The 140056-nt window shown below is 49.9% G+C and overlaps 6 protein-coding genes across 20 annotated transcripts in view; 2 read left to right on the top strand and 4 right to left on the bottom strand.

The window, feature by feature from the left end:
* SLC27A4 (solute carrier family 27 member 4) overlaps positions 1-16442 on the bottom strand; it is a 23780-nt gene extending 7338 nt beyond the window's left edge. Inside the window, exons 1-10 of one of the 2 annotated variants that reach the window (XM_004375718.1) lie at positions 16157-16442; positions 14687-14853; positions 12752-13146; positions 9442-9600; positions 6026-6095; positions 5839-5930; positions 1759-1868; positions 1264-1473; positions 984-1110; positions 133-270 (exon numbers count right to left, since the gene is read on the bottom strand). In XM_004375718.1, the coding sequence (XP_004375775.1) occupies positions 133-270; positions 984-1110; positions 1264-1473; positions 1759-1868; positions 5839-5930; positions 6026-6095; positions 9442-9600; positions 12752-13146; positions 14687-14847 (1462 nt within the window). In that variant the 5' untranslated portion in view covers positions 14848-14853; positions 16157-16442. Of the gene's footprint in view, positions 1-132; positions 271-983; positions 1111-1263; positions 1474-1758; positions 1869-5838; positions 5931-6025; positions 6096-9441; positions 9601-12751; positions 13147-14686; positions 14870-16156 lie in introns of those variants that run through there. The other variant, XM_023730632.1, reaches the window with a different exon arrangement.
* A 3796-nt stretch (positions 16443-20238) lies between these two features.
* COQ4 (coenzyme Q4) lies at positions 20239-35617 on the bottom strand. Its single transcript, XM_023730616.1, has 8 exons — positions 35469-35617; positions 35169-35349; positions 34949-35099; positions 30875-30971; positions 30257-30359; positions 22169-22298; positions 21444-21537; positions 20239-20924 (listed from the first exon to the last, which is right to left on the bottom strand). The coding sequence occupies exons 1-8, from the start codon at positions 35615-35617 to the stop codon at positions 20753-20755; spliced, it is 1077 nt and encodes a 358-aa protein (XP_023586384.1). The 3' UTR covers positions 20239-20752.
* A 21-nt stretch (positions 35618-35638) lies between these two features.
* TRUB2 (TruB pseudouridine synthase family member 2) lies at positions 35639-46697 on the top strand. Its single transcript, XM_004375831.3, is given in 9 exon segments — positions 35639-35761; positions 36170-36301; positions 37840-37914; positions 39066-39127; positions 40408-40489; positions 42434-42506; positions 44142-44278; positions 45079-45339; positions 45342-46697. Coding segments are annotated over 9 exon segments (993 nt in total). The 5' UTR covers positions 35639-35652; the 3' UTR covers positions 45404-46697.
* Positions 46698-67542: 20845 nt separating this feature from the next.
* On the bottom strand, positions 67543-72449 carry SWI5 (SWI5 homologous recombination repair protein; the record flags this gene model as incomplete). The annotated part of the gene is made up of 4 exons (XM_023730615.1): positions 67543-68099; positions 69686-69780; positions 70476-70597; positions 72252-72449. Coding segments are annotated over 4 exons (480 nt in total), but the record flags the coding sequence as incomplete, so codon positions are not given.
* On the top strand, positions 69369-89832 carry GOLGA2 (golgin A2). 5 transcript variants are annotated; one of them, XM_023730770.1, is made up of 27 exons: positions 73034-73133; positions 74668-74790; positions 75796-75876; positions 78624-78740; positions 79028-79071; positions 79184-79247; positions 79689-79748; positions 79944-80024; positions 80886-80924; positions 81200-81262; positions 81351-81444; positions 81545-81651; positions 82671-82729; positions 83047-83188; positions 83664-83744; positions 83862-83969; positions 84457-84544; positions 84986-85323; positions 85636-85749; positions 86480-86725; positions 86811-86886; positions 87122-87210; positions 87482-87694; positions 87776-87878; positions 87979-88085; positions 88177-88333; positions 88423-89832. In XM_023730770.1, exons 1-27 carry the CDS (start codon positions 73053-73055, stop codon positions 88638-88640), a joined length of 3093 nt encoding a protein of 1030 aa, XP_023586538.1. In that variant the 5' UTR covers positions 73034-73052; the 3' UTR covers positions 88641-89832. The 5 variants fall into 5 exon arrangements, with proteins under 5 accessions (XP_023586539.1, XP_023586538.1, XP_004375774.1 ...); XM_023730773.1 differs by lacking the exon at positions 73034-73133 and adding an exon at positions 73383-73478 and having other exon boundaries at positions 88423-89831; XM_023730771.1 differs by lacking the exons at positions 73034-73133; positions 75796-75876 and adding an exon at positions 69369-69480 and having other exon boundaries at positions 88423-89831.
* Positions 89833-91088: 1256 nt separating this feature from the next.
* DNM1 (dynamin 1) lies at positions 91089-137921 on the bottom strand. Of its 10 annotated transcripts, none has more exons than XM_004375716.3 (23): positions 137651-137921; positions 121929-122002; positions 121513-121662; positions 120954-121157; positions 120562-120660; positions 120317-120477; positions 119022-119164; positions 118741-118876; positions 118472-118539; positions 115336-115474; positions 109985-110071; positions 107991-108061; positions 107748-107799; positions 107531-107542; positions 105024-105137; positions 101003-101112; positions 99910-100021; positions 99453-99464; positions 98870-99040; positions 96392-96633; positions 95806-96021; positions 93620-93656; positions 91089-92750 (listed from the first exon to the last, which is right to left on the bottom strand). In XM_004375716.3, exons 1-22 carry the CDS (start codon positions 137809-137811, stop codon positions 93635-93637), a joined length of 2556 nt encoding a protein of 851 aa, XP_004375773.1. In that variant the 5' UTR covers positions 137812-137921; the 3' UTR covers positions 91089-92750; positions 93620-93634. The 10 variants fall into 10 exon arrangements, with proteins under 10 accessions (XP_004375773.1, XP_004375772.1, XP_004375769.1 ...); XM_004375715.3 differs by having other exon boundaries at positions 91089-92082; XM_004375714.2 differs by lacking the exon at positions 115336-115474 and adding an exon at positions 117111-117249 and having other exon boundaries at positions 91484-92082.
* Between the last annotated feature and the right edge of the window lie 2135 nt (positions 137922-140056).

Genomic DNA, 140056 nt, shown 5'->3' with positions numbered 1-140056 from the left:
GCTGGACCTGGGGGAGTCCTGGGGAGGTATTCTCTGAAGGTAGGGAAGGTCCCCTCATTCCTCCCTCCCCCAGGAAGGGGCTGCTAAGGAAAGAAGGGGGCTGTGAAAGGCTGGGGAGAGGGTCCCACACACCAGAGAGGTAGGCCTGGTCCCCCTTCTTGAAGACATCCTTGGCAATCTTCTTGTTGTTGGCGCCCTCGTTGAGGTAGCCATCAAAGCGGCGCAGGGGGTCCTTCTGGATGATGCGGCCCACCAGCTGGCCCGGCTCACCTGGCGGCCAGGAAGGTGAAGTCAGATTTGGAAGCATCTCAGGTGCCCTCTTCCATCTGTTTCCTCTACCCCAGTCACCCTGTGCCCTGATCTGACTTCTACTTACACTGTTTCCCATGCCAATGCCCCATTTCTCCCCTAGCCCAGGAGATCTCTTGAGGCAGGGTGCTTACTGTGGCATGTCAGACACACACAGACATCAGCAATGTTTGTTCACTGAGTGGACGGAAAGATGAGCAAAGAAACAAATAGGCAGTCAACTCTACGTGGACAGCCTAACCAAAAGCCAGCACTTACTGAGCCCTCCTCTGTGCCTGGCTCTGCTCAAAGAGCTTTATGTTACATTCTTTATCATGCTTAATCCTCAGGTCAACCTGATGAAGTGGGTGCTGCATCGTCCCCCTTTGCAGATGAGGAAGCCCAGGCAAAGAGAGGCTGAATAACGTGCCCACATCACAGAGCTAAGTGTCTGAGCCAGGATCATTCTAGGTGGCCCAGAGTCCTCTCAAGCCAACATGAAGATAAATGAATGGACTGGTGGATTGATGGGATGGTGAATGAATGGATAAAAAAATGAATGACTTGTAGCACTAAGAGAAGAGGTGACTGGTGGCCACGGTCAGAGCAGGGCTCCCTACCCACCCACATCTGTTCTACCTCCCTTCTAGGCCAACCCCTTCCCCTCAGGTCCCCAACTCCAGCCCCAGGCAGACCTGGCTGGCAGGGAATGCAGACGCCGTCAGGCCCCCGGATCAGCTCCATGGTGTCCTCATTGACACGTACCAGCCGGATGGGGTACACGAAGGACAGAATGCGGCTGTTGAAGCCACAGGCCCCCACCTGCAAAGGCCAACACTTGGCCCTGGGTTGGGGGTGGGGAGCGCTCCAGCCCCCACACTCCCATGCTGGAACTCTGCCCTTGCCTCTGCCCTCCCAGTGCCTTTCATGGTACAATCCGTAGCAGCCCCGCCCGTGCCCCAACCCAGGCCGCACCTGGCTATCGAAGTTGCCCAGACTGCAGTTGCACTCAGTGGCCCCATAGAACTCAGCCACCTGGGGGATGTGGAAGCGGCTGGAAAAGTTGGTCCAGATGGACTGCCGGAGGCCATTGCCTATCGCCATGCGCACCCGGTGCTGGTTTTCCGCCTCCTGGGGTGGCTGGTTGAGGAGGTAGCGGCATAGCTCGCCGATGTACTGCACAATCTGGGGATGGTCTTGGCGTGATTCCAGGCCCCTGAGGTTGCTCTCACTTCATCACCTCCCAATCCCCAAACCCCTACCCCAACTAGTCCTTCTCCCCCAGGGGCTGGCCTTCCCTCTCTGGGCCTCAGTCTCCTCATCTGAACAAGGGGAATGCCCTGAGTGCCCTGAATGACCCCATCTGAATGAGTGGCCACCTCAGCTGTTAAGACAGGGATCCCCAAAGTGGTGTTAGTGGAAGGGTAACAAGGAGACGGGGCCAGCCCATCCCCTTCCCTTCTCACTCACCGTACAGTTGTACTTGATACAATCATCCCAGAACCGGGAGGCTGAGAACTTCTTCCGGATCACCACTGTCATGCCATGGAGCAAGCACTGCCCCAGTCCCACGATGTTTCCTGAAGGCAGAGGGTGGACCCCAGAGGTCAGGGAGATGGGACACCCTTCTGACCAGAACCTCCTCTTGCCCAGACCAGACTCCTAACAGGTCCCTTCCCCTGGTGTCTCCCCTTTCTATGCTGCTCCTCCTACACAAACTGATCACAACTCTCCCCTGCTCACTTTATGTGGCTCCCCAGTGCCATGGGATCAAGGGCACACTCCTTAGATTATCCCCCAGGGCCTCTGGATGGCCCCAAGCTCTTGCTCCCATGCCCATAACATGGCCATTCAGTCAGGAGAACTGACCTCACATCTGCCTGGCTTGGGTGAGCCTCCTCCAGGAGTCTCCAGGGCCCCCCATCACTGGACTCTTCCTGTATGCTTAGCTCCTGATCCCTGCCCTCCTCCATACTACTTATGCCATTTCTTGTATGAGAATTAGGTGGGTTCCCATCATTCATCATGCCCTAAACTCACACACCGGACTCTAAGTACCCTGAGGGCAGGAACTATATTTATCCATCTCTATCTCCTCCCAAGCCTCTAAAACAAGCAGCAATGCTGTACACATCTGCGGAATGAACTTGTGGTGCGATTAATTACTTTTGTGTGTAGCCTTTCCAGCCATGGTCTTGTGACTCCCACCTAGGTGATTGGGTGGGGCTGTGCAAATAAGATAATTGTGGCCCAACAAGGGGATTGGTCAGTTTTGCCTTAAAAGAGAGCCAATTCCAGAGCAAAGAGGAGGAGCCCACCACTACCAAGGAAGGAGAAATTAACAGCAGAGACAGCACAGTGGGCTTCCTGGCCCATAGAGAGAGAGAAAGCTGAGTGCCTTTGGGCAGAGACTGAGGGCCAGGGAGAGGCGTGCCTGCAAGCACAGCTGGGGAGAGGCTATCCTGATGCAAGAACTATATCCTGAGTGTTTTTGAGCCTGAATTGTAACTGTTACTTCCCTAATAAACTCCACAATTGTGAGTATGGTCTGTGAGTTTTGTGTGGCCATTGCAATGAATTATCGAACCCAGCAGAGAATGCTGTGGGAGGGTCAGCTGGTGTCAGAATTGGTAGAGATGGCGGAGTGAGGAGGCGTGTCTGACCTCCATTTTATAGGAATCAGCCTTGGGCTGTTGATCTTGGTTCTCTTTCTCCTTTGTGGGTTTGAAGGCGGTCAGACACCTCCCCGACACCATTTTTACAGTTGGTGTCAGGAGCAGGATTCTTTGCAATGGCTCCAGACTCATGAAAGCATGGAAATTTGTAACAGAAAGAATGATGGGGCTTGGGAAGTGAAACTCTTGATTCTTAGATGGTTGCTTTGGTTGTTTACCTGTAATGGCTGAAAAGCTGCACCTGGAGTGGCCTGGGGCAAAAGCCATGCCAGATAAGCAGGATGACTGATAGGGGGCCAGGGTCTTCTGGTCCCACCCAGCCAGAGGCCCAAGGCCATATGCATATGAATGGAAAGATACTTAAGGTGTAGAGAAGACTAAACTGGAGTGTTTTAAAAGGGTTATGTGTTTAAGATTACCCGTTTATCTGAACGTATGGATGTTGAATGTTTCTCCTACCTAGTGTCATAAAACTGACCTAAATGTATGGTAGAAATAAATATTGGCTGTTAATAGATTACAGAAAGCATGTAACTCTGCCTCCAGCCAACACTTGATTGGATATGTTAAAAGGGAACTAGAATTTGCCCAAAGAAACACAGGCTGTTTGAATGTAGTAGCCCTGTGTATAGAGTAGAAGCTTAGGCTGAAAACCTGAGCCCCACCCAGGTTAAACATTTGAAAAGACATGTAGAATCACCCAGAACTGCTGAGAGAATGGAAGACTTGCATTTGAAGGAAGAATTTACAGGAAACAAGTGGCTGTTTTGCTTTTTGAATTTTGAGCAAGCGGTTTGCTGTTGGGTGCATCGAGGCAGGAAAAGCCAGTGCCCATCAGAAGGAACCCCCTTCCAGAACTGGAAGTTAAAGGGAGCTGGTGAGTCGGCAGCTTGGTCTGCTCGCTTATGGTGACCACCTGGGTCCACTCAATGTGTCGAAGTGGGGGAAGTGCAGCAATGAAGAGACAGGCTGAATTTGGACACGTTCCCTTGGCACCCGTTAACCCAGCCCACGTGAGCTAGGGATGAGCGTGAGAGGAAGGGCTGGCTGGTCAAAAGTAAAGAGCGTTGTGTGTGGACTCCTAAATCTACGGTCCCAAGGGGGCTAGGAATAAGAGTATGTGAAGGGGCTGTCTGAAGTGCTGGGAGGTGTGTGTGAACTCTTGAGCCTGAGGCTGCTAACCATTGTGACCTAGCTTGGATGGCTATGGATGAGCTGACCAGAACCCAATCGAGTGAAGAGAAAGATGTTTGACACTTTGAGCTGGCGTAAACTGCTGCACCAGCTTGCTCTGGGCTGGACTTTGCTTGTGGATGCAGATGCTCAAAGTCCCAACCGGAACAGAAGATTCCTCAAGACCAAAAAACATGCTTGTTTCCTTAGAACACTGGTTTGACAGGGATGGGCAATTTAAACACTGGCTATCTAAAATGCGGGTGAGGGGTGGGGGTGAATAAAGGCATGAAGTGGCTGGCTTACATGCTTTCATGAGTGTGCTTACATTAAATGACGGGGACAAGGAAGGATCCCCACTGAATAGATTGCTCTTTCCTGATGGGTCTGGGGAAGATGCTGATAGGATTATATGATTCAGCTGTGAGTACTGATTGTTAAAAGGGTTATTTGTGATTGTAAAAACTAATTGTAGAAGCTGTAACTGAAAGAGTGGACTAAGGGGAAGGCGCTGCTGGACTAGAGTACAGTGGCTGAACCTACAGCCCCTTAAAGGTTTTGTTTATGCTGATACATCGTGAGGCTCAGAAAAAGGGAATAATCCTCTAGGTTAAATTTTTATGAGATGCCAGAAAGTGAAGACAAGATGAACTGTTAGAGCCTGACCAAATCAGATGGACACCTGCAGCAGACCTGTATGGCTGGCACCTGAGTAACCTCACCCTGAGGATTCTCTGCCCTATTGAAGGACTACTTGTTAATGACTGTTTTGGGCTGGTGAAATGATTAGGAGGGGGAAGTTATCCTACAAATATGGAAGAACCATGGCTAGAAAAGCCAGGGGGTGGCCTGCGGTGACATTAATTACTTTTGTGTGTGGCCCTTCTAGCCATGGTCTTGTGACTCCCACGTAGGTGACTGGGTGGGGCTGTGCAAATAAGATAATTGTGGCCCACCAACGGGATTGGTCAGTTCTGCCTTAAAAGAGCCAATTCCAGAGTAGAGAGGAGGAGCCCACCACCATCAAGAAAGGAGAGACCAGCAGCAGAGACCTAGCAGCAGGACACAGCACAGAGAGCTTCCTGGCCCACAGAGAGTGAAAGCTGAGTGTCTTTGGGCAGAGACTGAGGGCCAGGGAAAGGCATACCTGCGAGCACAGTTGGGGAGAGGCTATCCTGATGGAAAAACTATATCCTGAGTGTTCTTGAGCCTGAATTGTAACTGTTACTTCCCTAATAAACTCCATAATGGTGAGTATGGTCTGTGAGTTCTGTGTGGCCGTTGCAATAATTATTGACCCCAGCAGAGAGTGCTATGGGAGGTACAGCTGGTATCAGAATTGGTAGAGATGGCGGAGAGAGGAGGCATGTCTGACCTCCACCTCACAGGAATCAGCCTTGGGCTGTTGATTTTGGTTTGCCTTCCCCCTTGTGGGACTGGAGGTGGTCAGACACCCCCAAGCTATTTTTACACAACTATCAGACCTGCCTAGGCTTCCTGTGGGATGCTGCCATGCACACTGTGAGGCTGCCATGGTTACCCTCATTTAATAGATGAGGAGATGAGGTGGAGTCGATGGCAGTGCCTGGATTTGAACCCAGACATGACTCAGGTGTTTCCAGTACAACATGCTGACAGTGTGGGGTGGGCCTCCTGAGGACTTGGGGGGTGCTGGAGGCTGAGCGGGCTGGGCTAGGATTACCTGCTGAGTGGTAGAGGGGGAGGCAGTTGTAGACAATGTCATCTGGCCGCATGCGGAATCCATAGTACACCAAGGCAGCCATGCGGTAATACCTGGGCGAAGAGAGGGTAGAAGGGCTCAGTGGGCCCCTGGAAAGGTAGGAGGGGCTCAAAGGCCTACCTCCCCACCCCAGGCCCCTGCCCCTTACCTGCTATGCACTACAATGGCGGCTTTGGGCAGTCCAGTGGTACCTGATGTGTAGATATAGAAGAGCTTATCTGACAAAAGAGAGACACGAGCAGCTATGAGAGGGAGCAGCACAGCCTCCCTACCGTGCCTGGCACAGGGCTGGGCACGGAGTCAGATAGACAGATGGTTGCCTGCTTGTGTGCATCCTTCAACACTTGCTCCTATCACATCTCTTCCAGGAGGTTGCTCTGATGACCCCAGACTCTGCTCTCTGCTCTAACACCTGCATCTATCCACCCAACAAGTGTTTTCTGGGCCCTCACTCTGAGCCAGGCCCTGGAGAGATATTAGTGACTGAAATGGGCACAGTCCTTGCCCTCAAGGAGGTCACAGCTGAGTGGGACAGTCAGATGAGTACACAGGCAATTCCAATCCTGAGCACAAAATGCTGAGATGAAAGTAAGAAGCACAGGACCTGTCAAAACACAGTAAAGGCACCTGACCCAGGCTTGAGGGAGGGGAGGAGGCACCAGAGGGAACTTCTGGAAAGAGGTATACCTGTGCCAAGTCTTACAGCGTGGGTAGCATCAGCTACAAGAAGTGGGGTGTTCAGATAGAGGAAGAGACTGGGCACTGCACCACTGACCATTTATTTATCCTGCTCTTCCACCTTGAATAGGACTGTCATATTACAGTTTGCACTGGTGTTCACCAAAATTCATGCCTACCTGGAACCTGCAAACGTGACCTTATTTGGAAATCTTTACAGACATAAATCAAGTTAAGATGAGGTCACATTGTATTAGGGTGGGCTCTACTCCAATGACTGGTGTGTTTATCCATTGCCGTTGAGTCAACTGCAACTCATAGTGACCCTATAGGTCAGAGTAGTCTGCCCCATAGGGTTTCCAAGGCAATAATCTTTACAGAAACAGGCTACTACATCTTTCTCCTGTGGCGCGGCTGGTGGGTTTAAACCGTGGACCTTTCGGCTAGTCGCCAAGTGCTTAACCACTGCGTCACCAGGACTCCCAGTGTCCTTAGAAGAAGAGGGAAATTTGGACACAGATACACAGCGAAGGAACAGAGCTGTGTGAAGATGGAGGCAGAGATTAGTGATACTGCCACAGTTGAGGAATGCCAAGTATTGCCAGCAACCACCAGAAGCTAGAAGCAGCAAAGAAGGATCCTCCTCTAGAGCCTTCAGAGGGAACATGGCCCTGCTGACACCTTGATTTCAGACTTCCAGCCTCCAAACTATGAGAGAATAAGTGTCTATTGTTTTAAGCCACACAGTTGTGGTGATTTGTTACAGCAGCCCCAGGAAACTAATACAAGGTTCTGTACAAGGCTCAGCTGTATCAGACAGGAGGTTCCTGGAGGTCAGGAGCTCCGTGGGATGACTCCACATCATGTATCAACCATCTTATGCTCTCTGAATGCCTGTGTATGCCAGCCCTAGGCTGGGCGCCATGAGGGCACCTGGGTGAATCAGCCAGAGTCCCTGACCTATCAGACAGGAGGTTCCTGGAGGTCAGGAGCTCGGTGAGATGACTCCACATCATGTATCAACCATCTTATGCTCTCTGAATGCCTATGTATGCCAGCCCTAGGCTGGGCCCCATGAGGGCACCTAGGTGAATCAGCCAGAGTCCCTGACCTGAGGTAGCTTACAAAATCACCAAGGATACTACTCAGTCCTAAAGAGAAATGAAGTCCTGATGCATGCCACAACTCAGATGAACCCTGAAAACATCATGCTGCATGAAATAAGTCAATTGCAAAAGGACAAATACTATACGATCTCACTTATGTGAAATATCAAATATATAAACTCCTTGCCATCAAGTTGATTCCAACTCAAGCAACCCTATAGGACAGGGTAGATCTGCCCATAGGGTTTCCAAGGCTGTAAATCTTTATGGAAGCAGACTGTCAAATCTTTCTCCTGTGGAGTGGCTGATAGGTTCAAACTGCCAACCTTTTGGTTACCAGCCAAGTGCTTAACCACTGTGTCACCAGGGCTCCTTGCAAATATATAGAAACAAAAAATTAGTAGTAGTTACTAAGGGTAGAAGGAGCCCTGGTGGCACAACAGTTAAGTGCTTGGCTGCTAACCAAAAGGTTGGCAGTTCAAACCTACTCAGCCACTCTGCAGGAGAAGGATCTGGTGATGTGTCCCTGTAAAGATGAAAAACAAACCATTGCCGTCAAGTCCATTCCGCATCATAGTGACCCTATGGGACAGAGTAGAACTGCCCCATAGGGTTTCCAAGGCTGAAGTCTTTAGGGAAGCAGACTGCACATCTTTCCCCTATGGAGTGGCTGGTGGGTTTGAACCGCTGACCTTCTAGTTAGTGCTTTAACCACTGTGCCACTGGGGTTCCTCTGTAAAGATTACAGCCTAGGAAACCCTATGGGGGCAGTACTACTCTGTCACATGGGGTCACTGTGAGTCAAAATGAACCCGATGACACCTAACAACAACAAAGGGTGGGGGCGGGAAGGAGGAGTTTCTGCTTAGTGGGCATTGAGTTTGTGTGAACGGTGGTGGAAATGATTTGGAAAAGGATAGAATGGTTACATAACATGAAGAAATGCAGTCAGTGTCACTGAATTGTAGAAATTATTGAGATGGCACATGTTTTTTAGGTATACTTTCACAATTTAAAAAAAGCAGTGAGGAGGGAGGTTAAATAATGATGATGACAATGGCCAGTTACCGAGCACTTCCTGCTATACCCTAGCTTCAGGACTTCACCCACTGGATTGTTTTCAATCTTCAAAGCCACTGTATAAAAGACGTTCTGTTACCACCCCCAGGTTTATGGCTATGAGAAATGAGGCTCAGAGGGGCACGTCAGGTGCCTGGGGTAAAACAACGGCAGCAGCAGAGGCTGGGATCTGATCTCAGCTCTGGTCGGAGAGCCCAAGCTGTGCGGTTACACAAGGAAGGTGTGTGAGAGGTGCCCAAGGACCAGGTAGGCTGGAGTGTGGAGGAAGAGCGCTGAGAGGGTCAGGGAGGCTGCCAACAGTGTCTTGCGCTGAATAGGAGCTTGAAGAATTGCCCCTGTTCCCACAGCCCCAGGCAAAATTCAAAAGAAAAGCAGGTTCCCAGTATCCACAGATCCTGTGTGCACTAGGCATTAATGAAGGCTTTTTCAACAAACAAAAAAATTGGATTTTGTGAGCTCCTGTGAGCTTGGCACCATGCTGGACACTTTCACACACACCAGCTCATCTAACGCTCGGCAACCCTGGAGTATCTCAGGATTACTGTCCCCATTTTCTAGATGGGAAAACACAGGCTTTGGGAGGTGAAGTGACTTGTTCCAGGTCATATGTCATGTTTGCAGAACCCAGGCCTTCTGGCCCAAGGGCAGTGTTCTGCCCTTGGCCTATCTTAGAATCCCTGGGTGAGGGTGGGGGGCCCACCTGTGAAGCCCTTGTCAGGGGCACTGGGCGGGTGCTTAGGGGCATCTTCCAGCAGGGGGTCCAGATGCTTTGTGCCAGCGGGCACCTCGCTGGGATCCCAGGGGCCAGAACAGAGGAGGCTCATTGAGGGGTCCAGGCTGGCATGGATCTCACAGATAGCTGTGGGAGAGAGAGGGCAGGTCAGCAGGCAGGCCAGGAAATTCCATGTTCCTAGGACCTATGTTCATGTCAGGATGGTGATGTCAAGGGAGAATGACTGGGTTGGGGGATAGGAGGCCACTTCCAGAGATGGGTAAAGCACCCTGGACCCCATAATAAAGGAAGATGCTGATTGAAGCAACATCTCTCATTAGCTGCTGGCTAACTACACCAGCAGCTCTTTACATGCATTCTCCTGCTGATAAAACCCTAGGAAGTCGGTACCAACAACACCTCATTTTACAGATGAGGAAACTGAGGCTCTGAGAATGGAAGGGACTTGCTCACAGCTAGAGTGTGCTGGGCTTGGGATTCAATGTCAGCTCTGCCTCACACCAAGGTTTGAGTTCTTAAGCATTACCACACTATGCCATGGGGTCTGGTTGGAAGGAAAGATTGGGAGTCAGAAGCCAGCAGCCCTCCAGCCCCTTCAGAGAGTGAGAACCTTCTCTCAGGCTCCCCTGTGTACTACAGACATCCAAATACTCACCCGCTATCATCTCACCCCAACAAGGCTACCATTAATCCAAAAAACATAAAATAATAAATGCTAGAGAGGCTGTGGAGAGACTGGAACACTTATACACTGTTAGCGAGAATGTAAAATGGTACAACCACTTTGGAAATCGATTTGGCGCTTTCTTAAAAAGCTAGAAATAGAAGTACCATATGATCCAGCTATCCCGCTCCTTGGAATATATCCTAGAGAAATAAGAGTTGTCACATGAATAGATATATACACACCCATGTTCATCACAGCACTGTTCACTATAGCAAAAAGATGGAAACAACCTAGGTGCCCATCAACAGATGAATGGATAAACAAATTATGGTATAGTCACACAATGGAATACTACACAACGATAAAGAACAACGATGAAGCTGTGAAACATAACATGGAGGAATCTGGAGGGCATTATGCTGAGTGAACTTAGTCACAGAAGGACAAATATTGTATAAACCACTAGTATAAGAACTCAAGGTTTAAACACAGAAGAAAACATTCCTTGAGGGTGGGGAAGGAGGGTGAGGGTTATTTACTAACTAGATAGTAGATGAGAATTACCTTAGGTAAAGGGAAGGACAGCACACACTACAGGAGAAGTCAGCACAACTGGACTAAACCAAAGCTAAGAAGTTTCCTGAATACAATCAAACACTTTGAGGGACAGAGTTGCAGGGGTAGGGGTCTGGGGACCATGCTTTCAGGGGACATCTAGGTCAACTGGCATAACAAAGCTTATTAAGAAAATGTTCTGCATCCTACTTCGGTGAGTGGTGTCTGGGGTCTTAAAAGCTAGTGAGTGGCCATCTAAGATGCATCAGTTGGTCCCAACCACCTGGAGTAAAGAAGAATGAAGAACACCAAAGACACAAGGAAAGTATTAGCCCAAGGGACAGAAAGGGCCACATAAACCAGAGACTTCATCAGCCTGAGACCAGAAGAACTAGATGGTGCCGGGCTACCACCAATGATCACCCTGACAGGGAACACAACAGAGAGTCCCTGATGGAGCACGAGAAAGGTGGGGTACAGAACTCAAATTCTAATAAGACCAGACTTAATGGTCTGACTGAGACTGCAGGAACCCTGGAAAGCATGGTCCCTGGATTCTCTATCAGTCCAGAACTAAAACAATTTCCGAGGCCAACTCTTCAGACAGGGATTGGACTGGACTGTGGGACGTGGAGTGATACTCGTGAGGAGTGTGCCTCTTAGCTCAAGCAGATACAAGAGACTAACGGGCAGCTGCTGTCCGAAGGTGAGATGGGAAGGCAGAGAGGATTAGTAGCTGGTTGAATGGACATGGGGAATCAGGAGTGGAAAGGAGGAGTGTGCTATCACAGTATGGGGAGAGCGATTAGGGTCACATAACAATGTATAAATTTTTGTATAGGAAAAAAAAAAACAACTAATTTGCGCTGGGTGTAGGCAGTCCTGGCCTGTTCAAATTCACTTCCTCTGGCTCCCACTTGATTCGTCCAACCCTCTCCTTAATGTATCGTTCCTTCTCCCCTTTCAGCATCTTAATAACCTTCCCTATCCATTAACCCACAACCATGGCAGTGTGGGAAGAAAGAACACAGACACTGTGGTGACACCCAAGATCAAATTCAAAGATGTGGAACAGAACCTCGAATTCTTAATCTAGACTTTTTGGACCAGTGGAGGCCAGAGGACTCCCCGAGACTATTGCTCTGAGACATACTTTAATCCTTGAGCTGGAACCATCCTGTGAGGTCACCTTTTAGCTAAATAATACATTGGCTCACAAAATAAATATCACCTGTAAGCAATGTGCCTCTTTAAAAAAATCACCTATATGAGACTAAATGGTCAAAAATTACTTTAAAACACAGATGAGAAGGTAAGGGGGCAGGGAAACTAGATTACTGGAAATGGAACAACCAGAACGGAAATAATGAGAACGTTCACACATTTGTGGAGAACATAACCAATGTCGTTGAACAGTCTGTGTAGGAATTGTTAAGTGGGAATCTAATCTGCTGTATAAACTTTCACTGAAAACACAGTAAAATTTTTTTTTTTTTTTTACACAAAAGATCAAATCCAAGTGCCACCACTTACCAGCTGTGTGACCTCAGGTGAGTTCCTCAAACCCCACTGAACCTGTCTCCTCATCTGTAAAACCAAGATGGCAATCCCTACCTCACCAGGTCTCTGTGAAGATTAAAGTTGCTGCACAGAAAGCACCAAGCTCAGCATCCTGTCAGTGCTCAACGTGGCAGCAAATAAAGCACAAGCTCTGTGAGGAGTGCAGGGAATGGATTCATAATCCCATTTTATAGACGAGGCAAGTGAGGCCTAATTAGTCACAAGAACGGTTACCATTATATCTGCATTAGAGCTTCAGGTAAAGTATCTTCTTGAAAACAGTATAGGGTTAGTGCAATAGCTGAGGAAACTGAGGCTTAGAGAATTCAGCAACTCCAGCTTACAAGGGGCACAGTCCAGGTGGTCTGACTCCAAGGCTCATGCCCTTAACCACTGAGCATGATGCCTCCCTCAGCGGGGAGCTGTGGCCTGTACAGGGTCCTGAGGGACTCCCTGCCCATCCCCCATCTACTGACTCACCCCCCTGGGGCTCACCTGGGGCCATCTCGCGGCCAAAGACGAGGGCCCGTGCCTGCGAGGTGGTCAGGCAGTGGCGCAGGGCATCCCGCCGGAGATTGGTGTTGATGAGTGCTGCCTCTACGCCCAGCTTGGCCATGCCCAGCCACAGGCCCACGAACTCGTTGCGGTTCTCCATGAATAGGGCAGCCACATCGCCCGAGGCCAGGCCCAGGGCCTGCAGGAAGTTGGCCACGCTGCTTGAGTAGTCATCCAGCTGGCGGAAGGTCCAGTGGGTATCTGTGCCCTCGAAAATCAGGGCTGTCTTGTCAGGGTGGCGCTGTACCGTAGAGGCAAATAAAAGGGGCACTGTCCGCTTCTCCCGCAGGTACCGCTGCACCTTTGTCTTCACCTTCAGGAGCACCAGGCCGCCGCTGTGTGGGAGCAAGGGAGCTGTGTCTGCCTGGCGGGGGGCCCTGACACACTAGCCCAGGTTTCAGTCCCACCAGTCTGAGCCTCATCTGTCAGATCACTCATAACAGTCCCCTTTCCCAGCACTTACTAGGTGCCAGGCACTGGATAAGCCCTGCCACATGCACAATCTTAACAGTGTCTCACAATAACACTAAGGGATTGGTGAAATTACTCTCTCCCCTGTACAGATAAGGAAACTGAGGCTCAGATGGTGCAGTGGCTTACCCAGGGCCTCACAGGCAAGACGTGACCAAGCTGGTATTTGAATACCAGGCTTCTCTGGCTCCAGAGTTCAACTCCTGCCCCCTGAGCTCTGCTCTGAGCCTACTGCTCTGTCAGAAGCCTTTCAGGCTCCCCAGGGCCCCAAGTTCTAGTCCAAACTCCTCATTTGGGGCCTCTCATAGCCCCTGTAATGTACTTTCCTCCCACCACTTATCACCATAGTAAATAAAGAACGAATTTGCCTATTTGTCATCTTTCTCCCCATGAACACAGCAAGGGTGGAGCTGTCTTGTCACCACCTTGTCCCTTATGCCCTGCTTGATGCTGGGCACAGAGTAGATGTTTAGTAAGCGTTTGTGGAATCATTTGGCAATATTCGTCTTTCCTGCCCACCCCACCACCACCTTCCAGCCCCCCTGAAACGCCCTCAGCTCTCCAAACTCCATGCCTTTGCTGATGCTGTTTCCTCTGGTTGGAATATCCTCCTCCCACCACTTTCAAGGCACAGCCCAAGCACAATTACTTTTCCTCCAGCAGACACTCTCTGATTCCCCAGGCCCCTGATCTAAAGCCATCTCTCCTTGCTCCACCACGCTCCCACAGCTGTGATGACCCTTCCTGCTGTGGTCACTCGATAATACCGTGTTCTGTAATCAATTCAGGTCGACAAATGCTGAGCCACCTAGCATGGGCCTGGGACAGGGCTAGTTCTGGAACACAGTGGTGGGCAAGACCACTAAGGTCTCTGTCTGCATGATGCAGCCAATTTAGTGGTTTACTGTCTCCTTCTTATCTTCCTGACCAGTCTGAACTTAGCCAAGGAGTGGACCTGCTTTGTTCCTCTCTGGGCCCCAGAGCCCAGCCAGGCGCCTGTCACCGAGGAGGTGGGAGCAGATGTTTCCGGTACAGGATGGCCCTGTGGACCATGACTGGCTTTCTTTTGGTAGCAGGTTCTCCCAGACACTTGACTCAGGGCTCTGCCTAGGACTGTCAATGCCCCTGTGCCCTCTTATACTCATGCCAACCTGAGGACAGGGCCTTTCCCACAGGGAACCTCTTCACCCTCTCACGAGTCCTTGGGAACTCTAGTTAGGGCAATTCCCCAGGAGGAGACTCTGACCTTAGAGATGAAGGTTCCAGGTATTGGAAAGGTTACTCCTCTGGGGTTCAGCTGCCCTGTGCTGACAGAGGCCATGGGGTCTGGTCTAGGGAGATTTGGGGGATTAGGACCCCAACGTGGCATGGGAGACCCCAGGAAGGGCTGGACCAGGTACTCACAAGATATCACGCCTGATGGTCTTGAAAAAAATCCGGATGAAGCGCCAGCCACCAGACCCCAGGTAAAGGAGCAGCAGGGAGAATCCCACCTGAGTCCAGGGAAGTTTCAGCACCAGCTGGGAGAACAGCAGTACCCCCACCAGAGACGCCCCAAGCAGCATCGTGGCCTGTGGGTACAAGGTGGTCAGCATACAAAAACTGTGTTCCTTGAGTCCCCTACTTCCTGGCCCAGGCAACCAGACTACTGTTACCCCAAAGGGATGAGACCTAGCCACACTGAGTGCTGTGGCTGAAGACAGGAGTCCCTTCCCAGGCTTGGCTCCCATGGCTAGCTGGAAGGGGCAGGCTAGAGGCATGGGACTTGAGATGAGGAGTTTCAAGGGTGAGAGGGAGGTGGCTGGCTGGGTTCTAGTTCCCTAGTGTTATCTCTGCCTGCCATTCTCCGAATGACCTTGGGCGAGACCCTTTTCCACTTTAGGCCTTAGCCTCCCTCTCTGTGCCATGGGTGTAGTGAGACTTGCTCTCTGAGGCCCTTCCAGCCAGAACAGGGCAGTCCACTCTCCTGGCACTCAGGGCACCTATCAAGGTAAGGGTGGGCAGAGATCTAATTAAGTGCCCGCGACTTAATTCCCCACTCAGAGGCCCAGGGAGGTTCTGTGGATGGCCAGGCCACAGCACCCAAAGGGGACGCTGCTCAGTCCCTGCCCACAGGCACAAGGAATGCCTTGCTTCTGCTGGCCCATAGAGGGCAGCGAAACAAACAGGTTAGAGCCTTGAGGTGCCGGAGAAGTGACCGCCCAGGGGAAAGGTGATTGAGAGAGGAAGAGGGCCTTAAAGGCAACCCCACACACTTAACCAGCAGCTCAGCCGAATCATTGGGTCTGGGGCTTAAGGGGATGGGAACTGCTGACTGTGCCACAAGGGTTGGGCTGAGATTAGGACTCTATGGCTCTGTTCCTGACGCTTTGTGTACTTGCTCAAGGGAGCAGCAGGTGGGACTCAGTTTTCCTTCGGGTTCTCCTATTCCTGGGGAGGGGATGAAGGTCAGTCACGGCTATGAAGTAGCCTGAGAGTGTCTGGGCCAGGATGAGAACATGGTCCAGAACAGAAGGAGCCCTTACAGATCGATCCCTCTACTCCCCGCGAAAAGCCAAAAGCGGGGGGACCGAACCAGCGCCCCCAACCCCAATGCCTGGGTCTCCAAGGTCCTCAGACCTTCGGCATCCCAGGGCAGAGGGCAGGAACCCGTCCAGGAAGGCCGGGAGATGGAGCGAGGAGCGGAGGTGAGAAGGTGCCCAGTTCCCTCGGGCCAGCGTCCCGGGTCATGGGGACGCCCTCGCCCCTAGAGATCCAGGGTAACAAAGCGTCCGGCTAGAGACAGAGGGACAGGGCGCGCCCCCCACCTGAGGCTGGCCTCGAGGCCAGGCACATTCCCCCGCCCGGGGACTCGCCGGCCCGGCCTGTGCTCACCTGGGGTCGGCCTCGCCGCCCGGTGCCCAGTCCAGATGCGGCCCGGCTGGTGCAGCGGAGTGGGGAGCGCGGAGGGCATCAGCCGCCCCTGGACGCTCAGAGCCAGGTCTCAGCAGAGCTCCGTCGCCTCCGAGCCCTGCATGGCCCGGCCGCCCGGACAGCCCCGGCCGCCGACTGGCCACGCCCGCCCGCCACGCTCCTCCCCCGGCCGCCTCCCGCAACCCAAACCGGCTATGCAGGCAAGCAGCACTGCCTACATCGCCTTTCCCGCAGCCGGTGCGCCGCAGAGCCGGTCACGCAACTCAGCCCCAGCACCGCCCGACGCGACCTGGCCTCCGTCGGCCCTGCATGCGGGTCAGCCTTGGGCGGTGCCGCCGCGCGGCACTCTGGGAGTTGTAGTCCGTGCTGCGCAGCCCCGCCTAACGGCGGAGACCCCGAAGCCGCGAGGAGGAGGTAGGCTGGATCTGCCGCATTCCCCCCAGAGTCCCCAGGGAGGAGGGCACCGCCATCCCTACTGTCAGCGGAGAACCTGGAGCCCGTTCCTCAGTTCAGGGTAGAGTTTCACAAAGGCCCAACGCTCCGCCTAGAAGAGTGCTAAAAGGGCGGTTTAAGACGGAGAGGTGAGCTGGCGGTACACCTTGGCATCTGGCTCTGTGGCAGAATGGATAGCGCATTGGACCTCTATCTGAGCCTGGAGTGGCCATTCAAAGCTTCTGGGTTCGAGTCCCACCAGAGTCGAATTTTGATGACTCGTCCTTAACTTCCACTGGACATTTTATGGCCTTCAGTATCTTTATAAAGCTTAAAAACCGTTGAAAATCTCCAAATACCCGCAACTCTCCCTAGCCTGAGGCTGCTGTCTGCTTGAGTATTAAGACTTAGCAAGCCGGGCCGCTCTGCACCCTAAAGATCAGCTCTTCTTCCAGGACGGCAATAAATTTAGCGCCTCGGTTATTGTGTACAAATCCTGTCCCATCCCTGCTACCTTGTAAGCAGTCCTGCACACCTGGTAGCACAAAGGGCAAGGATTGAAAACCATACTTAACTTTAGCCTCTTATCACTCCATGCCCTGCAGCAAATCAGTTAACCTCCCTAAGTCTATGGCCTTGTTTGTCATGACACTTGCCTAGCCCTGGGTGCTAGGAGAGCTCCCCAGCCCTGTGGGAAGCTCTGGACCTCTGATAACTTGGTTACCTGATAATCAAAAATGTTGGACATTGCAGCTACCATTTGTCTTTAAATTACCAATTGCCATGAATCGATTCCAACTCATGGCGACCTCATGTGTATTAGAGTAGAACTGTGCTCCATTGGGTTTTCAATGGGTGATTTTTTGGCAGTAGATCTACAGGCCTTTCTTCTGAGGTGCCTCTGGGTGGACTCCTACCTCCAACCTTTCTGTTAGTGGCTAAGAGTCTGCATCATCCAGGGACAGTCTTTAATAGATCTGCTTAAATCTTTTTGCTGGATGGTTCAGTGGAAGTCTTTTCAAAGGTAGAGGAGGGGAGGCAATTTCAAGGTCTATTCATAGGGATTATAAATGAAATTTTGGACTGATAAGAATTTGGATCTTCTTTTGGAACATAGGGTGCATTCTTTTGGAGGACCTGGGTAAATTAAGGCACCACCTTCTCGGTGGGTGTCACATTCAGGAGGGCATATGGTGCAGTGGTTATGGGCATAGACATTGACATCCAACAGACTTGGGTTCAGCTTCTCAGTTTAAAGTTCAAAGTTTCAGTTTCCTCTTACATATAAATATAGGGACATACTAATAGTGCATACTAATAGCTCTGGTAGCACAGTGGTTAAGAGTTTGGCTGCTAACCAAAAGGTTGGCAGTTTGAATCCACCAGCTGCTCCTTGGAAACCCTCTGGGGCAGTTGTACTCTGTCCTATAGGGTTGCTATGAGTTGGAATTGACTCAACGAGAAGTTTTTGTTTGTTTGCTTTTTTAAATAATGTTTACAGGGTTGGTGTGGAGATTCAGGGGGAGCATTCAAAGTAGTGTATTTATTATTGTAGTTTACAGGCTCATTGACCACATTGGTCATGATCAAAATTTAGACCTAGAGATTATCTCTGATTGTATCTACAGGGTTTAGCAAATAACAGAAACTTGATAAATGTTGGTGGAATGAATGAAAGAAAAAGTGAATTGGAGGCTCTGACCTAACCCACACCAGAATCCATGGGTGTAACTGTGATTATTTCCACATTGACTCCCAGAATCATATGCAAAGTGGGCAAGGAAGAGCATAGGGGAGGGAAGCAGTGAGCCAGCCTACCCACTCTCCTCCAGCCAGGATGGTCACATTGATAAAACCATGGCAGTACTCAACACTGAACCAGGCCTGGGGAGGGTGGATGCGGGCAAGGAAATCCAGAGGGAACAAGACAGGCTGCCTTCAAGTTGTTTACAGTCTAGATAGATACATAAAGAGAGAGCAGTCACTCTAGGAAGAGAGACCAGCATTAGCATAGGTTTGGAGATTAGACAGCTAGGTTGTCCTTCACCAAGTGCTCACCATACTTCCTGTCAAAACGATCACCACACATTATTGTAATTATTTATTTAACTGTCTTTGCTTTCCAATTAGATCTAGGTTGCACTCCTGGTCCCAGCTCTGAGACTTCAAGCAAATCACCTCTCCCCATGAATCCTCAGTGTCCTCATCTGTAGAATAGGTATAGTCACCATGGTCCCTGCCTCCTAAGGCCGGGTAAGGATTCAATGACATGATACATGTCACACTCTTAGCACAGAGGGCCCTCAGCCAGCACAACCGCCCAACTCCAAGATGATAGGGACAGAGCTGTCTCTATCAATGCTGGACCTCCAGCATCTACATATGGTAAGCACTCAGGAGATATTTGTGAAACGATTCAAGTGGGCTTGTGCATTAGGATACATAAAGAGAGGAGGGCTATGTGGTGGGAACAGCAATTGGAAAGGCCTTTGTGTGCCAGGCTGGGGAGTTTATCCTGGGAGGGGGTCCAGTGAAGAACCACTGCAGGTTTTTAAGAAGGGCAGGGACTGGATCCTGTCATTTGCGGGAGAGGCCTAACTTAGACTGATCTCACAGTAGGTGCCTTCCCACTGATGTAACCCCAGCTGCACTGCGTTAGGGAACTAACATCAGCCCTTAAGTTTCCAGACTTACCAGAAACTGACATTTGGATTCACTCGAAGGAGTTAAACCTCCCCAAGGGACTGAAGTAGTTTGGCCCCTGGCCCACAGTAGGTGCTTACCCCATGGATATTTAGTTCCATTTGGCATTAGGACCTCTGAGCTGTACTAGCCCCACAGTCTGGGTGTGTGCAAAATAAATACCTCTGGTTTGACTTTACACATGGTGACTTCAGAGGCCTTGAAGAGCCTTCCTGACAAACCACAGCTTCCATTTCCCAAGTGGTTACCAGATGCTAAGCACTATACACACACACACAACATACACGATTTTACGGAGCTTCGCATTGACTGCTGTGAAGCAGGTATACTACTCTCCTACTATATAGAAAACAGCTCAGAGGGGTGATGTGACTACTGGAAGGGTGCACAGCTTGTCAGTGGCAGAGCCAGGTCTGCCTGCCTTCAGAGCCTATGCCCCCAATCACTGCTCTGGGGTCAGCTACATATGGTTTGTATCAGGCAGAGTGGGAAAGGGGCTTTCCTTCAGCTACTAGGACAGGACTCAAGACTTGTGTGTCCCAGAACAGGGTCCGCCACATGCCAGCTGTGAGACCTAGGAGACTCCCTGAACCTGAGACTAGGGTCTTCACTATGAAGTGAGGCCCAGCAGCCTCTGCTCCTGGTGTTGTGGAGACTGAGTAAGAGCTTGCAGGTAGAGTACTCAGCATGGGGTATGGCATCCATTTTTTCAACAATGAAATACTAAGCCCATACTGTGTGTAGGTAAGGGGAAGAGTAAGGTCTCTGCCCTCCTGGAACAGACTTGTCCTAAGTGGACAAGCTGAGAATTTGAAACCAGGTCTACCCAACTTCAGATCAGAGAAGGTGGGACGAGGAGCTGAAGCTCAGGTTGGGAGGGGAATTTCTGTTCAGTGTTGGGAGGGCCCAAAGCTGCAGGAATCACAGACAGGACTGGCGTCAGCAAACACTGGGGATAAAGGGAGGAGTAGCAGACACTTGACCTGATGGGAGCCTTTATTCAGACAGCAAAGACTTGCCTACCTCTTCTAAGGCCTTTGGAATTGGGTATAGCCCTCACTCCCATGGGGATACCCCAGCCTGACCCCCAGAAAATTCTGACAGGGAGGGGTCCAGAACAGATCCCTGGGTTGTGGATCTGGGATATCCTAGCGTGAGCCTAGACAACTCATCCCTGTTCATATGTACTTCTCCCTGGATGGCTCTTGGCTCCCCTGGGAGCTTCCACTGTAATGCCTACTTTTTCCTGGGTTGGCCCTCAAGGCCACTCAGTGGTGATTATGGCAAATTATGATTAAGTGATGTCGAAGGGTCGGTGTTCAAAGAAAAGGAACAAAGGTGGTGGCAAAGAAGCTCTCTGTCCTTACAGGACACGGGGTTGGGGGAGGCAGGCCAGGGCCTCCTGACTCAGTGACTCAGGGCCTAGACCAGGCCCTTGAGGTCCACAGGGGGTGATGTGATGCCCAGCTCCTCCTGCAGAGCCCTCAGGGGCTGTTCCCAGCGCCGCTCGTAGTACAGGTTGAGGACACACGGGGCTCTGCGCCCGTTCTGAACTGCCCATGGGATCAGCTCCGAGACTAGCACTTGCAGGCTCCTGTGGGGCAGTAGAAGAGAAAGAAAACATAAGGTCCCTAAGAGTTGAGCACTTTATGTGCGAAGTGCCTGACTCACATTTTCTCAGTTCATCCTCACATAGACCTATGAAGGAGGTAGTTATTATCCTCACTTTTCAGGTAAGAAAATGGGAGCTCAGAGAGGTACAATCCTGTGCCCATCTTGAACATGCCAAAGCCCAGACTTAATTAAAGGGCTACCTAACTCCAGAAACTGACACTACATTGCCTTCCCATTGTCTCTAATCACTGACCCCAGTGCTGAGGCCTGACTCAAGACACCCTAGGATCTCATGAGATGTTCAAGCTTTACTCACTGCCCTGGAGACCCCCACCCCTTGGCTCCCCTGGGAGCCAGTTTCACCCCTCTGCCCCACTCCTTCCACCCTTGCTTCCTGGAGAGCCATCAGGGCTGCTCAGGGGCCTGTGTGCTCTTCCCATTTCCTAGAGCCCTGGCCCCTCTGAGTCCTTCCCTGACCCCTGGCCACTTGAGAACTTACTGGGCACTGAGTCGGATTGGTCCAAAGAGCGCACCCAGGATGCACATGGGCAGGCCAGTCTGGACAGCCTCAAACCACTTCACCACGATCTCCCCTGGGGGTGGGGGCAGGAGGGAGTCAGGGCAGGTCTGGCACCAGCAAACCTTTGAGAGGGTGGTGGGCAGAGACCAAGAGGAGAGGCCAGTGGTGCGCTTGGCAGGGCAAAGCTAGGCATCTGTTCCTCTCTAATCACTACCACGGGTCAACCATGCCCAGTCCTGGCCGGTGCTGGGCCATAGGGCATTCAACTTGGGGTGAAAGACAGCACCCAAGAAAGAGCAGAAGGAAACAGGGCTGGAAAGGAAGCTTAGGGTCAGAATGCAGAGGACCCCAAAAGCCAGGCTGAGGGGTCTAGAGTGGTTCCTACAAGATTAGGGTGTTGCTGAGGGTTTCAGAGCAGGGCGGTGGCTAAAGAGCAGAATGAGGCAGAAAACCCTTGTGATCAGAGGCTGCTACATCAGTGTAGGAACGGTAAAGAGGCAATGAGGATGGAGATGAGGGGATGTGTGCTAGAGATGCTACCAAGATGTTCAGGTAAAGCAGACATCGAGGCATTGAGCCAGCTAATTGGTAGGTGGTGGAGACAGGTGAGGCCTGGCCCTGAAGAGACCCAGGAAGATAGGCTAGCTGGAGTGTTCTACCCACCCAGCCCCCACCCTCGAAGCAGCTGGCTTGGAGGCACTCACCCAGGATGTTGGTGGGCATCTCCAGGAGAGTGTGGAGCATGTCGTGCACTTCCCGGTACCGTTGGATCACATATGCTAGCTCCTCATCGTCCACGAAGCGGGTGGGTGCTCGAGTGTCTGGGGAGACCCTCTGACAACCATGAGCCTCCCCTAGACCCCTTCCTCACAGTTCCCAGGGCCCAATATCCCAGCCTCTCCTTGACTCTGAGAAGAGATTCCCAGAGAATCCTTGGGACTTTGTTTTTGCTCACACTTGCAAACGGGGTAGTCCTGGGGCAGGGCATGTGCTGGGATCGGTGCCACTCTTAGCCTACCTCAACTCATTCATAATATTATAATCTGTTGGAACCTATGGAAAAGCAGCCCTAAGGCTCCTGATCCTTAGCACAAACTGCTCCCAGCTTGGGATCCTCTCTCTTACCACCCCATCTTCATCTTGACAATTCCTACTCATTCTCATGATCCAGCTTAAGTGTCCCCTCCTCAGGGAGGCCCTCCCTGACCTTCACACCAATTGGGTCTCTGTTATGGTCTCTTGTAGCATCCTGTACCTCTTTGTGGCACTCAGTATGATCGTGATCATACTTAACACACGTGACTATTAATGTCTGTCTTGCGCTACATCTGTACTATCTAGTACAGTGGCCGCCTGCCACTGAAACTTGAAATTGTCCCAACTGAGATGTGCTGTATGTGTAAAGCACACATCACATTTCCAAGACTTAGTATGAAAAAGAGAACATGAAACTCCAATAATTCTCTAATATTTACATGTTGTAATGGTATTATTTTAGACACACTGGGTTAAATAAATTAAAATTAATTCTACTTATTTCTCTTTGCTTTTACTAATCTGGCTAGTAGGAAATCTTAAATTACCTGTGTGGCTTGTATTCCATTTCTATGGGTGGTGCTGTTACAGACTGTCAGCTGCACGAGGGTAGGGCTGGCTCGGTTTTGTACAGCTGCACAAGGGCTGTTTTGCTCAATGTTGTATCTCCAGTGCCTGGTACAGGGCCCGGATGAATAAGCATCTCTCGAATGCATGAATGAATGCTGACCCTGGGGATATTCCTTATCCTAGGGAGGGATGTCAACTGTCCTCCTTTTACCCACCTACTGCTTCTGAGTCCTCAGCAGCACCCATACAACACAGGAACAGCCTGGTCTTCCTGTTCCCAACGCATGGCCTCAGCCCGTTCAGAGGCCAAGAGATCTGATGTCTTCATTTGCTTTAGGGCTGCTGGCTCAGTGCCATGGTGTGTGTGAGGCCTCAGTGGGTCTTGGATCCTAGTTTCCTTTGTAGAGTTCTACTTGCCGTGTGATGCTGAAGGTAATCTGTTATGGATTGAATTGTGTTCCCCCAAAATATGTGTTATAAATCCTAACCTCTGGTGGTGCAGTGGTTAAAGCACTTGGCTGCTAAATGAAAGTTTGCTGGTTTAAACCCACCAGCTACACTGCAGGAGAAAGATGTGGCAATCTGCTTCCATAAAGATTTACAGCCTTGGAAACCCTTTGGGGCAGTTCTGTTCTGTCCTATAGGGTGCTATGAGTTGAAATAGACTGGACAGTGGGTTTGCTTTAGTTTTTTACACCTGTGGTTACAATCCCATTTGGAAATGGGTTTTCTGTTATGTTAATGAGACAGGATTAGTGTAGGGTGTGTCTTAAATCAATCTCTTTTGAGATATAAAAGAGATAAACAAGTGAGCAAGCAGGGATGTAGGAAGAGAGATGCCAAGCTACAGAAGATCCTCCAGGAGCAGAAGCTCAAAAGAGACAAGGACCTTCCTCCAGAGCTGACAGAGAGAGAAAACTTCCAATAGAGCCGGCACCCTAAACTCAGACTTCTAACCTCCTCACTATAAGAAAATAAATTTTTGTTTGTTAAAGCCACCCATTGGTGGTATTTCTGTTATAGCAGCACTAGATAACTAAGACATGATCACAGTAATAGCAGCTACATTTATTGAGCACCTACTATGTGCCTGCACTGTACGATGTTCTTTACATATATTATCACACTTCATCCTTGCCATAATCTGTTACTAGTCTCAGATACAGATAAGAAATATGAGGCTCAGAGAGATAAAGTAACTTGCCCAAGATCATGAAGCTAATAAAGTGGCAGAGCCAGGATTTGAAAGTCTGCTGAATTCCAAAGCCAGTAGCCTTACCATCCATTATTGATAAATGTGCAAGTGTCCTGAAAGGTGAATGTAGGTTTACTTACTTCTTATGAGGGATCTGAGGCTCAGAGAGGTCAAATGATTAGCCCAGGGCCATAAAACTGGGAAGAAAGGCAGGATTCTAACTCAGGCTACTCCAACTCCAGAGCCCATGCCCACAATCTTTTTATTTTTTATTTTTACTGTGCTTTAAATGAAAGTTTACAGTTCAAGTTAGTTTCTCATACAAAAACTTATGCACACACTGCTATGTGACCCTAGTTGCTCTCCCCATACTGTGACAGCACTCTCCTCCTTTCCACCCCGGATTTCCTGTGTCCATTTAACCAGCTCCTGACCCTCTCTGCCTTCTCATCTCGCCTCTAGACAGGAGCTGCCCATTTAGTCTCATGCATCTACTTGAGCTAAAAAGCACACTCTTTACGAGTATCATTTTATGTCTTATAGTCCAGTCTAATCTTTGTCTGAAGAGTTGGCTTTGGGAATGGTTTTAGTTTGGGGTTAAGAGAGTCTGGGGACCATGTCTTCTGGGGTCCCTCCAGTCTCAGTCAGACCATTAAGTCTGTTTTTTTTTTTTTTTTTACTAGAATTTGAGTTCTGTATCCCACTTTTCTCCTACTCTATCAGGGACTCTCTGTTGTGTTCCCTTGCAGGGCAGTCATTGGTGGTAGCTGCCATGCCCATAATCTTGACGCCACAAGGATGACATTTCCTACCAATGTCAGCCTCAGGGAGGGTGGCCTCACTTGAACCTTGATCTAAATCTCTGTTGGGACAAAGGTGTCCCTTCACATTCTGTGGGCTGCTGGTTCCCTTGCTCTAGAAGCGTGATCATCTCCAGGGCTGTTACCACAACTACGGCTGTGGCTGGGCAAGGTGCCCAGGGTGGCCCTGCAGTCCTTTCTCTGCTGCCCTCTCCCCTCTACAGCAAAACAGGCCTAAAGGCTCTGACAGAACTTCAGAAGAAGGCTGTCCCAACACACACTACAGGGGAAGTCAGCACAACTGGACTAAACCAAAGCTAAGAAGTTTCCTGAATACAACCAAACACTTCGAGGGACAGAGTAGCAGGGGTGGGGGTCTGGGAACCATGCTTTCAGAGGACATCTAGGTCAACTGGTATAACAAAGTTTATTAAGAAAATGTTCTGCATCCTACTTTGGTGAGTGGCATCTGGGGTCTTAAAAGCTACTGAGCAGCCATCTAAGATGCATCAGTTGGTCCCAATCCACCTGGAGTAAAGGAGAATGAACACCAAAGTCACAAGGAAAGTATTGGCCCAAGAAACAGAAAGGGCCACATAAACCAGAGACTTCATCAGCCTGATACCAGAAGAACTAGATGGTGCTCGGCTACCACCAATTATCACTCTGACAGGGAACACAACAGAGTCCCTGATGGAGCAGGAGAAAAGTGAGGTGCAGAACTCAAATTCTAGTAAAAAGCCCAGACTTAATGGTCTGAGACTGGAGGAACCCCAGAAAGCATGGCCCCCAGACTCTCTGTCAACCCAGAACTAAAACCATTCCCAAAGCCAACTCTTCAGACAAAGATTAGACTTGACTATGGGACATATAATGATACTTGTGAAGAGTGTGGTTCTTAGCTCAAGTAGATACATGAGACTAAATGGGCAGCTTCTGTCCAGAGGTGAGATGAGAATGCAGAGAGGGTCAGGAGCTGGTTGAATGGACATGGGAAATCCAGGGTGGAAAGGAGTGTGCTGTCACAGTATAGGAAGAGCAATTAGGGTCACATAGCAGTGTGTGTATAAATTTTTGTATGAAAGACTAACTTGAATTGTAAACTTTCACTTAAAGTGCAACAATAAAATAAAAAGAAGAAGGTGTCCCTCTCCAGAGTGGCACCTGGGAAAGTCACTGTGGCAGGTTCTCATTGATGAAATAAGTTGCATCCTTGTGAAATCTGAGGGAGATGGCATAAAATGCAGCAGGGGATTGCCCTGCCAAAGCAACAGTGTCAGGAGAGTGTGGGGGAGCAGGTTATGGTCCCCAATGTCATTAACATAGGGCAGTGGTTTTCAACTGTCCACCAGGGAACATCTGTGATGTCTGGAAACATTTTTGGTTGTCACAACTTAGGGGGATGGTGATATTGGCATCTATTAAGTAGCAGCCAGGAATGCTGCTAAATATTCTAGAATGCCCAAGACAGCCCCCTACAACAAAGAATTATCCAGCCCAAGATGCCATTAGTGCCAAGGTTAAGGAATCCTATTCTAGAGCACCTTTTGGTTACTGCCTTTACCTTTCCAGCCTGGCTGGTTCCTGGAGCTGGACTAGGTGACCACTTGGCAGAAGTGCCTTGATGGAGTGTGTATGTGTTGGTGGTTGTCTTGGTCATCTAGTGCTGCTCCAACAGAAATGCCACAAGTGGATGGCTCCAACAAAGAGAATTCTACTCTCCCACAGTCCAGCAGGCCACAAGTCCAAATTCAGGGCATCAGCTCTAGGGGAATGTCCTCTCTGTTGGCTCTGGAGGAAGGTCCATGCCATCAATCTTCCCCTGGACCGGGAGCCTCTCTGCGCAGGAACCTCAGGTCCAAACGACACACTCTGCTCCCGGCACTGCCTTCCTGGCAGCGTGAGGCTCCCAGGCCAGAAGATTGATGGCCGGGACTTTCCTCCAGAGCCGACAGAGGGGGCATTCCCCTGGAGCTGACACCCTGAATTTGGACTTGTGGCCTACTGGACTGTGGGAGAGTGAAATTCTCTTTGTTGGAGCCATCCACTTGTGGTATTTCTGTTGGAGCAGCACTAGATGACTAAGACAGAATTTGGTACCGAAAGTGGGGTGCTGCTCTAACAGATACCTAAAATGTGGAAGCGGTTTTGAAATTGTGAATGGATAGAGGAGTGGCAGCAGCAGAGGACCAGCAGCCACAGAGAACCTGCAGCAGCAGAGAAGCAGCAGTGGCAGAGAACCAACAGCAGCAGAACCAGGAGACCAGCAGGAGACGGCACTGGAGCCGACTCACAGAGCGAAACGAGCTGAATGTGCACAGGTGGCTTCCTGGCAGAGTGGGGCATGCCTCTGGGCACTTATGGGTGGACCTAGGCTTGCCGACCCATGGAGTGAGGGAGCTGAGTGCCTGTGCACAGGAGGCTTCCTGGTGGAGTGGGGTGCCTCCAAGCACTTACTGGTGGAGCTACAGAGCTTTGGAACACTTGACCCACCAGGGCAGGTGTGGGTGTGAGGCCCAAGGAGCTGAGAGGCCAAGGAACCAGGAAAAAGAAGCTGAAGAGACAAGGGACACAAGAAGCCAAGCTGCCTCAGTCTCAAAAGGTATGGCCATGACCTCCGATTTCAAAGGGTGAAGCCATGGCCTCTGGTGCTTCTAAGGGTGGCGTCGTCACTCAGATGGACTGTGAGAACGGTGCACCTAAAGCCAAGGGAATAGAGTTGCTGTCCCAGTGGACCTGGAAGGCGGAGCGGAAGCCCAGGGTCGAGGGGCCTCCACTCAGAATCTGGAGAGTGTGCCAATACCTACAGTCTGGAGGGCAGTGCCAGTGTGTAAATTGTCTCAGAGAACAGAGGATTATTTTCAAAGCCTTGAGGGCTAATGTAATGTGTTCTGCTGACTTCCTTGGTGCCTATTATCCCTTCTTTTCCTCCAGTTTCTCCCATTTGTAATGGAAATGTCTAGCTTGTGCCTGTTCTGCCATTGTACCTTTGGAAGTAGATAACTTGTATTCTAGATTTCACAGATGTAGAGGAATTTTTGGATTTTGGAGTTCACTTGGAGTTCACTCGGAGTTAAGACTTTTGCTGTGATATGATGAGATGAATATGTTTTGCATGTTGTAAGGACATGAATTTTGGGGGGCCAAAGGGTGGAGTGCCATGGATTGAACTGTGTCCCCCAAAAATATCTGTCAACTTGACTGGGTCATGATTCCTAGTATTGTATGATTGTGTACCATTCTGTAAATCTGATGTGATTTCCTTATCACTATGATGAGGTTATATGTGATCTCCTTATGTGTTGTAAACTCTATCACTATGATGACATTATACTGATGAGGTATACAAGATTGGATTGTCGCTTAATCCAATCTCATTTGAAATATAAAAGAGAAAAGTGAGCAGAGACACATGGGAGCCTCACACCACCAAGAAAGCAGTGCCGGGAGCAGAGTGCATTCTTTGGACCAAAGGTTCCTGCGCTGAGATGCTCCCAGACCAAGGGAAGACTGATGCATCACAACGACCTTCCTCCAGAGCCGACAGAGAGAGGGAGCCTTCTCCTGAAGCTGACACCCTGAATTTGGACTTGTAGCCTACTGGACTATACAAGAATAAATTTATTTTTGTTAAAGCCATCCACTTGTGGTATTTCTGTTATAGCAGCACTAGATGACTGAGACAGTGGTGCAAATGGTTTGCAATCAGCTGCCAACTTAGTTTGGCGGTTCAAACCCATCCCGCAGCCCTTTGAAAGAGAGGTCTGGTAATGTTTCTGTAAAGATTACAGCCAAGAAAACCCTATGGAGCAGTTCTACTTTGTAACACATCGGGTCACCATGAGTTGGAATTGACTTGATGACGAGTTGGATTTTTGTTTCATATGTGTTGCAGGAGTTGGGAGCAGGGATACAGAAAGTGGCCCAGCTGTATCGTAAGGTCCTTTTATAAATCAGACCACATTACTATCTTGCTCAAAACCCTCCAATGGCTTTCCACTGCTCCTACTACAAAACAAAGAATCCTTCCTGCGGCCTGGCTGGCTCCTTGTTGCCTTCCAGGTCTCTTTCTCAGAGGGGCTTCCCCTGACTGCCCTAGCAGAAGTGGCAGCATCTTCCCTGCACCAAAGTCGTCCTTTATCTTGTTAACTTGTTCTCTTCAGAGCACCTATCTGCAAGAATGTAAGCTCCACAAGGGCAGGTTTTTTGCTGGTTTTGTTCACTGTATCCTAATCACTGAGAATAGTGCCTGGTACATTCTAAGTTGCTGTTGTGTGCCGTCAAGTCGATTTTTGACTCATAGTGACCCTATCTGACAGAGTAGAAATGCATCACAGGGTTTCCTAGGCTGTAATCTTTACAGAAGCAGATTGCCAGGTCTTTCTTCCATAGAGTGGCTGGTGAGTTTGAACTGCCAACCTTTTGGTTAGCAGCCGAGCACTTAATCACTGTGCCACCAGGGCTCCTTACATTCTAAGTACTCAGTAAATACTTTGCCTATATTTTTATACGAAATCTTTATTTTTACTGTTTTATTGTCAGCCTCCCCAACTAGAATATAGGGTCTATGAGGGCAGGGCCCTTGTCTGCCTAGTTTACACTACAGCTCTAGTACCTGGAACAGGGGATGGCACATGGCAGATACTGACTAAATAAACAAGTTCCTCATAGTTGGGAATCCCTATCACCATCCTCCCAGCCTGGTGCTGAAGAGTGCCACAACTTGATGTACCCCAGGGAAATCACCATCTCTGGAACTAGGCGACATGGTACAGAAGTCAAGAGCATGGTCTGGGTTTCAACTCTGGCTTCATTACTACTGACTGTGAAATTAGCAAGTCATTTAACTGCTGGGAGTCTCAGTTTCCTCATCTATTACAAGGGTAGAAGAAGAAAGCGTACTTGACAGGGTTGTTAGAAGGATTCACTGAGCTCATGTATGAGCCTGGCAGCCAGTAAGAGGTTAATAAACATCGGCCAGTATTATCACTTTTTTTTTTTTTAACCCTAGAGTAATGCTCCTGGATCATTTGCCTGTCCCATAGAAAATGACAAAGCCTTGGCACAGGAGACTGAGAAGCTCTCCTGCCCATGGTAGCAGCTCAGGGCTCCTCCTTCCTTGAGATGTCACTCTTATGCCACCCTTCTACCCTTCCTGCTGACGGCCAGATGCACAGAAGCTGGACACTCACATTCACATCGAGGAAACGGAGATACTCTCGGCCAAAGGAGCCTTCAGGCAAGCTCTGGAGCTTGCCCAGGTCAAGGGTGGACAGTGAGATCCGGGGACGCTCCCTGCAAGGTAGAAGGCAGTACTTGGGTATTGGGAGGGTGCCAGCAAAAGCAGGTGAAAGGTCTAGCTATAACAAGGTTGTGAGTAATGCAGGGCAGAGGGCAGCAATGGGGCCACAAACCCTGGAGCACCTCCAACTATCCAGGTCAGTGGCAAGGACAGAGCGGATTAACACAAGCTAAGGGGCAGGGGCACAATCTAGACAGGCAGGCATGCAGATGTGATCAGGGTGCTTAAAAAGGGCAGGGAAGGGGATCGGTACAGGTGGCATGTGTTATGGGAGCTTAGTAAAGGCAGAGCCCTGTAGCTGGAACTGGGCCAAAGCTACTACATTGAACAATCCAAGGGTCATCATAGTTTATAGATGAATGGCACTGCTGGAGTTGTGCAAGGCCCAGACTGTACAGTCATCCATGTCCAGGGCATCAAGAAAAGCTCCCTAGGGGAACAGGACTGATACATTGTGACTCCAGAGATATCAGGATCCCCAGAGAATGGCCCCAGAGCTGGGACCTACTGCAGGATCTGGGCACCCTCTGGATCCCTCCTCATCTGGTCCCTGAGGGCCTTCAGGGTGCGGTGTCCTGTGGTCTCCCCTAGAACTGCAACCATGTCTGAAAGGACAGAAATGAGCACGTATGTAGATGTGAACTAAGGTAAGTTACCTGACCTGGTCTGAGCCTTAGTTCTCTATGTGGTAAAATATGGATAATACCTACCTCTCAGTTATGAGGATTTATGTTGAACACTTAGCAAATCGCCTGGCACACAGCAAGGACTTAATATATCAATAGTTATTATTATTAACATTATTAATCTGCTGGGGTAGGGTCGCCCTGGTTAACAAAGCACTTCAGAGTTTACAAATCACTTTGGCATTCATCATGACAATAGAATATCACGTCAATCCTTTGAAGCAAAAGCTCCGTTGATAGTTACAGGCTTTGCCATCAGAGTACTGGGTTTGAGCCTAGATTCTGTCACTTAGATCTAGGAGACCTTGTGCAAATTGCTTCACATTTCTAAGCCTCAGTGTTCTAATTTGTGAACTGTGGATAACATTTTTCTTACAGAGTTGATGGGTGAAATCAAGAAAGTCATGCACATAAAGCATTTATCACAGTAAGCAGTCACAATAAGTACTCAGTGAGCAGTTAGTATTATTTTTAATAGTACTACAGAATTCTGGGAGGTGACTTGCTCAGCCCATGACCCCTTACTGCAGCCAGATACCTGTGCCTACACGAATCAGCCCCACCTGTCTAAGACTGTAGGTGAGAGCCTGCACCATGCACTTGGTGACTGATGACCTGGACACCTGAGCTGAATCCATACAAGAAAAGTAAACAGACTCCTGGGTTCACATACCTAGTAACAGATCTAACCACCTGGTGACAGGATGTTAGAGCTTCAAAGCTGCCAATAATCAAACTAGCTCACACAAGCAGCCTATTTGGGCATATCAAAACAAAACAAGAAGCTAGGACACAGTAAGCAAACATAAAATAAATAAATATAATAACTTATTGATGGCTCGGAGACAACCAACAATATCAAATCACATAAAGAGGCAGACCATGATGGCTTCAGCAAGCTCCCAAAACAATCAAGAAATTTTCCAGAGAAAGGGAACTTCTTGTAATTACCAGAGGTAGAATACAAAAGATTAATACACAGAACTCTCCAAGAGATCAGGTAAAACACAGAACAAGCCAAGAACACACAGACAAAGCAATAGAGGAACTTAAGAAGATTAGAGAAGAGCATAATGACAAATTAAACAGGCTGCAAGAATCCATAGAGAGACAGCAATCAGAAATCCAGAAGATTAACAATCAAATTTCACAATTAGACAACTCAACAGAAAGCCACAGGAGCAGAACTGAGCACTTGACACCAACTTATTTGAGGAATAACCAAATAAAAGAATTTAAAAAATGAAGAAACTCTAAGAATTATGTGTGGCTCTATCAAGAGGAATAACCTACGAGTGATTGGAGTACCAGAACGGCAGGGGATAACAGAAAATACAGAGAGAATTGTTGAAAATTTGTTGGCAGAAAACTTCCCTGATACCATAAAAGATGAGAAGATATCTATCCGGATGCTCATCAAACCCCACATAAGGTAGATCCCAAAAGAAAGTCACCAAGACATATTATAATCAACCTTGCCAAAACCAAAGATAAAGAGAGAATTTTAAGAGTGGCTAGGGAGAAATGAAGTCATCTACAAAGGAGAATCAATAAGAGTAAGCTCTGACTACTCAGCAGAAACCACACAGGCAAGAAAGCAATGGGATAACATATAGAAAGCCTTGAAGGAAAAAAATTGCCAGCCAAGAATTATATATCCAGCAAAACTGTCTCTCAAATATGACGGTGAAATTAGGACATTTCCAGATAAACAGAAGTTTAGGGAATTTGCAAAAACCAAACCAAAATTACAAGAGATACAAAAGGGAGTCCTCCAGTTAGAAAATCAATAACATCAGATAACAACCCAAGACTAGAACACAGGACAGAGCAACCAGATATCAACCCAGATAGGGAACTCACAAAAATAAATCAAAGCTAAAACACTGAAAACAGGGTAACAGAGATGTCAATATGTAAAAGATGACAACATTAAAACAAAAAAGGGGACTAAAAAATGTAGTCATAGATCTTTCAAATGGAGAGGAAGGCAAGGTGATATAAAGTAATAAAAAACTGGTTTAAGCTTAGAAAAATAGGGTAAATATTAAGGTAACCACAAAGGAAACTAACAATCCTACACATCCAAATAAAAAAACAAGAAAAACATAAAGACTCAGCAAATACAAAATCAACAACAATGAAAAAGATGAAAAGAAAATACATATAGAAAAACGAGTCAGCACAGAAAATTACGTGGAACAAACAAACTGTTAACAACACACAGAAGAAGACATCAAAATGACAGCACTAAACTCAACCTATCAATAATTATGGTGAATGTAAATAGACTAAATGCACCAATAAAGAGAAAGAGAGTGGCAGAATGGATAAAAAACCACGATCCATCTATATGCTGCCTACAAGAGACACACCTTAGACTTAAAGACACAAACAAACTAAAACTCAAAGGATGGAAAAAAATATATCAAGCAAACAACAATCAAAAAAGAGCAGGAGTGGTAGTATTAATCTCTGACAAAATAGATTTTAAAGTAAAATCCACCACAAAGGATAAAGAAGGACACTATATAATGATTAAAGGGTCAATACACCAGGTGGACATAACCATAATAAATATTTACGCACCCAACAACAAGTCTCCAAAATTCATAAAACAAACTCTAACAGCATTGAAAAGAGAGATAGACAGCTCCACAATAATAGGAGACTTCAACACACCACTTTCAGTGAAGGACAGACATCCAGAAAGCAGCTCAATGAAGACACAGAGATCAAAATGCCACAATCAACCAACTTGATCTCACAGACATACACAGAACACTCCACCCAACAGCAAGCCAAGTATACTTTCTTTTCCAACCCACATGGAACATTCTCCACAATAGACCACATATTATGCCGTAAAGTAAGCCTTAACAGAATCCAAAGCATAGAAATGTTAAAGCATCTTTTCTGACCATAAAGCCATAAAAGTGAAAATCAATAACCGAAAAAGGGAAAAAAATCAAACACATGGAAACTGAACACCACCTTGCTCAAAAACTACTGGGTTATAGAAGAAATTAAGGATGGAATAAAGAAATCCACAGAATCAAATGAGAATGAAAACACATCCTACCAGAACCTTTGGGACACAGCAAAAGCAGTGCTCAGAGATCAATTCATAGCAATAAATGTGCACACATCCAGAAAAAAAAAGAATCCTGGGAGGGATGAGAAAGGCACTGCAGAATCAAGAAGTTCTACTCAATTCGTTCAGCAAACATTTACTGAGCTTGTACTACATGCCGGCCACTGTCTAAAATGCTGCAGATAGAGTGAAACAAGGTAGTCACTGCCCTTGACCTCGTAAAGCTTACGTTAGAGCGTGAGGTTATAACTGAATATAACCATTTGTCTTAGACTAGGTTCCAACTCGTGGCAATCCCATGTGTCAAAATAGAAGTGTGCTCCATAGGGTTTTCAATGGCTGGCTTTTTGTTAGTAGATTGCCAGGCCTTTCTTCGGAGGCACCTGAGGGTGTGCTTGATCCTCCAACCTTTTGGTTAGCAGCCAAGCGTGTTAACCGTCTGCATAATCCAGGGTCTCCTGTAACTGAATGGGTGCTTATAAATCATCTCTTTAGTCCAGAAGTTCTCAATGTGGCTGGATGGCAGAATCTCCCGGGAAGTAGTTTAAAAAGGCAGACGCCCAGATTCCACGTTTCCTCCCTCCCAGCTTCACCAGGCAGAATCGGACTCAGCTAAGTTTAGGCTTGGACTCTAGCATCTGTATTTTTATATACGTTCCAGGTGATTATGAGGCGCATCCAGGTTTGGGTACCCTGCTAGTCTGTCCCCCTGTTACTCATGGGAAACAGAGGCTTTGTCAGAGGTCGTGACCCTCCCAGGCTTACAAGACAAGAGTGCGCGCCCGGACCTGGGCGGCCTTACCGTGGCGGTAAGGGTTGTAGAGCGCCATTCCGGCAGAACCGGCGGCCAGCAGCAACTTCTGCAGTGGGGAGGTGGGGATGTGGTCAGGATAGAGCAGGCCAGCGCCATGGCTCCCGGCCCGGAGGGGCACATCTGCGGGACGACAAAAAGGCTGAGGTCAGAGAAGCGGGGTGCCCCTAGAACTCCACCCTACCTTCGCCTAGAAGCCGGCGCCACTAACCCCCAGCTGGCCGGGGCCAGCCCAGAAGCCGGCGGAGCGGGCGCAGTGCCGGGCGCAGCAGTGTCGCCATGGCAGCAGACACGGTTGGACGTCCCGGCAAGGCTGACGCCCCAAATTTCTCTGGCGACGGAGTGCTGGAGAAGCCAAAAGGACTCGATCCCGACTTCGCTCCTTATGCCTTCTTGACGTGAAAAATCGTAGCACAGACGGGAAAGGGCCCTATCGCTAACTATGAAACAGGCGACCTGTCTACCAAACTGGCTATTCCACCGATACAAGAGTCTCTCCACTTCACCTCACTCCCAAAAAGGGTCTCCAAGAGAAACGTAAGCCCCGCTAGCTTTGGCTTCCAGCGCGGGCCCTACATCCTTCTCCGCAGCATATTTTCCCCGGGGGCAATAAGAAACGAACCATTTCCGGCTGCGGAACTTGGAGGCGCCGTACGGCATTTCCGTCCAGGTCCTAGCTTTTCTTTGAGCCTGGAATGGGGTCTGCAGGCCTGGCCCGGCTGCATGGGCTTTTCGCGACCTACAAGCCTCCGGGTCTAAAATGGAAGCACCTGCGGGACACCGTGGAGATGCAGCTTTTGAAAGGTAGGGGCGTTGAACCAGAGCCACGATTCTGCTCCTGTTCTCGTGGGGGGTCCATCTCTGCTTCTGTTTCTTTCCAAAATAGTCATCATGACCCACTCGCCTGAGCAGAGCGCCTTCCTAATCATCTGTTCTGTATACTCCGTTGCTCCTCATTTTCCCTTATTTTCAGATGGAGAAACTAAGGTTCAGAAAGGTTAAGTATTGTCCGTTATCACACAGTTTAATAAATAGCAAAGCAGGATTTGAACCAAAATCTGCCTCTTAGTCACTACTATTTTACACCACTGGCATCCCATTTGTCTTCGACATCACCATACTTCCCCGGCCCCATCCCCCCATTTGCCTACCTCCCCACCCCCGGGTGGTCAGATAGAATTGACAAGATGTTCTTTACCTGTGTGTGCTCAGGTCTCAACGCTGGGAAGCCTCCTGCCCCTGAACAGCGTGTACGCTTCCTCCTGGGCCCCATGGAAGGCAGCGAGGAGAAGGAACTGACCCTCACAGCCACTAGTGTGCCCACCCTCACCAAACATCCTCTGGGTAAGGCAGATTTGGGCAGGGTCCTGGGTGTCACTTCTGAGCAAATCCCTGAGCAGAGTCAGTATCTCCGTGCTCAAAGACAATTTTTTCCCAGACTCTTGAAAGGACACAGTGGGAATAAAGTATTAGATCAAGGGTTGGCAAACTCTTTCTGGAAAAGGCCAGATAGTAAATATTTTAGGCTTTCTGGGCTATATGGTCTCTTGCAACTACTAAATTCTGCTGTTGTAGTACAAAAACAGCCATAGATAGTATGTAAAGGAATGCGCCTGGCTGTATTCCAATAAAACTTTAATAAAACTGACATTTGAATTTCACAAAATGTTTACACGTCATGAAATATTCTTCTCTGGATTTTTTTTTTTGAACCATTCAGAAATGTGAAAACCTTTTTTAGCTCGCAGGCCATAAAAAAACAGATTGCGGATTTGGCCTGCGGATTATAGTTTGTTAACCCCTTTACTATTCTGGGACTCAAAGTGGGAATCAGGGCTCCTGGGAAAGAGTGACTTTTTAGTCAGCAAATCTGCCCAACACTAGAATTGGTGTGGTGATGAGTCTCCTGTCACTAGAATTGATTAAGACATCTGTCAGGGAGGCTATTGGAGGACCAAAGGGCTCAACCAGAAACCTCTGAAATCCTTTTGACTAGTGATATTGAGTGACTTTACAATTTAACAGCAATAACAAGTGCAATTTATCGAGTACCTACTCCAAACTGGAGCCCTGGTAGTGCAGTGGTTAAGAGCTACAGCTGCTAACCAAAAAGTAGGCAATTTGAATCCACCAGCTGCTCCTTGGAAACCCTATGGGGCAGTTCTGCTCTGTCCTGTAGGGTCACTGTGAATCGGAATTGGGTTGAGAGCATCGGGTTACTCTGGACTAGGCCTGTGTTAAGCTTTTTCCAAACATGTTCTCATTGAATCTGCACCGCAGTCCCGTGAGGTATGTCCTATTCCTGTTTCATAAATGAGGAAACTGAGGTTCAACATTGTCATTAAGTAGCATAGCCTGGATTCAGTAGGCTCTTAACCACCCTCTGATCTTCCTGTAGATTCCTCTTGATTCTATAGAAGTGTAAGCACTTCTAGCTCATTCCTACATTTGTTCTTTTGGTAGTTAATTTCTGAAAGCTAGTGAGTTCTGGGCTCTGAGGGTAGAGCTGTGGACAGACAGACCCAGGTCCCGCCTTAAGGAGCTCATAGCCTCCATTTTCTCTGTGGGTTGGTGGCCAGGACTCTCCTTTAGCAGGAGCTGGTCAGGGAACCTCAAAATCTTGATCCCCAGTGTCATGCCCAGTCCACTGGAACCTTATCGTTGAGAGACTGATGCTAGGCAGAGTGACAGGCATTTTGGTTGCTTCTTCTCTTGGCCTAGAAATGGTTCTGGGTTCTCGGTTCCATGGTGGGGAAGCCTGAATCCAATCCTAGCTTTGGGTTTCATGAGGCCACATTTTAGGAATGAGGTTGTCCCACAGCCAAAAGCCATCCTAGAGGCTGGATAAGTTGAGGATATAGACCTCGTTTGTTTCTTTCCAGTGTGCGGACCAGAATTCACCAGTCTGAAGGTTGGTGTGGGACACCGGCTAGATGCCAAGGCTTCTGGGGTGCTTGGTAGGTGATGTGGTGAGCCTGGGGGTACAGTGGTATGGGCTTGGGGGAAGGATAGGGAGCTACCGTGATCCCAGCCTGCTTCTTACCCAACCGCCATTTCTCAGCACTGCCCTCCTTCCCTGATTCCTGCCCCAAGTCCCTGATCAGCTGGGCAGATGAATGATGGAAAGGGGAGGGGTCACAGGATAATAATCACAGTTACCCATCTTTATCAAGTGATTCCTGTGGTACTAAGCCCTTTGTGCATGCTCATTTATTCAACACAACAACGTTATTAGGTAGGTATTGTGTGATTTTACAGACAAAGAAAGGTTCCAGGAGCTTAGGTGACTTATGCTGGGTCACATGGCTAGCGAATGCCCCTTATCCAAAGAGGAAGAACCATCATCACTTTCGTGGGCAGCCAAGTGTGTGACTCTGGCCTCACTGGCTGGGGTCTGAATGTTATTGGAGCTGAACACACAAAGGCCTGAGTCATGAGTTATCTGTGTCCCCAGGGTCAGGCAGTGGCCACATCCTTCAGCCCCAACAGTCACAGTCCCCTTGTCTTGCTTCCTGGGGCACAAGCAGGCAGGCATGATCTCACACTCTCCCTCTCTCTCCAAGAGTGAATGGAGAGTCCTTATCTCCTTCAGCCAGGTGGGGAGACAGACCCAGGGAAAGGCAGTAAGTGGCCACAATGGCCACCATTTATCAGTCCCTTCCTTTGTGCTGACTGCTTCCTATGTATTGTCTCCTCTAACCTTCACAACAACCACAGAGATTGAGACAGTATTTTTATCACCATTTTACTGATGAGGAGCCTGAGGCCTAGGGAGGTAAAAGGACATACTCAGTCACCAGATTTGAGTGTAGGTCTGTGAGACTGGGCCAGTGGTCTACTTTTGAGTGCATGAGAACCCCTGGGGAACTTGCTAAGGGTCCCAGGTCCTTCATCACTAGGAGTCCGAATCAGTGCATATGTGCAGGGCCTGGAAATCTGCATTTTGACACATACCCAGAGGAGTTTGCTTGCTCCCTGTAGGAGCAGCTCCCCTTGCATCTTGCTGCTTTCAGCAGCATATGAGGTGGCAGTATTCTGATCGGGGGGAGGGTCCCCCAGGGTAAAGAGAAGGGGAACCAGATGTGATATCAGGCTGGGTGTCTTTCAGTGCTCGGCGTGGGACGCGGACGCAGGCTTCTCACCGACATGTACAATGCTCATCTCACCAAGGTATGGGGGTCTGGGGACAGCCGGCTTATCTGTCGGTCCTATCCCTGGGAGTCATCAGCAGGATTCTGTATCTGAGAGGTTTCCACAGGGAACACACTTTTTTATGGCCGTGTGCTAGGGAAGACTGTAATAATAATGACGTTTAATAGCAGGTACTGGCATTTACTGTCTGGTGATTACTCTGAGCCGAGCAATGTATGTGAATTCCCTCATGGAATCCTCACAACTCTGTAATGTGAGTCTTATTGTTAACCCCATTTTACAGGTGAGACAACTGAGGCTCAGAGAGAGGACATTGCATGCTCAGGGTTATGTAGCCCTTAAGAGGCGGAACTGGGATTTGAACCTGGATCTGTCCAACACCAGAGCCTGATTCTGACACCACTCTTTTCTCTCCCCGAGACTGAGTAGACATCACCGTCCAGCCATCAGAGAGCTTGCTATCTAGGGTGGGGCAGTGGAATCTGGTTCCAAGCAGCATGTGCAGAGGTGCCACATCAGAGGGCCAGTGTCCTTAATGGTTAAGAGCATAGATTCTGCAGCCAAATGGCTGATACTAAACCTGGTTCAAAACCCAGCTTCTACAACTCTGCTAGCTGTGTGTCATTGGGTGGATTACTTAACATCTCTGCACCTCAGTTTTCTCATTTCTAGAATGGAAATAACAGTAGTACCTCCCTTATAGGATTGCTTTGAAGATTGAATGTAAAGTGCTTAGCATAGTCCGTAGCACATAGTTAATGCCCAAGAAATGTCACTATTGTCATCGTTACTATCATCATTGTTGTCATCACTGTTATTTGTGGCAGATGCAGATAGCCCCAGAGGGAGGAAGAGGGGCTCAATGTGGGTCTTAAAAGCTTAGTCATATTTTGAGAGGTGGAGAGATGCCTACAGGGCATACTAGGTGGGGACACAGGTGATAAGTTGTCAGATTTGGCTGGAGTGTCTCTTTACTGTGGGATTGACCCTGTCACTGTACCCAGGTTACAGAGGAGAACTAAGATGCAGAGAGAGCAAGGGAGCTACCCGAGGCCGCATAGCAGAACCAGTGTCCTTCCCTAGGGGGTAGGGGCTGAGTGTGTGAGCTTCCTAAGAGGAGACCTGAGACCCCCACCTTCTCTTCTGACTGGACAGCATAGAGTGGGTGGGAGAGCCTCCCAGCCCTCAGCCTCAGTCTGGCCCGTCTGGGGCCTGTGCTGCTAGATCAGGCCTCCCTCCTCAGCACTGAGACCTAGAGTGGGGAAGTGGACTGAATTGTCCCCTTCCTGTCCTTGCAGGATTACACAGTGCGTGGCCTCCTGGGCAGAGCCACAGATGACTTCTGTGAGGATGGGCGGCTGGTGGAGAAGACGACGTATGGTGAGAGCCCACAGGAGCCCAGGGCGGTGGGAGGGTTGACTGAGGCTGTGTCCAAGTTTGCTTTCCTTTGAATTTCTTATCCCCACCTGGGCCGTGCTGGCCACCTCTCAGTTACTCTCAGACACAACAAGCTCAGGCTGGCTGTTGTGGGGCTTTGGGCCCCTCATTCTCTCTTCCAGGAACACCCTGTGCTCACCTCCTCCCCTGGCTCAAATGTCATTTCCCCAGGGAAGTTTTTTCCAGCCCCCAGACTAGGTCAGACCCATCCTGAATGGACACTCAGAATAGTAATTAACAATTAGTGAGTTTTTAATACCATTAATCCTTATCATTTATAAGTCTCATATATGCAAATTCTGTATTTGTGAATTTGCTTACTTGTTAAAATTTATTTGTATCCCTCAAATTAATACTTGCAGTGCTTTAGCAGATATTTGCATGTACAAGGCAGTGAAAAATTTGAGATGCCCTACTCATCCATTCCCAGCTCAGGTCAAACAAGACTGGTTTGGTATTTGCTAATTCCACATTCGAAGGACTTTATAGGACATAACTACCGCAAATAACAAGAATCAACTTATAAATTTTTGTACGAGGAAAAAAAAAAGGAATCAACTGTACGTGTCTCCCCTCTAGACTGTTGCCCAAGAGAGCAGTAACTGTGTGGTCCACTGCTGTGGTCACACACATGTAGCACTGGACTGGGATGTGGGAGGTGCTTAATAAATGTTTGTTGAATGAATGAATGGCTCATTCTTCTTACTGTCCCTTTGGTCTAAGACTTTCCATAGGATCTAATGCATTTGCTCATTACCCAGATATTTTTGAGTGCCAGCTATGTGCCAGAGTCTGGGGTACGTATGGAGAATTAGACAGGGTCTCCAACCTCAGTGAACTCACAGTGTAGCAAGGAGAGGAGACACACACCTATACATTTTCTGTGAAATAAAAAAAAGAAACAAAATGTGTCAAAGCAGCGCTGTATATTTTGTATTGCTAAATGTAGGTGTGTGTCAACATCCAAAAAACACCTAGAGACAACTACCATGTAAATAGCTCTGGGAGGGAGAGAGCTAAAACTTGAAAGGGGAGAGATGATCTAAAATTTTTAAATAAGATTCATGTATCAATTGTGTCATTAGAAAATAATGTGAAAATAAAGGAAAATTACATACCAGTGGAGAGACCCAGGTGCAGAGTGGCAGGAACTGGGAGAAGGAGTGGCGTGCCCCACGTGGGGCTTCCCAGAGGAGGCAGCGCTTGAGCTGGACTGTAAATGAGGGCAGTAGGCACACTCTAGGTGAGACAACAGCATGAATGAAGCCAGACAGGAGGAATGAGGAGGCCTGGGCCCTTCCAGTCCTTTGGCCCCTGCTCCTGCTCCCAGAGCTCTGGCCTTTGGAGCCAGGAGTTGGCACCAGTTCCAGCTGGCCCTGGGATCAACCCCCTTACAGAGTTTGTGAAGGTCCAAACAGGCTTTGCTGCCACCGCCTGCATAAGGCACAAGCAGGCAGAGCCACTTCGACTCCTTACTGCCTGCTTCTGCATTTGGACAGATGGCCCCTGACATGGAAAACCCCAGAGTGGGGCTTAGGAAACCTGCCTTAGAATCTTGAGCACGTCCCATCACGTCTTTGGGACTGCATTTCCAGAAGAAAATATATTTAACCTGGAGTCTGTGGATAGCTTCAGGAGGTCTGTGAGCCTCTTGAAAATTTCCTCAAAGTGTTGAGTTCCTGGGAATCTTTCTGAGAAGAAGGTGCAGAACTTTATAAGATTTTCAGAGGACTTTCAACCTTCTGCATGGGAACCTAGGACAGAGGGTGCTCCGGTACCCCCTTCAGGTTCCAGGGACAGGCTGGCTCGGGGAAAGGGAGTTTGGCAGTTTGCTGTTGTCCATCCTCAGCGAGCACCTGTGTGCTGATAGTCCCCTGGCTTTTCCAGACCACGTGACCAGAGAGAAGCTGGACCGAATCCTGGCAGTGATCCAAGGCTCCCATCAGAAGGCCCTGGTGATGTAAGTGGAGCCCTGTCCACACCTCCCCAAAAGGGTCCCTTAGGAGGTACTGGAGAACCCTGGGGCAAGTTCCACAGAGCCTCTTTTTCAGAGTCTGAAACCAGACACCAACCCACCCATTCCTCCTACCACACACAGAATTATTTCTGGGTGCCAGTTCTTCTGCCGACTACTGGGGAGGCTGAGGGGAACAAGGGACCCCAGCTGTCCTCCCAAGGAGTATGTGATTTAAAGGAGGAGAATCATTTGTCTGAATCAGCACAGTACAGAGCTGCAGGGTGAGGGCGAGTGGTAGTCCAGCCTAGTGGCTTGGGCTCTGGAGCCAGCTTGCCTGGGATTCCTGACTCTATCAGTCACCAGCGGTGTGGCCTTGGGTGAGTGGCCAAACTTGCTGTGAGTGTCATTTTCCTAGTCTGTAAACTGGGCACAGAAACAGCCCCCACCTCCTGGACATGTGCTGGGGACACTAGAGGATCAGGCAGGTGCCTGAGCACAGTGATGTCACACAGTACAGGTGACACCAGGCAGAACAACCACCTGAAGGGAGGAGACTGCTGTAGTCAGAGAAAACACCCTGCACTGTAGGGAGCACCATTTAAAAGGATGAGCATGAAATTGCCAAATGGCTGTGGTTGGGGGAATGGTTATTCCAGGCAGTGGAACATCTTGTGCTAAGTTCAGAGGTGTGAAACAGCCAGATGGGTTCAGAAACTGATGAAGAGCCCAGCACAAGGGCTGTGAGGTGCTTCAGGGAAGGGAGTAAAGTGAAGCGGATAGGTTGGGCGAGGGCAGTGGGGAGCCACTGATGGGTCTACAACACCCAGTGAACTATGGACCTGTCCCTCTGGGGACCATGTGGAGAGCAGACTGGAGGAGCAAAGTTAGAGGCAGGGAGTAGGCTGTGTTTGCCGTGCCTGGGTGACCGCTGAGAAGGGTGTGAGCTGCAGCAGGGGCAGCAGCAGCAGAGAAGAGCGAGGGATTGGAGGAGGATTAGGAAGCAGAATGGGCAGGATTATGTGGGTGCAGGGAGAAGATGAGGCTGGGAGGACACCCTGGGGTCTGGCCAGGCCACTGGGGGTGTTGGAATGGGGAGGAGGAATCTGCGTCAGGGGAAGTGGTTGAGCTCACTTTGGGTTGGGCTGAGAGGTCCTGTGGAACATCTGGCTGAGACGCTGCAGTGCAGAACTACAGGTGGAGGCTCAGAAGCTGTCAGCACTTAGGTGACTGTTGAAGCTAGGGAGAGTGTGTAGAGGGAGGGCAGAGGCTGTATTTAGTAGTGCTGGAGGAAACCCTGGTGGCGTACTGGTTACGTGCTACGGCTGCTAACCAAAAGGTCAGCAGTTCGAATCCACCAGGCTCTCCTTGGAAACTCTATGGGGCAGTTCTACTCTGTCCTGTAGGGTCAGTATGAGTCGAAATCAACTCAATGGTAATGGGTCTGGTTTTTTTTTTTTTGGAGGAAACAGAGAAAATGGCTACCACAAAGGTGGCTAAAGAGCAGGGAAAGCAGGGGATGTGGAAAGTAAATGAAAAGCTTCAGAAAAGCCATCTTTCGTGAGTGGGGCAGCAGCAGGGGTGGCCAGTCAGCCCAACTCCCTACCCCCACACCAGCTGAATCCCCCTTCTGATCCCCAGGTACTCCAGTGTAGACTTGAAGACCCAGGAGGCTTATGAGATGGCAGTGAGAGGCTTGATCCGGCCCATGAACAAGTCCCCGATGCTGATAAGCAGTATCCGATGCCTCCACTTTGCACCTCCAGAATTCCTCTTAGGTAGGTTGTGTCAGGAAGTTGGAGTGGTAAGATGGGGTTCCTGGGTTTGGGGAGTTTTCATAGAAAAGCCCGCTATTCTTTGGCTTAGCTGCGGTGGCACATGCTAACCTTCATCTCTGCTAGAGAAGGCATCAGGAGCTGACTTCCTTCCCAGCCCTGGGCCAGGACTTGACCGATCACAGAGCACACAGAACAAATGCTCTTCTGTCTCCTGCCAAGTCACCCTTTGAAGCCAGACCTTAACAAGCAAAGGTTATATTTAGCAGTTCATTTCAGGAGTTGCCCAGTGTTTCAAGTTGTTGTGGGTCCATCAGACCCCACTCCCACCTCCCTGATCCCACTTAACTCAGTCCCCCATTATCTTCTATTCCTTTGTCTGCTCCCCCAACCCTTTTCTGTTGATCATATTAACAAGAACTCCTTTTCTTGAGCACTGACCAATGCTCTGCACTTTATGTGAATTATCTCTTTGACTTTTCACAACCACTCCATTTTACAGATGAGCAAACCAAGTCTTAGAGCAGCTCTTCTCAAACTTTAACCTCCCACAAATCACCTGTGGGTCTTCTTAAAAGGCAGTAGGTCTCGATGGTGCCTGAGTTTCTGCATTTCTAACATGATTTCAGGTGACACCAGGAGTGGTCTTTGGGCTGTGCTTTGAATAGCAAAGCCTTAGAGAACAAAGTGTCTTGCCTAAGGTTATTACACGGCCAGGCAGTATCCAAGGGTGTGGGTCCAGATCAGCTGGACACTAGAGACTGCTGGTGATCACTGTGTCTGTCATTGTGTATTTCTGGCAGAGGTTCAGTGTATGCACGAGACGCAGAAGCAGCTACGTAAGCTGGTGCATGAAATCGGCCTGGAGCTAAAGACCACCGCTGTCTGTTCGCAAGTGCGGCGCACACGTGATGGCTTCTTTATGCTGGATGATGCCCTGCTGAGGACCCAGTGGGACCTACACAGCATCCAGGATGCTATCCAGGCTGCAGCCCCCCGAGTGGTAGCAGAGCTGGAGAAAAGTTTGAGGCCAGTGCTGGGCACCCAGCAGCTCGCAGATCCAGGCCAGCCTGGGACTCCGCAGGGCCAGACTCCACCTGGGGGCTGAAGAGCTGCAAGGGTCATTGAAAGGCCAGGTAGCTGGTGAAGCAGTGGGTGGCGGAAGGATAAGACCTATTCATGAACCAGAACTGATGGCTGTGCAGAAAGTAAGTGAGAGTAGAAGACGCTTTTCTACACGTGACATAAAACTCTGAAGCTGTAAGAGAAGAGATTAACGGACTTGGCCCACCTGGGAACCTGACAAATACTTCCTCAGCCAGGTGTCATAAATCATGTTGTAGTGTGTACCTTTCATATGATGTGATGAAAATGGGACTTCTGTGGTGTTCCTCCTAATAACCCATAACACCAGCCTAATCATGAGAAGAACGTCAGACAAATTCCAATAGGGGACATACTACAATACACCTGACCAGTAATCCTCAAAACTGTCGTGATCATCAAAACCAAGGAAAGTCTGAGAAGCTGCCACTGCCAAGAGGAGCCTGAGGAGACATGATGACTAAATGTAATGTGGTGTTCTGGGATCCTGAAACAGAAAAAAGACATTAGGTAAAACTAAGGATATCTGAATAAGTGTGGACTTCAATTAATAGTAATGTGTATCAATTGTTACGTGGAGTCGATTTTGACTCATAGTGACCCCATGTGACTGTAGAGCTGCCTTGTAGGGTTTTCTAGGCTGTAATCTTTACAGGAGCAGATTGCCAGATCTTTCTCCCACAGAGCCACTGGATGGGTTTGAACTGCCAGTCTTTTGGTAGCAACAGAGTGCTTAACCATTGTGCTGCCAGGGCTCCTTGATGTATCAATATTGGTTTGTTAATTGTAGCAAACGTATCATACCAATGTAAGATGAAAATAATAGGGGAAACTGGGTATAGGTATGGAAACTGTACTATAGTCTCAGTTTTTCTATAAATCTGAAACTGTTCTAAGAAATAAAGTCTATTGGGGAAAAAAAGCACCTGGGGAGATCTTTGAAAATCCAGATTCTAGCCCCAGCCCTTGGATTCTGACTCAGTAGGTCTGGAGTGCAGCCCAGAAATCTGCATTTTAGCAAATTCCCCAAGTGAATCTGATACATGGACTTTAAGAAACAGGGTCTCACAGAGGCCAACTAGAGACTGTCATTCCATTCTGGGTGTCAGGAATAACATTCATGGCTATTTGAGAAGCCATCTTAGAGTAGCCAACAGCCATCCTGCAGGGCAGGGGTTAGACATTCACCTGGGCTGGTCAGTGCTCCCCAGAGCAGTATTGTCCTGTGGGAGGCAGGTGGCTGGTGGACTGACCAGAAAAGTCCCCAGAGGGCAGGGCAAACCACTCCCCTCCATCACCACCACTGCTGAAACAGCAGAGACCCAGACTGTCCACACCTGCTGTAGGTTGATTGGGACAGATGTGATCCTGAGGTTAATAAATGTCCCTCTAGAAGATCTTTGGAGCCCTGGTGGCACAGTGGTTAAGAGCTTGGCTGCCAATCAAAAGGTTAACAGTTTGAATCCACCAGCCACTCCCTGGAAATCCTATGGGGCTCCTACTCAGTCCTATAGGGTCACTATGAGAATCGACTCAATGGCAATGGGTTTTTTGTCGTTGAGCTCTTTGGTGGATGTGCTAGGGGCCAGAGCTGCTTGTAGCATTCTGTGGTACCAGGCTGGGGTGGGGCAGGGGCTGGGGAATCTAGCTTTCCCATCCCAGGGCTTTGACCAAGGAGCTCCCCTTCGGTTTCCCGAATAAGAATTTAAACTTTATTTGATTGCACTATGTAGAAGAAGTATATCTGAACCTCACTGTAGAATTTACAAAGTTTGGGCGATTGGCCCTTGGGTTATAAAATTAAGAAAAGTATCTCTTGGGAATCTGTTGAGAGATAGGCTTTGTGTACTTCACTCACCAGATCCATGCCTGGGTGCCTAGGATGGGAATGTCTCTTTCTTTTTCATTTAGGAACGTGATAACATGCTCCCTGTCCTGGGTGAAATGGTCCAAGGGGCCCTGTGACATTGATCACCTGGGTTTGAATCCCAGCCCTACCTCTTCCTCAGTGTGTCAACTTGGACAAGTGGCTTTATATTGGTGAGCCTTGATTTCCTCACCTATCAAATGGGGGTGATGACAATACTCCCTGTCCCATAGAGGTGACAGGACAAGCCCAAGACCACGAGGCAAATGCCTACAAAGAGCTTGCCGTGTGTCAGACCCTGGGCCAACAGCAGTTAAAAGTAATGTTTATGTAATCCTCAAACTGGCCTAGGGGTTAGGTCCTATGGCTCTCTCTATTTCACAGATGAGGAAACTGAGGCATGAAGAGGGCAAATGATATGCCCAAGGACAACCAGCAAGGGAGTACAGAGCCGAGGATCAAATCTGGGCTGTCCACACTCCTAACCACCAGACCATCCTGCCTCTCAGCTAGAGCCCTTGCTGCTTTTGTGATGCTTGTTACTAATATTAGTAATGATAGTACAGTTGTGCTCCCTCGAAAAAAACCTATCTTCTGTTAATGAGTTTCTGGAGAGGCCTCTTCGCCTGTAAGTTTTTAGATTGTAAATTCCATGAGGGGGTGGGGGAGCTTGTCCTATTTACCATAGAATCCCCAGCACCTAGCCCCAGGCCCAGCACATAATAGGGGCTCAGTAAATATTTGTTTAAGGAATGAATGCCTGTTGTTGTTAGGTGCTGTGGAGTCGAGTCAGTTCAGACTCATAGACCCTACATAAAACACAAACACTCCCCGATCCTGTGCCATCCTCACAGTTGTTGCTTTGTTTGAGCCTATTGTTGCAGCCACTGTGTCAATCCATCTCATCGAGGGTCTTGCTCTTTTTTGCTCACCCTCTACCTTACCAGGAGCCCTGGTGGTGCAATGGTTAAGAGCTTGGCTGCTAACCTAAAGGTCAACAGTTTGAATCCACCAGCTGCTTCTTGGAAACCCTACGGGGCAGTTCTACTCTGTCTTACAGGGTCACCGTGAGTTTGAATCGGCTCAACGGCAACAGATTTGGTTTGGTTTTGATTTCTACTTTACCAAGCTGGATGTCCTTCTCCAGAGACTGGTCCCTTCTGATAACATGTCCGAAGTATGTAAGATGAAGTGCTTCCAAGGAGCTCTCTGGCTGTACTTCTTCCAAGACGGATTTGTTCATTCTTTTGGCAGTCCATGGTATATTCAATATTCTTCGCTAATGCCATAATTCAAAGGCATCAATGCTTTTTTTGGTCTTCCGTATTCATTGTCCAGCTTTCGCATGCATATGAGGCGATTGAAAATATTGTGGCTTGGGACAGGTGCACCTTAGTCCTCAAAGTGGCATCTTCGCTTTGCAACACTTTATTTTTTTTTTAATTGTACTTTAGATGAAGATTTACAGAGCAAACTAGTTTCTCATTAAACAATTAATACACATTGTTTTGTGACATTGGTTGCCATCCCCATGACATGTGAACACTTTCCCCTTCTCAATCTTAGGTTCCCCATTACCAGCTTTCCTGTCCCCTCCTGCGTCCTCATCCTTGCTCCTGGGCTGGTGTGCCCATTTAGTCTCATTTTGTTTTATGGGCCTGTCTAATCTTTGGCTGAAGGGTGAACCTCAGGAGTGACTTCATTACTGAGCTGAAAGGGTGTCCTGGGGCCATGCTCTCCAGGTTTCTCTAGTCTCTGTCAGACCAGTAAGTCTGGTCTTTTTTTGTGAGTTAGAATTTTCTTCTACATCTTTCTAAAGATCTGTCCTGGACCCTCTATTGTGATCCCTATCAGAGCAGTCGGTGGTGGTAGCCAGGCACCATCTAGTTGTGCTGGACTCAGTCTGGTGGAGGCTGTGGTAGTTGTGGTCCTTTGTTAGTCCTTTGCACTAATCTTTCCCTTGTGTCTTTGGTTTTCATTCTCCCTTGCTCCAGATGGGGCAAGACCAGTGGAATATCTTAGATGGCCGCTCACAAGCTTTTAAGACTCCAGACACTACTCACCAAAGTAGAAATGTAGAATATTTTCTTTATAAACTATGTTATGCCAATTGAGCTAGATGTTCCCCGAGACCATGGTCCCCACAGCCTTCAGCCCGGTAATTTGGTCCTTCTGGGAGTTTGGAAGTATCTGTGGAGTGCTTTTCAACACTTTAAAGAGGTCTTTTGCAGCAGATTTGCCCAGTGCAGTGTGGTGTTTGATTTCTTGATTGCTGCTTCCATGGGCACTTATTGTGGATCCAGGTAAAATGAAATACTTGACAACTTCAATATTTTCTCCATTTATCAGGATATTGCTTATTGGTCCAGTTGTGAGGATTTTTGTTTTCTTTATGTTGAGATGTAATCCGTACTAAAGGCTGTAGTCTTTGATCTTCATCAGTAAGTGCTTTAAGTCCTCTTTGCTTTCGGCAGTCAAGGTTGTGTCATCTGCATATCCAGGTTGACAATGAGTCTTTCATCAGTCCTGCTGCTGTGTTCTTCGTCTTATAGTCTAGCTTCTCAGATTATTTGCTCAACATACAGATTGAATAAATATGGTGAAAGGATACAACCCTGACACACACATTTCCTGATTTTGAACCATGCAGTATCCCCTTGTTCTGTTGGAACAACTGCTTCTTGGTCTATGTACAGGCTCCACATGGAGCCCAATTAAGTGTTCTGGAATTCCCATTATTTGCAGTGTTATCCATAATTTGTTATGATCCACATAGTCGGGTGCTTCTGCATAGTCAATAAAACATCTTTCTGGTATTTTCTGCTTTCAGCCAAGATCCGTCTGACATCAGCAGTGATATCCCTTGTTCCACATCCTCTTCTGAATCCAGCTTGAATTTCTGGCAGTTCCCTGTTGATGTACTGCTGCAACCATTTCTGAATTCTTTTCAGCAAAATTTTACTTGCTTGTAATACTAATTTCCGCATTCTGTCAGCTCACCTTTCTTGGTACTAGGCATAAATATGGATCTCTTCCAGTTGGTTGGCCAGGTAACCGTCTTCCAGATTTCTTGGCATAGACGAGTGATCATTGCTGCATCCATTTGTTGAAACATCTCAGTTGGTATTCCTTCAATTCCTGGAGCCTTTAATTCCTTCAGTTTGCCAGTGCCTTTAGTGCAGCTTGGACTTCTTCCTTCAGTACCATCGGTTCTTGATCATATGCTACCTCCTGAAGTGGTTGAACATTGACCAGTTCTTTTTGGTATAGTGACTGTATTCCTTCCATCTTCTTTTGATGCTTCCTGCGTTGTTCAATCTTTTGCCCTTAGAATCCTTCAGAATTGCAACTCAAGGCTTGAATTTTTTCTTCAGTTCTTTCAGCTTGAGAAATGCCAAGTGTGTTCTTCCCTTTTGGTTTTTCTAACTCCAATTCTTTCCAAATTTCATTATAATACGTACTTTACTTTGTCTTGTCAAGCCGCCCCTTGAAATCTTCTGTTCAGCTCTTTTACGTGATCATTTCTTCTCTTGGCTTTAGCAACTCTACATACAAGAGCAAGTTGCAGAGTCTCTTCTGACATCCATTTTGGTCTTTTCTTTCTTTCCTGTCTTTTTAATGACCTTTTCCTTTCTTCATGTATGATGTCCTTAATATCATCACACAACTCGTCTGATTTTCAGTCATTAGTTTTCAATGCATCAAATCTGTTCTTGAGATGATCTCCAAATCCAGTTGGAATATGCTCAAGGTCGGATTTTGGTTATCGTGGACTTATTTTAATTTTTTTTAGCTTCAATTTAAACTTGCATATGAGCAACTGATGGTTTGTTCCACAGTTGGCCCCTGGCCTTATTCTAACTGATGATACTGAGCTTTTTCTTTGCCTCTTTCCACAGATGTTATCAATTTGATTCCTGTGTTTTCCATCTGGCAAGGTCCATGTGTTTAGTCGACCTTTATGTTGTTGAAAAAGGTGTTTGCAATGAATAAGTTGCTGGTCTTCTGAAATTCTATCATGTGATCTCTGCTGTTGTTTCTGTCACCAAAGCCATATTTTCCAACTACAGATCCTTCTTCTTTGTTTCCAACTTTCACATTCCAGTCACAGTAATTATCAATTCATCTTGATTGCATGTTTGATCAATTTCAGACTGTAGAAGTTGGTAAAAATCTTTAATTTCTTTATCTTTGGCATGAGTGGTTGGTGCATAAATTTGAATAATAGGCCTAGTCTGTCTCAGTCTGGAAGCTCTGCTGAAATGTGTCCACCATGGGTGACCCCACTGGTATTTGAAATATCAGTGGCATAGCTTCCAGCAGCACAGCAATAAACAAGCCACCACAGCATGACAAACTGACAGACACGTAGTGGATGAATGCCTGTATGCGAGTGTAAATATGTGTTGAATGAGTAATAACCCAAATGGTTATTTTTTTTAACAAAGTGGAATTATAATATACTCCCAAACCAAACCAAACCCCCCATTGCCATCGAGTTGATTCTGACCCATAGTGACCCTATGGCACAGAGTAGAACTGCCGCATAGGGTTTCCATGGAGTGGCTGGTGGATTCAAACTGCTGACCTTTTGGTTAGCAGCGAGCTCTTAACCACTGCGCCACCAGGGCCCTGTAATACACATGGTGTGTTGCAGTTTCTTTCATTTAACAATAGAGTGTGGCCATTTCTCCATGTCTGCCTGTCGGGTCAGGAGCTTTTTCCTGGGGGGGTGGGGCTGGGTGGGGGGGAATGCCTTTGGGGACTTATTGGCAGGGGCTAAAAGAGCTTTGTAACACTTGCCTGAGCAGGGCAGAGGCCTAGGGCCAGAGAGGCGTGCCTTAGAGCACAGTTGGGAAGAGGCTGTCCTGATGGAAGTACTGTATCCTGAGTGTTCCTGAGCCTGAATTGTAACCTTTTACTTCCCTGATAAACCCATAATCATGAGCATGGTCTGTGAGTTCTGTGTGGCCACTGCAGTGAATTATCAAACCCAGCAGAGAAGTAGAGAGTGCTGTGGGAGGGACAATTGGCATCAGAATTGGTAAAGATGGCGGAGAGAGGAGGCATGTCTGACCCTCGCCTCATAGGAACCAGCTTTGTACTGATCCTTATAAAAAAAATTAATCATTTACATGTTGTCTCCTCATTGTTCTGGCTAGCTGCATTTGAGAATCACCTGATAGGCCAGTGTACTTGCAGTGAAGTGAGTTACTTTACATGGCCCTTCTAGCCATAATCTTTATGATTCCCACAAAATGATTGGGTGGGACTGTGCAAATAAGGTGTTTATAGCCCACCAACGGGATTGGACAGCCTACTAATAATGCAAATAAGGTGCATGGGACCCTTGTGGGGGTGGGACCATGCAAATAAGGTATATGGAACCCTAACAAGGGGGATTGGTCAGTTTTGCCATAACTGGGCTTAAAATGAGCTCATCCCAGAAGCGAGAGAGGAGACCTCACTACCACCAAGAAGAACTGGAAGCAGAGTGTATCTTTTGGACTCAGGTTCCCTATGCTGAGACCCTCCTAGACCCAGGAGACACAGAGCTGTGACACTGTAAGAAGGCAACACTGTGAGACCGTGAGAGGCAGTGGCAAGCAAGGCAGAGAAACAGCAGCAGCAGAACCAGGAGAGAGGCAGGGGACAGCACAGTAGGCTTCCTAGCCCATGGTGCAAGAGAGCTGAGTGCCTTCAGGCCAAGGCTTGCTGGAAGAGTGGGTTCCCTCTGGGCACTTATTGGCAGAGGTAAAGAGCTTTGTAATACTTGACTGAGCAGGATAGAGGCCCAGCTGAGGGCCGAGAGAGGAGGCCTGTCCTGAGTGGGCTCAGAGGGCCCTCAGAGGGCTGAGAGAAGAGATCTGCCATCAGAGAGGAGCTGGGAGCTGTCTTGCACTGAAGAAGGGAGACTTTGCCTATGTGCCTCCCGATCCTGATCCCGAGTCGTAGCCTGTTGATCCTGATCCTGAGTTGTAACCTGTTACTTCCCTAATAAACCCCATAACTGTGAGTATAGTCTGTGAGTTCTATGTGGCCATTTCAGTGAATTGTCAAACACAGCAAGACGTAGAGTGCTGTGGGAGGGGTGGCTGGTATCAGAATTGGTAAAAGGTTTGGAGGCTGGAGGTATGTTTGACCTCCACCTCGTAGGAATCAGCTTTGGGCCGTTGATAAGGATTCTCCTTCCTCCTCCCCTTGAAGTTAGAGGAGGGCTGATGTCACCATGCCATTTTTACAGTACTGTATTCCCAGAGGAGCCCTGGTGGCGTAGTGGTAACAGCTATGGCTGCTTATCAAAAGGTTGGCAGTTTGAATCCACCAGCAGCTTGTTTGAAACCCTATGGGGCAGTTCTACTCTGTCCTATAGGGTCGCTGTGAGTCAGAATCAACTTGATGGCAATGATTTTTTTTTTTTTGTATTCTCAGAGGGGCCCTGATGGCACAGTGGTTAAGCATTTGGCTGCTGCAGTGTAATGGATTGCTTTTGTGTGGCCTTTCTCACCACGGTCTTGTAATTACTACTCAGGTGATTGGGCAGGACTGTGTGATAGGGTAATTGTGGCCCACCAAGGGGATTAGTTAGTTTTGCCATCTCGCTGGACTTGAAATGAGCCACCCCAGAGGCAGGAAAGAGAAGATACCACCAAGAGGGAAGAACAGCCAGGAGCAGAGAGCGTGTCAAGAAACTCCTGGAACCAGGCAACTGAGACAGCAAGCTGTAACCTGGAAGACGACAAGACCCAGCAGCAGAGACCTGGCAGCTCCTTGGAAACCCTATGGGGCAGTTCTTCTCTGTCCTATAGGGTCACTATGAGTCAGAATTGACTCGACGGTAACGGGTTTGGTTTTGGTACAGGTATTCCCAGAAAGTGGAGGCTGGAACTCCTTGGATCAGAATCACTTGGGGAGCTTGCTTTAAAAAGGCTTACATCCTTCTATTAATGGTGGTGGGATAATTTGGAAAAGGATAGTGATAAAGTTTGCAAACATGAAGATTAAAATCAGTGTCATTGAAGTGTACATGTGGAAATTATTAAACTGGTAAAGGTTTTGTTGTGTATATTTTCACCACAAAAAAAAAAAAAAAAAAAGGTGAGCATACGTTCTCTCGGCCCTCTGACTCAGAACAGAATCTGCAGTGTGACCAGACCCTGGACTGAAGATCTGACCCTCACTGAACCTCAGTTTTGTCATCTGTACATTTTATTTAACCTCACAGTGTTAAGAGTCTGCTTGGCCATTGTTTGCTCCCACTCTCCTGAGGGAGGCTGAGGCTCAGATCCCTTGGGCCTCTCCTCTAGCTCTTAAACCAGTGACTTCAGTAAAAGGTAGAAATTGGCTGCCCACACTTTTCCTTGAAAGCTGGCCTGATGCTGTCATTTGAAGTCATGCCCAGGGCCCAGTGCCCAACCCAGGGCCTGGGCAGAATTGGCTATCAGCAGGCCTGGTGACCCTGAATGGAAGGTGATGACAGAGATATGAATACTGTTAACAGCTACCATTTACTGAGGGCTTATGATGAGTTTTACCTTCAGCATCTCATTCCCACAATCAGCCTGTGTGGAAGATATTATGATTATCCTCATTTTATGGATAAGGAAACTGGGGCTGCAAGAGAAAGACATCCTGCTTAGTAGAGAGCATTTACGCCTCAATGAGACCTACTGTCAGCTGATTCCTGAGAAGGCAGGGATTAAGACATCTGTTTAACCTTCCTGCTTCCAGCATTTCTGCCCCAGAGGTGGTACAGCCCTTCTTGTTTTTTATTTTGATTACTGTTTATTCATGGTTTTTTTTTCCAATTGTTCTTTAAGTGAAAGTTTACAATTCAAGTTAGTCTCTCATACAAAAATTTATACATACATTGTTATGTGACCCTAGTTGCTCTCCCTCTACTGTGACAGCACACTCCTCCTTTCCACCCCAGATTTCACGTGTCCATTCAGCCAGCTCCTGACCCTCTCTGCCTTCTCATCTCACCTCTGGACAGGAGCTGCCCATTTAGTCTCATACATCTACTTGAGCTAAGACGCATACTCTTCACGAGTATCATTTTATGTCCCATAGTCAGTCTAATCTTTGTCTGAAGAGTTGGCCTCAGGAATGGTTTTAGTTTTGGGCTACCAGAGAGTCCAGGGGCCATGTCTTCCGGGGTCCCTCCAGTCTCAATCAAACCATTAAGTCTGGTCTTTTTACTAGAATTTGAGTTCTGCACCCTACTTTTCTCCTGCTCTGTCAGGGACTCTCTGTTGTGTTCCCTGTCAGGGCAGTCATTGGTGGTAGCTGGGCACCATCTAGTTCTTCTGGTCTCTGGCTGATGAAGTCTCTGGTTTGTGTGGCCCTTTCTGTCTCTTGGGCTAATACTTACCTTGTGTCTTTGGTGTTCTTCGTTCTCCTTTACTCCAGGTGGTTTGGGACCAATTGATGCATCTTAGATGGCTGCTCACTAGGTTTTAAGACCCCAGATGCCACTCACCAAAGTGGGATGCAGAACATTTTCTTAATAAACTTTGTTACGTCAACTGACCTAGGTGTCTCCTGAAGGTACAGCCCTTCTTGTCCACCTCAGAACAACCCTGAGCTGTTGCTAGGCTGAGCGATGACCAATTGCTCTTTCCACTTACGTTGACTAAAGCCACATTCACTGCCCAAGGCAGTCACCCCTTCTTTCTGCTTAGCAGATCCAGGCTTTCCGCTGCCACTCCCTGCTGTCCCTCTCTCACACGCCCTACTGAGATTCCCAGGGAGCAGTGGTAACATCATGTAAGGGCTTCTTCAAGTAATTCCAAGCATTTGACTCATTTAATCCTCACAACAGCTGTATGGGGTAGATAATATTATTATCCCCATATTACAGATGGGAAAACTAAGGCACCACAGAAGTACGAGTTGCCTGGATCTCACATCTGTTTAGTGGTAGACTCAAGATTTGAACCAAGTGTAGGGTTGCTGTGAGTTGGAATCAATTTGATGGCAATGGGTTGTTTTTTGTTTTGTCTTGTTTTGTTTAAGTCTGGCTTCAGAGTCCATGTTTCTTAACCATGGCCACTCTATCTTGACCCTGGCCCAACCCAAGCCAACTCTGCCCTGGGTTTGTCCTCAGCAAGATTTTTCTATTGAGACCTTGGAACCAGGGGAGATATGCATACTCCAATCCTATATCATGTAAAGATCTGGAAGAGTTGTGGCCCTGTTAGGCAGGAAGAATATAGAAAGAATTCAGAATAAAATCAAGCAGTACTTAGATTAGCTGAATCCAGTCCAACAGTGAAGAACCTGGGTGGGGGTAGATGGTGTTTGCAAATCTCAATTAGTTGGAAAAATTAGGTAACTCAAACCTAGGGTACCTGGGCTGTCACACCACCCATCTGGAGTCCTTATTGGCATGGAGATTATAAAAGAGGACTCAGCGTGGCCTACCATGATCTTGGGGTGGTGGAAGGAGGGGACCCTGAGTCACGGCCAAAATAGTCAATGTTAGACTTCTGGGATGGCAAAATATATATTTTTTTAATTGTACTTCAGGTGAAGGTTTACAGAACAAATAGTTTCCCATTAAACAGTAGTACACATATTGTTTTATGACATTGGTTAACAACCCCACAACATGTCAACCCTCTCCCTTCTCAAACTTTTTTTTTTTTTTGGTGAAAATATACATAGCCAAAGATACACCATTTCAAAAATTTCTACATGCACAGTTCAGTGACATCGACTATGCTCTTCCAGTTGTGCTGCTATTCTCACTTCAGATGAAGGTTTACAGAACAAAATAGTTTCTCATTAAACAGTACACATGTTGCCCTATGACAATGGTTAACAACCCCACTACACGTCAACACTGTCCTTACTCAACCTTGGGCTCCCTATCACCAGCTTTCCTGGCCCCTTCTGCCTTCCAGTCCCTGTCCCTGGACTGCTGTGCCTCATTAGTCCAGTTTTGTTTTATGGGGCTGTCCAGTCCCCGCCTGAACGGTGAACCTCAGAAGTGACTTCACCACTCAGCCAAAAGGGTGTCTGGGGGCCATACTCTTGGGGTTTCTCCAGTCTCTTTTAGGCCAGTAAATCTGGTCTTTTTTGTGTGTGTTAGAATTTTGTTCTACATCCTTCTCCCGCTCTGTCCAGAACCCTCTGTTGTGATCCCGGTTAGAGCAGTCAGTGGTGGTAGCCGGGCACCATCTAGCTGTACTGGACTCAGTCTGGTGGAGGCCTTGGTAGCTGTGGTTCATTAGTCCTTTGGACTAATCTTTTCCTTGTAAGGGATGGCAAAATATTTTCCTTAGTGGGTGTCTTTACCCCCGAGAAGGCTAGAATTTAACAATGATTCTTAAAATGTACTAAATATGTAAACAAAATGAGATTTGTAAATTGAGCTTAAATGTTTAAGGAAAACCATTGAGTTTATTACTTTAAGACATAGACTGTTTTTAAAGCCAAAGAAACTGCAAATAGTCCTCTCCATGCATGAAATCTGTTCTCAGGAACGCCAGCAAACCCATTGACAACGTCCCTGCTTGCCAGTCGCCTGTGCTGGGTGATGTGGGTGCCTGGGCAAGGGGTGCAGCCCATGGCTGTGGTGAAGTCCTGAGCATGAACCTTGACTTGCCCTGCTTAGTGACTGGACAACTTGACCACTCTGAAGCCACTTTACCTAAACAAAACAAAACAAAACAAAAAAAAACCTATTTGATCACTCCCTCCTGCATCCCTCCCACACCTATTAATTGCACACTTCCTGTGGGCCAACCACTGCTCTGGGTGCTGCGGTGCTGGGACTTAGCACCAAAGGACAGACAAGGTCCTGGGTCTCATGGAGCTACTCACAGCAGATCCCATCATGGAGGTGATCACATTATATCAAATTTCACCATGGAAGTGGTCACATCATCATATGACTGCCAAAATACATCATAACTGCCAAACCACTGAGAATCATGGCCCAGCCAAGTTGACACCCAACCTTAATGATCACAGCGTACCAATATAATGTTATATCTTCTATCTCAAACCAAAAACTCTCTATCGGCCACATATCTCTCCAATCACTGCATGTCTCTGCTTCTCTTTAGAGCACACCTCTCAAAAGATTATCTGTAGTCTCTGTTATGGATTGAATCTTGTCCCCAAAAAATATGTGTTGGAATACTAACCCTTATATTTGTGGATGTAATCACATTTGGGAATAGGGTTTTCTTTGTTGTCTTAATAAGGCCATATCAGTAGAGGGTCTATTTTAAACCTAATCACTTTTGAGATATAAAAAGAGCAGATGAGACACAGAGACAAGCAAACACAAACTGGGGAACACTGAAGCACATGTGAGGATTGCCAAGGAACCAAGGCACACCAGGGCTACAGAAGCTGAGACAAGGATATTCCCCCAGAGCCAACAGAAAGACAAGCCAGTGCCCTGAATTCAGACTTCTAGCCTCCTAAAGTATGAGAAAAACTTTTGTTCTTAAAAGCCACCCACTTGTGGAATTTTTGTTTTAGCAGCACTAAGAAACTAAGATAGTTAATATTTCCAATCCCTCTCTTGAGCCCACTCTAATCAGGTCTTCACTTGCCACTACTCTTCTGAAACCGCCTTTGTCAAGGTCACCAGTGACCTCCTCTTTGTTACACCCAGTGGCCCCTTCTCAGCAGCATCCCACATGGCTTGTCACTGCCTCCCCCTGGAAACACTGTCTTCAGGAGGGAGGAGTCTCCTGTGTCTCCTCCTACCTGACTGCCTGCTGCTTCTCAGTATCCTTTGCTAAGTCCTCCTCTTTCAAGTTCTCGTTCTTGTGCCCACAAGTTCCATACCTGACTGTCTTCTTTGCTCACACTTGCTCCCTTGGTGCTATCAGCCCAATACCATCACAGCTTTCAGTACCATCAATATGTTACACTGATGATGTCCACATTTATACCTGTAGCCTGACCTCTCCCATGAACTCCATTTCCAGATATCTGTTGCTTAACATTTCCACTTGGATATTGAATTGGCATCTCTAACTTAATGTGTTCAAAACTTAACTCGTCATCTTCCCCTGAAATCTACTCTTCCTATAGACTTCCTCATTCCAGTAAGTCACAACTCCACCCTGCCAGTTGCTCAGGTCAAAATCCTAGGATGTCCCCGTGACTCCTCTCTTTTCCTCACACCACATATTCAATCCATCAGCAAATCCCACTGGCTCTACCTTCAAAATACTGGTGTTTCCAGAATCTGACCACTTCTCACCATTCACCACTACCACCCTGATCCAAGCCAACATCAACATCTCTCTCTGCCTAATAGTCTCCCTGCTTCCACCCTTGCACCCCTCCACCTAGTGGACAGAGGGATCTTGTAAGAATGCAGGTCAGATCATGTCACTTTTCTGCTTAAAATCTTCTAGGAGCTTCCCATCTTACTTAGAATAGAAGCCAAAGTCCTTACGGTGGCTGCAAGGACCTCACAACCTGCCTCCCTTGTCCCCAATTTCCTCTCTTCTCATCTCTACTCTCCCCTTTGATGGCCCTGCTGAGGCCACACTGGCTTCTTCATTGGTCCTCGAACACGCCAGGAACAGTCCTACCTCAGGGCCTTTGCCACTTGCTGTTCCCCTGCCTGAAACATTCTTCCACACGAAGAGTCCACAGGGCTCCCTCCTTTACCTCCTGGAGGTCTCAACTCCACTGCCACCTTCTCAGCCCTGACTATCCTATTTAAAACCTCAGAACAGCCTCTTCCTAGGTCCTGGATCTAAATTTGAATTGATTCTATTTTTTTAGAGGGTGGGGAACCCAAATTTTATGAGATTCAGACCCCACCTCTTTTCCCTGATTGATTTTTCTCCCTGGCATTTACCACCATCTGAACAAAATGCATTTTTTATTTGCTTTATTGTCTATTTCCCCTTATTAGAGTGTAAGCTTCAAAAGGGCAGGAGTATTTGTCTGTTTTGCTCATTATTGCATCATAATTTAGAGCAGTGCCAAAAAAAAATACTTGTTGAATGAATATGAAGGCCCAGATAGCTCCAGCTTTCAAGGTAAGAGTTTACCCCCTCTCCTAGGTGCCCCCTTCTTACTCCTCCCCAGCACTCCTCTCCCACCCCTTCCCGGGCTCTATTTGCATCAGATTTGCATCAGTACTTGCTCACCCGGTAACGCTGGCTCATAAAGGTTCCACTTTAAGCTAGAAGGATCTTGTGTTTCCCCAGGGTCAGGGATATGCTTAGAACACACAAAGTATCATCATTCTAATAATAAGCTGACATTTGGCTACATCTTTACAGTCATTAAACTGCCTTCATATCTCTGATCACTTATGACTTAGGCATTATTTTACCTATTTTACAGATGAAGAAACTGAGGCCTGGAGAGGTAGAACCACCAACCCAGCCTCCTGTTTCTATTTATAAGTAGCATGGTCTTCTGGGCTTTCTCTGTTTGACCACAGAATAAAAAACAAACAAACAGAAACCACCATGTCATCAACATCTTGATTTCCTCTGCAGTATCCTGCCCCTTGCTGACTAAGGCCCTCCTTTGAGCACCTTAGCAGGAGGCACCAAACTCATCCCAGGGATGGGCTGGATAACAGGAGGGACCGATATTAGTCACACCATAGAAGTTCCTATCTGGGGTGAGAGTCTGGATCAGGGTGCTGCTGGGGGCAGTGGGTGTTGACTAAGAGAAAAGCATCACTGGTGGGCGGCTGGGGTGTGATTGGCCATGGCAGGGGTGCAGTCCTGGGACCTTCCAGCCCCCTGGGGGTCTGCAAAGCAGGCTTCTGGGGTCAAAGTAGTCCCTGCCCTCCAGCCCCTACCTGTACTTCCTGAGCCCCTGGGAAAGTCAGAAGTGAGAAGAGCCCTAAGATGACAAAACAAACCTAGCTCCTCTTTGGCAAACCAGCAGGGCAGGTTTGCTGGTGCCGGGGTGGAGGGTGGGGCAGCAAGTCAACTCCAGCAAATGCCAGCCAGCAAACATCAGGGCCTGTGAGAGGGGCCTGGAGAGAATCTAGATAAAGCCACACCTGGGTTTGGTCTAGAGCTGGTCACAGCTTGCTCTTAAGGCCAGGTGACTTTGTAGCTGTGTTTGAAAATGGACTGGTTTGAGGGCATTGGATAGGACATTATTACTGGTGGTTAGAAGCAATTTTTGTCAACCATCTAGGAATGTGCATCAGAGAGGCAAGTTATCAAGGAATATCTGAGGAGCTTGTTAAAAAAAACAAAGCAATACACTTCCGGGCCAAGCCTAGTCCTACCAAATCGAATCCCTATGGATTAGGGACCCGAGTCTTTATTTTTGAAAGCCCTCTCAGATAATTGGAAGACTCAGGTTTGAAAAATATGACCTGGTGTTTAAAGGGGAGCCCTTGAAGTTCAGTGGTTAAAGCACTTGTCTGTTCACCAAAAGGTTGGTTGATTTGAACACACCAGCCGCTCTACAGGAGAACGATGTGGTAGTCTGTTTTCATAAAGATTACAGCCTTGGAAATCCTATGGGACAGTTCTACTCTGTCCTATAGGTCGCCATGAGTCGGAATCAACTCTGTGGCAGTGGGTTGGGTGTTTAAAGAGCATGACTTTGGAACTCCTTCAACCTCTGAGTCTGATACTTAGCTGTGTTTTCTTGGAAAAGTAATTTAACGTCTCTGAGCCTCATTTGCCTCATCTGGAAAATGGGGATAACTTTACGTACCTCATTGGGCTGCCATTAGGAATACATATGATAATCACACAAGAGTGCTAGGCTCAGGGCCTAGCACAGAGTGTTTGCTCCCAATATTAGCTGCTATGATTATTATTCCAGGTGAGATCCTCTGGAATTCTGAGATGAACAGGAGAGGCTGAGAGAGTTAAAGGTTAGGAGGAGATCTCCTGTTCAGAGTTCCTGATGTTGAGAATGAGAGGCTCACTGGGAAGGGAACAAAGCCTCCCGCTCAGAGGAATTGGGAGAGGGGGGCCAAGGCTGAGCCTAAGGTGGTGGCTGTTCACTTCTGTCCCTGCTCTTGGCCTAGTGCTGGCCACTGGCCTGGAGGCAAGGTCAGGCCCTTGGGCATATCATATACAACTTATAGGAAGCTCAGAAGAAATCTGTGGTTAAGACCTTGAGTTTAAGGGCTCAGAGAGTGCTGTACGCAAGTTATGACTCTTATTAATGCCTGACCTTGGGTAAGAGAAAGGCTGAGACTCTGCTGGAGATGGCAGGATTGCACACTGATTACTTGGCCAGGGTCTGGAGTCAGACGGCTCAGCTACTTATTGGATGTGTGACCTTGAGCAAGTCACTGTGCCATTCTGAGCCTCAGTTTGCTTGTTTGGAAATGGGATACTCTATGTAACCACACTCAGTAGTTGGAAGAATTGGTGAGATTCATGAAGTGCTCAGCACTCTACTGACGCACAGTGTTTCGTAACCATTGGTTATTAGGACCATTACCATCTTCTCTGGTGAAACCTTCAGCTTCTAACTGGTTTGGGTGTGTAACTGTCACGTTTCACCTCCTTCTCAGTCCCCACCACCCGACACAGAAGCTGGAGCTTTCCTCACCATGCCTCCCAGGCATCAGAGTTGGGGGCCTCACTGGGGCCCCTTTCCCCCACCACACAAGGGCACTGGGCTCCCGGTCTGGGCTTCTTTTCCTCCCTTCTGAGAAAAGCTGAAGTAGGATGATATTTGGTGACACTACCTCTGTGAGGTCAGGCTGCCCAGAAATGACATTTTGGGGTCGTGGGGACCAGTGTTTTGAACTTCATAGACGCCGGACGCTAAATATTTTTGAGTAGGGTTTATACTGGATATGACCAAACAGACTATGTATGTGCACATGCCATGTCAGAGTTAACCTTGGCCCGGAATGAAGGGCCTGTTTTCCTGCATCATGTGGCACGCCCTGAGGGATGGCATGTGTCACAATCCACACATCACAATCAGCTGGCTCCTTACTGCCCCGGGTCACTTCAGACTTCTGGGAGGGATACTGCTAGAGGAAACCCCTTCTTCTATATGGGGCACTCTGAGGATCCAGTCTGCTGCTGGTGGCTTGGCAGGCCCAAACCTTTCCACCAGAGCCATCCCACGGGTTCCTTCCTGGTGCTGGTAGGTTCATCTCTTGGTGGACACTGCCCCCGCGAGGCCTCAGCCTGCCATGACACCTGGAAGAGCCAATCTTGCCCTAGAGAGAAATGGGTCCAGATTATACTTTCCTTCCAAGTATCCTCCTTGGATGCCTCAAGATTGGCCCAAAATACAGGATAAAGCTGTGACAGTGTTTGGGTAAGGCTCTTATCTCCCACCAAGAGTCCAGGTGAACACAGCCAGCAAATCACCATCCCTGACTACTCTCAACCAAACTAAAACCATTTGTAGCCTGGGCCTGCTAAATTTTCTCACCTCTAGGCCTTTGAAAATGTTTCCTCTGCCTGGAACACTCTCCTTACTTGTCAGGCTGACTCCTTGTACAGAAATTGATGTCTCTTTCCCCAGGAAGTTTTCCCCCAAGTCATTGCCATCGAGTTGATTTTGACTCGTAGCAACACTATAGGACAGAGTAGAACTGCCTCATAGGGTTTTCAAGGCTATAATCTTTACAGCAGCAGACTGGCACATCTTTCTCCCACAGAGCGCTGGTGGGTTCAAACTGCTGACCTTTTGGTTAGCAGCCGAGTGCTTCACCACTGTGCCACCAGGGCACCTTGGAAGTTTCCCCGATGCCCCCAAATTGGTTACGTGCTGCTCAGATGTATTCCTATAACCTCATCACAGTCTTTTATCCAGTAGTGTTATCATTGATTCTTAGTTCCCTGACTTAGTTCCCTCACCTGGCAGGTGAATTCTTTATGGCGGAGACCTAGAGACTGGCTCCCAGCACCTAGCACTGAGAGGTGTTTTGTGTGGACAGAGGCAAGAGGAGACAAGCCAGCTCTCCATATGGACAAAATGGGATGAGGTAGAGGAAACCTCATGGAAGTGGCCACTTCTGTGGCTCCCATTCACACTGAGCCTGGCTGCTTACCTCTCCCCCTCCTACAGTGTAAAGCAATGTGGCTCAGGAAGTTGAGAAGAAAGTGGGTCAAGGCACTTGCTGCTTCAGGTGACATGACAGCTGTGTGGGGCCTAAGAAGTGTGAGAATCTAAGAAGCCCATGCCAGTCCTGGTTCCATTTCCAGTGAGACCTTGTTCTCACCAAAGACCTAAGGGAACAGGTGCAGGACCACACTCAATTAGGCAAATACTGAGTATGTGTAAGGTACAGGGGGGAAGGATGGCATTCTGAGTTCAATCTGGCAAAGTCTTGTCCTTAGGGAGCACCCAATATAGTAAGAGTCTGGTGCATAGCCAACAAATCCTTGGCAGAGTACAAGGCCTCAAGTTCTAGTGTACAGGTTAGAAGCCCAGACTCTGGAGCCAGACAGTCCTGGGCTCTGGTCCCAGCTCTGCCACTGACTCGCTGTGTGACAAGTTGCTTCCCCGCTCTGAGCCCCAGTTTCCTCAACTGCAAAATGGGGGCCATAATAGAACCTTATCTCATAAAGTGCTTGTGAAGACTTGTTGACATTATAATGTGAAAGTATAAATTATGAAAAAATGGCAAGGAAGGTCCAGAAATGAGAATGCATGCCGCCTGGCGCCAGTGCCACAGAGGCTTTTATGGTGAATCTAGAAGAATGTATAGACACAAACAAGCATCTTAAACCTGGAGGGGGACTGGAGCCTGGCCACTGAACACACACATGTCACTGAAGAGGATGGGTTGCTGTTCAGCACTGAAGCGGAGCTGAACTCCGAACATTCCTAGGTGCTGGGTCCCTTGCAGGCCCTTTCCCCTGCAGTAACTCACTGAATCCTCAAAGCAGCCTTTCGAGGTGGGTACTCTTGGCTGAGACAGTTAGTCCCTAGCAAATATCTATGTGCTCACCCTCATTTCCCAGCCTACCTGGTAGACAGTTGAAGCCATGTGACTAGTTCTGGACAGTGGACTGTGAGCAGAAGTGATATGTGCCAGTTTTGGGCTGAGTCAGTGAAGTGTTGATGTACCTTCTCCATCTCCCTCTTCTCCTGCTATGGTGACTCTGCTCTGATGGCCACATGTTCCAGTATGGAGGAGGGCCACCAGACCCTCATCAGACTTTGAGAGAGAAATCAACCTCTATTGTGTTCGACCAATGAGATTTTGGGCTGTTTGTGGAGGCAGTTATTGGTACTTACCCTGATGAATACAGTGCTACTATTATTTCATTTTCTAGAGGCCACATCAGTTGCCCACGATCATGCTGCTCACAGGTGGGCAGAGATGGAACTCAGATCCAGGCCTGACTCGTGTGGCTGGTGTCTAGAGACTAATTCTTTCACCTCATGACTGCCAGCAAACCAACAAACCAAACCCATTGCTGTTGAGTAGATTCTGACTCATAGCTGCTCCATAGGGTTTCCAAGGCTGTAAATCTCTATGGAAGCAGCCTGCCACATCTTTCTCCTGAGGAGCCACTGGTGGTTTCAAACTGCTGACTTTTTGGTTAGCAGTAGATCATTTTAACCACTGTGCCCAACCCTGCTATCACACCCCAAATCTTATAAGAGCTTCCAGCAAAAACGGGACCGGAGGCAGTTAGAATAGTCAGAACACTGAGCAAGTCAGGTGTGAAGTCCTGCCATCCTGGATTGCACCCTGAGCAGTGTGTCATGCCAGTTTTACTTCTGCCAATGATGATTATTCATCATAAGCAACGTGCAACGAAGAAATGATGACAACAGCTCCCCCTTGCTTCACAGAGAATTATAATGGGGAACTGGAACCCTTAATATACATAGATTTATAAGGTAAGAATTCCTCTCAGTGTTGCCATTGATCACTCTCAGCTCTTGCCTTCTTCTCCCCCAATCCAGAAAGGCAGCATTGCAGAGCACAACTTCAGAATCAGACATGGGCTCAAATTCCTGCTATGTCATTTACTGGCTTTGTGACCTTGGGCAAGTCACTTTGCCTCTCTGAGCCTCAGTGTCCTCATCTGTAAAATGGGGATGGTGATGCTACTTCAGGAGCCCTGGTGGTGCGGTGGTTAAGTGCTTGGCCACTAACCGAAAGGTTGGCGGTCCAAACCCACCAGCCACACCACAGGATAAAGATGTGGCAGTCCGCTTCCAAGAAGGCAGTGTGTTTGGGTTTGGGAATACTAATTCCTTAAAGGATTTTTTTTTTTATTGCAGTGAAAATATACACAACAAAACCTTCACCAATTCAACAATTTCTACATGTACAATTCAGTGATGTTGGTTACATTCTTCATGTTGTATAACCTTTGTCATAGGATGGTTTTAAGCATTAGAGATAATGGGTATAAGGCACTGTGAGGTGTGGAATCACCTTGCAGAAAGCAATTTGGCTTTGTTCTCAGTTCTTTCTAGCCATACCAACAACCTGAGGCTAATGAATGGGGGCTGATCAGGCTGAGAGGGACCAACTGGGGGCCCAATGCTGACTAAGCCTCACGAAGCATGATGTAATCTATCGTGGCCACGTGGTGAGATGCATAAGAGCCCTCTTAGATCCATAAGAGCCATTTTTGGGACATGGAAGCTCCCCACTGTGACTCCTCCCAGACCTCACCCTATGTGTTGTCTTTATATCCTTCTTGGTTGTAAAAAAGTTGCAGCCATAGTGTGGTATACTCTCCAGGAGATTCTGTGAGTCATTCTAGCGAATTAAAGAACCCACATGGGTAGTGAGAGCCAGCAGGGGCTGGGGTCTGCCTGTTGGGCAGTCAGGAAGGTATCTTTCTAGTGTGTGAACTCTGACATAGTTGCCAGTGGCGAGGGTCCAAAAAATCCTCCATGGGCAGCTGGTTTGGAAGATGGTGTTATAGTTGAATTATGTCCCCCAAAACTATGTGTTGGAATCCTAACCCCTATACCTGTGGATGTAATCCTATTTAGGAACAGGGTTTCTTTGCTATGTTAATGAGACCTTATTGGTATAAGGTGTGTCTTAAACCTAATCGGTTTTTAAGATATAAAAAGAGCAGATTAGGCAGGGAGACAAGGAAGCACCAATGGGGGATAGATGCCATGTGGAGATCTCCAAGGAACACTGAGAAGCTAGAGAAGCTGAAGACAAGGATTTTCCCCTACAGCAGACAGAGCAAGCCTTCCCCTAGAGCTAGTGCCCTGAATTCTGACTTCTAGCCTCCTAAACTGTGAGAAAATAAATTCGTTCGTTAATTCCACCCACTTGTGGTATTTCTTTTACAGCAGCACTAAATAACTAAGACAGTGTCCATCTAACTTGTGGGCACTGACCCAGCTCTGAGTGGCTAGGATTGGAGAGAGTGAGCCACTTGGGCGGCTGGCGATGAGGGTGGAGAAGTGGGAAGGTGAGGACTGGATCTGTCCCATTTTGGGGATTGGATTCATGCTGATCTTTACCATGCAGTTAGCAATGAAGGTGGGATTTACCGACTTTGCCCCTTATTTAGTGCAGGCACAGTGCCTGGCAGATGTAAGCTTGTTACAATCCAAAACAGACTCTCTTTCTCCTGAGTAAGATTAGGGAGTTATCAGTGGAGAGAAATCAGTGTACAGACTGATATCAAGATTGCTCATATATTTATTTATAAATAGGATACATATACCCGTACACCCCTTCCTCCCTGCTCCCCCCTCAACTCAGTCTTGGCTGTCTAGAAAAAGGCTTCTGACATCTTCTCCCTGGAAACCCTGCAGGTGCCCTGGTTGGCCTCTCACTGCTTCTCATATTCACATCTGCTTGTTCTAGCTGGTCACAGACAAGGGGCTCTGAGCCCTTTGCTCAATCATTCACGTCCAGATCAAATTCCGGATACAACTCTTTGGTGGTGACACCTCGGATCACAGCTGAAAGGAAGAAAAGGGAGGGAATGTGGCCAAAGCCCTGTCCCCAGTGTCACTGCCCTGACCAACCCATGACCAATACTTGTGGCTTCAAGTCAGTGCCCACACCTGCACCTTCTTCTTTCTCCCCTAGTTGGCTAAGATAACTTCCTTGCCATTCCTGACAGGCCTCTGCCTGCCTGGTCGCCCCAAAATAACAGCTCACATCTGAGCTCCTACATGTGCCGCGCACTGTATTCAACGCTTGACCTGCAAGGACTCACTAAACCCTCACCTCATTTTGCAGGGGGGTGAAATGTAGCTCCCCTATAATTCATTCTCCACATAGAACAGCAAAAGTCATCTGCCTAAAATATAAACTGGATCTTATCCCATCCCTGCTGAAAAACCTTGACCCCTTAGCTTCCCTATGTGCCAAGCCTCGCCCATTCAGAGTCTCTGTGGTGCTGTTCCTCCTGCTATTCTCTCTCAAACACCCTTCCTTCCCATGGGAAGAGTTCTCCTCAGAGGCCTTCCTTGATCACCTTATCTCATCCCCTGCCACCCTGTTCATACCTCCATTTCTGCCCTTTGTTTCCTTCATTGCACTCAACACATTTTATAATTAATTTGTTTGTGTTTGTTTACTTATTGACCAGCCACACCCCTACTCCCACCACCAAAACGTGTCTGGTTCACCCAGCTGTCCCCAGCACACTGTAGAGGGCCTGGCACAGAGTAAGTGCTCAATAAATATTCACTGAATAAATGAAAGAGGTGAGGTTGCCTGCTCCAGATCCTGAGCTGGGTTCTGATAACACAGCTTATGTTCTTAACCACTAGGCAACACTTCCCTCACACTTCTTTCTCCTCAGGCCCTTGTCAACCTCTTCTCTTCATCCATCGATTATTTCCCTCCTTCTGTTTTCTTCTCCTTCTCTGGGACCCATTCCCCAATGAATCAGATAGAGAAGCCCTCCCTGCCATGGAATCCTGGATGCTGGCGGCATTTTTGGAATGATGGCTAAAAAAAAAAAACTGGACAGACAGCCCCAGCTCTGAACACTATACCAAATGATCCCTGGCCTCTGAACACCAGAGTGCCCACCAATCTGAGCCAGTTGATGCGACTGAAAGGCTTTTATGAGGCTATCTACACATTTCCTTATCTCCAGGGTGAGCTGGCTAGGTGTCTGTGCCTGAGTTTAAACCCTCTGCATAGTGAGATTTTTGTTCAGATACCACTTTAAGCCACAAAGGACCACCCCTGCATTTCCTGCCTCTTTAGCAAGTCAGCCACTTGAGGCAAACATGGTGTCTCAAGCACTCTGGGTGAGCCCATGCTCAGACCTGTCTGCAGCTCCAAAGCAGGCTCTGTACTTGGGAAAAGCAACCAGGAACTCAGGTAAGACCTGTACACCTGCCGAGTTGGGTGGCCAAGGAGGGCAGGGCCTGGTGAGAAGAGGAGTGACGGGGCATGCAGGGAGTGAGGCAGGTGAGACAGGAGGGACGGTTGCAAATGAAAAGGCCCAGGAGCAAAATCTAGTCATCCCTTGCAAGTGGGGACTCCCTCCAAGCCCAGGTTGCTCCTCTGGAGTCTTGCTGCTCACCTAGTTTGCCCAGCAGCATCTGGCCTACATCCTTGATGTCATTATACTCATGAAGCTGAGAGATGTGGTCCTCCAGTTCATCCACACTGTAGCCTCTGGGGATAAAAAAAAAAAAAAGCAGATGATGACCTAAGGCTCAAACAGTAATGAGGCATCTATTTAACAAATATTCACTAAGGGCCTACTAGGTTCTAGGCGCTAGGGATATAGTTATGACAAGACAAACTCTGCCCTCATGAAGCTCACAGTACGGCAGGGTATCTGCCTAGTCTCTCAGTCCTGGCAAATGCTCCTTGTAACTTTATGCTCCCCAGCAATATTGGTACTATGTGAACCTGACCACAGCTGAGTGGCTCACAGATGGGCACATGATTGAAGCTGGCTAGTCAGATTCCCTCAAATGTAAAGTATAGATTCAAAGACTGTTCAGTCTCCACCATGTGGCTGTAGCAAGGTGTTCGGGAAAAGCCAGGAGCTGTGGAACAGCCAGTTTCCCCAAAGCACTGAAATCCACACCTGTACAGAAAGAATGGAGCCTGTGTGCAGACAGGGCAGAGAACATGGGCCCCAGAGACTGGGAGAGTGACTGCCTGCATTCCTGATGGCTTTCCAGTTCCTAGTTCCAGGCCCCCCACCCCCTGAGGCCTGACGGCCTCCTTGCCTGAGAGGCCACCCTGAATGCAGTGGCAAAGTCTTATTTTCACACTAAACCAGTATGACTAGATTTCAGTTACTGGACATTAATCAAAAGTTCTCTCTTAACTATGTCAACGAACCCAACAAGACATACTCAGATATTAACTGGGAGATCTCCTTGTCCAGCATGTCCCTCTTCTCTTTCAGTTTCTGAATGTCAAGCTGCTGAGAATCCTCACTGGCCCCACTGGCCTGGCCAGACTTGGGCGATGGCCGCTGAGTGGCAGAAAAAGTCATTAGCTGGACTGACCAATTATCCACAATTCAGAGCATACAAGTTGTCCCCTAATAGCTCCTCTCTCCTTCTGCCTTGGTAATAGGAAGTTCCTTCCCTCTTGAATAAGACTACCTTTCCCAGCCTCCCTTGGAATTAGGTGTGGCCCTATGACTAAGTCCTGGCAAGTGGAATATAATCAGAAACAGAGCATACAACTTCTGGGAACCGTCTCTTCAAGGGAGAGAGCATGCCTTCTTCTGGCCTTTCCTCCTTCCTGGCATGTGGGTGTAATGCTGGAGCTGAACAGCTATCTTGGATGATGAAATAAAAGCTACATTTTGAGAAGTGGCAGAACAAGATAGAGGCCTGGGTCCCTGATGATTGTTTAAGCCACTGTTATTTGGAGCTTTCTTTTACTCTCAGCCAAACTGAATCCTAATAGACCCACCCTGGCCCCCAATCTGACCCTAGAGAATCTGCTTCAGGGCATCTTTTTGGGTTCTCCGCTCAAGTTGGCTATGTCTCTGGGTTTATAATCTCATTAGATAACAAAACACTTCCTTGGGGCTACAGCTTATCTTTGCCCTTCCCGCCTCTAAAAGTTGCAAAGGCCAGTGCCTGTTGTTGGCAGGATTCAGCGAGATGATGTATGTAGCTGATTGGGACAAAGTAAATGCTCAGTAAAGACTTGTTTTAAAAAAGGGAATGAATGAATCAATATGAATCAGAACAGCATGCTGGGCAGTCAAGAATTACAGGGAAAACAAAGACCGATACTGAATTTCTCTGAGAGAAAGCAATCCCAACATACCCTCAGCAAGAAAATCAACGTAGTGCTTTTGGCAAACTTTTGACTCCCCACCCAAGTCACCTGGGCTAACTCCATCTTGTCCTTCAGGCCTTGCCTCTGACCTCACTACCTCTGGGGTACTTTCCCTGCACGCCCAAGTCCAGGCTCCCCCTCACAGACCTGTGCTCAGACTGTCCTGGAATTTTGCCTGTTCATCCTCCTTAGCCTGTGGCTCCAGGAGGGCAGGGGCTGTCTGGCACACACCTGCACCCCCAGTGCCCAGCTCAAAGCAGATGCTTAACAAATGAACACCAACTCTTTCACGATCTAACTTGAAAGTGGTGGCCACCCCATGGTGGAGGGTGAGAGAAGAAGGAAGAGGAGAACACGTTTTTTAAGTAGTTTGCCAGAGAAGAGGAAAGATTATTAGTATTAAAGGAACTGACAAGAGTTAACACTAGTTTTCCCGATTGGAGAATTATGGGTCTGTTTAAAAGCAGGGCTGGGTGAGAAGGCTGGTGCGGGAGAGTCGAAAACGCATCTGAGGAGGCAGGGAGAGGGCAGCGGGGGTGGGATTTCAAGCAGAGGATTTGGCCTCCGACGGGGCAGGAAACTGCTGCTTCTAAGCTTGGTCGACTGGAGGAAAAAGATAGGTGCAGGGGCGGGAAGGGCAGGGATTGAGAAATGACCTGGAGTTTCTTAGCAGAAGGTCAGCTGGGGGAAGACGTAGAAGAGGATTGAAGGTGGGTCAGCTGCTGTTGGGGATGGAGAGGAGGGCTGGAAGCAGCCGCGATTTACAAGGTGGAGGGAAGAGCGAGGTGTGGGTGTGTGACGCTAGGCGGGCGGGACACAAACATACTCACAGGGGATCGGAAGGCCCCGCGGTAACTTTTGGAGAGTCCGGGTTGAGTCCTGGAGAGGAATCCGAGAGGGGGCTGGTTGGGCCTGGAGTTGGCTCTGGGAGATAAGGGGTAATGTGGGGTGTGGGAGGAGGAACAGTTGGGAAGTTGGAGCGACCGGGACCGGATCTCGCTGTAGGGGGTGGAGATAGACCCCCGGGTTCAGGGTAGGTACCCACGAGGAAGGGGAGGTTTTGATGGGTGAGGGAATATCTGGACGACTGGATGGGTTCTCTGGAGGTGGTGTGTGGTCGCACCGGGGGGTTTTGAGGGGACGAGAAAGTCTAGGGCAGAGTTGTGAGGAGTTAGGAAAGGGGACTGTCCGGTTCTGTCCGCTTCTCGCCCACCTCCTGAGCCCTGGGGTCCCGGGCCCCCGTTTTGGGGGGGTCTGCAGCACAGGAGTGTCCAGGGTGAGGAACACAGAGGACCAGACAGCAGAAACGGTTGCAAAGCGAGCTGCGCGCGCACCTTGAGGGGTGGGGGGATGGAGGGAGGCAGCTCCCGCCCCTCCCCCCAAGTGGGGGGAGCCAGAGGCTGCGCGCGCAGCTACCATTGTGACTCCATCTCCCCCAGGCTCGCGGCAAACAACTTGACCACGCCCCTTTACCCTTTCATCTTTCTCATTACCCAATGGGCTGGGAGAATTTAGGCCACACCCACGTTCTAGCCGCCTACTTATAGCCCTGGTCCCTCCTTCCCTGGCTCAGTCACAAAACTGCGCGGTAGCCTCCGGAAGTAATTCCGCAGTGGTTGCCGGGACTGGTGATGTGGCCCCCTCTTACCCCGCCCCTTTCCGCTATGTCGGAAGAAACCCGACAGAGCAAGTTGGCCGCGGCCAAGAAAAAGGTAAAACGCTCCGGGTCGCGGCTCCCTGACCCAGCCTGAGTCCCCACCGACGACCGCACTGTGGCCAAGAGTCTGTGCTGCCCCTGAGACACACCGGGCGAGCCCCTCGGCGCCCCTTGGTGCCCCCAGCCAGTCCTCTCAGCCAGTCCCGCCCCCTTGGCTGCCTAGCCCCCGCCTTCGCCCGTCGCTCCCGGGTGACTTTGGGCCGGTGACCCCAGGGAACCCCCTTCCGGTCGCAGCCCTAGCCTGCTGCCACCCAGAACCGGGCCTCCTTGGGCTCCCGGTCTCCTGGGACCTCAGTCCCAGTCCTGCGCCCCCCTCCTCCCTCCCACCACTCCGGCGTTGGTAAGGAGAGGTGGAATGTAGTTACGTCACAGTCCCCCTCGGAACTGTCATTACTGCCGCGAGACCGGCCTTTGATCTTCCGACCTAGTCAGCTAGTGTCTTCACCCCTTTCGGATTCTTTGGTTGCGGGGCAGATTTCTAGTTTGAAGGGGACACGGGATCATAGGACCTAGGATGGAGAGGTTCCCTTACTGTAGGCTGTACCGCATCCTTAGACATTGACAGGGTGAAAAACCTGTACTTCACCAAAGATCTCTAAACGTTTACAACATCGCTGGGTGACAGTGGGGAGAAGTGTTCGGTTTGGTTTTCTCCCAGGTTTCTACTTTCCAGAGAGACTTTAAATTTTTTTTTTTTCTTCTGTATTCTCTACCTCACATTCTGATTCCCTATGATTCTGGAACCAGAGTCTCCTTCAGTCAGTGCTCTCTGGAATCAAATCTGCTTATCTTCTGTAGAATAGATCCTGGGCAACTGAACTTCATCGCTGGGAATCTTTCCCAAATCATCTTCTCAAAGTACGGTGCTCTGAGGAGTGCTTGGGCTATGAAAAGCCACAGGATAAATATGGGACATCTTTCTGAAGCATCAGTTTTGCTTGATTCTCTAGAGAGAAAATCCTTTTGTATTAATGTACTTGGGGATGACATTTGCAAATATTTGTAAGATTATAATAGAATCCTCCTTGAAATGAGACTTGAGTTGTCCTCTTTCTGTTATGCTCCCAGATTCACTAGGGGTGTGCCTTCACTGCCTTGTGCCATGAGATACATTGATGGAAAAGTACTGGTGTGCGTATCTAATTGATGTGTAAAAAAGGACCCCAATGTCTGATTTCTAAACCACACAATGTACTGTTCTTGCCCATTTAATGTTTGCTTTTCCAGCTCTACCTCTGGTTTCGCCCCCTGGCAGCTGCTGATTCAAAGCAAAACCCTAGAGCTTGGAGTCAGAAGGCTGAGTTTAAATTTCATGATTGCCTTTTTTTTTTTTTTCCCCATGGTTTCTGTCGATCACTTGGCTTTTTTTAATCCATTTCTTCAGTCATTAAATGAAAGTTACAGCACCTTGTAGGGTTGTTGGTGGCATTAAATCAGATGGTGTATAAAGAGTACTTTGTAAACTGTAAAGTAGGATGTAAATACAGAGGCTTATAGTTCTCATGAGCATTACTTTTTCCTTTCTGCAGCTGAAGGAATTCCAGCAAAGGAACAAAACTGATGTTCCTGCAGGAGTGAAGAAGAAACGGAAGATCAAAAATGACGGTGGCACCAAGACAACAACTTCTGATGGTTGCAAACCGCCTGAGGATGTGAGTCTTGGCTGACCCAGCTCCTGGGTAGGGGTGCTGAAGTAGAGGAGTAGTGGTTAACATTGTGGAGGAGGAAGTGTCAGCTACTGGTTAAAAATTCTGGCTCTGAATCCTGCCTCTCCTTCTGCTGGGGGTTTGATTTTGGGCAAATTGTTTAAGCTCCTTGGGCCTCTGTTTCCACATCTGTAAAATAGGGATACTATTGTATTGTTTATACTTGTGAAGTTTAAGTGAAAATTTTTGTAGTTTTTATGTAAATCCCTTAGTACAGGGCCTGGTATGGAGTAAACATTCAATAAATGGTAGTTGCTATTTGAATTATTGCTTGTTTTCCTCATCCTCCGCCTCAAGGGGAAGCCAAGCCAATGAGAACAGCCACTTGCCATCATGCTCTTCCTTTAGGAAGTGGCCAAAAGAGCCCCAGGCACTAAGATTAAGAGATCTGGGTTCTGAGTCGTGTTTACCACCAGCTTGGTTAGTGACCTCAGGAAAATTGCTACTTCTCCTGGGCCTCAGTTTTCTCATCTGCAAGATGATATTGTTGGACCAGATGAGCATCTTTCAAACTTTTTAGCTGTAATCCCCTTTGTTCAGTTGGACCCTTACTCGAAAGTCTGGTTTTTAAGGCAGAGATGGGGGTCTGGAGCCCTGCCAGATTCGTCCCCCTGCATCCCGGGCCCGAGGAGAGGGTCCAATGAGCACATTAAGAAAAGAGCTGCATTGGTTAGGTGATCCCAGAACTTCTTTCCAATGCTCCACTCTATGTGACCACGTCATTCAGTGGACTTTTCTGTTTGTTTACATTGAGCTCTGCCTCTGGCAAGGCAGCAGGTGGCTGTTTAGAATGATGGCACAGGCCATGGTGTTGGTGCCCTTCTGGATTGTCTTCAGCATCCCATTTCCCTGAACCCAGTTCTTCCTCCTCCTCTGACTTTCTTGCCTCTTTCTAAGCCAATTTTCTCTTTCTTCCCCTTGCCCTTGTTTTTCCCTTTTCACCTCCTGTAGATTCAGGACATTCTGAAGGTGCTGGTGTCCGACCTTAACCGTTCCAATGGGGTAGCGCTATCCCCATTGGACAAGTGGAAGGTGAGGCAGTGCCGAGACTGCTCTCTGGCTTGCTCTCTCTCCTGGCTGTGCATGCCCCTGAGGCTTTCTGATTTGTGGTTGCTTTGCCTCTGGCTTATTTTATGTTGCTGTCATTAACCCTGGCTTACTCATGTCTCCTTTTCACCTGCTTAGTTGATTGGGTTTTTTTCCTTACCTCACATCTTTTGTCATCTTGGAGAAGGTGAGATGCATCTTGAAGGTTCAAGGTAATTTGGAAATAACTTCCAGAGCAAATACGTGGGATTTGAGCCTTTCATGCCTCAAGTTTGAGTGCCCAGTGGTGCTATCAGATTAGAAGGGATAAAAAAAAAAAACAAAAACCTTTCTCCAGTATGTGTCTCCAAAAGAGAGTGGTAGATCACATAGAAATTTGTGATTTTTAGGACTGCTTAATTCTTCTTGGTTTGAGAGTAGGAAACACAGGATTAAGAGAAAGTGAGTTTGCATTTTAGCTGCAAGGATTGAGGTTATTTTTTTCAGAGGATGTGCGGTTAACCAAACAGATGAGTGACCAGGACATTCTGCCCCCTGATCTTTTTCAAAACTCAACTAGACACTTAACCATATTCATCGGGCCCTTGTTAGCAAAAGCACTTTGCTAGACACTGGAGAAAGTAGATGAATGTTGAGGGGGGCCCAACTCCTCTGGAATGGAGTATGTGGCAACATTCCAATGCTCAGCTGAGGGTTCTGAATGGAGGTTCTGAATGGACTTGAGGCCAGTTTATTAAAGGCGGGTACCTTTTGTCCATGTGGAGAGTGGGAGACATGGGAATTCCAGATAGAGGGAGTGAGCGGGTAGCATCCAGGATTAGGAGCTCACAGAGCACCTTCTAGGAAGGCAGGGGGCTGGCATGGCAGGGTATTGGGAGTGCATAGGACTAGGAGATGACCTCTTCTGGATGTGATGTTGGCACTTCCTCCTTGACTGACTTGCTCAGGAGACATCTGTTAAGCCAGAGGAGTAGGGCTGAGATGGGGCTAGATCCTGTTGGAGATATAGGTATGGGGAAAGGGACTGTTGGCCAGTGTTAGAAAGATTTTTTAAGTCACTAGGACTGTTTGCACCCAGTCCGTCAGGTCTGTCAAGGTGCCGTGGCTTACCTTGTTGACTCAGAGGAGAGATGGTATGGCATGGTGAGGTGGGCACAGGCTTAGAGGAGTCATAAAGCTGTGTTTTGCTTTTGCTTTCTCAGTGATCCAGTTGTTAGTGAGTCTGGGGCCTCTGTTTCCTCCCCAGAAAAATGTTAGCCTGCTCTAATATTCTAAGATTCTGTGCCCAGGTTCCTCTGTTCTTTGGAAATGAAGACCCCTGTGTCTCTTTTTTGTTGTTTTTAAACCCTCTCTGCCTCAATAACTGTTTCCCAGTGAAGTTTTGTACCCACTAATGCAGGCCTGTGATTTGGGCATCCTCAGTAGAGCTGATATTTCCAGAAATGGGGGAATAATGGAGAGAGAGAAAAAAAAAATTTAATGGGATGTGACATTTTGAAGGGGAGTGAACTTTTTTTTTAACTCCATACTTAGTTATAAGATTTCAAATCATGAAAAAAACTTAGTTGCTCACAAAATAATCGCTTTATTTAAAAATGTAAGGCACAGGGAAAGACTAGAAAATGTTAGGGGAGAATTGATTTTATCCCCAAAAGTCCTAAGAAAAATACTCCCTCCCCCCAACCCCGAGCTTTCCTGTATCTAATTCTAGAGACAGTGGGAACCCAAGATGCCAGGAGGGACTCAGAGCCTACCAGAGTCCCCCAAAGTCTCATGCCTGGCCAGCTGCTGAATTTCTACTATTATTACCTATTAGATTCAATTGTAGAAGTTGGCAAGGCAACACCAGGTTCCAGGGTAAAATATCACAGCACAGACAATAAATACGCAAAGACAACTTGGCTCACCAGAGTCCCTCAGGTCTGCAGCACTTACTCTGAGGAGGGAAGTAGATTTGGGTTTTCAGAGGCCAGAGCCGTAGGGTCCAGAAATAGGCAGCCGTTTCCCCTGAGAAAGGTGTGGCCTCTTCCTCCCCAGACCCAGCTTCCTTGGCCAGACTCTGGCTCCCTAGAACTCATCCTTTGTCATATTTCAGCTTGTCAGCCATCTCTCCTATTCTCTTTGTCCACCTAGCCTGTTGGACATCAGAGGAGACTGCTGAGCCAGAGGCTTGGACTAAATTTTAGGCTTGGGCCTGGAGAGAGGCTGGGGTAGGGCTCTGGTCAAGCAAGTGGGTCCAGGTGGGGAATCCTAGTCCTAAATCCTAGGACTAGATGAGAGATCCTCCCTCTGGCCTCCAGGATGCCGAGAGTCAAAGGGTAGACATTTTACCTCTGGTTTCTGAGGATGTTTCTTAGTTAAATAGATGCTTCTGGAGCTAGGAGGTTGAAGTAGGAATAATGGCCATGAGGTGGCTGTGGTTTATTTCCTTTTTACCTCCAGATAGCAGGGAGAAGCTTCTAGTTGGGCAGCTTTTTTCCAGGGAGAACCAGGGCCCCATGTGCTCATGAAGGAGGTTGTGCAGCCACTCCTTTGAGCTGTGGCCATCCAAAATGCTGCATAGTGGCCTGGGCCTGGGCAAGCCAAACCCATACCCCACAGTGGCTCCCTGTATGACTGTCATTCTGACTACAGCAATGCCTGTCCTACCTGCTCCACACCCTTGCGTGCATGGCAGTGAGGTACCTTCTTTCCTGCGTGGCCCCCTAACCTTCTGCTCTGTTTTGTGACAGGCGCCCAAAGATTGCGCCGCTCCTGCACCGGAACCTGGTAATGATACCATCTTCCCTGGCGGTGTCAGTCCCACCAGTGTTGGTTCACTTCATGACAGTAACATGGCATCACTTCAGGTTTGTGCTGCTTCTCCCTTTGTCTGCTGCCTCACTGTATGTTCCCCTCTCCATCTTCCTGTCCAGAGGACTAGACCTACTTTGGATTCTCTAGTACTTTCTTCAGGTAGCTTGGTTCCTAGAACCAAGTGTTCTTCCAGCGGCCTAGGGTTGGGGAAACCAAGACTGGGCTTTTCCTTGAGGTTTGGGGATGCAGAAGGTTGTTTGGAAGGAGCTTTGCTCACCCTGCCTCTAGGCAGTTCTTGCCAGAAATTGAATGACCACCTCGTGTGTTTCTTCCCAAACAGAACCATGATGCAGACAATGGCACTACCTCCATGGATGAAAACCAGTGAGTGTCTCCTCTCGGGGCAGCTGAGGGAGTTGGGACATGCCACTGCCCATGACCCTCTCTTCCCCATCAAGCCACCTTCACCTCTGACCCCTTGTGCCTACATCCCTAGGTCTCTGTCATCTACTGAGAGCCTGCGACAGATTTCACAACAGCTCAATGGGCTCGTGTCTGAGGTACCCCAGAAATTGGAGCCTGAGAATGGGGAGCAGGAAAGGAAAGTATGATAGAAAGTGAGGCTGGGATTCACAAGAGGGAGGGCAGCACAGTATGGTGGAATGGTCATGGGACCTGCCAACCTGCTGGGTGATGTTTGGCAAGTCACTGCTCCTCTGAGTTTCCTCTTTTGAAGCTGAAGAAATGCAAGAGTTGGACCACAATATTGGTTACATCATTTTATACTGCTGCAGAAAGTATAGGATGAGAACTGCTTGAGTGGGGAGGAAGGATGGGGAGATAAGAACCAGGAGAAGTTGGCACAGGGATTATAAGAAGAGGGGGCCAAGTTGGGCAGAAAAGAAAATTTTGCCAGTTGGTAGGAAAGAAAGGGCACTGGATGGCTTAGACATTGAGGGGGACAGGGAGCATCTCTATGTGAGCTCTTTCTTCTCTTCTAGTCATCATCTTACATCAACGGAGAGGGCCTAGCATCTTCTACTAACATAAAAGATCTGGAGGTAAGTGGCTCTGGACCATGGCCTAAGTAAGTGGACCCTGCTGGCCAGCCCTACTCCACCTTCTCCCACAATGGGGGCTGGGTGCCCCCTGCCAGCTGAGACAGCCCAGATACCCACCTCAACCCTAATGATTGCTCTCTCTACCTCTTCCCCCAACCTTCCTCCAATTCCTCCTCCTCTCTGCATGCGCCTCAGAACCGGTACCAAGAACTTTCAATTGCCCTGGAATCGAGTACTGTAACAAACAAACAACTCAGTAGCAAGATAGAGGAATTGGTAAGAGTCCAGTGGGGTCCCCTGATTTCATGCTCCCCATCCTGGGCTCCAATTTATCTTTGGGGCTCTGAAGAAAAGGGATGGGGGCCCCTAGTACCAAGGGAGACTGGGGTGCTGGGGGGCCTAGGTCTCAGCTGGAGGGACCCCAGAGCACTGAGCATGCAGCATGGCTCTTTCCTTTGCTTCCCTCTTTTCCCACTCTCTCTTCTCCAGACACCCCAGCTTGAGTTCTCCCCACCCTTGCCCTGGAGCTGTTGCCTCTCAGTGGAAGCACTAGCCTGACTGGCGTCAGGAGGCGTGTATTGCAGCCCTGACCCAGCCCTTAATTTGCCCTGTGTTTGACCTTGGCCAAGTCACCGCTCCTCCCTGGGTTTCAATTTCCTGAGTTGGAGAATTAGATGGTGTCTGAGGTCCCTTCTAACCCTAAAAATGAAAGATTTAAAGGTCCACTTGAGTGTAAATGTCAGAGACTAGGGATCTTGTGTATCCTGGTCATTCCTCTGTCCCTGCTGTTAAGAACAGTATCTGGTCTGTAGTGTGTGCTCAGTAAATATTTGTTGATTGAATACACTCTCCCAAATCACAAGCTAGTAGAAGAATAGCCTTTCCCTTCTCAGACTCCATTTCTAGAGGTTTATGTTACTGACCCTTGAAAGGAAGCCAGGTTCAGAGAGAAAGCCAAAGAAGACCCAAGTTCTCTTTCCTTGGGAACTTGAGAAGAGTTTATCAGTTCAAGTCCCCGTAGAGCGTGAGAACTTTTCCTTTAAGACCCATTTCTGGTCCCTAGCCCCCTTCTTTCTTGGTCTGGGGACTGTAGTAAGGAGGACCGCCTCAGTCACCTTGCTTTTGCTCTCCCCACAGAAACAGCAAAACCAGGATGTTATGGACCAACGAGAAAAAGTAATGTGATTTCTTTGTTTGCTCATTACATCGCTGATAGATTTGGGGGAGGACTCAGACATAGAGGCCTCAGGCTTTTTGCTCACTCCCAGGTTAAAGAAATAAAGGGCTCGCCTCCTCTGCCACACACCCCCGCCCCCGCCCCAACAGCCCCTGATAATCTGGCTCATTGGTGGGCCTGTTCTGGCCCGTTGGTGGCATTCTGATGGCATGTCCTTTGCTGTTCCATTTTTGCCTCCTCCCAGTAAGGGATGTTTTTCCCCCTCATCCTACAGGATAAAAAAGAATTTGAGCAAAAGTTTGCAAAGGAACAGGGTGCTCTCAGGGAACAATTGCAGGTGAGTGTACTCTATAGTATTCCCTCATATCCTCTAGAAAACATTTTTTTTCCTCTTTTTCATTACTTGTTCGTCTTTTCTCTCAAAGATTCACATCCAGACTATTGGTATCTTAGTATCTGAAAAGTCGGACCTACACACAGCTTTGGTCCATACTCAGAACGCAGTCAGACAGAAAGCAGGTGGGAGTCTGGGACATCCCTTAACCCTACCTGCCACACTGTCAGCCCTTCAGTGGCACTCCTTCTTTGGGCTTCCATCTCTGTTCCCCTCTCATTCCAGGAGAGTTGGAGGATGTTACCAATCGCCTGAAGACTTCCCGACAGCGCATAGGAGAGCTGGAGAGGACTCTGTCATCGGTCTCCAAACAACAAAAGCAGACTGACAAGGTGAGCCCCACCCGCCACCGAGTGAGCCTGAAGGTTTCTCCTGCAGGATGGAGTGTCTTGCTGCCCAGAAAGCAGCATAGGACATTTCTTGGTGTTTTAGTTGTGTGGTTGTTAGAACCAGCCTAGGGATTAGTGGGCTGCCATGGGTGAGTTGGGGTTGCTGTCACTGAGTGAGCACTAGATCAAGAGTTCAAGTCCCAGCCCTGCCATTAACTGGTTGTGAGCCTTGGGCAAGTGCCCAGAAGGGATATGGTGCTTGGGCTGTGAAGGTGCAGAACAGTATCTTTAGTATGTTACATTTGTGTAGAAAGCAGGAGGAAGTGTGTATGTGTGTAATATAGACAAAATATATTTAAAAGGATTCATAAAAAACTTAGGGCTTATGGGAGAGGAATGGGATGGCTAGGAGACATTTCACTTCTCTGCCTTCTGACTTTTGGACCAGATGAATGTATAATTTATTTAAAAAATGAACAAAAGATTAAAATACAAAATTCAATTCCTCCACTCATGTCTGCCCCCACCCCAACCCCAGGGGAAAAAAATGTAATTATAGAGTCATACAGACCTGGATGGTCAAATCCCAGTGTGCCTTTGTGATCTTAACCACTAATGTTTAGTTTCTGTTGTCTGTAAAATGGAGATAATCATAGTAACTACCTGATCTGGTGGTTGTGAGGATTAAGTGAAATTGTGTGTATAAGATGTTAGCTTGGTACCTGGTAAAGCATTCAATAAATGTTGGCTGTTCAAACAGTGATGATAATGATCATAATAACAGCAATATTATCTGATCTCTCTGGACCTGTTAACTAGCTGGAAATTAGATGCCTTTACCTGCCTCTTCCATCCTTACTGAGTACTTTTTAAAAATAAATGAGGACATGCGCTTGGAAATGCTTTGAAAAAAATGTAAAGTGGGATTCAAGAAGTGTTATAGTTACTGTTGCTATTGTTATTAGCGTTAGAGGTACGTCTTCTGCCTGCCAAATCTTGACTTAACTTTTATGTATATGCAGTACAACAAGGAGCTTACCCAAGACCGAGATAGCCTCAGGCTGCAGTTACTCAAGCAGAGGTAGGATGAGGGAGGTGGGATGGCAGGGCTCGGCGGCCTTGGCTCAACTGGTATGGTCGGAAGTGGGAGGGATACAAGTGAGCATGGTGAGGTGGTCGTAGAGGCTTGGAAGTATGCAGAGACAGGCTCTAGTCCCACTGTGTCATGCCTTCTTCTGTGGCCTCGGACAACTCATAGCCTCTGTGTCACTTTGACTCTCTTGATTTCCGGGGTCCCTTCCAGTGCCACTGTTCTGTGGTAAGGGCAGGTGGGTTGATCACCAAAGTGATCTTTCCTGTTCATTGCTGATACCTTTCTCTACTTTTCACTGGCCAAAGCAATAACAATGAGGACCTAGCACAGCAGAACTCTGAATTGACAGAGAAGCTTCGAGTCTTGGTTAAAGAGAAAACAGCCATGCAGCATGGAGTGGAGGAGCTACAGAAGAAGCTAGAGATGTCAGAGCTATTGCTGCAACAGGTGAGGGGCTGGGAGCTCCAGAGAGTCTGGCCTCATCCAGCTGGGGCTAGGGCTTCTAGAGACCATCCTGATCTCCAACCAGAAGCTGGGAAATTTGGATCCTTGTTCTGGTCCTGCCATAGAACCTCCTCCAGAAAGTGATAAATATCCACAGACTGGGGCCCTGCCCAGACCTGCAGAATCAAAATCTCAGGGGTAGGGCTTTTTTTAAAAATTTTGTAAAGCATCCTGCTTGAGAACCATTGTTTTATGGATTACATTTCTAAGGCTGGCCCATGAGTCTGTTTACTTTTTCCTGGGGGCCAAGCCAACACTTTGGCTAAGTAGCCACCAGGTAGTCAGGGTGTCTGGGTCAGAACGCCTCTTCTTCTCCATTTTTTTTTCACATTGAGCATTGCTGTGCCTTCATGTAACTTTCTTCCACTGGAGTCTCCTGCCTGTCCTCCCCAGATCTAACCTCATTTTCTTCATCCAGATCTCTAGCGCGTCTGATAAAAGTGAGGTTTTACAGCAGGCCCAGGCAGAGCAAGCAAAGCTGGAGAGCCGTATAGAACAGGTGAGGCTTTGCAGAGGGAAGCATGTGGGAGGAGGATGACCCCAAGTGACCCCAGGTGGCTAGGGGCAGGTGAGGACCAGTAACAGCCCCTCCTAAGTCCTCTGCCGCTTCTTGCAGCTCATGGAGATAGTGAAGCAACTGCAGATAGAGAGAGACCACTATGCAGAGACTCTGAAAACAGAGAGCGCCATTTGGCGGCAGCAGGCACAACAATTGTTAGAGCAGGTAAGGTCTGACCCTTTGTTTCCCTCCCCCTCTTAGGAGGTCACTTGATCTTTCTGGGCTTCTGTTTACTTAACTGTAAAATGGAAACCATATCACTTGGTCTGGTGTACAGCCAGAGGTGGGTATGTATGCGTTTATAGACTTTATTGTTAAGAGAAATTTTAGGTTTACAAAAAAATTGTGCAGAAAGTACAGAGCTCCCATATACCCCCTCTCTCTCATGCACAGGGTTTTTCCTATTATTAACATCTTGCATTCCTGGGGTACATTGGTTACAATTGATGAGCCAATGTTGATACATTATTATTAACTAAAGTACATAGCTTACTTTACGGCTCACAATTTATGTTGTACACTCTGTTGAGTTTTGACAAATGTGGTTTTGTTTTTTAGAGGTAAAGGTAGCGAGGGAGATTGTAGCCAGAATCATGGTTCTGTTCCCTGCCTGCCTCTCTTCATGTGTTCCTTCTCCCCATGCTCTGGGCAGGTGCAAACACTGGGAGAAGAGAAGGAGCATGGTGTGGTTCGGGTGCAGGAACTGGAGGCCAGCTTGGCCGAACTCAAGAACCAGACAGGTAGGCTGGGGCTAGACACCTGTGAGTAGGGTTCGTGTCAGAGGGCTGGTGAGGGGGGATGGCTTAGAATACCCCAGGGAGGTGGGTGGACAAATAAGGCACTGTGGTAAAGAGGAAAGAAGGCTGTACCAGGATTTGGCACTGACTTGCTGTGTATCCTTTGGCAAGTCTTATAATCTCTCTGAGCCTTAGTGTCCCCATCTGTGAAAAGGGGATGGAGTACCCACTGTCAAATACCCAGAGTTGTCTGGAGCATAAAAATAATATAGGAACTGTATTTGAAAGTGACTTGAAGTCTCGAACGTTGTATAGGTGTGAGGAGTTATTAGCAAGGAACCAGGACTTAGGGTGAGAAGCATGGATTAGGAACTGTGGACCAAGAAGAGGGCTTTTTTGAGACTACAGAGGCGAGAAGCCCTTACTGTATGCTTCCTTTCTTAGCCGTCCCCCCACCTGAGGAGCCTCCTCCGGGGCCCTCTGAGGAGGAACAGCGGCTGCATGCGGAGGCTGAACGACTGCAGAAGGAGCTAGAGAGACTTACAGGGCAGCTGCATTTCCACTTAAAAGACAATGAGACCCTGACTCACCAGAATCAGGAGCAGGAGCAGAAGCTTCGGGAGCTACAGCGGATAGCTGAGTGCTGGAATGAGCAAGAGGCAGCTCGTGAGAAGATTCTGGAGACTATGCAGAATGACCGCACTACCATCAGCCGTGCTCTCTCCCAGAACCGCGACCTCAAGGAACAGCTGGCTGAGCTTCAGGATGGCTTCGTCAGGCTGGTGCGCAGCCCTGCCTGGCTAGCCTGCCCTCATCACTCCTTACTTGTCAGGTCCCTTGGTGCAGGGCAAGACACTTAACCCTCTGGGCCTTTGTTTCCCTATCAGTAAAACAGGGTATAGAGACCTCATGTGAAATGGTGCCTATGATAGCACTCTATGAAGCAGAGAGCCCTGCTTGGTTGATGTTGGGTGAGGGCATACTATTTTCCAACCTGCCTCCACCCTCATCTGAGCTGTGGGAGGTGAGGTGGACACCAAGTTCTGGGGGCTCCAGCTGCATTGGGTAACTGCTGATTACTTCTCTCTGCCCAGACCAATGAGAACGTGGAGTTGACCACCGCCCTTCAGTCGGAGCAGCATGTCAAGAAGGAGCTGGCCAAGAAGCTGGGCCAGCTACAGGAGAAGCTAGGGGAGCTGAAGGAGACGGTAACCCCTGCCCCATCTGAGAAGGGCTAGGAAAATAGGCACCAGCCTATGGGGAGGGAAGGTGCTTGGTGCAGGGATGAAGCTGGGTGCCAGGGCCAGGACAGAGAGCCAGCTCCAGTGGGGGGAGGGGCATGGGACAAGTGGCCACAGAGACCTACAGAGCCCATGACTATTTATTTCCCTGCCCTCTGACTTTTAGAGGTAGGTAGCTCTGGGCCATAGATCATCTTCCCACCTACAGTCATTGAGTCCCTGATTATAGAGAAAGAGATGGTGGCATGATGGGGGCTCCTTGGATTCACACCTGGACTCTAATCTCAGCTCCACTGGTCACTATTCACTTTACATCTCTCAGCCTCAGTTTTCTTAGCTTTAAAGGGATATTAGCGTTTTCCTCATAGAGATGTCAAGAATTAAATGAGATGATGCATATATAGTATTAGGCACATACTATGAACTTAACAGATGTCAGTTGGTTCTCTCTGCTTTTCCGCCAGTCTGTGGCTTAAAGTGGTGAGAAAGAAGGTTATAAGGTGTGAGGCTGGGTGAAGGCATGAGACTCTAGGGAAGGGAGACAATCACTTAGGCCATGGAGTGAGGAAGCCAGGGGCCTGGGCAGGTGGCAGAGCCCACAATGCCTGTGCCAAGGGCCTGTGCCTCTCCTTCCCTATATGGCTTAGAGTCTGGGAGCAAGCTACTACCTGTTCTCACTCCCAGGGTCTTCCCACAGGTGGAAGTCAAGAGTCAAGAGGCTCACAGTCTGCAGGAACAGCGAGACCAGTATCTGAGTGATTTGCAGCAGTACATGGCCGCCTATCAGCAGCATGTGGCTGCATATCAAAATCTTACCTCTGAGAAGGAGACACTGCAGAAACAGTTACAGCTGCAGACTCAGCTTATGGAACAACTGCAGCTTGAGGAAGCGCAGAGAAAGATGGCAGCTGAGGTGGTCCGCCAAGAGTTGCAGCAGACCCAGGTAAGGGAGTTGTTGAGTACTGAGGCCCTGAGTGTGAGGACCTGGTAACCTTTGCCCCTTCTCACTGTCTTCCCTGGCTCCTTAGGAACGCCTGGAAGCTGCCAGCCAGCAGAACCAGCAGCTGCAGGCCCAGCTGAGCCACATGGCTGTGCCTGAGGAGGGTAAATGAGACTGCCCAGAGGGAGAGGAGAGAGGCTGAGGAGGGAGACGGGGACTTTGAGCATTGTAGAATTGAGCTAGAAGAGGCCTTTAGGATAGCTAATCATTTTCCTCTGGGGAGTGGCTGGCCCAGGGTTGTACAGTGAGGCAGTGGCAGAGGTGGGCCCTGAGAAATATCTGGGCCCACTCTACCTCTCTTGTTGGTGGTGTGAGAATCCCTGTGATTGCTCCCAACAGGAAATGGGCTGGACAATGAGGAAGAGGATGAAGAGGCTTCCCAGCCAGAGCTGAGCATCCCTGAGGACCTAGATAGCCGAGATGCCCTGGTGAGCCTGACTCTTCCCTGCTCCTTCTCTGTCCTACCTTTCCTACCTCCCTCTGTGATCCTCCCAACACCTCTTGGTTTCCCTACCCTCTGATTTTTCTTGATCCCTATATCTCCCCTGGGACCCAGTGGATCAGACACCACTCCATCCATTGAACAACATGTAAGCCACAGTGGCTCAGAGATGGGAGGGGGGCTCCTCCTGCCTCCCTGCCCAGTTTTCTTCCTCAGTATTCTCCCCACAAAAGCACACACTTACCCCTTGCCTGTAGGTGGCTTTCTTTAACTCAGCCCTAGCCAGTGCTAGGAAAGAGCAGGCGCAGCTGAGGGGACAACTAAAAGAGCAAAAGTTACGCTGCCAGCAGTTGGCTCATCTAGAGGCCACGTCCCAGCGTGAACCAAAGGCCCTAGCCCCCGGGACTCGGGTGGACAGCGTGTCTGGGGAGACCCACCAGGCCATACAAGTGGCCATGGAGAAGCTGCAGGTGAGCAGGTGTCTCCTGACATGGGCCAGGAGGGTGGGGGTAGGTTGCTGCTGCAACCTGACCCTATTGTTTGGGCTTAAGGGCCGATTTTCAGATGTCATGCGGGAGAAAGTGGATCTGCAGGAACGTTTGGAACAGCTAGAACATCGTTGCATCCAATTATCGGGAGAGACAGACACCATCGGTGAGCAGGGAGGATGGGGATCATGGCGGGGAGAGGCACATGGTGGACCTGAGGGAGCCCCAGTTTCTGAGTCCCATCCACCTGCCCTCCCTCTCCCCAGGCGAGTATGTTGCCCTGTACCATAGTCAGAGGGCAGTGCTGAAGGAGCGGCACCGTGCAAAGGAGGAGTACATTAGGCGGCTGGCTCAGGACAAGGAAGAAATGAAGGTAAGGGGCCTTTGACATCTCTGTGGACAGGAGTGGAGGCAGGGGCTGGGGTTGGGGCAGGGGTAGGGATGCTGAGTATGTCTCCATCCAGGTGAAGCTGCTGGAGCTTCAAAAACTGGTGTTACGGCTGGTAGGCGAGAAGAATGAGTGGTATCAAAAATACCAAGCTGCTTCCCAGAGCCCTGCTACTGGTGAGCACACAACAGCGCCGCCAGCCCCTCAGGAGCTTGGACCTGCCGATGGCCAAGGTGAGTAGGGCCCTTGGAAGGGCGGGTAGCAGGCAGAAGCAGGGGAGAACTTGCATGTTGCTCAGAGCCCTGCGTCTCTCTCTTCTCAGGCCTCCACGAAGTAAGCCTGGCTGATGATGTGGAGCCTCTTCAGGGAGGGGCCTTCTCAGTCCAAGCTGCTCCTGAGAACCCCACTGCTCAGCAGATAATGCAGCTGCTACGGGAAATCCAAAATCCACAGGAACACCCAGGCCTGGGCAAAAACCCATGCATTCCGTTCTTTTATCGTCCTGACAATAATGATGAGGTAAAGGTCTTGATGATCTAAACCTCACAATGGGGTCGGGGGCTTTGCCCCCACCCCTTCCTTGGCACCCTTTACCTGGCACCCCTTCCCCATCACTCCTTCCCTGCTATCCCTTTATCCTTAGAGTAGGAACATAGGAATACTGGGTGAACTCTCTGCCTGATGTAGGGAGGTAGACAGGTGCACACACCTTGATGCCATAGCCAGGCTTATTGTTCATCTCTGGGATATGTCTATTTTGTTCAGAAAAACCAAGAGCCCCCACCAAGCAGCTCTTTTTCCAGGGGGCTTGTATTCTCTATTGGGGGGGCTGCATCCTCCATTCAAGGGGGCCCAAATATCCCATATTCAAGGCTTGGGCTCAGGCATTCTATTCAAGACTGGGGTTGGGGGGTCAGGTATGTCTATTTAAGAGGGGAGGGCTGGGATCTATTTAAGGGAGGGCTTGGGTATGTCTATTAATGGGGGGGTCCCAGGCATTATTAAAGGGTAGGGGGTTGGTAATCTCTACAAGGGGGGACTTAGAAATCTGTTTAAGGTGGCACACTTCTATTCTAGCAGAAAGAACTAATTAATGTACCATCCATTCCAACGGGGGACTTGGACATCTGTTTAAGGTGGGAGACTTCTGTTCTAGCAGAAACACTTATTATCATCCATTCAAATGGGGGACTTGAAAATCTCTTTAAGGTGGCAAACTTTTATTCTACCAGAAACACTTATTACTATTTATTCCAACGGGGAGTTGGAAATCTCTTTAAGGTGGCCGACTTCTATTCTAGCATAAACACTACCATCCAGTCAAATGGGGGGCTTGAAAATCTCTTTAAGGTGGCAGACTTTTATTCTACTAGAAAGACTTACTAATCCATCTAGTCAAACTGGGGACTTGGAAATCTCTTTAAGGTGGCAGACTTTTATTCTAGCAGAAAAACTTATTACTATTCATTCAAATGGGGACTTGGAAATCTCTTTAAGGTGGCCAACTTCTATTCTAGCAGAAAGACTTATTTACCACCAAATGGCAGGCATAGTAAAGGTGGATCCTGCACCATCGAGTCAGGGCAGGGGTGGGGGAGGCATTTATTTTAAAAGGGAAATATTACAAAACCTCTGTTAAAGGAGGCAGGAAGGCATCAAAATCTGAGGGGAACTTTCATGAACTCTATTCAAGGAAGGGGGAAGGCATCGAAATTAAGGGGGATTCAGATGAATCCTCAGTGTTGATGCCTTCTCCCTTCCTTGAGTAGAGGATTCATGCAAGTCCCCCTTAATTTCGATGCCTTTCCCCTTCCTTGAGTAAAGGGGGACTCTCATGAACTTCAAATAGAGTCCCCTTTATTCAAGGAAGGGGGAAGGCATCGAAATTGAGCATTCATGCAAGTCCCCTTTAAGGAAGGGGGAAGGCTGAAGATTAAAGGGGGACTCATAAATCTTCTATTAAAGGGGGCAGGCATCTCTATCAAGGAGGGATGCCCAAGCATCCTCTTTTCAAGGGGGGGCAGGTACTTTCTATTCAAGGTGGGGGACTCTCAGGGATGCTGTATTCAAGTGGAGGGGGCTCAGGCATTTCTAGGGAAAAGGCTCATGCATCCTCTGTTCAAGGTGGGAGGGTCATGAATCTCTATTAAAGGGGGGCTGTGAACCCTCTATTCAAGGGGGGGGGTGCTGAACCCTCTACTCAAGTGGGGGCTTCACCTATTCAAGCCCCCACTCTTTATGGGGTGGGACTCAGGCACCCTCTATTCAAGGGGTGGGCTCAAGCATCCTCTGTTCAAGGGGGGCTCACATCTCTTCTTTTCAGAAGGGGCTCAAATATCCTCTATTTAGGGAGAGGCTTAGACATCCTCTCCTTGGGCTCAGGCACCCTCTATTCAGAGGCAGTTTGTGGCACCAGTGCATACCTTCTCCAGCCAGCCAGTGGAGGGTGACACTCTTGCAGGCCTTGGGACTCAGCTGCAGGCCAGGGAAGGGCTTAGGCTGGTAGTGAGAAGGGCTTCCCTACCCCAGTGTATATACTGTATCTGTGTAACATTTTGTATATTCCAGAGGATACAGGTCCCCTGTATCACAGGAGAGGATGGAGCTGGCAAATGAGTGTGAGGTTCTAATAATTATTTAGGGGATGGGGAAACTTATTTATTGATAGTATAGCACAGAGGAAGGAGGTGGGGATGGGGTTCTGGTGCCCCGGTGATCAACTCCTCTATTTATTTTGCTTTTTATTTCGGAATAAATGGTTTCAGCCAACACTGCTTGGCCTTGAGTGTTCCTGCCACCCACTGGGTGCTGGGATCTGTGTGGAGGGCAGAGCTGGGGAGCCAGTCCTGCCAGCAGAGGGCAGTCATTTGGACTGTGTGGGGCCCCGGTGTGTCTGAGTGTGTCCAGTGGGGCTGTTGGAGATCTTCCAGGCTCGGACACTGCTTGGTAAAGTCGGGGATTCTATGGGGGACTGCCATGGGGGTTGTAGGGGACAGTTTTCTGTCCTGCCCACTTTTACAGATGGAGGGTCTCTATTCCTTGTGAGGGAAAGCAGAGTGCCAGGCTTTTTCCATGCCATCATAAGGCCCATCTCACCTGTCTGTGTCTTGTAGCCTATTCCTCCTATCCCTCCAGAGCCCCACATCCTCCTCTAGGCTGAGTTCCTGCTCCTAGTAGCCAGAGCAAAGTTCACAGGATAAGCACAGGCTCAAAACTCCAGGTGCTTTCCAAGTAGGCCTTAGAAATGATGTGGCCTTTTCTTGCCACTCCTTATGACATCCTAGCAGTGGCTAGGCTCACCACCTCCCCTCCACCCCAATGTTTAAACTGTCACCTCCCCCCTTGAGTTCTGTGGAGAGCACAAGCCAGCAGAGGACACATCGTCCAGAAATGGGTTTTATTCTCAGCCAAGAGACATCAAGACTGGTATTGACCAGAGAACCACACAGCTGCCAGTACAGCACCCCCATGCTTTGAGGGGGCAAGGGATGGGAGGGATGGTGGAGAGGGGCTGGTTGTCTGCAGGCTGGGCATGACAGGGAGGCTCACTGGAGGTGGAACACTTTGGATGGGGGGATGTCAAGGCGACAGTGTTCCCTGGTAGTTGAGCCACAAGACTCCACAAGGACAGCACAGTGATTGAATCCCAACACTAGAGGCAGGGCTGTGTCTGCCATATATATATATATATATACATATATGAGTATTTATAGATATTTATAGAACAGGGCGGGAGCAAAACCACAGAGGGGCACAAGTTTTCACCAATGTCACGCCTGAATGTGTCAGCTCACCACTACAACAGACTAAGTCATGGATAAAAGGGGAGGCTTAGGGGCTGGGGGAGCCACTGTTAAGTCACAGAACAGCCATCCAGGCAGGCTTGGAAAGGGAAGTCTCCGAGGAATAGGAGGAATCTGGTTAGAGGTCGAAGGGGGGCCTGGGGCTCTCAGGACGGGATGGACTTGCCTGACCCGATCGGCTGGCAGTTGGAGAGAAAGCAAAGAGAAAATGGGAGAGAGAAAAGAAGGGAGAAAGCTGGTAAGGCAAGAGCAGCCAAGCCATGGCAGTATGGGAAGAGATGGCATGGGAAGAAGACACAGGTGTGGATGTGGGGCAAGATTTCTGGAAAAAAGACAAAAAAGGGAAGATGGAAGGGGAGGGGCTGGAGCTGGGCAGGGGCCAGAACTTCACAGGGAGTCTGGGGTGGCTGCCCTCCTTATCACACACGCTGGTCTCTCACACACCACCCAGGCAGTGCACCCACACCTCTAGAACACATGCTCTGCCCCCTCTGGCTTCCCTGCTGTCTCCCTCTTCTCTGGCCACCATGTCTTCCAATCCACTGAGCCAGGGCCACCCCTAGCTTCGGGGATTATGGGGTCATGAGCCCCATGCAACAGCCACCAGGCCTGATGCGAAAGATGGGAGAAAACTGTGAACCAGGAGGGTGAACCTAAAAGGGGTGGCTACAGTGAACACTGGAGGCCCCTCTGGGTGATCAGAAAGCCCAGAGGTAATCTGAGGGGACCCTGGGGGAGGCAGAGAGGGCAAGCAGCTGGATGCCAGTGGCCACAGGCTTATAAGTCTAACAGGGGAGCCTCAGCTGGTCGGGGGACTGCAGGTCGCGTAGGTGAGGCTGGGCCCTTCCTGCTGGGGAAAAGCAGAAGAGCAAGAGTCAGTGGCGGGGACAGAGTGGCAGGCAGGTGAGCTGGGCAAATTTTGTGGCCCAGCTTGGGCAGAACTCAGAGATGCTGATGCCCTGGGCAAGGCCCAGGTAAGCAGACACTGTCGTCCCCTTAGCTGAAAAGTATAGGTCGCCCCTAGGAGCAACAAGCCAAAGTCCATGAGCCCGATGGCTGACTTTGGCACTTCATCTGGGGCTGAAGATGCTGCCACCAGTCACATATGAGCAGGTTTGACAATACCAAGGAGTCTCTGCCTCACCTGTGAGGTGTGTTACAGGCTGTGTGTATAGGACCCTCAGGCTTTCAGAAATCATCAAACAATCTGAGACTTCACCCCAGATCACTGCTAAATTGTTGGCATGATAGGAGGTGGGACCCTGACCACCCCCGCCCCCGCAGCGCGGTTCAGATTGGGGGATGGGTGTGGCATCCCCTGGGATGAAGTTCAAAGCCTCTGGCTGCCTCAGAGTCTAGCCCCACATATAACCTCCTTAGAGCTCCTAGCCACTTCACCATAAACTGTGACCTCTCTAATGGCTCCAGAGAGAACCCATGTCTTCCAGCTTGGGCTTGGAGCCTGTCCCCAGAGCCCTCTAGGCTCAGCCATAGAGGTCTTGGGCAGTGGTACTGAGTCCCAAGGCTCGCCGGGGAGGGAGGTGAGAGAGCCAGCTGGTGGCGAGGACAGAAAGAGGAAAAAGTAAGTCTGGAGTTGCAGAAGGGAGAGGGAGGGGAGCCTGGCTCTGAGGTCCCAGGTGTGCCCCCCAGTGTGGAGCTGGTGCAGCAGGGGGCAGACACACCGTTCATGCAGCAGGTGGAGAGGCATGTACCTACCATGGCTGACGCTCCTCAGGGGTCACTGATAGTGATTCTGAAAGACAGCACGAAATCAACATGGCAGTTCACACGCACAGATGGGGCAGGCCAGGGGGCGGGGACACGCACACGCACACGCCTGGGCGTGCACACACATGCTGTGAGGCCCCATGGCCCTGCATGCACACGCTAACACACATGCCCACAAACAACACACATACACCCTGCCTCCCTCCCCCCACTGCCCAGCACCCTCACTGGCTGGCTCGTGCAGCATGGATCTGGGGCATGCAGCCACTCGGCACACAGAAGCACGCACATGGGCTGAGTCACAACACAGAAGCTCGCCTGCACACAGAAGGCATTTGCACCAGCTCCCTGTACATTTGTGCCTGGTGTGCTCAGAGAGCCACCCACACTGCTCCAGAAGGGGCAGGGCTTCCTTCCTTAGGGTCCAGCTGCCATTTCTCAGCCCAAGAGCCTTCCATGGCTCCCTATGGCCCACAGCATTGAGCCCCAACAAGTCAGAACTTCTCTGGGGACTTTAAAGGGTCTCCAACCTGTCTCACCTTACGCAGGCAACCTCCTCGTATTCTTCCTTGCTCTGTCGGTACTCTTTGGCCAGCGGCCCTCCCCAACACATCCGACACTGAACCTTCACCCACATTGCTGCTCCCTGCCCAAATGCCCTCCCAACTCCTCCTACCACTTGACCCTTATCTCAGTCATCCCCCACACCTCACTGAGGTCAAGCTTCCTTTAAGTAGTACTTCCAGACTGCTTTCTTCTCTGAGGCAGGGCCAAATGTTTCCCATGTGTTAGGTAGACTAGAATTAAGAGCAGGTACCATATCTTAAGTTCATTATACCACACCTCAGCATAGAACTGGGCATATGTAAATACCCTGAAGAATCTGAACTCACGTTTGCAGTTAGCAAAGTGCTCGTACAACTAGATTTGCAGTTAATGCAGCATCCCTATAGCCATTGTCTCCCTTGATTCCCACACCAACCCTGGGAGAAAGGCAGAAAATTATCATTGGTAGAAAGGAAACTGAGTCCTGGAAGAGAAGATGACTTGCCTCAAGTCCTAAGGTGAACCAGTATCTCTGGACTCCCAGTCCGGTGCTCTTGCCCCAATACCACGCTGCAGCTTTACCCCATCTGTTTCTGTCATCAGATCACCAGAGAGCAAATCCCATCCCTGCTTTATTTTGGGTCTATGGAGGCAAGTCCCTTGGCCCTACCCTTCAGCCATTTGGAAACAAATGGATGCTATTGGTCTGATGTGTTCTTCCTCAGAGAACGTGGCCATTGGAAACAGGGCAGACTGAGATATTGGAAGGCAAAACCAAGGAGTGAAGTAGAATCATTTTCCTTGGAAATCTCTGGGAATGGGACAGCCTTCACCCACTCCTGCCCCCACCTCCACCAGTTGATCTAGGCCAGGTAGGGCCAGAGGCAGGAGGGAAAAAAGCTGTCAGACCACCTCATGGCTCCCAGACCCCTTCCCCAGGTGATCCCTGCCCTACCTGGTGCCTGGGTGCCACTCTTACACTCACATGCCAGTGTGCACGCCCACACGCACATCACACACCTTGCTGGTCATACAGCCACAGCCTGGCCTATGTTCCTGTGGGCCAGAGATCAAACACCTCCTTGGGGCAGTTCAATAGTGTCAGGAGTGGGAGGCGGGGGCATCAGGGTAGCCCTGAGTGTAACTGAACGGAATCCACACATCCAGACAGGATCTGGGTTCAGACCCGAGGAAGGCTCACCAGGGGCTGGGAGAGGAGTAGAGGACTGAATGGAGAATGGAGGAGAGCGAGAAGGGAAAAGGAGGAAAAATACAATGTGGGGAAGGCTGCGAAAAGTGAAAAAGGGGGGAAGCGCCATGCAAGTGCTGGAAAGAAGGGGGCAGGTGGGACTAGTCCCACAGCCCCCTCCCCAGAAACGACCACCTCTGGGACTCAGCGCTCTCTGGGGGCCAGGCCAGGCTTAGTCAGCCCTCGGCTACACACCCCGTAGCTTCGGCATCCACGGTCCGAGTGTCTTGGATGGAGAAGGCCATCTCTGGCCGCCAGGGCTGATGCCCTAGAATCCGGCTCCGGCCCCTTAGGTGGGCTCCTGCCTCTCCACTGCCCTACACTCTCCCAGCCAAGTCTAGCCCCGCGGCCTCTCCCGCCGCACTCAGCCCCTACTCACCTGGGGACCCCGGGCGGGGCGCGGTTGGGGCGCGAGGGCACCTGGGGGGGAGGACCGAAGGGGTCAGGGGAAGCCCCCGGCCTGGAGGGCACGGGGGGCGCCCCCCCCAGGGCGGACCCAGCAGGCGGAGGCCCAGGAGCAGGGCCCCGCGACCCTGGCCGGGCTGGGGGCACGGCGGGGGCTCGGCGCTGCGGCGTGGGGCTGGACGTGGGCGATCTGCAGACGACAGCGAGCGGGGCACAGGAAAAGGGGAAAGATGAGTAGCTCCGCCCCAACCTGAGGCCCCGCCCCCAGCCCAGTGCCGGCCCCGCCCATGCACGCAAGCTTCGCCCCGCTGCGCCCACCGTTCTCTCTGAAGTTTAAGGCCCGCCCCCAGCGGCGCCAACGCCCCAGCCCCGCCCCGCCTCGCAGCCAGCGCTCCACGGCAAGCCCCGCCCCGCGTCAGGCCCCGCCCCTCTCTAAGCTCCGCCCCTCGCTCCAGGTGGGAGCCGCCCCGGTGACTCGGGCGCGCCACTGCCCGGTCCCGGCCCTCCTCCCGCGGGCCCCGGGCTGGGGGCTTTGGGGCCGTGGGGGCCGGCCCTGGTACCTGCGTCCGGTCGGTACGCTCTGCACCTGCAGCCAAGAGTCGTCCACAGGCGGGGGCATGGGAGTGCTGACGGTGGTCGTGTTGATGTCGCCGATAATGCTCAGGGCCTCTTTCAGCGCGTGGTACATGCGCAGCATCTCGTCGCGGCGCTGCGCCTGCTCGGCCGACTCCTCCATCAGAGTGTTCTGGTCCCCACACGAGTACAGGTTGGCCAGTAGCTCCGAGAAGATGAACTCCTTGGTCTGCCAGCGGGTGAGGAGGAGAAGGGACTGAGACCCGACATCTGAGCCACCCCGCACGCCCCGCCTGGCCTTGCTAGGACTGTATGCTGGCCTGAGAGCCTGGCTGTTTGGCGTTTCATAAGTAGCTTCACCACCTCCTAAACTCGGAGTTCCCCCCACCCTTGCCCTTTTCTCAGATGGGGACACTGAGGACCAGAGAGGAAAAGTGACCTGTCCAAGGTGCAGGTCTGGGAGGAGACTCAGGACCGATCATGCCACCAGGACACCTGCCTACTTGGTTCTTTGAGCCTCGGTTTCCTCATCTGTAAAATGGGGTAGTTGTACTCTTTCCAAGGAGTTGCACTCTCCACTGGACCAAAATAAGAAAGATGAGAGCTTTAAATTTTCTGAACTCTTGAGAAACAAGAGTAATAAGTTTAAATGCGTGCCTGGATTGAGCTCTCCAGTTGCTACACTGCTGAGGCTCTGGGACATTCATGGAGAGAGGATGAGTTTTTTTTTTTTTAATTCCATAGGCCTGTGTCTTTTTTGTTCATTATTCAGATGTATGTTGAGCACCTACTATGTGCCAGGTAGTGTGTTGCTATGCACTTTATATGCATTTGATCCTCAACCTTGTGAGGCTGGTGCTGTTATATATATTTTACATATTAGGAAATAGAGGCTCAGAGAGGGTAGTTCATTTGTTCAAAGTCACACAGGGAATTCCTGGCAAAATCAGGATTCAAACCCAGTTCTCATTCTCCTGGGGCCATGCTTTTTCACTAAACCACAGGTTGTGGTGGTGCTGTGGGGTGTGTATTTCAAAGCCTGGTTTGGGAGCTCTTAAAAGATACAGGTACCCGGACCCTCCCAAGACCTACTGAATCAGAACTCCTGGGGGTTGTGCCCAGGAATCAGCATTTTAGCCAGCTCCCTTGATTAAATGCACAGTGAAGTTTGAGAATGCTGCTGTTGAGTGTGATACACAGAAATGTCTGAGCTGTGAGTTGAGGGCAGAGGGGCTCTTGGAATCTAGGGACCAACTTGAAGAGAACTAGCAATCTGGAGCAGAAAGAGAAAGGGATTGTCCCCAGATTGTTTTGTGGCAGAACCCCTCACTGGGCCAGGAGCTGACCACTGCTTTCATGTTAGTAACCCCTCCCTTCCCTAGTGTACCCAGCATGGATGACCCACTGGAAGTACCATTAATGACTGCCAAGGGGATGCTAGGGATGAGGGCTTTGAGAGTACAGATGCATATAACGTGGGCATGCTGGACTAAGAAGGAGCCTTTGAGGGGGCCTGGGTGAAGATATGTGTAAGGCTGTTATAGGGTGGGGGCTCCCCTCTCTGGGACTGTGGATAGAGGGGGCCAGCATGTGCTTCCTGTATAAGGACCGTGTTTTCTCCCAGACCTAGTCTTACAGAGCTAGTCTATGCTTCTCCCACCTCACCCCCTGGAGCGCTGGACCATGCCTTCCCCCACCATACCTTGCCCCAGTGGTCTGGACCACACTTTCTCCACCAGACCTGGCCTCAGAGCGCTGACCCTTGCCTCCCTCAACAGTTCTGGCCCTGAGGTCTAGACCTGCACTGTCCAATATGGCCGCTACCTGTGACTGTGGAGCATTGGAAGCGTGACTAGTGCGAATGAGGAACTGAATTTTTTATTTTAGTTAATTAAATTTTAGTATAAATTTAACAACTGGTACTCGATTCAGTTATTGTAAAACTTTTTAAGTATGTTTGGAACAACTTAGGTATGTGAATCTACTTTTTCAACTGTAAATTTCATGAAATCTAAATACAGATCAAGTATTGACAATGAAAATTTAGTGACCAAATCGGATTTGGAAAACTTAGTATGAAAAAAAGAATGTGGAAGGTCTCATTAGTAATTTTTATATTAATTCCATGTTGAAATGATATTTTGGATATATTGGGTTAAATGAAATATATTATTACAATTAATTTTGTTTCTTTTTACTTCTTTTGACATGGCTACTAGAAAATGTTGCTATGAGTCAGAATCGACTCGATGGCAATGGGTTTTTTTTTTTTTTTATTTTACTAGAAAATGTAAAATTATATACAAAGCTGACATTATATTCCTATTGGGCAGCTCTGGTCTAGACCATGCCTCCTCCCTAGATCTGCTCCCCAGGGCTAGCTGCCAGTGCCTGCCTCAGGCTAAACTAGCTATCTGCCTCGGTCCTACAAGAGCACCCCATCCCCCACGCAGCAGGCCACGCACATTGTTGATCATGAGGTGCATAATGGTCTTAGGCATGAGGTCCCGCACGGTCTTATTGACAATGGCCATGTATGAGTCCACCAGATTCCGGATGGTCTCCACCTGCCGCTCCAGCTGTGGGTCCATGGAGTGCATGAAGTTGTCTGAGCCGTTCTCCTCGGTCTCACTGGCCTGTCGTAGGGAACAGAGGGGCATCAGGATGGCCAGGTCCACCCAGTCTCACAGGGCCCCTGCCATGCTCCAGCCCCCAGTGCAGAGTCTTAGCCCCTTCACAGGGGCCTGGAACACTGAAGAACAGAGAGGAGAAGCACCTGGCCCTAACGTACAGACACTAAGCTCTTCATAGGCTCTGGGTCTCTGGGCTCTGCCCACCACAGTGCCTCTCAGGGCCCCAGACTCCCTTTCTTCAGCCTTGTTTCTGCTGTGACTCTAGGGCCTAGAATTTGCTTCAGTTTCCCAATCCATAAATTAGAAAAGAACACCTCCAGGGTTTCCCAAGTTTCTTTCTGATTCTGAAGACCTGGCTAGCACTGGTGCCAGGCTAGGAGAGGCCTGGCAGAGGGCAAAGGAAGGGCACACTCACTTTCTCCTTGTCCTGGGAGACCCATGCCAAGGTCACAAAGGCCACCACATCAGCATTGCCACCACCACCGCCACCAGGGAGCATGGCCAAAGCAGACACACAGACAAAGGAACAGGGGAGAGGTTGAGTGAAGCCAGGCACTGCATCCCAGCTCTAAGGCAATTCTAGACATTGCCACAGTGAAAGAGGGGACAAAGATACTGCTGTGGAAGGAGAAGGCAGTCAAAGCACCACCATAAGAAGGGGATGCAAGAAATGCCTTCTGTGGGAGAGAAGGGGGCACATAAAACTGCCATTGGAGAATCTCACTCCAGGGCAGGTGGGCAAGGAGATCCCTGATATTGCTGAGCCCAATAAAGGCTCAGAAACATGGCATGGCTTGGCATCGCTGAGGATGGTGCCCCAGGGACCTCTTGTATGAGCAGACTGTCCCTCCCCTCCCTGCCCTGCCACTTACCCCAACACGCTCGGGATACACGCCGGCCCTCAGGAAGGAGGCCTTCCAGCTGTCCACCTCCTCCTGGGTCTCACAGGCCAGTTCCAGCTGCCGATAATCCTTATACACGTTCCTGCAAGATTGGGCAGGCGGTGAGGGGAGACCGAGGTGAAGCTCACCCTCCCTGGTGGTTAAAGGCTTGCATGGGTGGTGAGGTCATCAGGCCTGGGGTCTAGTCCTGGCTTTCTCATTTCCCAGCTGTGTGACCCTGAGAAAGTCTCTTTCTCTTTCCAAGCCTCAGTTTTCCTCATCTAGAAAATGGGTTAATTATAATAGTAATTCCTGCCTCCTAGGGTTATTGTGAAGGAGCCCTGGTGGTGCAGTGTTTAAAGCGATCGATGGCTAACCAAAATGTTGGCTGTTCGAAACCACCAGTGGCTCCTTGGGAGAAAGATGTGGCAGTCTACTTCTGTAGAGATTTACAGCCTTGGAAACCTTATGGGGTCCCTATGAGTCAGAATCGACTCAACAGCAGTGGGTTTGGTTTGGTTAGGGTCATTGTGAGGATTTAGGGAAACGAGCAGTAAAATGCTTAGAGAGGGACTGAGCCCTCAAAAAAAAGGGGCATCCACAAGACAGTGCAGCCCCCTGGCTTAGGTCTTGGACCCCAATCAGCTCCCTCCCTGACTCTCAGAGGACTCCCCTGATGGGTAGCTGCATTGAGCCCTCATCACTGATTAGGAGAGGACCCACTAGAGTCAGCCCTGGATTGGGAGCTGAGAGGCCTGGTATTGCTACTGATCCCAGTGGACACTGAGCAACATGAGTTAGTGACCAGGGGGCTCCTGGTCTCTACTTTGTCCCCAGGGCCTGGCAGAGTGTCTCATGCAGAGCAGGTACTAAACAAATGACTGTAGAAGAAAGCGAGGGAGGAAGGGATGACCTGACATGACATCTAGCACAGAGTAGGAACTCAATAACTATTTGTCAAATGAATGACTTGCTATGGGGCTTGGGGCAGGTTCCTCTCCTCTCTGGAGCTATGTATCCCAATTTCTACTCAGTGAGGGTAGTTTGGGGCCCCCACAGCCCTGGGCCAGGGACAGGTAGGCACCTCTGCTCTGTGTTGAAGAGGGCAAAGATATGCTTGCTGGACATGAAGCCCTTCTCCACGTCCCGCAGCTTCAAGTTGTCCACGGACAGCATGTATTTCTTCTCTTTCTCCTGTGAGGAGGGGCAGGAGCAACGGGTGAGGTTGGCGCTATTCCTGCCACGCTCACTCCCTAAGAGTGCTCCATGATGGCATACTCCTTGTGCTGTAGACCCCCAGCCTGATCCAGGCTTTTGAATACCAGCATCTCACATTCTACAAGCACTGACTGATGAAGGCCATTCCCACCACCTCTGTAGATGGGCGCAAGCCCTGGAGTTCAGGATGGCAAGGCTGAGGCTGGCCCCCACACCCCCTCAAGCAAGCCTTGGATGATAGCCAGGCCGGCCTCAGGCAGGGACTCCGCCTGGCTGCTAGGCCACGAGGCCTGCTTTGGATAAGCCTCTGACTTCATTTCCTGCCTCAAAGACAGGGAAGGGGGGCCGCTAGCCCCAGAGGCTTCAAAAGGCTGGCTCAGCCCACTCCCCCCAGCCACCTATGTGTTAGCAATCAGGCGTACAACTTGAGCCTGGAGATGGTGTGTCTACATGTACAACATGTGCATGGTTATGTGTTTGTGCAAATGCATGCAAGCCTCAGTACAGATCCTGTCACCATTGTGTGTGTGCACCCATCTGTCTGTATTGCATGAATGTGTGTGTTGTGTGCATGTGTGTGTCTGGGGAGGTGCCCAACATGGCTGTGTGACAGTGTGAGCCCATTTGTTGATCAGTGCAGATATGTGCCTGTGATCAGTGTATGTTGCAGATATGTGTAACGATTGTGTGTGTTTGCATGAGTGTGCCTGTGTGACATGTTTTGTGAGTACACATATTTATGTGCAGATAATTTGTGTAAAGGACTGTATGTGTTTGGTTTGTCTGTAGGCATTGGAGGAGAGTTATATGAATCTGTGCATAGGTGTGTAGGGTGCTAGGACTATGTGCACGTGTATATACCTGGCATGAGCTGACATATGTCTAAGAGGAGGGAGTTCAGGTTCTGGGGAGGAGGGACCCCAGGATGGGGGCCTGGGAGGAGGGGAAGCTTGCCCACCCAACACCACAGGACCTATGCCATGCTGGCAGGGCTGCGGCCTGGGGCGGGGGTAGGGGGTCTGTGTGGGTCTTGGGGACTCAGAGGAGCTGGGGAGGAGCCCCACCCAGAATCTCAGGTGGGGGGTTGGGTTTAGGAGGACCCTGCTCCCTTCTACTAGTGTCATCCTGCCCATTCCTCTCTGCCCCCTGCACCCGCCTGGCCCATCCAGCCACATAAAGCCTTCTTTATGCCAGGCGGGTGGCCAGGAGCCCCAGAGGGCGGCTGGGGGAGGAGAGGAGGAAGTTGCACACATGGCCAGGGAACATCTGGAACCGTTCGAGGGAGGTCCCGCCGCCACCCGCCCTGCGCTTTGGGGTTGGACACTAGGTAGGAGCGGCTTCCTCCCCCCACCCCTCCCTTCCTGCCGGTTGGCCCCCTCCCCAGGCCCCTCCTTCCCAGCCACAGCTCCCCGCTCACCCCTGCCACGTCAAAGGAGGCAGAAGGGGAGTCGGGAGCAGAGAGGGGACCAGGCTGGCTGGGCTGGGGCTGAGGGGATACTGGAGCTGGGGCTGGCGCTGGCGCTGGGGGGGGCTTGGATCTCCAGAGGATGGGGCTGAAGCTCCCATCAGATGGACAGACACTACTGCCTGGATGGACCAGAGGACACCTCCACTCCGTCTACCCAGTGTTTAGACTATCTGTTCAGGACTCCCAAATTGTACAGTAGTCTGCACATTGGTTAGGCTGGGCTGGGTTAGACCCTCGGCACCGGCACCGACGCTGAAGAGCTGGACGGATCCCCTCCCGCCATCCCAGATCCGGAGCCCGGAGCCAGGGCAGGGGGCTTGGGTAGTACAGGGAGGGCTGGGAGGGGGCGCAGAGGGCTGGGGGTGCCACCCAGCTGTGGGACAGCGTGGGTGGGGGGTGATGGTGGTGATGGGAGAAAGTGATAGAGGAAGACTGAAGGGATGGGGGGTCAATGAGGGCTGGGGATACGGGAAATTGCCTGTCTGCCCAGAGGGTCTCCCTTTGTCACCAAAGACCAGCGTGTTGATGACTGGGTAGATAAAGGGGGACCCCAATTGCCCAGACCACCTCCAAGTCCCCAGCTGTCCTAGTGCAAAACTTCGCTCACTTCCAAACACACACACACACACACACACACACACAGCCTCACCTTGACACTCACACCCCCACAACTCAGGCACATACATTCACACATCCAAACTTTAAATCACACATTCATGCTCCAAGCATATGCTCGTATCACAAGTGCATACACGCATGCATGTACACGCACACAGCCACACACACCCCTCACAATGGGCCACTCTTCCTCCCCATCCTGACATCCCAACCACATACACATATTCTCAAATCCCAAATATTTCACATTCATACCCTCCTTCCTCAAGCCCACCTCCAAACACACACACACCAAGAGCAGAGACACACATTTGGAGAGTCACACCAAGCTCACATACTCGAACCCCAAATACATGCTCCCCAAATACGCATACAAACCCTCATATTCCAAACACACCTAGCTACTTACCCTCCAACATACTCTCCCACAAAACACCCGCATACCTCATCCACACCCTCACACATACACCCCACCCCTCACTACCTATACTCCATTCCCACCCCCACACACACTCCAAGCAGTCTTTCACACCTGAAAAAACTCAGCTGTACGCACAAAGCTCAAAACAGACCTGCACATCCAGGTATAAGGCCAGGGGGCCCCTCTCAGACACACTTGATCCCTGCCCCCACAGTGCATCCAGTCCAGGCCCTCAGCCCCAGGTCACACTATCACCCTGTCCCTGTGTTAGGCGCCCCAAAATGAAAGCACCAGGAGTTGTGGGGCCAGCAGTCTGGGCCCCCCGTCCCTGGGGGGTGTCTAGGGAGCCTCCCTGGATGACAGAACAGGAAGCGACCCCCCTACTGGAGCCCCACGCCACCTCACACTCCATCCCTTCCAGTGGCCCTGGTGCTCATGCTAGAGGCCAGGGTTGGGGTAATGAGGTCCAGATGGCTTGGCACCCCCGCCAGTGACGACAGAGGGCCCCGCCCAAGGTGAGGAGGAGGGGGGCCTTCCTGGGGCAGACTTGGAGGAGGCAGGGATCAAGGGGGGGCTTGGAGACCAAAGTCACAGGCCCTCACCCCAAGCCCCACTCTCCCATTGAGAGCACCCTATCCTCCAACAGCCCCTTAGGAAAAAGAGGGTCCCTTCCCCCACTCTTTTGCCAGCTGGAGTTCATTACCACAAGCCCCCCCCAGCCCTCCCCTTCTCTCTGGTCACCTCTGGAATCCAGATGTGGAAGCCAAGTACACTCGTTCTTAAAGGAGACCAGCAGCAGGGGAGGGGGGTGGCAGGGGGATTCTGTGTGCTCTCGTGGGCGGGCGTGGGGGTGGGGGTGGGGTTTGTGTGGTGGCTCTGCAGGCTGCCATCGCTCCATCCCCCTCGGCCTGGAGGCACCCTAAGAATCCCTCATGGACTGCTAAGCTCTAGGGGACTGGGGTGCAGGGGTTAACAGGGTGTTTGGCAGCGGGATTTGTATGTGTCATGGGCCTGTGGGGGCCACGGAGGAGGCGGCACGCCCTGAAGCAGGAAAACAGGAAGGCTGGGCTGACAGGATCAGTGAGGGGGTACCTGGCACCCCTGCCCACCCCTCCAGGGCCCTTAGCCCCAGGCTCCTCAGCCCTACCAAGCCATCTTCTCCTTACAACCTGGATGAGAGGGCCAACTCCTCAGCCACCCCCCTCCAGCCCCCAGGATTGCCTGCCTCTGATCCTTGCATCCCACCCCCTCCCATGGGTCTTTGGTGTAATTTTTTTAAAATCCCCATTGGGTGTCCAATCCACTCCAAGCCCATGGTAGGATATGAGCCCAACTCTGGCCACCAGCTGGCCCCCTGATGACCAGGGGCCCTGTGCTCACCTCATCATCCTTGTACCAGGACAGATTCTCGGCCGTCAGCACAAACCAGTACTCCTTGGAGCCACCCTTCATGATGCCAATATTATTGATGGTCAACCAGCCCTTCCGGATGACCTGGAGGGTGAGGGGCCAGGAGGTCAGTGAGCAGGGGCCAAGCTTCCCCATGGAGGACTGGGTGGGCAAAGAGAAGCATTCAAAAGCCCACCCCTTCCCCAGCTTTTGGAGGACTGCCTGGTCAGGGAAGGTGGGGGCCAAACCTGCCTTGGTTTGAACCACAAGTGAACAGAGTGGGAAACTGAGGAAGACAGAGGTCAGCTCAGGATAAAGAGCCTTCTGACAGTCAAAACGTTCTGGGTAAGGGACTAATGGCCTTGGTAGGGGATGAGCTCCCCATCACTAAAAGTGTACAAGCAGAGTTTATGTGGCAGATGGGGCAAGACAACTCTGAGTTCCTTTTCAGCTTAAGTTCCAATTTATTCTAAGACTTTCTGGACTGATCTCAGCGACTTTGCACACACTGTTGCCTCTGCCTAGAGAGTACTTCCCCTCCGCCTTTGCCTGGCAAATTCTTACTCACCCTTTAGGTACCAGCTCAGAAGTCACATTCTCAGACAGGCCCTCGCTGGCTCCTCAGTATAAATAAGGACCTCCATTATTATACTCTTTTATCACTCCCTTAAGTCTTCAATGACACTGACTGAGATTTTTCAATTAACTTTGTGTGTGTGATTATCTGTTGGTGTAAGCCTCCCGTGCTAAATTATGAACTTTCTTATTCACTAGTAAATCCTCAGCATATTGCAGAGTGTTTGGCAAACAGTAAGTGATAGTAAATGCTTGTGGCACGAACAAATGAATGATACATACTATGGTTCTAAGAGTCTTTGGGCCCCAGGCCCAGGACAGGGATTGGGTGGTGGGGAGAAGAGGAAAGGTGAAGGAGCTGAGTCAGAAAGAGCCCAGGCCCCTTCTTCCCAAGTAAAGTTCAGAGTAAAAGGCAAAGGTTCCTTTTCATGGCAGGGAGCAGCTGTCCCCAGAACTGTCCTGAGGCATCATCACACACCAGGGTCTGTGAGTTCTCCTCCAAGGACAAGGCCACTGCCCATGCCCTGGTGGTGGGCCAGACCTGAGTTCAGGAGCCCGGTGCAGACTGAGAGGGTGAAGGAGCTGCTTCTTCTCCTTCCCCTCACCCAGACATCCCTGGCTTCTCCTCTGAGCAGCCAGAGAAAACCTGAGGATGGCTGGGGGCTGGTGGGAAAGGAAGCCAGGCTTGCTTCTGAGGTCCTCACAGCACGCCTGGAGCCCTCCTTACCCCATCTCTGGCTTCCCCGAGAACCTTGTAGAGAACCCAAGTCATATAGCAGAACAGTAGCTAAGCTGAGGGGAAACCAAAGCTGTCTTAGGAACACAATAGCCAGGATCCCATGACTCCTCTCCTGCCTCTGTCCCAGGATCTGACTAGCAGACCTCACCAACCTGCTCTCTGCCGGGACTTGCAGCCTTTGTCCTCACCTTAGCCATCCCCAGCCGCGTACTCCTCCCTGCCTGCTCATCCAAACACCCCTCCAGAGCCCCTACACCAGGGACCGTCTGCATTCCTAACTCCCACCCTGCTTGGGGCTCTCAGGGGCCCTTAGCTGGGCCCTGCCTGCAGGACCAGGTCTCCACAGGGCAGGGATAGGGTCTGACACCTGTCCAGGGCCCAGCATAGTGTAGATACTGGTGAATATTTGCTGAACTGAATTGCTCCAAAATATTCCATTCAATAATTCCTTCATTCTGCTGAGTACCTACTGTGTGTCAAGCACTGGGCTTGGGGCTGAGGATTTAGTGATGAACAAGATAGACCCAGCCCCTGCCCTCATGAAGCTGGGGAAGGAAATAGACATTAAACCAATAATCACAGAAACACTTAGATTATTATGAAGAAAATACCTCCTATGGAACATATGGGGGAATAAAAGCTCAGGACTCTACAGCTCTGAGGGACAGAGAGCAGGAAGCCAGGTAAAGAGGGGCTTTGTCTCTTGACATTTCATTCATTTCTTTATTCAACTCTCTGGTGGAGCTGGCTATCAGCTTCTTAAAAACTCCCTCCCATCCATCCATCCACCCATCCATCCATCCACCCACCCACCCATCCATCCATCCATCCATCCATCCACCCATCCATCCATCCATCCATCCATCCAACAGATGTTTAAGGGGCACCTACTCTGTGCCAGGCCTCTGCTAGGCATTTTTATACCCACCCACCTCCCTGCATGGTCTAACGCTGCCTGAAGCAGGAGATTAGCTCATACACACTGATGAACAGACTGATGGGACTGTGCATGTGGCTAGGCCTTGCCTCTGGCCTGAGAGCATGTGTGGAACACCTATGCACTAGTGTGCGCAAGCCGCTCAAGCCAAAGGGTGCCCTCTTGCCCCCCGCACATCCCCCACTACCGATCAGTCCCCTCCTCCCCCTCACTGCACAAGCCAAGAGCCCCAGTCCTGGTACTCACCAGAATCTCATCCTGCAAAGAGGTAACCATAGCAACCACGAGAGGCATCGGGAGAGAGGAGAGAGGGTTACTGAGGCAGGGTGGGAGGCTTGTGGCTGGTGGCTGACAGACTCCCTGGCCCCCATGGGACCCTTCCCCTCAGGGGAGGGCACTCTCAGAGCTTGGCGTACATCCGGCACCCTCCATCCCTCGGGCTGGGATGCTGGTGCCCACTCACCTGGTTCCCTGAAGCCTTCTTCTTGTTCATCTGGTTGCTCCTCTGCTGAGCACTAATGGGGAGACAGGGGAGGAGTCTCAGAGCTTTTTTTCTCAAGGGGCCCAACTCAATAGGCAGTGGACCCAGAGGGTTAACCCAGTAGATTTGGGTCCTACACATGCACACACACACACACACACACACACACACACACACACATACTCACCTAAGAGGTGTCACCCTCTTTGCCCAGGGAGCACTCACTTGGCAAAGCCTATGAAGTCCTCGTGGTTGGTGTTCATGTAAGCCAGCTCAATATCAATGAGGAGCATGACCTTCAAAGATACACAGATGGTCAGAGGGTAAATGGAAAAGACACCACACCAAGTTTAAAAATGAATGACAAGCAGGGAGAAAAATTCTTGCAGCACATATAAAAAGTTAGTATTCATAATAAATAAAGAGTTCCTACAAATCAATAAGAGAAAGACAAGGAACACAAATCAAAATAATCAAAAAAATGAATGGGTAATTCATAGAAGAAATGCATACAGCCAATAAGCATATGTAAAAAATGCTCACCCTCATTAATAATTAAAGAAATACAAGTTAAAGTAACAATGAGACCCTTTTTTAACCTATCAAATAAATGATAAATATTGATAATGGTGAGTGTGGCATGAATGTAGGCAGGTGGACTCTCTCATCTGTCAGTGGAAATGTAAAGGAGGGCAATCTGGCAATATTTGACAACACTAAAATGCACACAGATACTTCCAGAACTATATCTCACAGATGAACTCATCAAGTGAGCAAAGATACCAGGTGTTCAATGTGGTGTAATAGAGACAAATTGGGAACAAACCGAAGGTCATCAGAAGTCAAAACAGACTATAGTACCCTGTAAACAATAAAACACTTTGCAGCTGTTAAAAAGATTGAGGAAGATTTCTGTGTTCTGGCAGTGGAAAGATCCTCCTTAGAAATGGTTAAGTGTGAAGGGACTCGTAATTGTGTCATGATGAGGGAAAAGTTCTGGATGTAGACTGTCAAGTTCAAGCCTATACCCTGCTGCTTAATGTGAAACTGAGAGCGGTCCTCACTGAGCCTCAGTTTCCATACCTGGAGTGTTTTTGCCTTGTGGGGACTAGTGAAAAGACAATGAGACAAGGCAGGTCACGTATCTGGCGAGCAATTTGTGCTCAAGCGATGTTAGCTACTAACTATTATTAATTATCATTAGAGAAAAAAGGCAAGACACAGCAGCAGTAGGGTTCCTTAAGATAAAGATAGAATCTTCTGAGTGTGTGTACTCATGTGTGTATGCGCATTCCTAGAAAAATGTCTGGAAGGGAACACACCACATTTGTTAATATTGGTTATCTCATGGGAGGGATTGGGGAGGTGGGGAGAGTGAATGGGGGGATTCTTGTTGTTGGGTGCGGTGAAGTCAATTCCCACTCACAGCTACCCCATGCAACAGAGTAGATCTGCCCCATAGGATTTTCTAGGCTGTAAACTTTATGGAAGCAGATGGCCAGGTCTTTCTCCCATGGAGCCATTGGGTGGGTTCCAACTGCAAACCTTTCAGTTATCAGCTGAGTGCTTAACCATTGCACCACCAGGACTCCTTCCCAATGGAGGATACTTACTTGTAATTCAGCCATTTCTATATTGATTGAATGTTTTCTTATTTATCACTCTCATAATGAAAAAAAAGACCAATAAGGATTTTAAGACACAACATCAACAACAAAAATGTGAGTGATTGGAGACAGCACCATTGTGGAGAAGGGATGTGTGAGAATAGATGCCGAGAACCGAAGCCATAGGTAGGGGTAGACAGTGAGATGACAGATGGATGAGGAGAGAGGGACTAGCCTATGAGCTTCGTGAAGGCCGTGACAGAGGCCTGTCATCTCTGGTCCTCCGAGTTCAGAGGCAGCGTTCAGGGAATATATTTGTGATTGACTATTTGATGAATGACTACGTAAAAGGAGGGAGGTGGCTATGAGGAGTGTAAGGTGATCCATAGAAATAGACAAAGAGACCCAAAGAGAAATGACCAGGACAGACTGCCAGAGAGTTGCAAAGGACAGAGTAAGAAAGGGAAGCAGAGAGTTAGTGTGAGAGGAGAGAGGGAGACTGAGACAGAGAAGACAGCGTGGGAAGAAGAAGAGAGCCCAGGGACAGGAGTGTAAGGTGAGGGAAGAGGCCAAAGGGTGTGGAGCTCAGCCAGGAGGTGCCGTAGGCCTCACCTGCTCCTTGGTCCGACCCTCACGCTCCCGGATGTGGGTAGTCACGATGCGCTCCATCTCCTCCCTCAGCCGAGGGTACTGCTGGAGCTGGGGGAGGACAGGAGGGGAGAGAGCCACGTACACGGGGGGCACGGGCAGGGAGCACCCAAACCCCACCAGAGTCCAGTGCTCCAAGGGGTGTGGGGTGGGAGGCACACACAGAATGCCCATGAGGAGAGAAAGAGAGACCTGGGGTCCCAGGAAGCTGATGGCACCAAGCCACGGCCACTCTTTCCCTCCCTGAGAGCTAGGTTCCAAATGGCAATCCAAGGGTCTTCCTGGCTCCAGGACCTCTTCACTGGCCTACCATGGCAACTTCAGGGGGAAGGGACAGTTCCCATGGGGAGAAATGCTATGGGAACCAGCCTGCTCATTGGCCACCATCTTGTGGCAGCCATCATAGAAACAGACATATTAGATTGAGGACTTTGTTTGGGGGACCGTTAGCTTCCAAAACTTTCACTGGCCCTCAGGGCTACCCCATGCCTTCCCAAGGACTTAGAGGGCATACTCAGGTGGGAGAATCAGGTAGGGAATAGCCTTCAGATTCCAATCCAGGCGGGATGGGGGGAGGCAGGACTCAAAGTGCCAGTTGGCCTCCTGAGCCAGGCTGAGGACAAGCAATGCTCCCTGTCAGAGCCAGGGGGTAGGCAGGGGAAGACCACCAGTCACACAAAACGACATGCAGGAGCCTCAGGCACAGACATGCAAGGCTTGGAGGGGTGGCATGCGGAGGTGGGTGCTAGCAGCATGAGCAGTACCCCGCGGGGCCTGGATGGGCTCCAGACCCTCTTGGTGGAACCCACCTGGTTCTGCCTCCCTTGGCATGCCCCTGCCTGGCACCATCACCCCCAGCCGCATCTGCCTCCAGCTCCGAGCTGCCCATCCAACCTGTCTCTACTCCACACCTTTGGGGTAGGAGTTCAGCAGCACCCATTTCCCCCCAGTTTTCATGAACTGAGGCTGAAGGGGAAATTTGCTTCAAATCCTTCTCCCTCCACCTGTGTGACCTCTGCCTTCAGCTCAGCTGAGCTCTGGACAAAGCCCAGGTTGACTCCTTCAAGACTCCATTGGACACCACCTCCTCCAGAAAGCCTTCCCCACTGCCCCAAGATCCCCCATCCTTCACTCATCACACTGGGTGCTAATTGCCTGATCACTTGTCAGCTGCTTCCAGAGGCAGGGGCAGGGCTGGGCACACTGCCCATGCTCACCAAGGGCATGTTGAAGGAATGAGGGAATGAATGAAGGATGGATGTCTTGGCCTTCCTTGCCAGAGTGAGAGGACACAGGTTTCTCTGCCCTCTGGCTCATGAACCAACTCCTCCTCAGGGAGGACTCACTGAGCTTCATGATAACGGGAGCCCATCCACAGGGACCGCCATTACTGCTGGCCCTCCCTCTTCATTTGGTGGCCATGTGGGTCCCAGGCAAAGCTAGAACCTCTCCTCGCCCCCTTTCCCATGGCTGGGTCAGTCCCTTCAGGTGGGTCCTCCTATATGGGAAGAGAGCTGCGGATTGGTGTGCCTGGGTCACAGGCATAGGTGGTGATTCTGAGGGCAAGACGGAGGCCAAGGAGATGGGAGAGGCATCAGGGTAGGCAGGAGGATGGGGGAGGAAGTGGCGCCCTGGATGCCAGCCTAGGAGAGGCAGACGGTGAGAGATGCCCACATCCTGCTCATCCTGTGGCTATGCCAAGGGGCAGCCAAGTGCAGGGGACCTGGGAGGGGAGCAGCCTGAGACCAGGGGCTAAAGACAATGACTGGGGGTGCCCAGTGTACCCCATTGCCCCATGAGGTACAAGGAGGGGCTCCCACTCCATCTCGCAGTCCTGTGGGGGAAGCGAGGAGTCTCCCAAGTCTGAGCAGTCTTGGCGACTGAGTCACCACCACCGCCACCACCAGGAGGCCTCTTCTGAGGTGGTCTTAAGAGCTTACCCCTTCCCCCAGAGTGAGGAGGGAGCAAGGAGGGAGGGCAAGAGTGGAGGGAGAAGGAGCAATTTGCCAAAGAGCATAACCAATTCTCCCACTAACCGCCTGGATGTTACATTTCTCAAGTTTTCCGCGAGTCATATATGACAGGGCAGCTTTGGCCCCTTTGAGAAGTTCTGTTCCCTCTGAGCGTCTTTTTCCATTCTGGCTGCCTCTGAGCATTTCCAGGACTTTTAGCCAGTTTTTAAAATGGAACTTTTCTCTCTCAATCCTTGGCCGGGAGGAGAGGGAAGCTGAGCAGGGCTGCCAGCCTGGAGCCCACCTTTTAGGGGCAGGAGAGGAGAGTGGTCAGGGACACAGGCCCTGGAGCCACGCAGCCCTGGGTTCAAAGCCAGCCCTTGCCCTGCCGACTTTCCTTAGAAAAACGACTGAACTTCTCAGAGCCTCAGTTTCTCCGTGTGTAAAATGGAGCACTAATGTCATCTTCCCCCTCAGGGTTGATTGAGTATTGAGTAGCACACGCCATTCTTCACAGTAAACTCTAGATTCCATCCAGAGATGCAAAATCGAATACCAGCAAGGCTAGGAGTAGTTAGAATTGAACATATATCAAACCTCTAGAGTAAGTGGTTTGCTAAGCTTAGAAAATTTGGGGAGAGGAAAAAAAAAGAAAAGAAAGATGGAGCTAGGTGAATTTTGCCATATAAAGAAAAATAATTACTGCCCATTAAGCAAACCAAAGGCAGAAATATAATTTTCTTCCATTTAGACCAAAGCTTTCCTTTTTAAAGTTTTAGTTGATTAAATATTCTGCTCACAAAAATCACAAACTCACTGTTAAAGATTCAAACATGACTAAAATTTGTAAAGTAGAAATGGAAAGATCCCCATGTTCCTTGCCCTTCTTGAAATAACTGTTAACCATTTGTGAATATGCTTTCATAGTTTTATCATTCATAGATATTATTTTTCCCCCAAATATTATATATTTCTGAAACTTGCTTTTTTTTTTTTTTGTAATATGTTGTGGAGGGACATGTAAATAGAAATCAATATGCCTTGCCCTTTTAACGGCTACAGTCTTTCATTATTTGTGAGATACTTTATATAATCAATCCCCTTTTGATGGACATCTGGGTTGTTTTCAAACTTTTACCATTTACAAAAGGAGAAGAATTACTGCTTTCCTTTTGGAATGCAATTCAGCAAAGTGTTCAAAAGTTTTTCAATGTTTATATCTAGTAATTAATCTTCTAGGAGTCTACCCTATGGAGATAATTCTAAATAAAGAAAAATAAAACTCTTTATACACAAGATGTTCATTGCCAGATTATTTATAATACTGCAAAATTTGAGACAATCTAAATGTTCACCAATAGGAAAACAGTTAAGTAAGTGGTGGTAAATCCATTCAATAGAATATTATGCAATCATTAAAATTGATTATGTAGATGATGCAATAATACAAAAAATGCATGTTATTAAGAGAAAAAGCATGATGTTAATATATTCACAAAATAAATCTCTGTGTAGGAAAACAAAAAAGATTTGAAGAAGTATACATTGGTGAAAACTTTTTGAAGGGTAATCTTGTGGCAGTTACCAAACTTGTGAATGCTTATATCCATTGACCAGGCAATCTACATCTAGAAATCTACCCTAAAGAAACAACAGGATAAGTATTAAAAATATATCTATAAGGATATTCACTGCAGCATTGTTTATAAAAGAAAAAAAATGGAAACAACCTAAATGTCTGTCAATAGGATATTGAATATATAAATTATAGCACATTTCTTCAGTGCTAACAATTCAGCAGTTAAAGAACATGAGGCCCATCCTTATGTAGCAACATAGAAAGATTCCACAACGCACTGCTCAGGAAAAAAGAATAGGTCATGGATCAGTGTGTGTAGCATGATCTCATGTAGCCTAAAATTGCTGTATATATTTTTTAATTAGTTGAGAAGGATGTACTGCTGGCGATCCTTATCTCTAGGGTTGTGGGATTATAGGGACTTTCACTTTATTTGTGCTGTTTGAATATTTTCATAACAATCATGCAGGATCAGAGCAAAATCAGTATTAATACTTGCATTTTTAAAAAAGAAGGTATACACTTGAAGGAAATGTATAAAAATCTCAATAGCGGCTCTCTGGAAAGAGGGTTGTTTGTTTCTTTTTACTCTTGGGCATTTTCTACATTTTCTCTGTGGGAACGTATTACTTTTACAGTTAAAAACCAACTCAGTATTTTATTTTGAATTCCGTTATATCTTGTCTCCTTTTGTAAAGGGGTTTGAGGCAGCTTACAATAAACTCTGTGTTTTAAAGTTTAACACCAGTAAGAGTATGTTGTTTAGCGTTCATGATCCAGTGTGACTATGGTTTAGATGGCACAGTAAATACTAGGCAATTTTATTTGAGTGCCTTGGAACAGGCACTGGGTGGGTGCTCATTTGCTTACTCTATCCCCATTAGACACAAAGGAAGGCAAGAAGGAGACAGGCTTGTGAAAGAGGTGGACACGACTAATTGTGCATGAGCCACAAAAACTATGGAACTTATTAAAAATATGATGTTAAGGCAGATGTCCCCTCAACTCTGCCCCCTCCCCAGCATAAGGAGCTTTTCGAATACAAGTGAGGTGGGGTCCTCCCCTAGAGATTCTGACTCAGCCTGTTGGGCAGGGAAGAACTTCTTCAGACGACCTGGCTGAAAATCCTCAAAAAGCTCGTAAGAACACAAACAGGAAAAAGGCATCTAAAAGGTTACAAACAGCTCAAAACAGGCTGACCCTGCCTCATATACATGGATTACTGTAAAGTGAGTATTTCCAATATGCTTTTAGGCAAATTGATTTTGAGGGACTGGGATAGCTTCCCCATCCCAAGAGGCCCTGACCCCAGACCCCTTTCCTTGGCCTCCGTAAATCCGAATCCCACTCTGCTGGTACTTCTAGCAGTGGGACCCTAGGTATATTACTTTTCCTCTCTGAGACTCAGTTTTTTCATCTGTAAAATGGGAGTAACAATACTACTCACTCCTTAGGGTTGCTGAAAGGGCAAGCACTTAGCCCAACGCTTGGCACATAGTAGGTGCTCGATAAACAGCTGCCATCTCCTTAGTGGAAAGGAGCCACTGAGGATGCTTGGGTCAGCAGGGATGGGGGCCTGAAGAGATTGTGAGTGCAAGTAGGCCCGGAGCTACAAGCTGGATGAAACGTCAGGGCCAGGGATCACCCAGCCAGAGTGGGTGCTAGGTCCACAGTGGGTGGCCGAGGGGCTGCCCGTCCTGCTCAGCAGGTGGTTCTGCACACAGGAAGCTGTGGCCATGAGAAGGGGACAGCTAGGCCCAGCCCAGCCCAGGCCGCCATCATACCTTTTCACTACACTTTCTGATGGTGGCTGTGAGCTCACTGACTACCATATCCACACACTTGATACTGGGCTCTTTGAGCTTCTGCACCTGCTTTTTCACTGTGGCTTCAAAAGCGAGGTCAGGTGTGAAGAGGCCCGTCCTGCACCCAGGGAGGAGGAACGGACAGGAAGAGGAGCAGCCGCGGGCAGGGAGAAGAAGGGGAGTAAAAGCCAAGCAGGGCCCGAATCAGGGGTCAGGGAAGATGGCACGGGGCATGGGGGAAGAGAGAGAGACACCAACACAGAGAAAGAGAGAGAGAACAGAAGATAATGTGAGCATGGGACCGGGCCCTCCCTACCGCCACCCAGGGTTGGCACCTCCCAGGTGCAGCCAAGCACCCGCCGGGACTCCGTGGGTATGGATGGAGGGTCTGAGGAGCCAAGTCCCTGCTCCATACAAGGCCCCTTAGTGAGTACAGATCTTTTCCCTGGTGTCCTGTCCCCGACCTCCACTCCTCAGCTACTCTTTGCCTGCCTTCTCTTTTCCAGTGTCATCTTTGTCCACAGCTCTGGGTCCTCCTAAAGGGCTGACCCAAGACCAGGACAAGGCCAAGACCCCACTCACCAATCCTGCTCAATTCTAGGTTTCCCAGTGCCCCCTGCATTCACTTCATCCTAACTCCAAAGCCCCCAGCACTATCCCTTACATTCACCAGGGTTGCTTTGTCCAGTTGCCTAGGCTGTGCACTGCTCGACTCCAGAAGATTCCATTCACACAGGCTACAGTGCAGATGATGCCTCCCAGAGTTGCAGCATGGCAGCCTGACCTCGACCCTCCAGCTCCCTGCTCCACTACCGCCCCCATCTTTCTCCTTAAGGGGCACCCCTTGCCTCTCCTCTAAAGGGGTCTGGAGGAACTCAGCTCAGAAAGATAGAAAGAGAGAGAAGAGGAAACACAGAAAGAGTGGAGGTGGTGATAGAGAGGGGCCAGGACAATAGTGGGGAGGGGAGAGGAAGAGAGGTTGTGGGGTGGAATCAAAGGAGCACTCGGCTTGGAGTGCAAAGCTCTGGCTTCGAGTAACAGCTCTGCCACTTCTTAACTATGCGATCTTGGGCAAGTCATTTGATCTCCTGTGCGTCAATGTTCCTGCTGTGAAATGGGCATCATTCTCCCTACCCTGCCCTCCTTGTGTCGTTCTGTGAGGCTCAGATAAGGTAGCAAGATGGGAGAGCGCTCTGTCCCTGGAAGACCAGATGTGGATGGAAGGGAAGGGGATAGTCCTAGGTGAGGGTCCTGAGTGAGGGTGGAGTAAAGATGGGGAGGATGAAGGGCAGTGGGAGTCAGGGTACCTGCTTAAACCTGGGTCCTTTGCACATGTTTGGTTGCCCAGGCCCCAGAGTACCCCCAAGAAGGCCCTGTACCTCACCTGTTTCCAGGACCAAGGTCTCCCTAAGACTTTTTCCTGGAGTCCCCAAAGGTGACACTACCTCCGAGGGCCAGAAGGGGCTTCAGAGTCCCCTCAAACTTCTTCTCCCTGAGCTGGAGGAGCTCAGAGCCAGCCATTACACCTGTCTTATCAATGTCTAATCCCTTGGTCTTCTGGGCCTGGGGGCCAGGGAGGTGGGTGACGCCCCCTCAGAGGGTCCCCCTCTCCTGGTCCATGGCAGGCTGCCTTCCCCACCCCGCTGGGGTCTGTACATGCTACCGAGGAGGCAGTGGGGGGTGTGGGGAAGGGGCGCCTGGCAGCAGTGCAGGGTGGGGGCGTAGGCAGGGGCTGGCCCAGGCCGCTGGGTTACCTTCTTGGTGCACTGTCTAACGGTGCTGATTAGCTCCGAGATAACCATGTCCACACACTTGAGACACGGTTCTCGGATCTTCTTCACCTGCTTTTTCACAATGGTCTCAAAGGCCATATCTGGGGTGAACAGCCCCGTTCTGAATGCCCAGAGCGGGAGAAGGGCACAGTGTCACAGGCTGGCTCTTGCCAGGAGTGCCAGGCCAGGGCCCCTCCCCGAGCCCCTGAGCTCCACCCACAGGGTCCTCCCACTACCCCTCTCTGGGCTTCAGTGTCCCCATCTGTAAAATGGGTGGAAGGTATTCTAATGAGGGGCTTTCAGTCTATGTTCTTTGGGACTAGAAAAAGTCTGCTTGTGTCTGTTTTATATGTCATGCTTTCACTTAGGATTCTGTTCGTACAAAGGGTTCTATGGCCAGAAATGGTTTGAAAATTGCCAGACTGGTTCTCCTTAGGGGCCTTTCCAGGAATAGAGCAATTTATTTTAAGAGCAGGAGAGAGATTTTTTTTTTCCTGTGTTTTGGCCAGCGCGGTTATCAGCATGCAAATTCCATGCCAAACCTTGGAATGGAACCTGCATGAAAGCAAGGACAGTTTGATCTTGTTTATTGCCTGGCACATAGTAGGTGCCTTAAAATTTTTTGTTGACTAGATTTGTTGATAGGGTTGCTATGAGTTGGAATCAACTCGACGACAACGGGTTTGGTTTTTGGTTTAGATTTGCTGAACGAACATAGTGGAAATTTGGATCCCTGAAAGGGGTCTAAGCTTTTAAGGAACAAAGTCTTACTTCCCAATCCACCTTTCTGATCCACAGGCCTTGGGGTTGGCTGGAAGGAGGGAAGTGGTGTGAAATGGTATCAACTTCAGGCTAATGGGCATATGGGAGGGTCTGGAGAGTTGAGTGGACTTGCTCCTTGGTGACATCACAAAGGAATATAGACCAATACCTATACACTCTGCCCCAGGTCCCACCCAGTGGTTTGGGCAGCTTTGCTCTCCCACCTGGGTAGGACTGGGTGGAGCACTCACCCTGGGGATGGGCAGGGAGTTCAGCCCCAGTGCGTGCCTCCCTTGCAACTCTGCCCTGGGCTCTGCCCACATGGTCCAGCCTCTAGGCCTTGCTCCCAGGGACAGAAAAGGAAGGTGGCAGGCTGCAGGAAGAAGGTGACCCAAGCCTCCCATCCACCACTGCCAGCTGGGTCCTATCAAAATGGGAGCCAGAAAGTCAGGGTTCAGGGGATTGGGGACCAGCCTTCTAGGGCCCTCCTAAGGGAGGCCCCCTTCATCACTCCTTGTGCCTCTTAGCTAGACCCCCTTTCCTTCTAGGGTTCAGCTCCCCTTCCCAGTCCCAATACATGCCTAATGCCATGGATATTCTTGATGGCATAGCTGATCTCCCTTCGGAGTTCCTTCTCATCAAACTCCATCTGTGTGGGAGAGCAGAGAGATGGCTGGTCAAAGCCTGTCACTGATACTTGGGAGGTCATGATAGGACCTGTCCCAGGGCTGGGAATCAGGGATTCTAATGGGTTCAGCAAAGGTGAGAGAGAGAGAGACTCTCTCCTGCCGGGGAGTGTCCTAAGTCCTCTTGCCCCTGGGAATGCTGGGAGTCAGGGAGCCTGCCCTACCTTAACCAGCTCAAATGGAAAGCGCTCATGGAAGATCCTGTTGATGCGAGCTCCCCCGGACAGTTCATAGGTGTCTATCTGGTCTCCTGAGCCCTCGATGCGCTTCTCAAAGTCCACAGCAAACTGCTGGACCATCCTGGGGGGAGAGTGAAGTGGCCTGAGGGGGCAGAAGCAGCCCGTGGAGGGAGACTTGGGAGAGCCCCATGCTGAGGACGGTGCTGAGATGTGTGTATGTGGAAGTCTCTCAATGACCGGGAGTTGGGGGTTGGGGAGGGCCTCACTGCAGCAGTGCCTTGGTCTTGCGCGCTGGGTCATCAGGACGGAAGTTCTTGTACTCATCCACCTCCTTTTCAATGGACAGCAGCTGGCTCTGCAGCTTGTTCCGAAGGCCCGGCAGCGTGTCCCGGATGTGGTTTGTCAGTTGCTGGGAGTGAGGGCAAGGAAAGAGTTAAGGCCAGGGTCACAGACCCAGATGGCCACAGGGCCAAGCAGGAACAGGGATGCCAGGGGCTTATGTGGATATGGTGAGGTAGAAAGCTATAGGGAGCAGCTGCAGCCCTGCCCTCTGCTGCCCTGCCGTCCCAGAAAGAAAGCTGCCTGAGGGCAGGGCCCGGCACACAGTAGGTGCTCAGCAGTGGATATTAATTGAATTAATGGCTGAATAACATCATTTTCAACAGAAGCCAGAAATCTGAATTTTTATGTGAAATTACCTGATTTTTAACTGATTTAGTGTTTTTTTAGACATTATGAGGGCCAAACCAAACGCATCTGTAGGGGGATGGCTGGAGGGTTGTCCCTCTGCAACCTGAATTAAGGCCTCCCTTAAGGTAATTCTCAGGTTTTGGTTCTCACTCTGGCTACGCCCTCACACACAGCACCTCCCTGAATCTTCACAACGACCCCATGAAACAAGTACTGTATTTTCACCATTTTACAAATGCAGAAATAGAGGCCCAGAGAGCTGGAGAGGGTGTCTTAGTGGTGAGTAACAAACTTGGGACTGAAACCCAGGTCTGTAGCCTCCTTCTGTAGAAGTGAGCTCTGTAGTCCTCACTTCTGCCCCTATGCCACACTATGCTCCCCACTACTTCTCTCTTCTCCACACACGTACACACAAAAGCCTTAGTGCTGGAAGCCCTATTCCAAATGGAGAAATATCCTAGGGAAACCCCTGGGATTGCCCTTCTCAGTCTCTGGATCAGCCTGTCCTCAGTTCAGAGGGGACCAAGGTCTTCAGCCGAGAACACTTAAATCCTTGTCCCCAAACCCAAACCCTTGTCGATGCCACTCTTCACAGAAGGTCTTGGTCTTCCCTACATCCTGAAGTGGGGGGGGGGGGGAGGAAGATCCAGGGCTCCCATACCAGGTCACATGCAGGGAAAGGTCAGCAAAGCAAAGCCCTGACTGTGTGAATACAGGCAAGTTGCTTTGCTTTCCTGGGTCTCAGTTTGTTTATCTGCACGATGGGAATGCTAACTAACTTCTGTTGGCTGCTCTCACAAAACACATTCAAATTATTCTGTTCTCCTGCTGGTTCCCCCAGGCCCTACCTCACCTGGCCTGGAGCGCCTACCTGGTTGAGGATCTTCTGCAGGTAGGGCGTGCCCATGCGGTCAGCCAAGTGGCGGTAGGATGGGTGGGAAAGGAAAAACTTGCGCTCAGCAGCCAAAGCAGCCGTGATGTCCTTTTTGCCATCGATGTCCTTCTGGCTCCGGTTCACCACCCCAATGTAGCCTGTGGACCGGGTCAAGGTCAGGGGCAACCAGCCTTGCCAAGGCCGTAGGGAATAGTGGAGTGGGTCACGCAGGGCCTGCCTACCTCTGCGCAGGGGGAGTAGCTTGTTCTCCAGCACGTCGCGGGCATCTGTGCCCTCATCCATCAAGTCCAGCTTGGTGATGACCCCAATGGTGCGCTGACCTGGGTGGAGGAAAGAGGAGGGTCAGCCACACCTGTGCTTGCTCTCACACACAAGACTGCACACATCCCACTCCAATCCCACTTCCACCACCCCTGTTCACCCCATCTCCCTCCCTGCCCTGCCTACTCCCTTACCTCCCAGCCTCTACTTTTCCCCCTCATGCATTCTCCCCAGAGTACCGAAAATGATTTTTAAAGGCATGAATCTGATCCCTTCACTATTTTGCTTAGACCTTCCAGTAGCTCCTTCTTATGCCCAGAGCCTTGACATCCGCTGCCAGGTGGGAACGTACCCTGGGGGTCCACCTCTTTGGCGATCTTGAGGGCATCGGAGTTGGCCAGGTCGGAATTGGCGGGCGACACGGCCAGGATGAGGCAGTTCTCTTTGGTGACGAACTGCATGAGCATGTCCCGGATCTGGAACTCGATGTCGGGAGGTTGGTCCCCCACCGGGACCTTGGTCATTCCGGGCAAGTCCACCAGGGTCAGGTTCAGCACTGGACAGGGCAGCGACAGAGAGGGCTCAAGGCGAGGGGAGTGGCCGTGGGTGGGCGGAGGTAAGGATTAAAGCCGGACTTAGAGAGGATCCGACTGGGAGCCTGGTCGTAGGTGGGCAGAGCCGGCTTGGCTAAAGCAGTAGCCCGTTGGAGGCGTGGACATAGGTGGGAGGAGTCATCACAGGGTGGAGCTTGGGTAGGATAGCACAGGGGAGGGGTTACTGTGGGGCGGAATCTGCTGGAGCCCAGTATGCGTAAAGACGCGTCAGCAAAGGGGCGGAGCCAAGAAAATTGTTCCAAGGGGCGGGGCTAAGTGAGGGCTCAAGGAGGTTGGGGCGGGGCCAGGTCTCCCTACCTTGCGGCGAGTAGACGCGGAGGTTGATGGGCACCGGTGAAATGCCTTTGTTGGTGCCAGTGACCCGGTCCGTCTCAGCCTCGATCTCCAGTCGCACGTCCTCGAAGTCGGTGAATTTCTTACCCTTGCAGTGCAGGAACTCGGCGTATTCTGCCCCAAAAGCGGGCAGGGGAAGAGAGCAGGCATCATAGCACAGAACCCCACCTGAGTTCCACCCCATCAGAAACAGACATCCTGGACGCACACCCCAAACACTGCCTACTCCTCCCTCCCGCACAACAACAACACGTCTCCTTTATGTATTTTCATCCCCATCGTCCAGATGTTGCCCAAAGACGGGAAGCCCTTCTCAGGAGTCACACAGCAAGCAAGTTCAGCGAGCTCAGGCGGAGCTGCTGGTGGGCGAGGGCACGTACCTGTGGTAGCATTGACCAACTGCAGGACCAGGGGACGGCGGGTGACAATGCCAGATCCTCGAGGCAGAAAGTCCCTGCAGTGAGTTGGGGGCCAGAGGGAGATCAAGGTCTGAGAGGGCTCCCTCTGTCCCAGGCACACCTGTCCTGCCACTGGGAGCTCCAAAGCTCCCCAAAAGTGCTGGCCCCATCCTTCACCTTAGCCCAAGGGCTTCAGGAGGGTGGCAGCTGAGAAAGGTGGAAAGACCTCCAACTTCACTGGGCTACAGAATTTATGCATCTGAGCTGCCAAGAGACAAGACCAACACCTCCCCACATCTCTCTCAGACATGCCCTGTGTTGGTTCTGAGCCCGCAGGAAGTCCCTACCCCAACTTGGCCACTGCCATTCAGCCCAAGAGAAACTGAGGCATGTGGTGGCCCCATGTCTACGCGTCCAGTAGCCAAAAAGACAGAGCAGGAGAAAAATGTAGAACAAAAAACCAAATTCACAAAAAAGACTAGACTTACTGGCCTGACAGAGACTGGAGGAACCCCCGAGACTATGGCCCTAAGACACCCCTCTGACCTGGAACTGAAGCCATTCCCAGAGACTACCTTCCAGTCAAACTATAGACAAGCCCATAAAATAAATAATAACACCCAAGAGGAATGTGCTTCTTAGAACAATCAATTAATACATATGAGATCAAAAGGGCAATATTTGCCCAAAAGCAAAGGTGAGAAGGCAGGAAGCGGTAGAAAATTAGGACCAAGGAAACGGGGAAACCACGGTGGAAATGGGGAGAGTGCTGACACACTGTGGGGAATGAAACCCAGGCCATGAAACACTTTATGTACAAACTATCGAATGGAAATCTAATTTGCTGTGTAAACTTTCATCTAATGCACAATTAAAAATAAAAAGGAAACACAGCTGCACCTCTTCCCTTCCCTTCCACTGTGGGGAAGGGCGGCATCTCACTTCCCCTCCCCAGGCCCCATATGGCTGGGACTGAGGACACAGGGGGTGGGGAGAGGAAGGTGGCAAAGCAAAGCACTCATGCTTCTGAAGTGTCTACTGTGTGCCAGGAGATTTGTGGACAATATCTTATGGACTCCATATAGTAGCCCAATGAGGTAGGTGCTGTTATTACCCTCATTTTATCCATGAGGAAAACTGAGACTCAGAGACATTTAAGTTGCACAGCCAGTATCTAGCAGAGCAGGCCCTGGGCCCTGGTCTGTTTGACGTAGTGCAAGCTCCCTGCCCTTCAGCCCCCCTGCTTCCCTCTGAGGGATTGGACTGAGGGATCCCAAAGGCATCCCTTGCCCCCAGGCCTGACAATCTATACCTCAGACATCTGCTTGTGCTGATGTCAGCCTCAGCCTCAGCCGTCCTTTTGGCTGACTCTTTGGGGTTTGGGTTCTCTGTCCTGTCAGCTCTTCTCATCCCCCCTCCACCCCCAACCCCACCCAGGCTGTCATAATCATAAGGGTGGAGGCATATCCAGGGATCAGGCTGGCAGAATCAGAAGTCACAGTGTCCTCAGGACCCAGGAAAGGGGAAGCAAGTCAGAGCCCAAGTGGCCCCAGAGATCCAGCCAGTCATCTTGTTCATGGAGAGGCACACAGAGGCCCAGGAGGGGAATGGACATGCTCAAACTCACACTGAGGCTTGGGCAGAACTGGGGCCAGAACCCAGGTCTCCTGACCCCAGCCCAGATTCTGACCCTCGCCTCACAAAGCTTCCTGCATCCCAGGCGCAGAGGATCCTGGAGACAACAGACTAGGCCCAGGACTCCTAGGTTCAAGGCCACCTCTCAGGATCTGGGGAGGTCTCTTCTGACCCCTGTCCTCATCTTGCCCCACTTTTGGGAAGAGCAGAGGCTGCTGGGAGGAATCACGGGGATTTCAGGCTGGAGCTGAGGGAGCCACTCTAAAGGCGAAGGGGGAGGATGATATAGTCTGCATTTATTAATCGCTTTTTAGGTGTCAGGTAAGCACTATTCATTCTTGCAAGACTGTGAGCTTTAGGTGAGCAGGAATTGCATCTTTCTGTCCACCTCTGTATGCCAGTGCCCAGCACAGGGCTTAGCACACAGGAGGTGCTCAATAAATTAAATCCCCAAGTTGTCAAAACTGTGCTCTGATATGGCAATTATTACCCCCATTTTACAGATGAAGAAACAGGCTCAGAGGGGTGAGGTGACTTGCCCAAGATCACCCAACTAGGAATGACTGAGCTGGTATTCAAACCTGAGTATCTGTTGGACTCAAGAGCCTCAGGAAGTTCCCATCAAACTGTGCCGCCCTCTAAAACCAAGGAGCCAGACTTGGCTTTTTATGTAATTCAATTACATTCAGTCTAGGACATATTTGGGAGCAGCTGCTGGGTGCCAGGCCCTGTGCTGGGCCTTGAGTATAGGAGATGAGTCAGACAGTCCCCCACCCCAAGGAGCTCACTGTGTGGTGGGAGAGGCAGACAGTAAACAGATAATGCAATGCAATGTGACATGTGCTAGAAAGGAGGTGTACCAGGCAGCACAGAGAAGGAGGTGATTAACTAGGGGATGGGAGATTAGAGGGACTTCCTGCCTCTTCGTCCTATCCTTTATTCACTGACTTCTTTGGGTAAGTGACCTCCAGTTTTAGGGGTCTGCCCAGGACTGTGGAGATAGGACATTTGGTCTCACCGGGGTGGAGGTGGAGGCCTAGGGTCCACCCCTCTTCCCTACTAGCTTCTCATCCAGCAATATCATGGCAACTGCTGTTGCCATGGAGACTGCAGGAGGGGTGGGGAAAGATGGGACTCCCCATAGAGAGGCCCCCCACGTGAAGACATGGACCTTCCCTGGAGCTCCTTCCTGACAGACCTCCCCCAGTGTAGATGGGCCCACTCAGCCATGTGGGCCTGAAGGGGCAGGGACTCTGAGCTGCTGCATAGAGGGGTGGGGAGCCTGGGGTGGTAGGTGGTGGGTGGTTAGGGGCCTGGGCCAGCCTGCCCCAAGTCGCTGCCTCCTGGGGCTATTTAAAGAACAAGCAGCTTATGGGAAGCAGAGATTAGAGGGCAGGGCCATGACTGGGGGAAGAGCGTCAGTGTGGGGAAGGTGGTGCAGGGTGGGGAGAGGCCCCACCTTTGCCATGGCCCTCACATGGCCTGCATCAGAATTCCCTGGGCAGTTTGTTAAAATGTACATTCCTCAGACATACTGGGGTGGACTCCTGAGGGTGGGATAGGAGGGGCAGAATCTGAATTTTAAACCCGATCTCCAGGTGATTTTCATGTTCCCTTTCAAGTCTAAGGAATACTGGTTTAGTGGTTAGGAGGCAGAGGTCCTGGGTTTGAATTTTGCAGCTCCCTTGTCCCAGCCCAGTGCCCCTAGGCAAGTGGCTTCACACTCTGGACCTCAAAGTCCTCAGCTATAAACAGGACATTCTCTACAAGCACATGCGGCTGTGGGAGGATTCGTGGGGTCTTTTCATGGAAAGAGTTTAGCCCATGCCTAGTACATAGTAGGTGCTCAGTAGCTCAAGGGTGCTGCCAAGCAGTGACTCTTGTTCTCAGCCTTCTCCCTAGAAGGACCCTCCCAAATCTCAGCAAGGGAATCCTAAACCTTACAGACCCTTCCACCTAACCTCCTCCAGGCCTTGAACTGAATCTATGAAATGATAGGTGGAAATGATGGAAATCAAGGAGAAGCTTGTAGCGACCATCTCATTCCACCATCATTGTCCAGAGGGTGGGACCAAGGCCCAGAGAGGGGCAGGGAGCTGTGAGGCCACACAGCGATGAGAGAGGTGGCTGAGATGGGACCAGGACCCTGGAGGCCTGCTCTCCAGCCCCACGCTTAGACAGGGAAGAGGACCACTTGGTTTCCACATGTGGACTGTGAGCTGCTTGCTCACTGCTGGATCCCCATGCCCAGCACAGGGCTGGAATGTAGTAGGTGCTCAGGCAATACTCCTGGAGGAGCTGATCATGCTCAGCATCTCCATAGCTCTTTCCTTTCACCTGGACACACTCCCCCACACATTCTGTTAACCAGCCTCCTGGGCATCTCTCCAGCTGAGATGCAGCCACTTAGGCCTCCAGCCAGGGCCGCCCCCTGCATCTCCCATTCCAGCTCCTGGTTAGGCTGAGGGAGGACAGCACAGGTGCCCTGAGAGAAGTGTGCTGGGCCCACCAGCCGAGGTGGCTGTGTGCTGTGCCCCAGCGTGGGAGGGTGGATGGTGGCACGCCAGCTCTCACCATTCATTTTGGGCAGATGGTGGTTTCCCCGGGAGGCCTTGCCTTGCCATCTGCAGAGTCGCCTTCAAACCTGAAGTACAGGGAGGATGAAATAAACACCTCCCGGGATCTCAAAACGCCACACACCTCCTATTGGAATTGGCATTGTCACCCCCAGAGGGGTCTGGAGAAACTGTACCAAGAAGGTCTGAAGAGACTCCCCCTCCTACTCTAGGACCTGAGATCTGGGACTGAGCTCAGGGACCCTGATTCCCAGGCCCTGGTGAATGCAAAGGACGCCCAGAGAGTAGCATGCTTGGTCTGATGTGTCCCTGGTGGTGGTCCTTCTTATAATTCCCCTGTTTCCTGGGCTCTGATGTTGGATAGCCTCGGCGCTGAATCTCAGAAGAACTGCCACTTAGGAGCTGTGTGGCTGTGGACAAATGGCCATACCTCTCTGAACCTAGGTTTCCACAGCGGTAAAATGGGTTGCCATGAGACTTACATAAACGAACGCAGGATTATAAACCATAAGGACAACTTGTTGAGCTTGCTGAGAACACAGGCTGGGCCTCACAATCAGGACAGCAGATGGTGCAGCAGGGAGGAAGTTGGAAGGTGGGTCTCCTGGAGGCTGGCTGGCAGAGTGAGGGTGGGCCAGGTTATTTCCAGCCAAATCTTGCCTCTGGGGGTGGAAGGCAAGAGGGCTGGGTGGGCTCTGAGGTGCCCTTGAAGTGGGGCGCTGGGGCAGGGGCAGGGGCAGGGGCGGGCTATGCCAAGAAATACAGCTGGGAGGAGGTAAGGCTGCCTCCAGACAACAAGTCCCTGTCTGTTCCCGCTGACCCGGGAGGCCCTGGGTGTGCCCACCTCACACAGCTCATGAATTTCAAGCTGCGTTTTGAACATTTCAGGGCAGATCTAGCCTTGGCTTTCTCTGATGTTCTGATGATCCTGAGTACAGGGACTGCACGGATCCTGCTTACCACCACGTCCCCAGCACCCAGCACGGAGCTGGCACGTTCACCAAATGAATGATTTGGAGATGAGCTCTTGCACGTTTCCCACCATCACCCTCATTGCACACTCTCAACTGCGGCACAGAAAGGGGAAGACTCTTGCCCAAGGTCACGGTGCAAATTGGTGATGGGGTAGGACTGGTACCCAGGGCTCTGGATTCTAGAAAACCTATTATCTTTCCTTCCTTCCTATCCTTCCATCTTTCCTTTCTTCCTTCTTTCCCTCCTTCCTTCCTTCTTTCGTTCTTCTTTCTTTATCTCTCTCAAGTGTTGATGATTTTATATTTTCAAAATGGAAATAGATTTCTCTTTTGCCCCCAATTTTAAAAATCATATGTTCTCTATTTGAAAAAGAATTTCAGAAAATACATAAAATAGTTTACAAATAAAAACCAGCCACCATTCCAACACCTGAGGATAACCATAGTTATCGCTGTTGTTAGTTGCTATTGAGTCGATTCTGACTCATGGAGACCCCCTGTCTGCAGAGTAGAACTGCTCCAAAGGGTTTTCAAGGCTATGATCTTTTGGAGGCAGATCGCCAGGCCTGTTTCCTGAGGTGCCTCTCGGTGGGTTCGAACCCCCAACCTTTCGGCTAGTAGGTGAGCGATTAACAATTTGCACCACCTAGCTATAGTATACATTTCATTATTGTATAATAATAATGATTAACACTGATAGGTCGTTGCTGTTTGCCAGGGACTCTGCCAGGGACTTTAAATCTGCATGATCATGAGGTTTCTTCAGGGTGATGGAAATATTCTAAAATTGGATTGTGATGATGGTTGCACAACTCTAAATTTACTAAAAATCATTGAACTGTACACTTAAAAAGGGTAGCTTTTATGGCACATAAATTGAACCTCAATAAAGCTGTTTCTGGAGCCCTGGTGGCGCAGTGGTTAAGAGCTTGGCTGCTAACCAAAAGGTCAGCCATTCAAATCTACCAGCCACTCCTTGGAAACCCTATGGGGCAGTTCTACTCTGTCCTATATGGTCACTATGAGTTGGAATCAACTCAACAGCAATGGGTTTGGGTTTTGGTTTTTTAAAGCTATTTTTAAAATCTGCATCATCTCAATTACCTTCACAATGTTGTGTGAGATCAGTGCAAACAGTTTCCCTGTCTTACAGGGGAAGAAACTTAGGCTCAGATAGACGAAGTCACATGCCCACACACCTGTCCACACATGCACTGGGTTCCTACCACACTTTGGTAGCTGCTGGACATTTTCCAAGTCATGCAATATGGAACTACTTCTGGATCTGTATTTCTTATCACAGCAGCTTGATGCCAAGGCATCCCAGCTCTACTACCAACTTATTTCCCTGCTCTGAGCCTCAGTTTCCCTATCAATGAAATGGAGCGCAGTCCAGCAGCTCCCTCCCAGGGCCTTTGAGGGGATCCCCTGACATTCTAGCTGCAGCAAGGCCTGGCCCAGCACTAACAGAGGACATCCAGTGGTGGTGCTTGGTCCCTGAGCACTCGCCATGTGCTAGGTGCTTTGTGTGTGCTATAGCATTGTGTTCTCTCGAATTCAGGACTCAGGTTAGGGGTAGGCATGCATTCACCTACTGAGATTTTACTCCCTGTCCTGGCTGGTGGCCTCCTTCCCCTGTGCTAAGACCAGATGCATCTGAGCCAGAGTGATAAAAGAATAATGCAGTAATAAATAGAAGAGATGTAACCATGGTTGGAGTGGCTGTCGGTTACCAGGAGCTCTCAGCCCAATGTATCGGGCCTCTTTCTCTCTCTACAGCCCCTCATCCTGGGAGAAAACTGAGCCCTAGCCCACACACTGAGGTTGGGTCATGGGAGGAGAGGGTAGTCAGGGAAGGCACCCTGAAGGTGTTGGCTGATGTGAGACTTGGAGGATGAACCAAGTAGGAAGACACAGGCTGGGTGAAGAGCTTTCCAGGCAAAGAGAGCAGCACCCCAGGAGAGTGAGAGAGAAGGCACGGCCAATTTTTTCCATGAACTGCAAGATATTCAGCCTAGCTGAAGAGTGGACTAGGAAGGAGTAGCTGGAGGGAAACAGGGTTGGGTCGTGCAGGCCTCAGGGGCCCAACTCAGGAGCAGGTGTTCTGTTTTGAGAGCAGGAGAGCCAAGGAGGGCTCCAGGCGGAGGAGGTGAGATTGGGAGGTTAGAAACCCAACTGATTTTTTTTTTTTTATTGTGCTTTAGGTGAAGGTTTACAGAGCAAATTAGTTTCCCATTCAATAGTTTATACACAAATTGTTCCATGATATTGGTTGCAATCACCGCAATGCGTCAGCACTCTCCCAATTACCACCCTGAGCTCCCCGTTTCCATTCACCCTGTTTTCCTGCCCCTTCCTGCCTTCTCATCTTTGCTTTTGGGCACTTGTTGCCCTTTTGGTCTCATATTGATGGTTGTTCTAAGGAGCACTTTCCTCACGGGTGTTACTGTTTATTTCATAGGCCTGTCTGTTACTTGACTGAAAGGTGATCTCCAGGAATGGCTTCGGTTCCCAGTTAGAAGAGTGTCTAAGGGGGTTCCTCCAGTCTCTCTTGGATCAGTAAATTTGTTCTTTTTTACAGATTTGAATTTTGTTCCACATTTTTTTCCCACTTTAACCGGGACCTTCTATTGTGATCCTGGTCAGAGCAGTTGGTAGTGGTAGCCGGGCACCATCTAGTTCTGGTCTCAGGCTGGTGAGGCTGTGGTTCCTACGGTCTGTTAGTCCTTTGGGCTAATTACTTCCTTGAGTCTTTGGTTTTCTTCATTCTCCTTTGTTCCGGGTGGAAAGAGATCAATAGTTGTATCTTGGATGGCCGCTTGCAAGCTTTTAAGACCCCAGTTGCTACTTACCTAAGCAGGATGTAGAACATTGTCTTTATGAACTATGTTATGCCAATTGACCTAGGTGTCCCACAAGACTATGGTCCTTAGCCTTCAAGCCCAGTAACTCAGTCCCACGAGGTGTTTGGTTGTGTCTAGGATGTTTCCATGACTGTGGCCCCTGTGTGCTCTATTATATATATGAATATACATGCAGGACAAATATGTATGTAGAAATATCCATGGCCAACTGATTTTTGAGTGTTGATCTTGTAAGCTGTCAGGTGGAGAATGGACTGGGGGCCTGAGAGAGAAGGCTGCCCCAGTTGCTAAGATAAAAGTGATGGCAGCAGAGATGGAGAGAGGTGGGTGGACTGGGGGGGGGGGTGGAATCTACAGGGCTTGGGGACTGAACTGGGTGGATGAGGGAGGGGTGGAGGTTGATCCCAGGGCCCCTGGCCAGGGCACTGGGAAGGTGCCATTTAGAAGACTGTCTTGAACACCTTCCAAGCCCAATACTCCACATTTTCCTGTTGCCTCTAGCAATTCCAAATTGCTAGGACTCCCTTCTCTGAATCGTTCTTGTTCCTTTAGCCAGATTTCTGTCCAGGGAGAGGGTGGGAGTGCCAGAGAGATGGATTAGGGAGAAGAGATGAGGAGAAACTGGGTGTGTGGGTGCGCTTGTGCACATGGGTAGGGGGTGAAAAGGACGGACAAACACATGGAAAGGCCTGGCCTGGAGGCAGGAGGCCTGGTGCCAGTTCCTGCCCTGCCTCTAATTCAACTGTTGTATAACTTCAGGCATATCCCTCACCCTCTCTGTGCCATTTTTCCATCCTAATAGCAGAGATGATAGTCTCTGCTCCTCCTGCTAACAGGTTGTTGGTTCCCAAAAGACAACAATCGGTATTGTCCTCAGAGCTGGGGAACTAGCCCCCCATTTTAGGGGCCACTCTCTGGCCCTCTTCAAGGCTTGCCCTCTCCATGGGGCAAGAGGTCCCTGAGGGCAAAGTGAAGGTGCCCAGCTGGAGTCTGAGCACGCCTCTTAGACCACACTCAGTTACCCTAGAATTCCCTCTCAAGCAGTCCCAAGCCCACCTCCAGGGTCTGCTCCTCTAAGGGCTGACCTTAACGCTGTGGTAGGGGGGCAGCAGCCCTAGGCCTGAGGGGATCTTCCATTGGGGTGTGGGTAGAGCTGCGATGTGAGGGCTGGGTGTCCATGTGTGAGCTTAGGAGGGGCGTGGGATGGAGTGAGAAGAGATGAGGCAGCCTGGGGAGAGGGACCACCTGTCTCCACGCCTCTACATCCCATCATAGAACTCTGAGGAGTTTGAACTCTAAATTCAAACTCAGCCTGCCAGATTTGTTATAAAGGTGTGTTTGTCAAGGTAGGAGGGCAGAATGTATTGTACTTAGCAATTCCTTAACTGGATTTATAACTGGAATATTTAGACACATGGCATTTGAGCCTCCATTTTGGCTTTTGCTCCACGCCCGATAACCCTGTGCCCATAACTGGCTTCCTACATCCCTGCCTTGCCTGGTCCCTTCGCCCCCTTTCCGCCCCCAGGGTTCCAACCCTCTGACCCTAGCCAAGGTCCAGGAAACTTGACTCTCCTGGCGCCAGGATCAGATGCTGTCTGCTGGGCTCACTTTTCATTCCCTGTTCTTTTGGGCCACTGGTTGGGGCAGGGAGTTGGGATGTCCTCTGGCCAAGGAGTGGGCACATGTCCATGGTGGGCTCCACAGGCAGCGTGTGCTTAGCAAGTGGCAGGTGCGTGTTCTAAGCATGTAGAGGCCAAAGCAGAGTATGGCTGTCCTGCAGTAACACAATTTCTCTGCAGGGATGTGGAGAGAGGCTTCTAATGGGCCATCTCCCACCCTGCCACCTTCTCAGTCTCAACTCCAGCCTTGCTCCTCATCCAGCGTGGTCCAGCCACACTACCCTTCAGCCAGGTTCTCAAACCCACTGGGTTCCTTAGCACATCTTGGGTCTTTGCTCAAGCTGGGCCCTCCACCTGAAGTGCCTTCCCAATTCCTTTTCTTGCTCAGGTGCAGCCTTAAATGTCACCATCTCAGGAGGCCTTATCTGACCCCAGACTCCCTTCCTTTTTTTTTAAATTTTATTTTGTTGTTGTTGAGAATATACACAGCAAAACATACACCAATTCAACTGTTGCTATATGTACAATTCGGTGACATTGATTATATTCTTCAAGTTGTACAACTGTTCTCATCCTCCTTTTCCGAATTGTTCCTCACCTATTAACATAAACTCACTGCCCCCTAAGGTTCCTATCTAATCTTTCTAGTTGCTGTTGTCAGTTTGATCCCATATATATAGTTCTTAAAAGAGCGTAATGCTCAAGGCAGACATTTTTTACTGGTTGAGCAAAACTATTGCTTGGTTTTGAGAAGATTTCAGGGGATATTTTTGGTTTAAGTTTTAAAGATTATCTCAGGGTAATAGTTTCAGGGATTCATTCAGCCCCCTTGGCTCCAGAAAGTCTGGAGTCAATCAGAATTTGAAATTCTGTTCTACATTTTCCCCCTTTTGATCAAGATTCTTTTGATCAGTAATGGTAGCTGGGCACCATCCAGTTCTTCTGTCCCTTCCTTTCAATATCAGGCTCCTTGCACTCTTCTTCAAAATACATAACAAATTAGCCCTTTGTGTGATTTAACATCTATCTGACCTGGTCAGGAGGGAGTCTCCTGGGGGCAGGGATGTGTCTCTCTTGTTTACTGCTGTATCCCCAGAGCCTGGCACCAATAAGTAAGTGCCAAATAAATTTTAGTTCCCTCCAATAAGTAAGTGCCAAATAAATGTTAGGTCCCTCCTCCCTCTTCATGTCAGTGACCCTTTGCCTAGGATGTCTCCATTATCCCCTAATCCTACTTGGCCTCAGTCTCCAAATTTGGGAAATGGGACGGCTCAGATGTATCCCAAATAAAGGGTTCAGAGGAAGAGACAGAACTTAATAGCAGGGAGTGGGCTGTCTCCCATGTCAGGCTGGGTCTGATAAACAGAAGAGTTCTCAGAGGCTAGATAGAGACCAGCACCAAACCCATGCTGGGATGAGAAGGAGAAGGAAAGGTAAGGGGGATAGATGAGAGGCCAGGAGCCTGAGCTGGGGGGTAGGCAGAGTCATTGGGGAAACCCAAAACTCTACCTCCCAGGCTGCACCGTGGACTACAGGCAGAGGCTCATTCACCAGGTCCCCTGCCACATTCTGGATGGAGAAGATACCCCATCCTCACCGTGTCCCACCTCCCTGCCTGCACCATCCCAAAGTGCTCACCTGCCTATGCCCAGGCAGGAATAGAACTGGCATGTCCTTATGCCAGGCTCTCCTGGAGTGCTTCCCGGGCATTATCTCAATGCTTACCACAATCCCATGAGAGAGGTGCTATTACTATCCCCATTTTACAGATGAGGACATAGCAGCTGAGCAGGGTTTAAGAAACATGCCCAAGGTCACTCAGCTTGTAAGCAGCAGAGCTGGGCTTCAAATCCAGATCCAATGCCAGAGCTCAAGCTCTTGACCTCTCTGCCACATTCCTACTGACCTTGGCCTCCACCCAGGGACCAAGAGGGAAGGGAAGGTGGGCACTTCCCATTTTTGGCCTGCCTGGGCACCACAGCAAGTGCAGTCAGGGGAGCTGAAGCTTGGAAGCCTGTCCCAAGACAGCCTACTCCTCATCTTGTGTTTATGTGTTGGGGGCGTGTAGCCAGGGGCAGGCAAAGGGGAGCCAGAAGGCTAGAGGGTAGGCCCCTTGGGTCTGGGGAAATGCTGGAGTGTTCTGGGGCCCAAACACACTCCTCTGTCTACACTTGCTCCCAAGATGACCTCATCTACTCTCTTGGATTTAAATCCTACCTATATACCAAGGATTTCCAGATTTATATATCCAGCCCTGAGCTCTCAACTTGTATCACCAAAGTGCCCAGCTGACATCTCCACCTAAAAGTCCAACAGGCATACTAATTAGACTCAACATATTCAAAACCAAACTCCTACTCTTACTTTCCCTGTCCCTCAAACCTGCTCCTCCTGCTCTTTTCCCTGTCTCCATTAATGGCACTTCCATTTATCCAGTTGTTCTATCAAAGACCCAGAAGTCATCCTTGATTCCTCCCCTTCTTCACCCTCCACATTCCATTTACCATCAAGTCCTGTTGGATCTTCCTTCAAAATGTATCCTCCACCTCTTCTCCTCTCCACTGCTAATGCCCTGGTCTGGGCCTCTGTCACCTTTTGCCCCTGCAGCAGCCTTCTCACCAAGCTCCTGCCTCTTCTCTTGCCCTCCCCGCCGGCACTCCCCAGGTCACAGATTGGTTGGAATCAGCTTAAGTCATTCCACTACTTAAAAGCTTCCAACAATAATGAAAATAAGCCCAGGCTCCTCATCATGGTCTATGAAGCCTTGTAGATCTAGCCCCTGCCTACCTCACTGTTCCATCTCCCCATTGCTCACCAAACACCAGCCAGCCACAGTGGCTCCTTTCTGTTCTTCAAACACAAAATTCTTTCCTGCCCCAGGGCCTTTGCATTTGCTATAACCTCAGCCTGGAATGGTCCTTCTCTAGCTGGTCACACAGTTTCTTATCACATAGTTCCTTATCTCATTTTGGAAATCTCCTGTAGAGATCTTCTCTGATGTCCCTGTGAAAAGCACCTCTTCTCCAATTGGACCACATTCTCCAGTTGTCTTCGTCACCCGCCTGTGTTTACTATTTCTAAATCTTCCCCTCTGGAATGCAGAGCCCTTGTCTTTTCCACCAGAGAATCCCAAGTGCTGAGACCTTGTGGACACTCCATGAATATTTACTGAACGAACAACCCTCAGGTTTCCCCCTCTGTAAAAGGCGGACGAGGAAATAACACAGACCCAGACAAGTCCTAGCAGGTCCTGGGCAACCCCTGGGCACTTGCATTGCAGAGCTGACTGCAGGGTCCTCCTGGGTGCCTGGGAGCTCAGGCTGGCGTGGAGCAGTCTCTGCTTCCTCCGATGCATTTTCCACTTCCTCTCCATGGGGGATTGGCTCCCAGGATGACCCAGGAGGCAGAGCGGCTGTTACCATGCTCAACAGCCCCGGGGACCCAGCCCTAGACAGAGAGGTGGGAGGCCATGCGAGAGCAGGCAGGGTTGGCTGGGAGGGGATCCATTGAGCCTCAGTTTCCCTGCCTGTGCCCCAGCCCTGGCCTGCTCCCAGCTCTCATGAGGATCAAATAAAGCTTTTCTGCCCACTTCCTACCTCAGGCCAAGCCTTCCTCCTCTTCCTTGGTTTGCATTCCAGAGAATGGAGGAATTCCCTTCAGGGACCAGGGTAAAGGGCATTAGGGTGTGGAGGAAGGCAGCCAGAGAACCCGAGCCTCTTGTAGTAGAGCTCACACCTGCTGTGGCTGGGGCTGGCCTGCCCTCCTATCTGCTGGCATCTCTTCTGCTGGACAGTGAACTCCAAGAGGGCAGAGGCCAGGTCCATCCTGGCACACATAGGCTCACAATTCTAACTGACTGTCAACGCCTCCCTCCTACATGTTTACTAAAGGATTTTTACACTCTTGAACTCATTGGAGCCTCCTCTCTGGAAGGCAAGGCAAAAGCCATCAGTGTTCCCATCTCACAGATGGGGAAAACCGAGGCCCACACATATCTCCAGTGCCCAATGCCAAGTGCAGAGGCAAGATTAGGAACCTGTGCTTTGGGGTCTAACAAATGCTGCCCTTCCTGACCTTGAGCAAGGCATCTAACCTCCAGAGTGTCAGTTTCCTATTCTGTAAGATAGGTACCATGGTACCTCCCTCATGGTGCTGATGTGAGGCCATGCCTATGAAGAGCTCAGCTTGTTGTGGGGCACATGCAAGGGGCTCAGTAAGTGGGAGCTGAGGGTGCCAATTGTTCCCCTCTATGCCCCCTGTCTAGAGTACACAACCCTGGCACAGAGCAGACAGTCAGCAAATGTTCAATGGACACATGAATGAATGGATGAATGAATATAAAATGTCGGAATATGATGTGTACACTGTAAAGTGCTGGATGTCCATAAGTGACATTAGAAGCACCAAGGCCTCAGGGCTATGCTGTCTGCAGCATCTCCACCCCCCCGCCCCCGCCCCGCCGTGGAGTTTCAGGGAGGGGGCTCATCTGTGTGTCTGTCTCCTGTGTCTCTACAGCTCTGGGGTCACATGGGCGGGAGAGGGTTCTGCAGAGCTTGTCCCCCAAGAGACAGACAGCCTCCCCTCTGCTGACTAGATGGGCCCAGCCACCTTCACAGTGCCTTTCCAACAGCCCACAGATACATCGCTCCAGTTCAGTCGTCTCCCTCTCATCCTGAGGGCTGGCATTTGGGCTCTCCAGGTCATTTGGTGGCAGAAATGACCATCAAGATCAACTGCCCTTATTATGGATGGGAAAACTGAGGTTCAGAGAGGGCAAGTGACTTGCCTGAGATTTCACAGCAGAGCCTGATTTGGACCCAGAATGTCACCCCACAGAACTGCTGTCCCTCTGGGGGGAGGAGCCCTTGTCTCCCCCACCCCCGTCAGTCACTTCATTAGCCATGAAGGTCATTGGAAGAAAGCTAGGGTTTCTGAAGAAGGTGAGGGTGATGGGGGAGGAGGAGGTCAGTGTCCACTCTCCTGCCTCAGTCTGCCCAGCTCCCCAAACTGCCTGCAGCAGTGGGAGAGTGAACCATCCTCCCTCTCTCCCTGTCAGCACCAGAAAAGCCATCTCTTCCTCCCCTATCCTGGGGAAACCTGGAGAAGGCCGGTCACAACCCTACCTACTCCCCAACCCAGGACCCTTTGTCTTTGTAGTTGCCCCTCACTCCCCGCCACCTGGTCCTCCCAGGGCCTTGTGGGATCAGAGGCAGGAGAGGGATTAGGTTCTGCAAATGGCTCCCCCCATCCTGCCTCCCTGTCTTAGTCATCTCTGTCCTCTGCCCGCCTTCTCCCTCCATTGCAATCCCTCTGCCAGGCCAAGGGGAGACAGACGTTGACAGGCGCCCCTCAACCAGGCGCGGCGGCGGAGCCAGGGGCTGGCTGCTCCGAAAAGGATCAAAAGCGGGTTTTCTCTCCTCCTACCCCTCCATCCTTTCCTTCCTCAGCCCGCGCCTCCCCCTCCCCTGAGTTGCTGCGCACGGATGGCGGCCGGGAGCCGCAGAGGTGCGTGTGTGATGGGGGGAGACCGTGCCTGGCTTCTGATGCCCACGGGCCTATATCCTCCTCGAGGAGGTGTGGGGGCCAGGAATTCCCGTGGGGAAGGTGGTTGTCCTCCACAGAGCCTGGGGTGGGAGGCACTGCCCTGGGGGTGCTGCCCTCTCCAAGGGACTCCTACAGCAGAAGGGAGGCGCTGACTAATGCGGAGCCCCTTGGTGCCCATGGGAGGGGGGCTCTTTGCCAGGGTCTCCTGAAAGCCCTGTCTTCCCTAAAGGATGAGGCGGAGGAGGGGGGCGTGATACCATGGCCTGTGGCTTGACACGTTTGCCGACGAGCTGGGGGCGCTGCTGCCCCAGAGGGGCTCGGGTGCTAGTAGTGGGGGCAAGGGCCGCCTCCTTCTGACTGGGGGTGGGGGGCGCGCCGTCCGTGGGTGTAGGGCCGGGGGCTACGAGGTCGCGGCGCCGTCGGGGCAGGAGCAGGGATTCAGGGTGTCCGGGGGGCCAGTGTCCGCGCTCCAGGGCGCGCCGCTCTTACCTGCCTACGAAATTCTCGAGCACCGAGCTCTTGCCAGCGCTCTGGCCGCCCACCACGGCGATCTGCGGCAGGTCCAGGTCCGCGTTCTGGCCGATGGCGGAGAAGGCATCCTGCAGTCGGTTGACCAGCGGGATGAGGTCCTCCATGCCGCGGTTGCCCATGGCTGCGGCGGGCCCCGGGGGCTGCGATCCGGCAGTCGCGCCCGCTCCAGACTCCGGCTCCGGTTTCGCGGCTGCAGCCGCGCGTCCTGACTGCCTGCGCCTGGGGCCCCCCGCCCCTCGGGGATCCGAGAGGAGCGTCGCGGCTGGCCGCCGCCAGAGGGCGTACTCGGCCCATCGGGTCCGCCGTTGTGCGCAAGCGCAGCCCGGGGCACCATGGGGGCTGTAGTCTTCTCCTTCTGCGGCTTTTGGGGCGCTTTAGCTGTGTCTGGGGGGCGCGGATGCTGCGCGGAGAATGTCGTTCCTGGGAATGGGAGGGATCTCACCTTTAATACCAGGCCTTTTGGATCGTGGTCATGGCTGCCTCACTCCATCTTACAGATGGGGAAACTGAGGCCTGGAGAGATGATCTACCTCCTCCAAGGTCGGTCTCCTGACCGGAGCTCCACTTAGCCTCTCTGCTTCTGCCCTAGATTCTGACACTTACTCATCTCTGAAATGTCCCTTCTTGCCTCTGGCCTCAGTTTCCCTGTTTTTAGAAGGAAAAAAAGATGTAACATTAATTTAACAAATATTTACTCAGCACCGACTATGAGGCAGGTCCTGTGCTAGGAACAGGGAATACAGCAGTGAACAAGAAAGACAAGGCCTTTAGTCTCAGAGATCTTACATTCAGGCAGTGGAAACAGACAGCAAATGAATACACAGATAAATGAAATAGTAAAAGAGAAAATAGTTTATAGTAAGAACGATGGAAGAAATAAACAGGAGATGAAGAGAGGTGCCCTTGCGGATGTGAAAAGCCCGCTTTAGCCTGGGAGGAGTCAAGAGGGCTTCTCTGAGGAGGTGACATTTGAGATGAAACCTAAATGATGAGAAGGAGCCAGCCACAAGGCAGATTAGGGAGAAGAGCGTGCCAGGCAGAGTGAACAGCCAGTGCAAAGACCCTGCGGCTTGGAAGCCCTGCTTGAAAGAATTGGGAGTTCTTGTCCTAGAAAGTGGCAGTGTTTTCCCCAACCCATCAAGAGGTGGAAGGAAACACATGAGATTCAAATCCAGGACTCCTCCAACCCCACCCTGCTTATCTCTTTCACACAGTTATTCACCTGCACATTTGGGACTCCCCATAAAGAGGATGGGAAAGGGATGCCAGCTTACCCTGTGCTGTTGGGGTTCAGTGGGTCACTCCCTGTGCTGTGGAGTGGAGTTGGGGACACTGCTGGGACAGCAGTTGTAAAAATGGCATGGTGGGGCATCTAACCTCCTTTGACTTCACAATGGAGAGAGAGAATTGCCATCAGCATCATCCCAAGGCTGATTGCTATGAGGCAGAAGTCAGACATACCTCCTCTCTCCAAACTTTTTACTAATTCTGAGACCAGCCATCACTCCCACAGCACTCTCTACTTCTCTGCCAAGTTAAATAATTCTTTACAATGGCCACCCAGAACTCACAGAGCATACTCACAGTTATGGGGTTTATGAGGGAAGTAACAGGTTGCAATTCAGGATCACAATTGACTCAGGATATAGTTCTTCGATTAGGACAATTTTTTTCCAGCTGTGCTGGCAGGCAGGCCTCTCTCTGGCCCTTGGGCCCTCACAGCCTGGCCTTTGCCCTGCTCCGGCAAGTGTTACAAAGCCCTTTAGCTCCACCAATAAGTGCCTGGGGGCACCCCACTCCACCAGTAAGCCTCAGCCAGAAGGCTCTCTGTTCTTTTGTTCAGTGGGTCAGCAAGCCTAGCTCCTCCACAAGTGCCTGGAGGCACCCCACTCCACAAGCAAGCCTCCTACTCGAAGGCGCTCAGTTCTCTCGCTCCATGGGTTGGGCTTTGTGTGGGTTGGCAAGCCCAACTGAAGCCATCTCGCACCAGTCCCCTGGTTCCTGCCCATCTTGCACAGCTATCACTCTTGCTACTGCTGCTGTGCCATCTCTTGCCGTCTTCTGTGTTACAGATCCTCCCTCCCTGTCTCCAGGGCAGGGACAGATTACCCAACAAGCAAGGTATACACAGGCTTACTTGTGTTTATTTACTAATCTGTAGTGTACAATTTCACCTGTTTTTCACCACATTGTAGTGAAACCCATGTAAAATTGAGCACTACAGCTTAATAAGTAAACACAAGTAAGCCCATTCATACCTTGTTTACTATAAACCCGTGCATGCCTGGCTTACTGGTTAATCTGCCCCTGCTCCTGGGTGTAGGAGGCTCCCAGTGCAGGAATCCTGGGTCCAAAGGACCCTCT

The sequence above is a fragment of the Trichechus manatus genome, unplaced genomic scaffold (genome assembly GCF_000243295.1).
Source record: "Trichechus manatus latirostris isolate Lorelei unplaced genomic scaffold, TriManLat1.0 scaffold00038, whole genome shotgun sequence".
Taxonomy (NCBI): domain Eukaryota; kingdom Metazoa; phylum Chordata; class Mammalia; order Sirenia; family Trichechidae; genus Trichechus; species Trichechus manatus.
This window is presented reverse-complemented; position numbering and strand designations above follow the sequence as displayed.

Bases quoted from the DNA above. Each gene is read 5' to 3' on its own strand.
- GOLGA2 (XM_023730770.1), top strand. From the start codon at position 73,053: ATGTGGCCCCCTCTTACCCCGCCCCTTTCCGCTATGTCGGAAGAAACC. The intron at 88,086-88,176 runs GTAAGGGGCCTT...GTCTCCATCCAG, and splicing joins AGGACAAGGAAGAAATGAAG to GTGAAGCTGCTGGAGCTTCA. The intron at 88,334-88,422 runs GTGAGTAGGGCC...CTCTCTTCTCAG, and splicing joins TGGACCTGCCGATGGCCAAG to GCCTCCACGAAGTAAGCCTG.
- DNM1 (XM_004375712.3), bottom strand. From the start codon at position 137,811: ATGGGCAACCGCGGCATGGAGGACCTCATCCCGCTGGTCAACCGACTG. The intron at 120,478-120,561 runs GTAGGCAGGCCC...CCCGGTCCACAG, and splicing joins GCTACTCCCCCTGCGCAGAG to GCTACATTGGGGTGGTGAAC. The intron at 119,165-120,316 runs GTAGGCGCTCCA...CCTCACTCCCAG, and splicing joins TGCAGAAGATCCTCAACCAG to CAACTGACAAACCACATCCG.
- COQ4 (XM_023730616.1), bottom strand. From the start codon at position 35,617: ATGCCGTACGGCGCCTCCAAGTTCCGCAGCCGGAAATGGTTCGTTTCT. The intron at 35,100-35,168 runs GTTAGTGGCGCC...CTCTGACCTCAG, and splicing joins CTGGCCCCGGCCAGCTGGGG to CCTTTTTGTCGTCCCGCAGA. The intron at 20,925-21,443 runs GTAAGTTCTCAA...ACTGCCCCACAG, and splicing joins CCAATCCGACTCAGTGCCCA to GAGCCTGCAAGTGCTAGTCT.